The following is a 144,179-nucleotide window of genomic DNA, read 5'->3' as shown; positions in this document are numbered from 1 at the left end:
TGCTCTTTAGTTTAAAAGTTTACTTTAATTTAACTGGCTTTGTCTAGACTACAACCTCCTCTTTTTATAATCAGTACTGAAGTTCTAAAGAAGATATATTAATATTAGTTTTCTAGGAACCTGTAAAAAGCAGTAAGCACCAGTGGTTTAATTAGCAACCTTGCTTGAAATGGAGGCAGTGTAAATAATTAGGTATGAGAAATAAGTCTTTTCTTAAAATTTACTGTTGTTCTTTAAGTCTCTTCCTATTGTGGAACTGTCTGTTTGCATCTGCTTAATTAAATCTCAGTGCTGAGGGCAGTAACAATTACAACGTTGTTAGGCTGACAGACAATATAAAAGCTTTTTCTTTCAGCATCTTCACCTCACAGAGAGTTTCAGTCTTTAATACTGGGAGGGGCGATAGATCTCTGTTGTCTTCACTCTAGTTTTTATTGAATGCTTCCCACATCAAGCCTGGCAATTCTGTAGCTGATTTAGGTAATATTTCGTAGCCACCTCAGGGCTGGATTATATGATTTCTATTGTAGTAGAATTATATAGAGAAATATATCAATATAATGCAAGTAGTGACACAGTTAAAGTGCTACAATCTCTGAGTGCAAAGGAGGCCTCTATCCAAATTTTTACAAACATAGAACATTCAGACTTTCAATTAGCATTCCTTACCTCTGGAATAATTGTCATATTTTATCTCTCTATTATTTTATCAAATTTGAATTAATAATACTTTGTTATTGTAGCATTTTGATTCTGAAAAAAGCCAAATTAACAAGTAGGTATATATGGATAGCTGTGTCTAACCAAATTATAAATATCACAACAGAGCAAAGAAGTAAAAATAAAACAAGATGTGCATAGAGATCCTGTATGTTCAGTGAAGTGTTATGAAATCAACAGAATAATTAAAGCATTGTGCTGTCTATAAAAGATTTTGCTAATGGAAGCCAGGCAGTACATGCCCATATAAAACAGACTGCACCAGACATTCTCATTCGTGGAAAAAGCTGCAAATCACTTGCAAATTGGCAAGCAGGTACTGTAAACAAAGATTGTTTAAAATAGTGTAGTCAGCCGGTGTAAAGTACAGCCACCTACAAGCTCTTCCAAAGGAAATTCCAATTCTTAAAATGAATTCCAGCAAAAGGAGGGACAGCATGAATCTAGATTAATTAAGGAAAAGGAGTGCTATGTATCTCTTGCTGCCCCTTTCCACCTACTGTCAAAAACATGGTTATTTCTACATATGTGAATTCTTAAGTTCCATATTTAAACTGTACTTTAGGGAAAAGGACAGAGATGTCAGAAGCATTGCCTTGGAGCAAGAGAAGTAAAAAAGTCAAGGAAACCTTTGAAATGTGGACACAGCAATGACAAGTGCTTACAGAGTAAAAGTTATATTTGTCCTAGCATCTACAGAAAAAGTAAATTCTGTCATATTAAAGAACTTGTTACTTGAGTAGTGAAATCTACTTTGCAAATTGTTTCAAATGGCTCTTTAATAAATGTCAATGAAAAATGGCTCATCACCTAGGGCATTTTATGGAAGAACTAAAAACTTGAATTCTAATCCTGAATGCTGATGTATTGGCACAAAATAATTCTTTCATTCTATGAACAGAGACTAAACTGAAAGATCTTGGACAGGTGGCCTTTTCCAACTGCAATCTCTAATGCAGTCAGACAAACAACCATTTTTGCTACTCCATTCATAAACTGAAGATTTAGCTTAATTTTTGAGATTATTCCTTATTTCTAGCATGTTTGATGTCACATATAGATGCCAAGTGTTGCAGGTAATGATTCACACCCTGACTTGCTCTGACAAGTTCAACATTCAGCACCTATCAAGAAAAAAAAATCATTTTTATTCTGGCATATTCTCCTAGCATCTGTCAACTTCAGTGGTGGCTATGGTTCCTGCAGAAAGAGCTATTTGTATTACAAGGTCACAGTCCTAGAAAAGTCCACAAAGACAAGCCACTATATCTTTTTACTTGTCCTTGCAGTCTTCCAAGCATTCATAAGATGTATTTGCACTCAGCAAATTAAGGATCCTATAACACACATTAGCATAGCTAGATGTGAAAGCTTAATTTAACCAGCACAGATTATAATAGCAATGATCAAAGCAGTAAGGATTTTTGCATATGTTAATAACAAGAATGTACATACATAGTGTCTAAGAAGTTTGAAAGTTGGTTCTTGGTTGGAACCCCAACTATTCTGTTTGGCTTTTGCTTGGCTTAACAGAAACCAGAGATATTTCTCAGGAGTATCATTACTATATTTCCAATTAAAGAAAGAACTGAGAGAACTTTGTTGCTGATGTAGCTGGTAAAAGTTGAGATACAAATGCATATTGATACAGCACTCAGGTGTATTCTGTAGCTCCTGCCAAGGACAAGGTTCTGTGTAAACTTTGAGTGCTGCTGACAGATGCATGCAGTTAGGACAAGATAGAAGGCAGTATTTGTCTCACAAGAGAACAAATAGGAATATTTTCCATAGTGCCACAACAAGAACAAGTAAAATTGTTTGTTGTTGTGTGCTAATTTATTTGTCATTCCAACAAAAAGCAAAAGGACTTTGAAAAGAAGCTGCTACTTCCAAAAATTTTCCAAGGTCTTATGTAAATCAACAACCAACAGCCTGAAGCAATAGCCAAGAAAATGAATCTGAAGAGAAATATAATACAAAAGGTTTAGCCTAGAAGGAAGGGTAATATAAATGTACTGTTCACTTCCTTTCAAAATTATTGCCACACCACTAATGCCTTAAACCACAAGGCAGTCAATTGTATGCACATGGCTGTCATCTCGGTACTGCTGGCAAGACCTGCAGAGAGTAAGGAGAGCTTTCCACAAATGTTTTTAGCGCCTCATAAAAAAAATGGTTCTGAAGTGTTGGACCGTACAGCTGTGTATAAGGAAGGTGTTCTGATTTCCCAGGAGTGCTTAGTGCTGTTTTGTCAATGGGACTGTGGCTGGAAGGCAGAAAAGAAGGTGGCTTACCTTCTCACCTTGCTGCCTCCACCCAGAGATCCCTCCAGAAGAGAGTCAAGATTGCACCATCACTGAAAGCAAGCAAGCTCAGCAAGGAGAAGCTCACAAAGTGTGAGTGAGGCAAAGAGCAAACAGATATTGGGAGCACTGTAAGGAAAACAGGGACTAGACATACAGCACAGCACATAGATAACAAAAAGAAATAAATTTTCATAGACACCCAAGGGGTACAGTGTGGTGCTCATTGCTGTACAGAAAGCTACTGGAAACTGCTGGTCTAGAAATCAGGCTGAAGTAAAAGTCTTGCTCTTTAAAGACAACAGTAGACAACAGAGAAAATTTCTTTTCAAGCCCTTTTATCTTCAGCTAATGTATCCAGCAGATCTGAAGATCTGTATTTTGAGTCACCTAGTTCTAATTTGCATTATACTAAAATATGATAGTAGAAACAGAAGACTTTTTGTTGTGTTTTTCAATACATTACCTTCCAGGAAGAAGTGCAGGCAGATTCACCTCAAAAATTCTGGTTGACTTGAGATCCTATCCCAGAGTCCAGTAGCCAAAATCTTATAGGACTTGTGCAGCTTTCAGTAAATGTGGCAGGATTATCACATGGGTAGAAAGTCGAAAACCTGTTGTACAATGCATTACAAAGGTGCTTGGTAGATGTAGTGATTAAACTGTATTCTTCACAACTGGATGAGGAACTGGGATTCAGTATCAGAAGGAGAGATAAGGTAAAGATTTAAGCCTGCTGAGATTAGCCCATGTCTGATTGCATTGTGGCAGCAGAGGTTAGCCAGAGAGGCCAGTAAAACTCCATAGAGGATTCTTCTTGCATTTAGCATCTAGTGCTGGTGCTGCACTAAGACTAAAGCAGATGCGTACAAGAGCACCCTCATGAGAGTGTGCTCCAGGGAAATGGTCAGATTCCCACGAGCAGTGTGGGGAAATGTGTCAGAATAACTTCATCTGAACTATGCAGCATTTCTTTTAGGGTATAACCATTCTGAAGGCTGAGACTTCATTTACCATAAGCAATGAGCTTTGGGAGGGTAGGGGGAAAGGGAGACCAGGTGAAAAGAACATTTGTACCTTGAATTCTGATACTATGCAATGGGAATTGGAGACCACAGGATGGCTGCCAAAGCAGTCCTGGAGATGGGTATATTATTGATTGCCTCCATACACATGCAGTTGGCTTATTTTTATATTTTCCAAAAATGAAAGCCAGATTCCTTCTCCTCTTCAAGTTTTCTTTGTTTAGATGCCAGTGTCATTCTTAAGTGAGAAAGGAAATATGGAAGTTGCATGGGGTCTGTTTCCATCCTTCATTTGATGTGATTGAATTAAGTTGTGGTCTATCCTCTTTCTTAGCAATTTGTAAAGGAAAGAACATGACAAACTAACAAATACTGTAAATGGCCATGGCAATCATTCACTCAGTTGTTTGTCACTTAAGGAAGGCATTTTATTTCTGCATACATGACATAACCCCCACCCCAGACTGTTGAAGGGGTTGTCTGAATAAATGCTGGCAATCTACTTGCTCTCAGCTAAGCTGGCAGTGAGATACAGAGGACTGCTCTGAAGAGCCAAATAATTTGGGATCCCCAGTGTTTGAACTTATTTATAACATTTATAGTAGACTTACCATAATTCAAAGAAGAAAGGGATTGAGGTTTTGCTACAAAAGCTTAGCCACAAAATTCTGATGTCTGGCTTCAGGCTCAGGTTCAGGCAATTATTAAAGATTGCATTTTTTTTTTCATTTTGTAGACTGTTCCTTACAGAGCCCATGTGTTTTCACTAGTCTCATGTTTTGCTCCAACGTGATGCTTCAAAGCTACATATCAGGCAACAGATATACATGTTTCTTAAATTACTTCCAGGCTGTGAATAAGAAATATGTCTTAGAGATAATCTACATTTTTTTCTGGAGAGTTTGATAGATCTGCAATCAAATTTGATTGCTCAAATCAATATAGAGAAGAAAAGAAAATAAAGTAATGCTATTTTGCAGACAGCCATTGAATATGGTCATGAAAAATAGCTCATCAAAATTTTCAAAAATAAATGAAAACTTTGGTGTGCTTTATTTTGCACTATCCTACTTGAGGCTTTTTTCTTAGGAAATAGTGGCCTTGCAAAGTGGGTAATCATTTTAAAATAATTTAAAATTTAATATTCCATTTTTAAATAATTTCTTTCGGAGTAAAATGAACTCTGACTCCAAGGACAAGCTCTCCATTGTTGGGGTTTACCTTGGTCTCCCTTTGTAAATGTGAAACATTGTACTCTTAAGTTTTCTTGAACTATGGTTGTGTATACCATAATAAGGGTGTATACACATAAAAATTGTGAATCATTGGTTTACAGTGATCCTGATTAGATAAAGCCTAAAGTAAATGTTTGCACTGGGAAACTGCTCTTTCTTGTCTTAAAACTTGTAACAGGATATGTCAAGAATTATATATCAAGTTATTTGCTATTGAATTTAATTATTCACTTTACCTCCCACCATCTTGTATTTAAAGTGCAATATCATTTAAAAATATTTCTCATTATTTTGAGAAATAGCCAATAAACATGACATGGTTTGTTGCATAATATGAATTTGTTATATACATGAATTATATATATACACACATACATACACACATATAAAAAGAAAAATTATCTGACTTTTCATAAAAATAATGCAGAGAGAAAGATTTTGTCAGTGTATTCTCAGTGTGTGAAATTCAGGATGTTTGCAAATGACATTCACGTAGTTCACAAAATTAACAGTGAGTTAGTCCCTCAAAGAATTTGTTATTGAATAGCATTTGTTAAGGTCCCAGCTGCACCTGAAACTTTTTGAAAAACCTTGGCTTTATCTTTAAATAGAAAACAGCATTCTCTCATGTAGGAAGTAGTTACAGCCTAGCATGACACAGCAGTAACAGAGGCACAGCTAAGGTAAGAGAGAAGAAATTGTCTGCAGTAGTTTCTAAATACCAGAAGGGTCTTCAAAGCTGTCACAGGCAAAGCAGTTTCAGTTATTTTTACTTACTTTATGTTATTTGGCAATAAATTTCTAATCACTGATCTGGGTATTCAGAAAAAGAAAACAGAAAGTATTAAATGAACACTTAGGGAAGCACCTTTCCTCCTCCTTCCCCAGGTTCAAGTTCAGTCCAATATCTCTCCTCCCCCTTCCCAGCCTCCACTTCCCTCCTTTTCATCAGGCATTGCCCTCAGCTCTGCCCTGCTGCTGTATGCTGGGTCGGGCTCAAAGCTAGGGCTGGTGCAGATCTGTGTCCTTCTGCCATGCCTTCACATTGCGTCTTACTGTTCTTCCTCCACTGCGCCTTGCTTCTTACTTGTTTTCCTCTGCTCCAGCATTGGTTGCCCAAGGGCTGCAGTACCTCTGGGTGTCCTGCCCCAGTGTGGGTTACGTGTGGTCCCCTCAGAGGTACCTCTTCTGTCGTGGAGTGCCTCCTTCCAAGAGTGCATCTCCAGTTGTGTCCCCCAAAATGTTCCCTTGCGCTTGCCTCCTGCATTTCTCCTGCTCCTCACGGCTACTGCTCTTTTCTAACTACATGTGAGCAGAGGCACTGCGGGTCCCCTTGTAGGCTGTGGGTGCTCACGGTGGTGCAAGAGCCGTCTGGACCCAACTGTGATGAGCACAAGACAGCTCACGGCCTGCTCCCACGCAGGTCTCCCCTGCAGCCCCCACTACCCAAACTCTGACAGTTATGGCCAATATGTTAACCATGACAATTTTGAACAGCCTTTATAGAGAAATAATAGGATACATTATAATTAATAGGCCTGTAAGTTAGAGGAGAGTACGTCACAGAGGACTCTATTCCAAAAGAAATGGTGAGACAGGGAAAAGGGAAAGGAAAATGCATGAATTTGTGGAGGGGATATGGGAATTATCTCATCTGGCTTTGGTCAACTTAAAAGTTGGTATCCCCATCAAGCTACTTATCTTTGCTCCTGTAGATGTTGCATCCTTCAGCATGCAATTTCTCCCATCTAATTATAGGTATCTGAAAGAAATGTAGAGATTCTTCTACCTCTCTCTCCCTAATGAATGAGCATAGGTATCTGGCTTAGACTAAACTTCAAACTTTTAGATAGTTCATCCAAAAGTCAATTCATTTTCATCTACTCAATGAATCCCACTCTATACTTCTGCCAATCAGTTATAAAATCCACAGTGGTCCCACAGTGGATCCATTAGCATTGTAAGAAAACTTATGATTTAAAAACACAAATCTTTTATTTGGTGTTAGTTTGTTTTGCTGCTTCTGGATTCTAAGTCACAGAGCTACACTCCAAATTTTACATACAAGGTTATTTCCATAACAGCTCATTTTTCCAACTTCCACAGAGGTTCTTCTCGAAGAACAGCCCACAGATTAATCAAATTTTACCAGAAATGTTTCTTTTGTCTCACACAACCAGCTTGCCTCTCCTGTGTAATAGACCTATTTTCAGACAGATTTGGGGGAGTCCCCAGTGAGAGACTGGAGTCTCCAGACTTCAGGGAGGAAGACAGGGATGCAGGGAGTACAGGAAAGAAAAAAAAAAAAAAAAAAAAAAAAGATTTAACTAAGGGGCCACAGTTTGAACAAAGCCAGTACAAGGAACAATTTGATTTACAAGAACAGGGAGGAAAGACGGAGGCCCTGACAGACTTAGAAGAGGATTCAAGGCTGGCATCATTTTGCGCTGCTTTCTCTTGTTAAGGTATCAACATTATGGAGGGCCAATTCAGTATACGCCGAGCAGAAGGCAATTTTGAAAGTTTATTGCATCATGGCTTTGAGAGGGAGGACTAAATGGCTATATTAGACATAGTTTAAGCAGCCTTAAGAATATGCAGAGATACAAAGATAAAGCATTAGATGAGGAAAATAAATAATTTTTGTTAGACAGTGTTACCCTCCTCTGGATGTTGGACCTTTATTTTTGTCTTGGTGACTCACTACACTGTGCGACACTTGTTTTTATTACTTCAGTAATTTAAATGAGTAATTTAGTATAAGCTAGAGCTAAAGTAATAAACTATATTTACATCTATATAGACAAAAGTGGTTCTTAGCTGCTTTATTAAAATAATATTTTACTTGAGCTGTTACACATACTAGCACACTGACCATTTTTCCATGTTGTTTTCTGAATACAGCACTCTTCTGCTTCAATATGTATCTGTGAGTTCTCAGTTTCTTTTAATCCCTATGCAGACAATAAATTAATGTTATTAGTCAGCATACATATATATATATTTGTATAGGATATGTATACCTATAGCAAAGATATGCATATATCAAAGATATAGTGTGTGTATACATACATACATACATATATATGTATGTATATGTATCTTTGATTGACACATAACATTTTCTCCAGAGATGTTCTATACTTTCTGTTGTTTCTGTGGTGGGGAGTCTTTTGTATTAACTACTCACCCTGTGCTGCTGTTTCTTATGAAAAGCAAGTAGAAAAGACACTGAGAGTTGCCAAGGAACTAATACCTCAAGGGAAAATAAAAATAAATCTCAGGCATTTGGATCTGCTGTGCATTTAAGTAAAAAACTATTCCATGCTAAAAGAGACCCAAGTTCGAGGACCTGCAATCTCATCAAGGCTCATAAACCTGTTCCATCAACTAACAAAAGCAGAGCATGAAATATTGCTTGCAGCTTGCCCGCAGCAAATTTTGCCCAATTAACTGAAGCTGCATTGATTAGGCCCCATGCTCTAGTAGTCTAACTTGCAAGATGACTTCTTTAGTCATTCCATGGCAAGGCAACCCAAGTGTATCACCGTATTATTTTCCTGAATTTGGGTTCGGGGTGAGATAAATGGGTCACAGCTAAGAGATTTTGTAGTTGCATTTCTCATCTGATTTTATTTGATTCCCAAGTAAAGTTAGTGGGAAGCTTAAATTTGTATTTTCAAAAGAAGAAAGCCTCAGATGTCACATTTTTTTTTCAGATGCTTAGAAAGCAATGTGTAAATTGCACATATTTGCACTGCTGACACTGGGAAGATGAATGTTCTTTCTGGTTCAGAAAATGACATATTTTCTACACATGGAAACTCACATTCTTGATGAACTTGCTTTCCGATGACACTCTTTGTTCAAGGCTGTTGATTGGCAAAAAATATCTGTTTGTTGTATCTTAAAGATAAAAATACCATTGTACAACAACAATTAAAGTAATACACAGGAATGTTAACATTTGCTGCTTTTATCTGTATGTCTGCTTGAATAGAAAGTGTTGAAGGCAAAAATAATGGTAAATCCATCGATGAGCTAAAGAACACTGGTTAAACACTGGTGATACTTCATATGATGATTTTAATATATGTCCAGCCTATACTATGATAATAAACAAGGTCTTCAATTCTAGTCTAATATATAAAGCATTTATTTTCAAGTTCCTTCCTTGGAATAATTTTTAAATCTAGTGTAATTCAGAAGGCATTAGCACTTAACCAAGTTATAAACATTGAAAAACAATGGATGATTAAGAGAAACATTAATATGTCCAAACCAGAATTTTTGGTACATCTCCAGAAAAAAATCAACTTTAATCAGCACCAGTGTGATCCTCAATGATAGAAATCCTGCATTCCCTTGCAAGAAGATGAATATCTTACTTTACCTTCAATAAAAACAGTATTCAGTAAAAGGGCTATTGCTTGGCTCTTAGTATTGCCAGGTTTGATGAAAGGGGGAAAGATGGTATGTATTATATTGAAGAGGATATCCAAATGTTATATTTCAAACTATTTCTAAACAAGCACTTTAATAAATGGCCAGGGATGACTAGGAAATGAATTCTAAGTGTACATTCTGAAATTCAGTCAGAAATCTTATTTAAAAGACTTGTCTCTTGAGGACTAGAATCATTAAGCATTTTCCTAAATATCAATGTGCTGTTTTGGGTTTCATCACTGTTAATATATCAGAGAATATTTAGAACAGATTAGTTTCCCATGAATGTACTCACATATTGTTGAAGATTTGAAAAAATAAAATAAAATCAATCTTTTCCTCTGTTTCTGTGCCTTTTTTGGCTGGGGAATTATTGGAGTTATAAACAAAGGATAAAAAGTCCCATCTCTTCCAGGAATTAAACATTCTAAAATTCCCTATTTCTCTTTCTCTGTTTAACTGGCAAAGCACCAGATTCTGTCACCAGCATTTATCCAGCATAGCTCCTTACAACTTAATCTAAAGCCTGTTGAAGGCCATGGGAACCTTTCCCCTCAGCTCAGGGGGAATCAGCTCTGCTTGTGTAGGCAGAGCTATTTCAAGTTATTTCCACTGGTGATTTCAGTGGAAGTACTAGTTGAAATCATTAAGCTAACTCGAGATGCAACACTACAGCTAAGGTTATGATGTCTTAAGTTACTATTATACTCTTCTAGCTGTATTTTAATAAAGTAAAGTATTAACAGCTGCCAGAAAAACATCAGATAAATCATTTTTTCTTCTCTATTGAGAGTTAAGAAATTGAGAACAACTGTACAGCTTCCAAAGACTGTTTCATTACTAACCGACACTGCAGATATCTTAATGATTCTTTTTATTCTCTCTTCTGAAATGTTTATTTCAATAATGCAAGGTAGTTTACTCATTGTAACTCAGAAATAAAATTAGTTTTTATTTGGAGATTGTTTTTTATGATATAGGAATCACTTTTCAGATAAGACAAAGGGACAAAATCTGTAGGGAGCTTCATAGACATTGTTCTCACTACTTTAGTAAGAATTTGGAGTGTTTGGGCCTTTCTGAACCTGAGCTGTTCTGCAGAACATCAGATTTAAATCATACTGACTATTGAACCGAGCAGCGTCGGGAGCCATTCCAGGCAGACTAAAGCAAATCCTTCTCCACTCTCCTTGTTAGCTTAATGGATGCCTGCATTCAAGTCCATAACAAAAAAAGGACAGGAAATGAAGGAAGAACATAATGATTGTGAATTCATGGCTTTTAATGATTTATGTTCTTCATCCTTATCCCTTAGTAGAGAGATTATCTCCACACACGCATTTTCACATAGTGTGTGCTACATAAAAACACTACTTGGAAAACTGAGTTTCCATTTAAATTCTTAACATGTTTTCAAAAAAAAAAAAAAAAAACTATTGTTTGCAGTATAAGAACTCCAAGTCCAAGTTTTGCACCCTCTTTTCATATTTTTCAAGTTTTCCAATTTAATTTGTTGTTTTCCCTCTGTACCTCCTTCTGCCTTTTTCTTTTCTTCTCTTCTCCCACTGCCATGACTTTTCTTACCATTTTTTCATGCTGTGAAAGTCTTTCCATTTCCCTTCTCTTTGGTATTTACTTCTGTTTCCACCTCTTCTGCACTTCTTCAGTTTTATCCATCCAACCGTCTTCCACTGCTCTTCCTCTGACACGTCTGCCTTTATTTCCAGCAGCCTTTTTCTGAAACTCCCACCTGAGATTTCCTGTATCTTCTTAATCACTGCACAGCCATACTTCTTGTGCCACCTCATACTTTCACCCTTCTTCCTGAATGGCAGTTTGGATTTTGCACTCCTTGTTGCCTACATGCGTCTTGTTTGCTAAGATGATATGTGAAATTCCAGTGCAGGGTGGATTCAGTTGCCTATTATTGTGCAAGGAAAAGGTGAAGGTGGAGCGCTGCATACCTAGGGGACAGAAAGATGACTAGGGAGTCATTTTTGTGGTCTGTAGACAAAGTACTGTCTCCTTTTTTATCCTGCTCCAAAAATGAATTAGGCAATAATGGCAGAGACTGGGAAGAAGAATGTTTTGCAAGCAGAGAGAAAAGTTCCCATAGGAACAACCACTCTAAAAATCTAAATGCAGTCCTCTTTTCTGTAATACTATTTAATGATATACAAAATAAGTCTACTGACATGTTAATATTTCTAGCACACTACTTTAAATCCCCAAGGACTGTTATTTGTAAGTGATACTCACGTGTTACAGACTTCCTTTTCATGGGGTAGCCACTGCAGCCTTCCCAAGTCATTCAACTAACATGTCTCGTCCATAACCTGAATGGCATTTACCTAGCATCAGAGACAACGCAGTGCTCACCACGCTTCCATGCACCTCTCCACTGAGGCTTTAAGTAAAGATCCCAAGGCAGATGTCCAGAGTTACGATGTTATAATGATAAAACCAAGTCACGGAGAACCGAAATCCAGCAACTTAGAACACAAAAGAACCTGTATATTAGATCATCGCTTTAGCTGCTGAGTCACCATCTCTAACTAGTCTGCCAAATACCTCTAGCTTGATAAATTACTTACAGTATTAACACTGTGAAATTAACAAGCAGCACCAACATTTGTCCGAATTTCCTTTTAGATTTGAAAAAAAATAAATAAATATGTTCAGGATAAATTAAACAAAGGTTAGCCACAGGAAGACATTATAATGAAAATAGCAAACTTCAAAAGAATTATTGCATTTCTTTAATTAATCTCCAAGGATTATCAAAAAGATAATTAAACTAAGTTCAGCTGTTTTCTTACTAGGGATTTATTTAGAATTAATTCTTTAACCCTCTGCATTCTTATGATTGCTCATTTCTAATGAAAATAATTTAAAATTCCAAATTAAGAAAGTTAAATGGGAGTGATATTCAAGCTTCTTTGAACTTCAGGAATCTTGAATATTTGAAATTGTGTCTGTATTTACATTAAATTCAATGGTTTCTGTCACTGTTTATAGCAATGGATTTCAGAGTTTAACAGTGCATATATCTCAGTAGTTTTTATTTCTTTTACCTTAGAAGAAAGCATATTAACTTAATACATGCTATAATGCAATATTTAGAACATGTAAGTAGTAGCAGCTCTCATGATCAGCTAGAACTTCAAGTTGAAACATGGCAGTGAGCCACAGGAGCACAGCATTAGTTATAGTTCCTATGTCATGGGATCTGTGATCTTGTGTATTTTGGTCACAGGCAAAGTTTGCTCCTTACTTCAGTAAGTAACATGCGATTTCTTCTCATCAGCTGAAATTTGTTGTGGGTAAGCTACTGACTTTTGCAGTAGTCTAGCAGTTTCACTGAGAAACTCTGCACAGTGTCTTCCTAACCATAGCCCTGAGGTGACGGTCATGGTATGTGGGGGATTGGGTTACTGATTACCCCTGCATTTAAACTTCTCCTAACATTCAGTGTTCTGGCAGTCGGGGGTACAATCCGGAGGTTTATTTTGTATATCGAAATATAGTGTAATGCTTAGAGAAGTAAAACAAAGTCTCCAGATCCCAACAAAAAAGTGAAGGAGGCACCTTTACTGAGAGGAGGACTGGTCCCAATTTCCCAAACAAAAATGGAAAATAGTGCTTAAAAATTAGCAGAAAGATAGAGGTGAGGTTTTTATTCTTTTCTATTTTTTTTTAATGAAAAGGTTTTGTCTGACTTTCTTCCTGCAATATAGTTTGCTCTTTTTTATTGTTTGGAGAACTTGAGAAGTTCTTCAGAGAAATAACTATACAACACATATGGAACAGACGTTTGGAGGAATGAGGGAAGGAAAAATTTTAAATAGTAAGAATGAAACATTGAAATTTCACACAGAGTAACTGAAAAATATTTTCTTTTTTCTTTGCTCGGTTTTCTGTGACTCATCAAGCCCTGTTTTCAAGTTAGAGAAATAGGCATTCCTTGTATCTCTTCCCCACTCCAAATGTTTCCTGGTCTTATGTAGTCGTCATAAGGAAACACAAGTTCAACTGTTTTTCTTACACATTCTCTCTTAAATGAAGGAAAAAGATATAAACTCTAAACAAAGCTTAACACTAAAAGAGATTAGTAGGTTCAATTCCTCTGAGGGTTTGTCTTGCCTTAGGACATTTTACTGTCTCTTATTCCAAAAAAAATGAAGAGAGTAAATAAATTTTCATAAAGAATGTAAAAAATATTGTGTGACTTGGGCTATGACAATTTCTAAGTTCTTCAAACATGCACTTAATTACTCCCTACTAAATGGGAAATTCATGGTATTCTATATGGTACTCTACATACGTGTTGCAAAACCAGTAGGTGCCTTCTTGCCTCTACGATGAGAGTCCTAACAGTACTTAGATACACTAAATTTAATTGAAAACATATGCATTTAGCTCAGCTTTCGCAATGAATTAAGTATGGTCAGATGGTGGACTAGGTCTTCCATTACAATTCTGAATTACAGCAGTGAAAAAAGCTTGTGTGTTTCTCCCGCACTAACTTATTTCCTCTGTTCTGCAGCTGTTCTGTGCAAAGCCACCACTGATCTCTCCGCTTATGCTCCACAATCACAAAAAGATAATCTCTTTCTATTTATCATCCTCTAAACGGAGCTCTGGCTTTACTTACTAGCTGTTTCAACTGCATAGGTTTTTATGATTTTACATTTTATCTGTGAAAGAAAAAGAAAAGATGCAAGAAGGGAGTATCCAGGAGGTTTGCAGAGATGTGGATTCCTAAACCATCTTCAGAAAAAGTCAAAGTTTGGTTAAGGCAAATACACATTTACCTAGAAATTCTGAATGCATTTCAGCTCAACTAGTGATGTTCCTTCAGTAAACAAATTATTACTTATTTCAGATAATAAAAGCTTCACAGCTTTTTCTTTAGTTGCAGCTCCTAATAAGGATGTTGCATCAGTGTAAAATCAAGTGAGAGCAAAATAGGGTGGCTTCAATGGAGATTTTAGAGTTAGATGATCCAGTTTCAAAGAGAGGTGAGTAGAGGCACTATCCCAGAGGGCATCTCAGTGAGATGGCCATGGCTTGAAAGTAGACACATAACAATCTATATTATGGTAGTGTTTCATTACTCTCTGTGTTTTCCTTGCAGCCCAGTTTTACCCGGTGCTGAGTCTATACCTATCCTGGTAAGAATCAGGATTATTTGTAGGATCTGAGATCTTTATTCACTGTACACTGTACTTACAAGCAGTGAGAAAGGGGGAACAAGGCATCAGGAAGCGGTTGAAGGGAGAAAAAATCTAGTTCAAGGAATCTAACTATCACTATGGAGAACTATATCTCCTCCCTCTGCCATACAGTTCTTTAAATTGAAAAACTCATGATTAGCTTATTTCCCCTTCTACAATAGCTTTTACCCAAAGAAAGACTGAGCACTCACAACTGAGCTCTATAACTCAGACTATTATAACTCTATAACTACACCTGAGCTCAATAGCAACGTACCTTCAAAATACGTAAGTGCTATAAACATGCTGCAAAAATCACCATTACTGTGGAAACAATCACCAACTGTGTAAAACTATGTCCAAAGAATATCAGGCTGCACATTTAATATGTGGACACTTTTGTAGTTTTGCCCTTAAACTCTGTATATGTCAGTTCTCCATTTGGAAAAAAAAAAAAAAGGTAAGGCCATATATGCTCCCAAGGGTGTTGTGTTATCAAGTATTTACATATTATGGTGACAGCAGTTTAAAATAGACTTTGAAATTAAGTGCAGTTTGGGTGGGTTTTTTGCTCAGAGATCACAAACTTAAAGGGAAGTACTTTCTAAATTTTAACTCATGTATTGGTAGCAGCTTAGCAGTCTGAGGCATGAGTTTGATCTTTTCTCTGAACTCACACCAAACACCGTTGTCCTATTTAGTCCAGATTTTAAAGGGTACCTGGCTCATTCATTTCAGGGACCTGTAAGCTGCCAGGCCACATGTTACTTGTGTCCCTCCATTACAGGCTTCAGGCTCAAGAAACATGCACATTTTTTTGGTTGCACTATGGATGCTGCAGACTTAGGAAGGCATATGACCCTTGTTTTTTGTTCACTCAGGAAAGTGAGGGTCCCATGGAACAGATAGTATATGCCCATGACAATTATGCATATGCACAAGTAATTGAATTAAAATTAGAAAGGCAGTTCAAATTCTCACTTAGCTTTTCTACCAATGTTGTTTGTTTATTGAATAGTGTAAATAATTCAGTAATTTATTGAAAGTGTGGAATTGCAAGACCCTTTTCTCATAGCTTTAAAAAAAATGCATTATTGCCTTAGAACATTGTTGTGTAACTCTGGTGATTTCAGCCTGAACAGAGTGAAAAGTTTTATAACAGAAATTGATAGGTATTAATCTCAAACACTACGCTATCATTTTTTTCTTTCATTCTCTTAGAAGTCACAGGGGGTTTAAACATCTGTACATGTTTTCTGGCTTCACACTACAGCTCTAAGAATTACAAGCTTTTCTGCTCTGACAAGTTTTTTGAATTACTGTTGTGCTTGTATTTAGCATCTAATTTTCATTTTGCATGAGAGAGGTATATTATTTTTATGACATGGGAAGAAGCTAATTGATTATGATTAATGTGCAGTTATTTCCATTTCTGTGTGATCCTGTGCAAGTTACCGCTTGTGTGGTTTTTAAAAAGAATGATGAGTGAACTGCATAATGTTCACTTTGGTTTTAGTTCTGATAAGCATCCAAATATTTTGATGCTTACTCAAAGCTTATCCGAAGTTTCCTAGGCTCTTGAGTCTGCAAAACTAGTCTGAAAACTTAGACAGAGAAGGGCTTTCCTCATGAGGCTTCCAGTTGTTCCACTAATGGAACCTGATGGAAATACCATGAGGTCAGCTTTTCTTCCAATGTTCCAAATCTTTAACATCTGGACAGAAACCGGAAGTGAGAAATCCTGCCCAGAATTAGTATTATAGGAAAAGTCGGGTTCTAAAAATAGGGTAAGAATGACTGTTTTTTTACCTTTTCCAAACTTGTTAATCTATGACTAAAAAAAAAAAAAAAAAAAAAAAAAATCAAGAATCCAAAATTGGGGCAGAATCAGGTTAATTGGTACCAGAAACAATAGTCTACACAGCTAAAACCCTTTGCTCCTTAGAATTTGGTTGTCTGCTAAGTGCTTCATTTGCAGCAAAATTCAAATTTGGTAACATTTTAAAAGCTTTCAGGGATAAATGCTTATCTTCACTCCAGTCAGGTATTTTTTCACATGTGTTAGGGTAGGGCACAGATCCTGGTAGGCAAAGGTTATCTCAGCTTTGTACAGAAATCTATGTGTTTATTCTAATTATTAATATTCTGCGGGAAAGGGGAGACACTAGGTATCAATGTTATCTTCTTCAAATAACTCTAGTTTCAGGGTAAGTCTACAATGAAGCTGGGGAGTTAAAGCTGATGTTAAACTTAGCTGATCATATTGAAATGACCTGCAGCCACACATACACATTTTTAGGCAAAAGATTTGGATAGCTAAATGCTTTTTACATTTTTGGTTGATATATATGAAGCTTAAGGTATACTGACTTTGTAGAAATAAATGCAGCCCTAATTTTCAATAAACTCATGATCTTCTATATACTGTGCTTCTTCTCATTATGCCATGTATCAAGAATTATTAGCTTTCACTGCTTATCCTCTAATTTTATGAGCTCTTGCTAACCAAGTTTATCTTTCTATTCAAATACCAGAAACTAGTTCAGATCATACCAGATAGGTGTTCATTGCTGATACCAATACTCTCTTACAAAAACTTCACAGCACTAAAGTGCTTTACCATGCAAAGTGAGCGAGCATTCATCCAAGTTCATTGACCTGGAGCTGGGAAAATGTTCTGAGGTTCCTCTTCTTCATGAGAGAAATAAAAGTTCAGGAAACCTTTATAAACAGGCAAACAAGAACCTCCAATTCCTCCTGCCCTCTGCCCCAGAATAGAGATGTATCTAAGAACACCAGTGACAGCATGCTCCAGCAGGCTAATGTTTAGGACCCCCAGAGTGCTTGATCAACGGTGAGGAATTGAAATGGGCTCATTAAGACAGACAGTGATTAAAAACCAAAATGTTTTCTGAAAACTGTCCAAATTAGTTTGCTGCCCAGTCTTTCTCTTGCTTTGCTTGAAATCACAGACTTCACAACATTTTACAGAGTGCAATGTGTAAAGGCACTGTACATGTCATGCTCTCAGCACTTCATCAAAGAACATTTCATCTGGCACAAAGCACTTCATTTTAGCCACTAGTAACCTCGCTGACAGGAAACATTTCATAACCTAAGCTTTTATGCACATGAAAATATAAAGAGGAAATATCAATGGGGCAAAGATAGGAACATACGCTAGCCCTTGAGCTTCTAAGCATGTATTTTAAACTTTCATTAGGGTTACAATTATGCTTGTCTTCAGGAGACGTAACATTACATACAAGAACATACATGTCAATGCAAGCTTTTGTAGGCAGCCATTCACTACTAACTTTACTCAGTCCTGTTTCTTCTAATTTCCTTACCTCACAAATTCTTGCAAGCCCATGCTTTCTTGGTACTGTGGTTAGGCGTAGTAACTGCACAGTAACTGCATGCCCTTTTCCCCTACTTACTGGGTCACCAGTCCGGAAGAAACATTCACTCACATAGCAATCAGGCATTCCTGAACAGCATACAGATGAAACCATTGCATTAAGGACCTGAGTGAAAAGTGACTTGCCACATCTTCAGTTTCTTAGTAATGGGAACAAGGTATCTGCACAGCATCTCAAATGTGAGGGGAAAACATTTCTGCAGAAACAAGAATTGACCAAATAGAAAGCCCAGCTTGTTCCTGTTCTCACCTCCTCTGCACCTGAAACAGAAAGATAAAGCTCTTACTAATTTCCCAAATAAGGAAAAAGTGGGAGAGAGGATATGTCTGGAGAACTCCTAGAAGGCCTTCAGAAGAAAAGCCAGGAAGTTCAGACAGAGTCTTCTATGATTATGAAAGATGGTTCTGACAGAGGCAAGCAAGGCTGCCCTGGGTTGGAAAGCCTGTGGGCTGATGAAGCAGTCTTGAGTGAAATAGGAGACCCTAGAAAGGAGGAGTTGCAGGATTTTAAAGATTTATTTAAAAGCATAATGAAACAGAGTCCTTGTCTTCAACTGTGTGAAGCAACCCTTGAATTACAAGTATGGGTAACAACAGTTCACACCAGTGCAGTTCCTTCACCTTTCAGATCAAAGCTCAGACTTTGATCCTCAAAACCAACTTCTGGGAGTTCACCTTTGAACTCTCAAACTCAGCTGGGGGTATCTATCATGTTTTCTCCAAGATAGGAGAATGGCCAGGCAGAAAGCCAGGAATGGCTGTATAGTGCAAAACCAAATTTTGTTTGGCTTTGGACTTTTTGCAACTGCATATGATCTTGAATTTTCTTGATAAGTTTATAGCATTGCACTATTTATTTTAAGCTTCCTTTTTATTGTTATAGGTTCTCTTTTGGACTGTTAACAGGCACTAAAGTTATTTGCAAAATAAACACAGGTTTTCCTAAATGTGATTGATTTAATAAGGAAGAAAGTTTCAAAACAAAAGTTCCAAGAAAAGTCCTGTGTCTCAAACATTAGAATAAAGTACCTAGACATAAAATATGAAATTTCACATTATTATTTCATGAAATAGTCTTTAACATTCTTATAAAATATTTCCTGTGAGGTCCATGCAATGTTGCATGAAACATAAAGAAACCACCCTAAGTTTAATGAAACATATGAACAAAGCCACAAAAACTAGGGCCTACAAATTTCTTATGAAATATTTCATTAATCTTCACAGAATATTAATGACATATGATGGAATATCCTATCCTTGTATCTAAATATTCAGTTACTGTAGCTTGTGGTTTAACACACACAAACTCTCACTCTTGTCTAAGCGGCAGTGTGATGCGTATCTGATAGCAGGCTTCCTCAGCTATGACAGAATTAGTACATTAATTCCCTCAAAATTACAAAGGGAACATTAACATCATTCATGTACATATTGGTCTTGAAAGCAAATGTTCATTGTTTAATCAGATACAAGTGGTGAATTCCCAGTGTCCTGAACCTTTCAATATCATCCTATGTTAATATGGATTAATGTGGGGTGATCAACCCCATTATGGAAGTCAGCAAGATATATCTGTCTATTAAAGAGATCATTGTCCTTATAAAGAATATGTTTCAACAATGATGTTAGGCCTCATAATTGATGCCAGTAGTGTCTTTTTCAAAAAAGTAGCCCTCTCTAACTACTCACCCCATACTAAGTTGTTTCACTATTGATTAAAGGCAGATGTGGCATAGTGAGCTGCTGCCAGCTAATGATGGCCTTTTGCTATCTAACAGTTTGCTGTTTGCTGCTGTGCAGCTCTGCGACAGTCTCCAGCAAAATGCTATTTTGTCATCCAGGAAATCTGCAGTGCACATTATCCCCACTGGACAACGTAGTCATTTCTCACCAGACAATATTTGTTTTTGAAAATCAAAAGTGACAGTACTTCTGCTGTGAAGGACAAAGCTCCTTCAAGAAGCAGCTGTTAGGAGCAGTTGTTCTCCTTGTTCTCCCTTGCAATAGGGTGCAGCTGTGCAAAATGTCTCCACTTGTGCAGTTTTTGACCAAAAAAAATTTTAAGTTACTTAGAGTGGAACCATCAAACATTTTCCTCAGAAGCTTTTATCTAAGATTTGACCAATGTTCCTAATATAAAATACTGTTTTTGCTGTTTGGATAGCAATTTGAGAATGGTGATGATTAAGATACCATATGATAGCAAATTGAGACCAGGATAATTAACTAAAAACTAGATAGCTCAATAAAAGCATGGCAGGAAAGAAATACCATAATTTTTTTTCTCTTTTTTGTTTGATTCCACATTCTGAAACTGCAGTCACCTCTACATACCTTCCAGGTAGGGAAGGAAGATGCAAGTTTCCGACATATCCAGAAGACAGGCACTACACAGATAGCATTAACTCTGCATGATCAGCAGACTGGTATCTTCCAGATGCTCTTGATTTAAATGCACATCACATACACGGTGAGTCCAATATGCCTAGGAGGTATTGAGCTTAATCTTCAACTGATCAGCACATATACAGCAATCCTACGCATTCTGTATGCAGAAACTTTGCTGTGCATGTGATGCAAATGCAACCTGTGCATGCACAGTAAACTCAGCTGCCTACAAACTGACTCTATACAATATAGCAAGGCTTACGCACATTGATGCAGTTAACTTACTGCTAATGCCATATCCACTTGTTCCACACAGACTTTAGACATCCTGAAACAGAGTAGTTTGCTACTGAAAGCAGCAGGGCAGTAGACTGCAAATCTTAGAGAAAAGCTGGCCTCCCTGTGTCCTCTGCTACGTCTCCCACAGTCCCCCGTGGAGAACAGCTCAAAAGACAACAGACCCAGCAGCAGGGCGGAGAGCAGTGTAATACCCACTCAGAGCTCTTAAAATGGAGGAAAGGCCTACCACCTACAAAGTCCTTTGTGCTGCCTTCAAGCTGCAGTTGGCCACGCAGATTTGGCTATGTCAGGCCTATTTAGCAACAGCCGTCCCCATGCTCAGTGCCAGGAAGTCACAATGTAAGCAAGCCTACAGGTTTTTGTTTTAAAGACGGATAGTAAAAATTGACTACAATGAGTAAGTATTAATGTTCTGTATAAAGTTCATGAAAAATTTACTGGTTTATTTTTTTAAATAGGAACTCTGCTTTTAACTGATATTGTGTGCTGATAGCTTCATTGAATAATTCACTTTGCTAAGTCTTCTTTTCCCCCATCCCTCACAATCCTGCCAGCTCAGAACCAAGTAGAATTGTGAAAATGTTGGACTTCCTTCATGACCTGCTTTTTCCTGTTTTCACAGGCTATCATTTCAATGTTTTCACCCTTAGCTGTAGTGCAGTACTGTGTCCTGCAGAGGTTAACTGAACTCAGGATCATTAGCAAACAGTGCAAACTACCTTCCACCCAAAACACTGCCCAGAAAACAGGTGCAAGGCGCTGGCCAGCACTGCCTGTAAGAACGGCACCCAGCCCTGTATCCTTGAGAAAAGTGGCCAGAGGTGCACTGCCCCCATCCACCTAGCTGCCACCCCAAGCATGGCACGTTGCATGGATCAGAGAAAAATAGTGTTTGGGGTCTGTGTCTGCAACCCTGGGACAAAGCCTGGCGGTTTATTTCTCAGAGGTGGACTGAGTGGCCCTGTGCTGTGTGCAATGCAGTGTGTTTGCACCCAAGCACGTGTTGCCCCTTGGGTGCAGTGGATGCTGCAGGTCTAGGGTGCTCCAGCCGTGGGGAGTCTGTGGGATGGGGCCTCCCTGGAGGTGGATGGTGTCCCCAGGACATCTCCCTGGAGGTGGAGGGCATCTGAGGGCCACACCACGGCCTCCCTGGAGGTGGACAGTCTCTCTGGACCATGCCAGAGGTGGCCTGCCTCCAGGCCACGCCAGCGCCTCCCCAGACACGGCTTCTGCCCCGGCCACGGGGCCTCCCCGGAGCTGGCCTGTCCCCGGGCCACGCTCCCGGGGACCGCGGTGGCTTAGGGCCGGGGCTCCACGCTTCCGCAGGGGAGGCCAGCGGAGGGCGCGGGGGCGCCCGGCGCGCCGCGGCCCCCTCCTCTCCGCTCCGCCTGCGGCCGCGCCGCCGCGGAAGGCCCGGCCCGGCCCGGCCCAGGCAGCGGGGCAGCGCGGGAGCCGCCGCCGGGGCGAGGCCACCCGAGCCCCCGGCGCGGCGCGGCGCGGCGGCCCCCGGAGCCGGGCGGCGGCCGCCTCCGCCCCCAACTTTCTCCAAGTTGCGCCGGGGGAAGCGGCTGCCCCGGGCGCGGCGGCGGAGCAGGAGCGGATCGCCGCGGTGCCGGGCGGCGTGCGCGGGGGCGGGAGCGCGAGAGAGGTGGGCGAGCAGCGGCGACCCTCCGCGGGAGCCGGCCCGAGCGGGCAGGGGCGGCGGGAGGACGGCGGCGGGGGCCGGGCGGACCGCAGCCCCGTGGCGGCCCCGTGTAGGTGCCTCCGGCTGGTGCGAGCCGCGCTGAGGGGGCGCCGGCGGCGCCCCGGGCGCCCCGTGGGGCTGGGAGCTGGGGCAGGGCGGAGTGATGAGTAAGGCGCGGTGAAGCGGCGCGGGGAGAGGTAGGGCTGCAGGAATGGGGAAACGGGCGAGTTTCACGCGGGAGCTGACACGGCGGGAGGGAGCGCGGCGGCGCGGCGCTGCGGCGGGTCCCGGCGCTCCCCCCCCCAGCGCGGCGGCGGGTCCCGGCGGCGGCGGGTCCCGCTCCCCCGCGGGGCTCCGTCCCCTGCCGCCAGGTGCGGTGCCAGCGCCGCGAGAGGGAGGGAGCGAGGGAGGGCGGCGCGGGCACCATAAAACTTCCCCGGCCCCGTCCTCCTCCTCTTCCTCCTCGCTCCTCCTGCCGCAGCGCCGGCCCGTGGGCGAGGGGCCGTCGGCGCGGCCGCAGCGCCGCCCCCGCGCGCTCGCGGCGCGTCTCCCCCGTCCCCGTCCCCCGCCTCGGGGCGCGGCCGCCGCAGGTGGGTCCCGAGCGCAGGCGGCGAGCGGGGGGTCGGTGCGGCGCCCTGGAGAGCAGGTGAGGCGGGAGCCGGGGCCGGGCGGCGGCGGGAGCAGCGCGAGGTGAAGCTGCAGCCCGCGCGGGTGAGGAGCCGTCGCGAAGAGCGAAATCCACCGGAGTAGCTGCCTGCAACTCTGAAAACTTCATTTTGGAAGGAAAACCAGGGGACCAGGAGGGATCTGATACAGCTGGCGTTGTTTAAATTAAACGGCACTGTCTTAATTCTCTCTCTTTTTTTTTTTTCATTTCATTCGGTGAGTGTGAGGGCGTCTGCGAGGTTGGTCGTAGGAACAATTAGGAGGCAGAAGTAGTGCTTAAAATGGAAGTTTTAAGTGGCTTTATATCGTTAATCTTTCAGGACACTAGTATCGTACAGTTTAAAGTGAGGTTTTCAAAACTGAACTCGACTTTGTTAATCTGCAGGAACTGGAATGGGAGTCGTAATCACCTTTCACGTGAATTGTAGTTCCACATTAGAGTGATTAAGCTCAAAATCTTTTTGTTTACAACCTGTATGAGAAAAAAGTTGTGAAATTGATGTTATCTTTCTTCTAATTTTCAACTGTCAGCAACATTTTTCTTTAATAGCTTTAGACATGTCAAAGACCAGAGAGTCATGTTGGTCTGCCTGGGGCAGAATTCACATCACACTCCGGGGAAATTTGCTGAAGCTTTGAACAAGGAAGATGGTGTATTCAAATATGCATGACATGATTTGAGACCATACGATATACAAATAAAATGTGCCAGGATTATTCATAGCTTATACATATTTTCTTGCAGAGCTGCATGCTACCCAAAAGGTGATGATGTTGCATTAGCTGGCTGCTGGCATACATAGTAAAAAGTTTTGTAGTTAGATTTAGCAAGGCTCCAACTCATTTAATCATGAACTATGTCAAGTTACCATCCATTTATGGTTTTAGATAAATTACATGACTATTTTGCTCTTCTAGAATGAATTGTGAATAAGCCCATTGTCTCCGTATGTTATAGGAAATGAAAGTAGCTGTAGACTGGATTGAATTGGTAGCTAGAGTGCATAGCTGGTCTTGTCACACAGTGTCTGCAGTGGAATAATGCCATTTCATGGAAAAAAATGGTAGTTCTTCTATAAGACTCCTTAGAATGGCAGTTATTACTCTGAGGAGCAGTTTTGTAAGACACACGTATTAAAAGGCATTGCTGTTATGAGATCCCATCCAACTGTAACTGGTGTACCTCTACCATAGGTGTCCTAATAGTCCCCAAACATGCTGGATAAGATGTTGTTTTGGTTCTGCGTTTGGCAGTCCACAATGATTTGTTCAGAGTTGCAAGCTTGTTACCAGCTGGAGACAGAACAGGGCTCATTCAAATTGAAACAAAAATAGGGAATAAAGTCCACTGTGAAGGAGTTTTAATGTATCCAGTGTTAAAGGCGGAAATAAATTGCATATGTTCTAAAATTGATTCATCATCTTTGTTACAGATTGCTTTATTTACTTACATTCTTGGCATATCTTAGTTCATTTCTGTGCTGGTACTCTTTCTCTCGCCTATTGGTGATTGCTAAATAACAGAATGCATCCCTTTAATCCTTATTTAAAATGGGAACACAGGACTGAAGACTTGAAAGAGTGGGTCATTGAGTCAGTGCTGTTGTAGCAAGCATCAATGTCATCAGATCATCCCTTGATAAGCTATAAACTAGTGAGAATTGTGTGTTGATTTGTTTGTTGAATTACTTATACGCTGATTGGGTTAAATTCTAGATTAAATCAATGCTAATATCAAGCAAATTTACATTTAATAAATATACTGGGTATTAACAGGTGAATACTGGACATCTTTATGTGACTTAGTTTTTCTAAATGCTTTGCCAGTTGCTCTGGTTTTTTTTCAAAATTGCTTGCCAATCAGGATGCCACATTGTAGAGAAGGTATCTTAGATTTTTGGTATGGAAGAAACTTTTACGCTGGCAATATGTTGGCTGACTTCCATGACTGCTTCTTATGTGAGCAGTGTTGTTACACACATCACAGTGTAAGACTATGAACAGTCAGGTTTGTGAAAATTGGCTTTTTGTCCACACCAAGTCTGAAGAACACATTGAACAAGTAATTTTCTCACTCATTTACAGCACTCTGCTAAAGATTATGCTGTGTAACATGGATCTCCAAAAGAAACAGATCTGACTCATGGTGCCTGCATTAGAGAGTAAAGTGCTTTGGTAGCAAAGATAAAAATGTGCATCTTTGGTCATTCTCGTATGAGTACTGTAAAGAAACAGAAACATTGTTTTGTCCTTCAACAATAGAGAATGTTAGTGTAGGAGGCAGGTTTGCTCATTTTTACTTATTTATTTTAGTGGAGAATAGTATACTTTTTTTGTAGCAACTATAGAATTATCTAGCCCTTTACTTGGGGGAAGAAAATTTCTATAGTCATGGCTTTCTTCTTGCTCTCTGCACTTACTTATACTCTGCTCTGTTGTTGATTATCCGTATTCTCGAAATCTTTCCTAACTTTTGCATTTTACAAGAGTGAGGATTAGTAAACAGACTGTAAACTAACACCATGGGATACTAGCTAGTAAGCATTACCACAATGCATGTAAACATTAACAAAACTGAATTGGCCAAATGAAATAGTTCTCTCAGATTAACACAGAATCCCACAGATCCTTTAGGGAAAAACACTAATGGCAATGTGGTTGGGTTAATTCACTTGAGACTTGGGCAGTGGCACCTTGTCATGTTATTTTTCCATGAGTATATCAAAGCTGTGGCTTGGATTATTCCACTATTAAATGAGCAAAAAAATACAGCTGAGCTCACGAAGACATCAAAAGTGTTGATGATTGCTGCAACATCCTAAAGAGGTGTCAGTATGATGAAAACCAACACAGACTTCTCTGTTAAAGATAATTGTGATCCTTTCTTAGTGTGGTAATTCTAGACTACACTGCTCCAAGAAACAAAACAAAGTGTTATTCACCACTTTTACAGGTTTTAATTGTTAGATTAGTTAGCAGTAGGCTAGCATTTATCACATAAGTGGCTGCAAGCTCTTTTTGTATAGAAACAGCAATATCCTGCATCTTGGATAAGATACGTCAGGCTATTATAGTCAGCATTTCTGTTTCATCACTCTGAATATATGTATGTATGCTATATGTGTTTGCATGTGTGTATAACTTTTCATGTCTTAAAAGGACTTCTGTTCAATATCATTTTTCTAGATGAATATGGAGGGCATTGTAGATTTATGAATTATATACATTGAAGAGTAACTGTTCCCAAACCTCAGTATTCTGTTGTCTCAGATTTTAACGGCAATTTATAGGCCATTAAGTTGAAGAACAATACTTCTATTGTTTGATAATCTGGTTACTTTGTGTGTCTGGCTTCATCAAAGAGATTCTTGTATTTCAGAGCCCAGCATGTTCTGCGCTTGTCTTCAAAACTTGTTAAGTTTGACTTTACAATATCTCAGAAAAATAATGAGTTTCAAATTCCTAATTTGATAAAACTGTCCCAAAAGAACTGAACCTCTTTCAGTGATCAGATACTTTTGCCATATTTTGCCCTGCAGTGAAGGGAAACCTCACCGATGGCAGCAATCTGTTGAAGTGTCATTTACCTGGGCTCTCTGGCATCTAGCCCAGGTGTGTGATTTGCTGAGCTACTACTTCTAAAACTGAAACATTAGTTGTTCCTTTACAATGGTTTATCTTGCTACATTAAGTTTGGCTTGTTTACATCACAGAACTGTACTTTGGGAAGTAACACAAGCCAATACTGAGAAAGGATTTAAATTTGACCCCAAGTTTCACCAGCAGTTTCACGGCAGTATCTGTGGAGCAGAAGGAAGATTTCCCCAAGTTTAATAAAATTAAGCTTTTTCTTGCTACTGAATGTGAGCTCCTCTGTGCTTTCTTTCACTCTACGTCTCTTGCCTTTCTACCCTGATAAATGATACAGGTTATCATTCCAAATATGTTTTCCTTTCTAGGATAGTACATATTAAATAGAGAAGACATTTGTGTTTATTGATCTTTATTCGTGACTATTAATTTGTGGTTCTTCCTCACTTACTGTTGTTGGGAATGGACTTGTGAATATTTTGGGAATTCTGTTAGAAGTTTTCTTGCGGTATAAGTAGATGGTATCTTGCTGAACAAAGGTTGTTTACTGTTTTTCTTTGGGGATCAGCATGTCTAGGTTGGGAATGAGTTGGTAAAAATAATGTGTGTGTTGTGTTCCGCTATTTGTTCCTTGCCCTTGCTTGTTGATAACTTGTTGAATAAAATGAGATAGGAATGTAATGGTGCACTATCCATTTTGGATACACGGCTAAAGTGCTGAAAAGATTCCTTGCAAGTCGTCTTCCTTGCTTCCCCTTCTGCCTGCTGTAGAGGAAACATTTTGGTTTAGCCATTAAAGGTCATGTAAATGACGCAGCAAAGAATCTTAAATAAAAATGATGCTACAATTGCATTTATTTTATTGTCCTTGATTTCATTAGCAGCACAGATGAGCCTCTAGATTTTGACAGCAAAAATTTCAGGCTTCAGCTAGAAGTTGTCAGAGTTGTTCAGTTAGCAGAAAACATTGTAGCTATCAAAATTTTAGCACTGAGAAGTATGGTTAAGCTCTAAGAAGACAGAGCACTGGACCAGGTTACCCAGAGAGGTTGTGGAATCTCCTTCTCTGGAGCTCTTCAAGGCCCGCCTGGATGCAACCCTGTCTAACATGCTCTAGGTGACCCTGCTGAGCAGGGAGGTTGGACTAGATGATCTCCAGAGGTCCCTTCCAACCTCAGCCATTCTGTGATTCTGTGAAGTATGGTAACATTTAAGAGCAGAGGCAAATACCATCTTTACATAGTTAGTAGTGTGTATATATATGTATATAATATATAAACTACTAAAATATATTCCATATGTAAAGTATACAAGTAGGTAGTATAAAACTTTGTGGTTTTCCCCCCAAAAACAGATTAACTCTTTCAGGCTGTCACCATATGGACTGTGTTTCTTCTGCTGAAATCTCATGCACCATCGTAGGCTTAGAGGCCTAACCCCAAGCTGACTTCCACTTTGTCTGTTAAAGATCAGAGAACATTTGTGACCCTTTATACCAAGTGCAGAAGATCTTCCTTGGGTGTGAAATCTTTCTCACATGCCTGCTCTCTCTTTCTGTTCCTCGCTGTAGAGCAGTCCATAATTTCCAAGTACTTTATTTCATACTAGTTACTGGCTTCACTAACAACAGTTTTATCTCATATTCTTGGCTTGTTGTAAAGCTCCCTGAACTGTTGCTTGCTTTCTTTTTCTTTTTTTTTCTTTTTACAGAATGTTTCATATAAGTGAAATGTGGTGCTATCACTGGAAATGGAAGCTGCGGCACTGTCTCTGCTTGTTTACCACGTGTATTATATGTGTGCAGCAAGCAGGTAAGTTAGTAAATTATCCTAGGCCTAGGAGCCAATATCTGATGACTAAGGATTATGCTTATGTATGGCTGAATTATGAACAATACAAAATTTTAATGAAAGTGATGCATTATAATTATAATAATTATTGTTAATGTTAACTTTTTCTTTGACCTTACACTTTGAATTCCTTTTTCCTTTCCTTTGCTTGTTAATACCTGTATCTCATGAATTTCTCCTGATTTTTGAAATATTGCGAGTAATCACATAGTTCTTTTTCCACAGTCCATTTTCCACAGTAATGTGAGTTTGTGCCTGTTGCTTCTGTATTCAGTAACCCTTGCACTTTGTAAAGTAACTATAGTATACTTACTATTTTTAAACTCTTTAATGATTCAGTTGATAGAAGCATTCTGTAGCAACCTGTATGAACATCATATATTAATACATTGTACATAGCAAGGAGTTTAAACTTAGCAGCTTCCTGTTCTGTGGTGACACTTGGACATAGAGTGTTGTAATACATTGTGACTGTTTTCTTTAAACGTATGAATGAGAGATTTCACTTACTAAATGTTTTTTCCTAACCACTAGAGTGCAAAATATTTTACAAGTGCCAGCTGCTTTGTTGGAAAAACCTTTGGAATTTGCTCTGGAGCATAAGAAAATTTTGGAGCGGATTGTAGTGTTCAGCTAATTCCGTATCAGATGGGTAGTTTTGCTGTTACAGACTTACCATTGGAAAGAGTTGCAAAATGAATGTTAAATATAGAAGGAGCTTCTAGTTTCTTCCTTCTTTCTTTTCTTTTTTTTTTTTTTTAAGAAAAAGTATATTTTTTTTGATGTTTCAGTGCAGTAGCTGTACAGTAGCAGTTTCCAGCTCCCTGTCACTTTAATACATATTTTCCCTCTCCTTTAAACTGTGTAGCTAGAAATGTATGTTTGGACTTGATTCTCAACTGTGGCTCAGCTGGCTAATGTCCTTTGTGTCCCTGTGATCTTGTGCCATACATGATTCTAGGCCATGCAGCTGCCACCCTTGGCATAAAATAAACCAACAAAAACTGCTGTAATATATGCTAGCTGTTGTGGGCTGATGTGTGGTGACTGAACTACTAAGGCCCGAGGACATTTAGTCTTCCTCTTGATAAGAGTATAGTTATCAGAAGTGGAAGTGATGTAACTGTGGTTAGTCCCGTAGGCTATGTCTAACTGGTGTGCTGAGGATAGGGAAAAGCCAAACAAAAGCTTGTCTTTGCATTCTGCTAATCACAGCATACCATTTGGTACTTGTGCTGGTATTGAAAAAATAGATGGGTCAACAGGCCTATGCCGAAGTCCAAGGTCAACTTCTATGTTTTCTGCTGTCAGTTCTATGTTTGCTGTTGAACACTGGAAGAGATCACAGGCAGTTTGCTATTAGTACTCTACTGCAATGAAAATGAGACATTTACAGCAACCTGTCATTTGGCAGTATATATCTGAGCTTTTAGAGCCTTAGGTTTCTTTTTTCTTTTCTTTTAACATGAAAACATAGATTATAAACCATAGCTGCAAAATTTAGTCTTTTCATCCATTCTTTTTCATAGAGTGAGGCACAGTAGGAAACACTACTGCTTCTATGTTTTCTGTTGTTTTCTTTCTTTGAAAGGTGCTATTCAGTTTGGTTGTGGATTCATATGGTATTCATAATCTCCCTGGCAGCTTAAACATTATTGAACTTACTGTAGAAATATCATAAATCCTGACATTCATCCAGCTTCATTAGTGAGCTGTAAACTTAGAAAGCTATTGGGGCTTATGGAGCTTTGCCTAGAGGAGGCTACATGCAAGTGAGGATTAAGATAAACAGATATAGGTTTTATGGATTATTTATGGGGTCATTCATAAATACTGAAGCAATAATTTTATAATTTAACTTGAGAAGAACTGCAAGACTTGGCCTGCTTTCAGAAACAAAGGTTAGGAGAAAGATTACACAGCAGAAAACTTGGAAAATGGTAAAATGGTCTGTGAAAAGAATATTTAACCACGGATTTCTACATTGTGTCAGCTACTGTTAATGGTGACAGGCTACTTTTCCTGAAATGAACAGGTAAGGGCAAAGCACTTACCAGCAGGTGCAGTAGTGAGGTATCATGAGGTCTGATAGCTCAGAGGAATCAATGGATAGGCTCTGACACTTGAATGAAAATAAATGATAAAAAAGAGATAAATATAGTATATATTATAATTAAAATCTCAACAACCTTAACTGTTCTGGTGTACTGGCTTCAGGTTATATGTTGTGATTTGAGCATAAAGCTACAAAGCAGAGTAGCTCAGTAAGCAACTTAACAGGTTTCATTTCTCGTCTGTGGTGTAGATGTGCCAGATGGCCTTGAGTGAGTCACTTTACTGAGCTATGTCTCAGTTTCTCTGCCTATAACAGTATGTCTGGTCTTTCGTGTAAAGAGCTTCCTATCTTCTAGGGAAGCGCTGTTTAGAAGCTGCAGTGTTTAGAAGCTGCAATGTTGGGATGGTAGTGTTTCAAACAAAATCCACTAAATGGGTGTTAAATCCACTTTAATCTGAGATTCAGGCATGCCTGCCTTCTTGCTTGTATGCACATTTTGATCATTTCAGAGATCCCAAACAAGAAGAGAAAGAGTGAACAGAGCTCTAGAAACCAGGACCAGTGAGGGCAGAAAGAAGGAACTAAGGTATTTTTGGTCTAGAGGAGGCAGAATGTGTAATCACATAATAACTTCAAATATTTAAAAAGATAGATGCAACAGGAGGGAATAAACTGATATTTCTGGACTGTGGAAAGGACAAAAAGAATGGGTTTAAATTACAGCAAGATAAATTAGGGGAGGCAATCTCATCAAAAGGTAAAGATACTAGTGCAGTAGGTTGCCAAAGAAGCCTGAGGAGTCTCAGTCCTTGAAATTTTATAGTACTACCTGTCAGGAATGGTTTAAATCTAAATTGTTACTTCCTTGGGGTGGAGGAATAAATTAGATGATTTTCTAACTTTCCTATTTTCTATAATCTAAGCTTCCTTAATCTTTGCCCTATAGAACTCTATTTTGTTTCAAAATTTGGAAAATCAAGAGATCCAGTGGTAACAGAGGTGGAAATTACACGTTACCCAATATGACGGTGCTTTTACTAAGCCTATAAAATTATACTGATATTTGTCCTTTTACAATAGCCTCCCTATCTTAAATAAAGAAGCAGCTGTTTAGTAGAGAAGGTAAAAAACAGTTGCTTCGGATATATGAACTTTCAACAGTGTTCAGTTTAGGCCCCCCCCTTGCTTTTTATTTTATTTTATTTTTTTCATTTTCATAGGTACAGAGGCATAAAAGATGTGCAATGTTTTGGGATGGAGCTGTTACCTGGTTTTGACTGTCCCCTGTATTGTAAAACAGGAGCAGCATTGGATTTTTCTGGGTGACACTAAAGGCACTTTTCCAATTTGCATGTTTACTTTTCAGTTTATTTTTTTTACCATCTTGTTAATATTGAATTTTTGAGCTTTTGAATGTTTGCACTTTTTGAAGAGATTGCAATATCCTCATAAGAGTGTTTACCTTCTTATGTAATCAAAAGATATTTTAGATGTTGCCTACCATGTAACCATATACATTTTTTTTCAGGATATGGAAAATGTGTCTTTTAATAGCCATAAATATGTTTTCAACTCTTATTACACTATTTCTGCATATATATTACTCTCTACTGCTGTTTCCACAGAATTACTATCTCTGTAGGTAGTATTGGAGTCAGTGTTTGTCCTTTTGTTCTTCTATCAGTAAAGTGCACTGGTGTCAGTAGTCATATTTCAGTGTCCTAAAGGGGTTTTTAATTACTCACCAAGAGCTCACCAAAGGATGAGTTATGTGAGCCCCTGAAATTCTCATTTTGTTTTTAGTGGTGATTTGAAGCAAAACATTCTAATATTTTTACTCCTCAAGAAAAGAGGGGAGTGAAAAGAGTAAATCTGGAAGAAGGGCGTTCACCCACAGGGCCAGTACGATCTGCCATGTGAGATCATCTCGTCTGTCCTGCTCCATAATTGGACCTGAACAGATAAGGAAGGGATTAAAGTTGTCCCTTGTTCATGGGTTTGTGAATGACCCTGAAGGCTCAGGAGCTTCGGGAGAGATGGGAAGGGGATAATGGTGGGAAGCATTGTTAATGTCGGGAACACAGCAGGAACTATTGCTAACGTGCTAGCAGCAAGAGTTAGTCATCGCGTTGCCTTCTGCGAAAAATGGATTGAGTTTTATCTTGAACTTCCCAAGTCAGGAAGTGTGTTTTCACCACTGTTCTGGCCTCCTACCCCAGACAAGGGCCAAAGATCCTATCACTGGGTGAATGATGAAATAATTGTCAGCACATTTGCTTATCTGTGTCTCTCTTACCATGTATACAGTAGGAACCAAAGTGCCAAGACATTAGCCACATCAGTGAGCGCAATCCTGGTCAATGACTGGGAGGCAGGGAATGTTTTTATAATGTTATTACAGACGCTTTGTGAAAACGCTCTCATAGTGTTCCTGGGGTAAGAATGGGTGTGCCAATATTGTCATAGACAGCAAAGGTAATTGAGAGCATTGTCATCAACTCAGATGGAGAAATTCCTATTTCTGAACATTATGTAAGACTTGCAAAACCTGAAAAGTTTTAAAGAAGTATTCAGTCTTTCAATTTCTTGCCTTACATAGGCATGCGAGTTGAGAGATTAGCCAAAATCTAGAAATTTAATGAATATCTCCAAAGTATCTTCATTCTTTCCCCTTTCTCTGTCAGTCTCCTTCTGTATTTTAGTTTAAGTAAACAAATCAAAAGCAATCCTTTATGTTCTGTCTACTTAATATCCAGATTTCTGCATGTTTGAGGCATGTGTTTAGAATTTCTATTCATATAAGCCTCATAGTAAAAAAAGTCTCTGGTTAGTTTTCTTACGTTTCCCTTACTTGACAGCTAATTAATGTGAAAGTAAATTACTGTTGGAGTGAATTTCACAGGAAGCTGCTTCTTATTACCTCTGTTTACTTTCTTAGCTATATTTTTTGATGGCACTAATGATTTTCTTCCTTGAAGTGTTTGAACCCCATTCCATTAGTGATAACTATTGCATTAAAAGCATAGTGATTTTTCCCTCCTCTGCTACATACCTGTAGCCAAAAAAGAAATGGAATATAGTCAAATATCACAAAAATTCAGAGCTGACTAGAACCTTATCTTACAAAGTCTGCACATTCTTTTGTTAGAATATAGACAGAAGAATATACCTTTCTTTAAAGAGTAATAACTTTCAGTAAAGAAAGAATATACCTTTCACTAAAGGTCACGTTTTTGACATGTAAAGTTTTAAAATCTTTTTTTCTTTTTTTTCCTTTTTTGCTATTAAAAGTTAGAGAAGTGACAAATTTTCAGTATTGTCAATTTGTCAGTATTACCTATGATAATGGACAGTAAAGTATCCAATTCAGTGACAGGTCCAAGAATAGACCTCCAAATGACTCATGGCTGGCTGGAATGTGCTTTACAAAAGGCTGTTTCTGATAGAGGTTATTGTGTAAAGAAATTGATTCTTTACTGTATTGGTCAATTGTTCTCAATAAAATGAATGAACATTTTAGAATAAAACTTATTTCTGTCTCACTGAAAAATTCAAATCTTTGAAAATGTCACTTTTTTCTCCTGTGGATTAGTAACAGGAGAAATGTTGCATCATGAGATAGACTTTTCCAGATAATAGAACTATATGTATAAATTAGCAATCATGTCGCATGCATTTTACTAGATACTTCTTAAAACTAATAAAGGATGATTAAAATTATTGATTTCATATACCAGTGAGCCTTTTAGTAGTAAATGGTTAGTATTGTAAAGTCAGCGTTTGCCTACTAATAGCAAGTGCTGATCTTGCACATTTCGCATGTGTGTGGTTATGTTCGTGAGGATTTCTCTAGAAAATTATTTTATTTACTTAGTGGGATTGCTTAAGTGATTTGCATAAGGTGTGACATGTAAATGTTCACTAAATCAAGCCCTCAGATATCACTGTCTGATATCTGACATAACATCTGTGTTTTTATTACAGATGTTATTTATACAGAGGTATCTGAGAGGTATCTGAGATGGATAGACTTGCCCCAGTGCGTTTTATGTGGACAATATTAAAATGTATATATACAAGAGAGACTTATTTTTTCCTATTGCTTGTAAAATAGGAAGTGAAGGAATTGTAATTACAATTTAATAAACGCTAAAAAATAAGACTCACCCAGAAAATACATCTCATTAGGATTTTGTATAAAAATACCTCTGAATAATTCACCAGTGCTGTTTAGGAATTTCTTGAGCTCCACAGGTATGTGAGAAAAATAACGTGTTTCAGGTACAAAATGTAAATATTTTCTACAGAGTTAATTAATATTTTAATATGATACACTAATAAACTACATGAAACAAATACATCCCTTACTGTGATCAAGTGAACCAAACCCAACTTTTTCTACTCTGAATGTGATAATATAGACACCTAAATCAAGGTGCAGGCCAGAGCTCCCAGAAACACCTCTTGTTTTGACTGGATTCTGTGTTGCTTGATCTGCCCAGTTCCTGCAAATGACAGGTATGCTTTAACTCCTGCAGCGGGACAGGAAAATCAATTAGGATTCTGCTTGTATAGGCAGACACTTAGATATCATTTACGTTTATTCTTTTTATTGGCCTTCTGAAGAATTGAGCCATTTTTCATTCTAAACCTGCCTCTAGTCACAAATCTGTGATGCCATTATAAACAGGTTCCTCTTGTGCTCCTTTTTTCTTCATTTTTCATTTTGTAGCTTTCACTCCATTTTCTCTTGTATGGGACAACAGCAGCTTGACCGGTATATTCACGGCTCTCTTCAGTTCCTCTTTTTGGAACATTTTTTCTAATTGTCCTCAAGATCCCTTCCCTCCCCCCCCCGAATATGCACACCAATTCCCATTTTTTGAATTTCCCCTTCTGTGATTTCTGAACATTTTTATTTACTGGTTTGTCCAAATTCTACTGTAGCGAGGAGTCATTTTTGATAAGAGACCACACACACCACAATGTAACCACAGTGGTAGCTCAGATTGCTGAATACTGCAAAACTACAGTTATATCAGTTAAAAGATATAATGTTTAATAGTCTACAGAAATGATAGCAGGACATATTTTCAGAGAACTTATTCCTTAAAAGTTCTTGTAGACTGAAAAAGTGCTGGTTGGAAAAATATATTGGTCAATTAGAGAATGATAAAAAGTTAGGTCCTATTCGAAAAAACACTTTCTGGAGATCCCCAGAGTAGTTCAGCTGTCCTCCAGTGCATCATAAAAGTGCTTTATTTAGTGCTAAATGTCCTCAACAGTTAGCTCTTGCAGAACACAGAGTAGGACCATGAAAAGATCATAATACAACTAACCTAATCTTTGAAAGGATACAGTGCAAACGGAGTTTTTCCAATTCCAGCTTTTTCCCTCATGAATATGCTTCTTAATGGGTGTCAGACATAAAACTGCAACTCCCTATCTTGAACAGAGTTTTTTTTGTTCAGATGCATGCTCTGGCTTCTCACAGCTCTTCTAATTAAGAGCTATGCAGTGACAAATCCATAGTATGAAGCTGAAGTCATTTTTTGTCAGAACTTGTGTTTTAGGTGGAGAAAAAGACCTCATGGTTGAAGTTATCACAGAGGCATTTATGCAAGTGACTTTGTCCTCAGTGATTTTTTGTTCCGTGGTTTGAGGAGTGAGGGGAAGCGTGTTTGTTTCTCGTTGTCCTGAATTTACAGGAAACGCTTACGAACAGGTTTACATTTTAAATCTTTACTATTTTGCCTTCTAACTATTTGCCTTGTGTATATATTTTTGAATTTGGAAGTACACTAGTCATATATTTTACTGCACTTCACAGAAACTGTCACCATTCAGGGAATCATGAAATCATTTTGCCAGCTGAATCATTAAACATATGCAAAGGAATGACAATTTTGTTTAATGTCTTTTCTATCAAAATCTAAAATAACTAAGAGTTCTTATGCTGGCTATGGATATCCGCATGTCCAGTGTTTCATACAACAGATTCCCTAAGTTGTGTTTCAGTTTGCCTGGGTTTTAACATTTTTCACAAAATTGTGTTGCAGAACATCATGTCTGTAATATGTGTACGAAAATAAAAGGCAGAAGTGTTGGTGTTGAACAAAGGTATCATTGGTACAATGAATTAAGTCCTTGTGTTCTTTTTTTTCTTAAAACTCATTTGACTGATAATTTATTATTATTTATGTATTTGAAGGAAATGTAACTATAAATAACTATAAAGACAGTGAAGTCCCCTCCCCTTCCATACGTAAGCATGGTACATCAAATTTGCTTTGTTCACTAACTGCTCTAGTTACAGTTTATTGTGTAACTAGGTCATAAAAGATGGCCTTTTTCTTTGACCTCTCAGATGTTGGCAGTGTATTGCTTCCAAGATGTCACGTATTTTGATTGTATTTTGGTTTTTGTATACTTCTGCTTAAAATCTTGTTGCTTAAACTGGCAAAGGCATTGTATAGTGATAATACTACCATAAGGCCATCCTTCTGTCCGTCTCTGTGTAAGGGATTTATGTTCTTTTAAGCTGATCGTTTCATTACGTTACATAGACATTGCATCTGATCCTTCCATGTTCTTAGAAGCAATTCAGTGAAAGTTAAAGTGATTGAAATAACATTGATACAATAGCAAATTTCTCCCTTAGGTGGCACATCACTATCAATAGTACTGAGAATTAAAAAGACATATGTCTTTGGATGCACATACGCATCTACTCCCTCTAATCAGAAACTTTTCAAATATTTTTCACATGCAGATAGTACCAAATGAGTGGTTTCTAAATCCATTACCAAACACTAGTAACTTAGAACTTACCTGCAAATAATATATGGCTAGCTTAGTCAGCTGTCTTTGATTTTTTCGTGTTTTTCTTCCCCTCTCCCCCAGGGTTGACCTACATGATACAATTATTTTCTTTCATGGAATTCCTATAGTTACGGACTCCTTTGATTGTGTGCAACATAAGAGTATCTGAAATTGTTCCATATTGTTTATAACATATCAATATTGAGAAAATGGCAATTTAATTAAATGATCATTAGCTGAATTCAGGAGCCTTAGGAAAAAAAAAGACATTTCCCTTGTGCTTGGCTGCATAAATTGTTTGACCAGCACATCATAACAATGGAATGTATCAAACACTAGAAATGTAGCTGAGTAGAGTCTCTCCAGTTTTTTAAGCTATTGTTTTCAAAATATTTATTTTTCCTCATTATCTTACTCAGTTTTCTGGTGTAGTATTTGGAACTTGAAGGAAGAAAATTACCAGGCTAGTTTTCTTATTTGTAAAAAATATTTTTTTGATAAAAAGAGATGGCTATTGATTTTTTTTCAACAGGGAAAAATAAATTTCTTACAAAATGACTGAAAAGTCATAAAACAGATTCATAGAAAACATGCTGTTTGCTTTCTGATATGTTTAGGAATACTGAAATCGAGACAGACCTGCTTTAACCTTGCAATAGTTCTACACAACTTCTGAAATAAAATGTGAAAAAAAAATCAGCAAATATTCTTCTATATTTCATCTGGATATTCCTCCATTTTCCTCCTAGTCTAGATTGCTTAGCTCTGATTTTATTTGGTCCTACTGAAGTCGGTAGAAGTTTTACTGCCGCCTTGAATAAAAGCCAAGTTACACCACTGTTGAGCGCTTTTGAAAATCCCTCCCTAAATGTCCAAATAGAAACCATTTCTAAGTTGATGTCTTGGCCAAACAATGCTGTTATGTCAGAGGAAACCAAAGTTCTGTTCCATCCTTTTAAAAGATTTAGCCTGCATGGTGCTATAGTTCCGCTGTTCAGTGATCAGAAAGGAAAAAGGCTTAGGGGATGAAAGAAGAGCTGCTGTGTACACTTGGCAGCAACTGTATGTTGTAACTTGTGGTTTTTGTCTACAGATTACTCTGATCTCACCCAGTAATGTTTGAGATGGAAGAGCTTTGTAGTCTGCTTTTCACCTGTATAATCCTCGTGACATGTGATTCCTGACTTGATGCTTAAGAATTGACGTGAGCGCCAGGAAAAGACTCAAATGTGCAAACTCTGTTGGAGGTGCTGATATTTATAAAAGACTTTTTCTTTCAACTCTATTCATATATTATATAGGATACTGTACCATACCCCCTTGATTTGCAGGAATTCTGAGCCAACTCAGATTTCCAGTGAAATGAGAGTGGAAATTTCCAGGGAAACGAGAGTTCTCAGTACTCCCAAAGACTGAGCCAGGGAAGAGACAGCATTTTTGATGCATGTATGTCTGGTTGCCTCTAGCCACAAGCTGTATGCTGATTCCTATCACCTTCTTTTCGGCTAGGTTTGCTGCATCCTATCGGCCAATGTTCAGTACCTGGCAGAGCCAGTAAAGAAATCCTGAATCCAGGCATCTGCATCTTGCTTCTACCTACCATCCATCTATAGTGTAGTTGTTTTTAATCCTAACACACAGAGGCAAGCTTTCTTTTCCCTCCTGAAATTGATTAATTTTGGTTATATTGATGCAAAAGATCTGTTGTGGTTTCATAATACTTTTACTACAGAGTATGTTTCTAGCGAGAAGACAGTCCAGTTTGGCTAGAGTTTTAATCTGTAGGGTGAGGTCTGCAAGGTTCTTATCTTAATCAGCTCCTGTGGTTACTCACTTGAGATATGTGAAGATCTGAAGAAAAAATTCCATAAGGAGGGATCAAGTCAAACTACCAAAAACAAATTAAAACCTAATTTTTTAGCAATTTGTGCTATTTCACATTAGGCTTATATTAGCTTTCCATTGCAGAATTCACTATAAGGAATGATATAAAGCAACAGCAGAATGGAAAATAAGCTTGCACGTTTTAAAAGCAAAAGTAGGTCTTAAACTAGAATCTGGTAATCAAAATACGAACTTTGTGAGTCACAAACAAATTATTTAATAGCAGTTGGTGGAAATAAAAAAAAAAGTTGTTTTTTCTTTCCAAGAAGCTCTTGTAATATTTAAAATTTGTTCTTTATAGTTTGTCTTAAAATTGTCTTCATGTTTGTGGTTCAGTTCTTTTTCAGGTCTCATAGTAGTTTCGTTCCTCATTTGTCCTTTTATATTATTCCTCATAAAACAGATGGTGTTAGAACATTAAACCGAGACGTATGTATTCAGATACTGACAATGATAAATATTTATCTTAAGCAAGTAGACTTTCCATGACCAAGGCATACGTTGGAAGAATCAGTTACCTAAAAATGCAAGGTGATGAACTATGCCACTTGATACTGCATTTATAAATTTGTCAACAATTACTACAATTACAAAAAGCACGAATGACCAACGTCCAGTCAAAATACTGATCTAGTGAATATGCTTTGGACCTCTGCTGGGGGTTATTATGTATATAAACATATACGGAGTCTTCAGAAAGATTAGCAGTTTACTTTATCCCCTTTAAATTATGGTGTTAATGCCAAATGGTAGTAATGATGGTCTTTAATTATTATTTTTTATTATTATTTTTATTATTTCTGCATGCAATATGATCTGTTGTAAATAAACTAAAAATAGTTAGCATCATTAGAAGATCCTAGAGGTATGTTGTATGGAAAAGGATTGATCAGTTACTGTATACCATAAATATACCATAATTTACACCATAAATAATGTTTTTTGACTTGTTCTTTGGCACTGCCAAAATACAATTTCTATTAATTACATGTGGTTAATGAAAACATGTCCATAACCAAGACTGATGAAAATGTCTGTAATAGATTATATAATTACAGTGCAGTTTAGACATTATTAAAGGAAATTTTGAGCTAAATTTTTGGAACAGCTTAAGGACAAATGTCTGTATGGAAACATATTAATATGTATTTGTATTTGGAATGTGTAGATTGATCTCCTGTACTGTCTGTGAGTGCTGACAGATTTATAAGTTTAGCCTAATAGCATAGAGCCTTTGACTACACTTTAAGAAAATTAGATTCTTGGTTTTGGGCAGGTTTAGTCATGGTCAAAGTATCTATATGAAACTTGAATGAGTTACGTTTTTCATTGTAAGCGCCACTTTTTATCAGAGATACCAGAAATAACAATATCAGAGATTCGAGTGAATGTTCAGACTGCCAATTATGTGGAAATTTAGATTGGTTCAGCTATTCATTTTCCTTGACATTGCCATTTGCCTTCAATTTAGCTTTTCAAAATTATGGCTAGGTATCTCTATTTCTGAAATTTCACATGGTATTAAATGTTTCTTTCTTCTCTGTTACTGCTTTAAAGCACAGAACCCTTCATTTCCAGTAACTTGGACAGAGAGAAAGATGGCTTTTTTTACTGTAATCATTTCCTCCTGTGTGGAGGTGAGGAAAAGATTGAGATAGTGAAGCAAAATAGAGATGAATAATCTAGTATTAGCACTTGTTGTTTCAGATGAAATGTCAGAGATCTGTGTGGTGGAAATAAATGCAACAGTGCAGTGGGTTTCTTCCAGTTATCACAAAATAGCATTTTTTAAAGTTTTCTTTATTTTAAATAACAGAAGAAACACTTTATTAAGAAAACATTAAGGTTTGAAAACCAGCAATTCAATAACTCGGAAACAAGTGAAGTGAAGAATTCAGGTTGCCTCTGCAACTTCTGCTGGGTCTCCAAATTGACGTCCACTATGATGCGGCAGTTTTTTCTTACGCGGTCGCATGGTTTTTGTCCTTGGCCTCCAGCTTTGCACAGAGCACACAACTGACTTGCTTTGAAGATTCAAATAATATGGTTTGTAAGGCCTTTGCTTAACATGTGGCCAGAGCTTGAATATTTAAATTGAACGAGATATGGGATTGCCAGGGGATCTCAGGGCTACGACAGCTGAATGCAGCTGTAGAAAAGTAGATGGTATCTCTGCCTCTTGCTTGCTAGAGAGTGCTGAGCAAAATATTTTCATAGGCTATCTTTCATGTCTCTGTTTCTGTGCCTAATTTGAAGCCACAGTGTTATTTTCACTTACTGTTGTACCAGGAGTGAGTAGGAACAGCGTTTGTGTACAATAGCATCGACATAAACGCTTAAGAAATTAGGTCCCGTGAGTCTGAAATTGAAACAGCTAACATCAAAGGATATTTTGATCCAGATCTCTATATTCCTTCACTATCCTACTATAAAATGAAGTTAAGAATCCTCCTTACCTTATAGTCACATTGTAAGTTTTTAGTTAATAACTGTTTGTGAAACATTCAAATATTACACTAGTGAGCAGAAGAATTTGCTAGGAAATCAGTGATTCCATTTTCAGTTAAGAATTAGGTTAGAATTAGATGTGGATTAGAACTGTAAACAAGGCTGAGGGTCACACATTGAAGAATGAAGGCAAAACGTACTGAAAAGTGGCTTATTACATAGTATTTGTCCTTCCTGTGCACTGGATGAGGTCCTGCAAAAACAGTAGAGTGTGATTATGTAATTGAAGATTCTTTCAATTATCTGTGCACAAAGGCCAGATGAAGGTTAACTCTAGCATTTCCTACCTTCCGAGTGCTTGGTTTTGCAGTCCTAATAGTGTCTGCATGTTGCTAGGGGTGGTTTCTAGTGTTGGCATGCTTGTATATATATGTGCAGATGTAATTACAATTAAATATGCTAACTTAGAATTTGAATTTAATCTATACACAGAGCAGCAGGTCTTGTTAACAAAACGTTATTTACTTATTTTTTTCTATTTCATTCATTTTTGTGTTCTCACTTATTCAGGATGTTTTCCATCACATTTTTGAGACAGTTCGAGGAAGCTGATGTTGACAATTTGCTGGCTTGGAGTAATCAAGCCACTTCACGGTGAAGCAGTTTGCTCAGGACTAGAAGAACTCTCCTTATAATTTCATTATATATTGTGGCCTTTGAATGACTTAGCAGTTAGAACAATAGCAAACTGGTTCTATACGACCTGTGTAACACCAGAAAATATTATTTCATAATGAAAAAAAGAGAAACAGAGAAGTATTTTTCATAGTACTTACTTACATATTAGTATCACTTATAAGATTTTCTTCCTTCAATTTTTTATGCACATGCATATCTTCAAGGAGATTTCTATTTAGACATCTGTCATATATCCTTTCTCTATCTTCTCCTGTATTCTTTCCAGGATGATATTGTGCACTGATGGTTTTTTTTAAGGTGCTGTAATTCTTCACGTGTTGATGATTGATTGATGATGATTGTTTTGCCGTGGGGGAAGAGGGGATGAGAAAGAATGCTTTACATTTGAAATACAGGATTTAGTATTACACTTGGAAGTTTTCTTGTCTTGTTTTTTCTATCTGGAGAAGAAATGTTAAGGTTTCTATTTCTCAAGTGCTTGTTTCTGGAAGAGCATTTAGGGAATATCAGAGTTTGGACGAGTAGGTTCTGTGTGGAATGAGGTTTGAATGAAGGCTACATTTTGCTAGGAAGTAGGAGGTCTCTGGAATACATACAGTTTTTCTGTGTATCTTAAGTACTGGAAGAGTGCTCAAAACTTTATGGAAAGATGCCTCCTTCTTCTGTGATAAGTAATAATAATAATAATAATAAAATAAATAAATAAATATATTCATTCAAGGGTAGGATATCTTTGATGTGAAAATCTTCTGCTAGATGAAAGACTACAACTGGCATGCAGTGCCAAGCTTCCCCTACTTCCTTAGTGCCTTTGGTGCCAACATCCTCCAGAAGGACGAGGATTGTAAATCCCGAATACATCAGATTTGCAAAAGGATTTCCTTTAGAACTAAGGCTGGTTTTTTCCTCCTCCAGCTGTGTAGCTACTGGGAGGACAAACGAGTCTTCCAGAATTTAAGAAGCACTTAAGAACTGTAGCAGTCTTTGGATTAAAAGCCATCAAATAATTTAATTGCTCTGAAATAATGGATAAGGCCCTTGGAACAAAAGTATATTTGTTACTAGTTTAGGCCAAGTGTCCAAATAGGCCAGTGGTCATAAATGTGTACCCTTGGAAGAGTAAAAACAAACCTAAAACATGTGATGTTTCCCCTCTTCCTCTTCTCTTTCCTTTCCACCACCCATAGTTTTGTATACCTTTGTCATATCTGCTGTAGATCATCTTTTTCACAACTTGAAGAGTACTAGCTACTCATTCACTCTGCCATTCACTCTTAGTGCTCTGAGTGCACCTGTAGACCTCATTTGCCCTAACCAGCCCCACTTGGGACCCCTACCCAGGCACCCTCTGCCTGTGGCCTGAGTCTTTAAGTTCAGGCTGGGGGCACCCACAGCTGCCTGCCCTGAGTTCTGCTGTCAAGGAGCAGCAAGATTAGGGCTGTCTAATAGGAGGAAAAGCTGATAGGCAAGGGTGACCAGACCACAGTATCTGAGCAGGGTGATATGATGGAACAGGTCCAGGATTCATCCAGAGAGTCTGGTCAGCAGCAGCAGGAGACTGGGCCAGAGGCAGGACTGGAGACAGACCTGTAACATAGTTCCTGCTACAGGACTAATAGGACTGATGGCCTATTAAGGCCTATTAGTGCACTCAAGTCTCTGACAGTCTTATCTGCATTAAATTTCACTTGTCATTTTATTGCCTAGTCCTTCTGTTGTATAAGTGACTCATTTTTGCAGTTCTTTGCAGTTTGCCTCAAGGTATCTACTATCTTGAGTATCATCAGCAAGCTTTGTCTGGACTATTCTGCTGCTTTTCTAGATCCTTTCTGAATACGTAAACTAACCTAGATCCCAGCAAAGATGCCCTGAGGAATTCCACTGATGACTCCCTTAAATGCTTAGCTTCACATTTGCCCTATGTTCTACTTTTTAAATTGTTAGTTTTCAATGCCAGAACCCTTCTTCTTATCTAATGGCTGCTTAGTTTCCTTTAAAGCTTTTGGTGAGAGTCTTTGCCGAAAGCTTTCTGGATATCCAAGTAAACTATGTCAGCTGGATCACCACTTAGCATGTCTGAACCCTGCAAAGAACCCTGAAGAGGTTAATCACTTTACAGAAATCATGTTGGCTCTCCCAGATAGGTTGTATTTCCAAGTGTCCACTAGTTTTAGCATTTATTATACCCCAGATCCCTTGTGGGAGATGAAGCATTAGTCTGCTCAATGAGAAAATAAAATTGGAGTAAACAAGTTTTACCTGACTGCCAGTTACTGGCAAAATTTGGAGGTATTAACATTATTAGCAAGTCTTCAGGATGAATGGCTTGCAATGACACTGTTGTTCCAGTGCTCTAGACTAAGACAGCATGTTGCAGAAGTGGTCTCAAAAATAACAGAATGTGTTTGATCATGTTGACAATGAGTGGAATTGACTGAGTAGTACTTCAGTACTTTATTAAAATGTAATGAAAGGTTAGAGCAGCTCAGTTGAGAGGTAGTTCCTCATTATAATTTTGTCCTAGAGCTGCTTTTGTGGCTCAGACTGTGAACATTATCAGAAGATCATTTCCAGTTGCAGCAAATAGCTGAACTACACCTTGACCACCTTGAGAAGAAGGAATCAAATCTCTATCTCATAGGATGCCCCCTCAGATGATAAAGGGGAAGAATATAAACATTACTCCAAAAATAATATGTGAATTTCTGCTTTCCTTTAAAATACAGAAGATACAAGAATAACCTGAAACACAGCAGAAGCTGAAATGCAGAAGGAAGCCTGCAGTTCACCACATTTACTGTATTCTCTGTCTCTTGCAAATACAGAGACAGCCCTGTCACTCTGCACAGTTCAGATCTGATAGTCATGGGACTAACATTCCTATTTCTCCTCAAAAAGGTGCAGAACTTATGCATAAGCTTATGTAGACTCAGGTATATTCAGACAAAGAGAGAGGTTATTTGCCCAAAGAAGTTATGGAGTCTCCATTACTGAAGATATTAAAAATCCATCTGGACAAGGTCCTGGGAAACCTGCTGTAGGACCCTGCTTGAGCAGCAGGGGTTGGACCAGATGATCTCCAGAGCTCTCTTTCAGCCTCAACAATTCTGTGATTTCTAATTGATGGGCAATTCAGAGATCAGCTAGTTTAAGATTTTTTATACCCTTCTGTTTGAAAGACTATGCAGAAGCCATTTTTAAGTGGAAGATAATACTGTTATGCTATTCTTGTTTTTTTAGTAAACCCAAATGCCAAGAAACTTCTGATACTATTACTTCCTGCAAAGTGATTGTTTTCTCAGAACAGGAAGGCTTGTAACTTGTAAATGAAATAGCAGAGTTTGCATTTGCAGGGAAGAACAATGCTGGCTTACAGCATATTTAAGTGTAAGGCAACACAGTGTGAATGAGAATATTCAAATTATTCAATGTATTTAGCTATACAGTTTTTCAATTCACTTGGGCTACCAGCGTTACAATGGGATAGTATCTTTTATACATTCCACCTTACAATAGAAAGAAATGGGCATGATTCATAGCTAGAACTTGTTAGTTTTTTTTTTTTCATTAATGATGTTACTGGTATACAAGGGTGGTTTCATGAATAGGAAGTCAGTAGAAGTGTATCTCTTTATACCTACCCAGTATCTTGTCTGTTAGTATATTCTTGCCACTTTTCTATTTTACAGGATTTTACGAATTTAAGGGCCAAAAAGAAAGGAAGAAAATCATATTCTGCTGATTAGTATAATACATTTTTAATATACTTATTTTTCATACTTCCTTGGTCCTGCACAAACATTTTCGAGGTTAAGAAATAACTGCTTTGGAAGTACTGTTTTCCTATTATCACTGTCATTTGCTGTTGGCCTTTGAAATAATAAATATCATTATTGCACCTGTACTAAGAGTCATGGAGTATAGGCAGAACAAGGCAAAGGCCAAGCTTCTGCTTTGCATTTTGGAATGAAACTGGTCCTTTGGCTAGTCGTGGAGACACAGTCCTGAGAGCAAGACCAGCTTCAGTCTGGAAGAGTAGACAGTTGCTTAAGGCATAAGTCTGTACTTTGCTGGAGCTATTTGGTCACAGCCCCTTCTCCACAGAGAGGCAAAATAAAATCTTTTTTATTCAGCCAAGATTTGAATATAAGTGATGATGTGTATTTTTTGATTTTTTCCCCTTTGGAAAATTGGTATGAACAGCTGCTTTAGGCTACAATATACGTATTCTGTTTCTGTTATCATTCTGTATTTGTTTTGTCACTAGAGTCAACACTGGAGATAGAACTTTGACAGTAACCAAGAAGTTTGAAATCAGAAAGTGCAATTATTTGCCTAGTCATAAATGCAAGAAGTCATTTCTGGCAAAGGTTTGTAAGTCATACCTAGTAATGAATCCAGTAGTTGCCTGAGTACTTATATGCAACCCTCTGTCATTTCAATAAATAGAAGTTGCTTAAAGTTGCAGGTGGCAAATCATTTTAGTTAAGTTCAGAGATCAGGCTGGAGGCAAAGGTAGGCCAAAAAAGACTTTAGCTTGCCATCGTTATTGCCACTCAGTGCAGTGTGTGATTTGATACTGGAAGATGTGGCCACAGTTACATGACCATTTAAATCAGGATGATATCAACCTTTTGCTTAAATGGCATAACATGGATACAAACGGGTACCTGAATTGCACCAGAAATGGGTCTGTTCAGAGTTGTAGGAAATATCTGGAAGACATTTGGCCTGTCTGTGTCTAGGTAGGTCGTCAGCCAGTGCTCTGGTATCTATAATCAATCCAGACCTGACTAAGGAAAATACATAAACTGTTACCATTTAAGCTACTGTAAGTATTTTCCTTCTTGTAGTTGTTACAGCCTGAACATGGTAACTCAATTATCACATGCTATAGAATGATGTGATTCCTGTTAGTACACTGTACTGTCACAACCCATTTTGGCTGTTTTAGGGTTGAGTTTAGAAGTCTTGAGACTGAACACAGGAGGAGTGGAGAAACCCCTGCAGTGATTAAAGTCGCAGAACTGTCTAGCACACCTGAAGGCTTTTCAGACTACAGACCCAACACTATTTCTACCCTCTTGTCTCACCATACCGCACAGTAACCACTTAAGAAAATTTCAGAGTTTGTATAAGAAGAAAGAAAGTACCAGAATTCCTGGAAAGCTGTTCAGATAAGGAATGGGGTTATTACTATATTGGACAGATCTTTTCTTTTTTTTTGGTTGGTTAATTTTATTGAAAGAAATATTTATATGATTTTTGAAGAAATACAACTTAGGATAAAAATTCTAGCTGAAGGGTTTTGATTATGCAGAAAAATACTGCCTCAAAAATTCAAAGCAAAGTTTTGTGCATTTTGTTTAAAAGGGCTTCAATATTAAAAAAAGTTTTGTAAAAGTTTTAAAGTCAGTAACAATGAAATGTTTTGATTCATTTGAAATGGCTTATTTGAAATTATTTTGCAGAATTTTGTTTTGAAGGAGATTTCTTAATTTTGAGCTATTTCCCATTTGGTTTCTTTTTGGAAATAGGATTTCCTTTCTATTTATTCCTGTGCAAGTTGTTACCAAGAGATCTGATTAGCAGCTGTCACATTTTTGACTTCCAGTAATTTCTTTGCTACAGTGAAGTAACAGGTCTGGATCGATTGACCAAGTATTAGAGTGGCACTTATGGATACTACAAGGTTTCTCTACCTTTTCATGGACACTGAGGGAGAGCTATACTGAAGAATCCCTTGTTGATTTGCCCACACTACTCAGTAACTTTCAACAAAAAGCTTGCATTGATTGGTATGATGCCAGCCATACAGCTACTAAAATAGGTTTAATAAATTTGATTTAATAAGAACTAGAGAATGTGGAATAGCCTGTCTCTCTCTTTTTTCTTTTTCTTTTAAATTGGATGATTGGTAATAGAAGAGTAGGTAGAATAACTCTTTAAGTCTTGGGGAACAGCTGTTTTTCAGATCTTGGCATTAGGATCAGTTGGAGTGATCAGAATAAGAAAGAACAGTTTCCATAACTGAGGAAGCTCTTTATACTGACTGTATCTTAGTTGAGCTACTAGCTGAGAGTCCTTGATAGGAAAATATAGAAGAAAAAAAAAACAAACATAAAATTGCTGAGTTTTATTGACTGAACTCTTGACCACAAACTTAGTCTTAACAGAGCGGATTTGTCATAAATCAAAATAAAATTCAGATGTATCTACCTTAAAGTTCTGCCATTTGACTTTCTCATAGTTCTCAGCTTGGTGTCACTGACTTCTCTTGTAGAAATAATGCCTTCACAGGACTAGCAAGGTGGATTTAGGTAGACTTGACAGGATGCAGAATTCAAGGGCTGCTTGGTTATATACATAGTAGTTTGAAAGGAATTGTTTGATTTTTCTTATCCATGGCAATTAGACACTGTGGTCAGGGTGAAAGGCAAGACTTCCTTTGTTTCCTGTTTACACAGACTCTATCCTCTTAACTCTCTGCTCCTTGCTGATGGTTTTGGACTCTTTCTCCATGTTCCTCAGTGCTCTGACAGCCTGTCCAGCTTAGTTCTCCCACAGCCTTGGTGTTAGACTAATTTCAGCAGACCTGTTATGAAATCACTCATGACTCATTCTTCTCTTGCTTGCGTGAGTGAAATATGACCACTAAAAAACTCTTACTGTGGCACGGCATGGAATACTTACCAACCAGTTAAGTATGCCGTGCTGCGTTTTAGTAGGTCTCTGCTGCAGATTCCAGCTTCAACACTCAGCCTTAATGCGCATCTTCCCAGTTGCTGTCTGTACAGTGGGCTGATGAACGTTTTGGAAGATGCTTGCTCTCGGGGTGCTGCAAATTGTATTCAGAATTAGATGGTATTAAGAGAAAGGGAGGGTCAGCTGTAGCCTTTGCTGTTTTTTCACCAGACTTTGTCTGCCTTTTCCTGCGTCGCCCTTGTGTGGAGTACAACGATAGCGTCATTTAGCAAGCAAACTGGTGTTATGATGTACCTCACCTTGTTTTCAGTGTGTGTAACTTTCCTATCATGACCCTGTGTTACAGCTAGGACTCAGAGAACAATGTTTATCTATGTTTTTAGGCCACTTTCTGTCTTTTCTGCCATTACCTCTATGGAAATGATACATTGTCCTGAGTAAGCTGGGCCTTGCTTTTTTGTTCTGGAGATGTTCTTTGGTCTGTTTCATTTAATTATAGTTTATATTACTTTCTTTGTTCAGATAGATATTAGAGGGATCCACAGTGATGTAGTTGGAATGATTTGTCAGATTACTTTTTTTTCCTGTTTATGCAGATTTTTTTCCTCATTATACATACCTGTTAGGGACCAACCTGAATAATGATTCAAAGCTAACACCATAGCTTTATGAAGTAATACGACTATAAAGAACTTTCTTCCTTCACTGCCTGCTATTTTCTGATCTAATTTTATAGTCATAATAGGTTCTATGTTTTCTGTATCTAAAATTGCTATGCATTATGAAGGTGTGCACCTCAGCACAACTTTTTTTGTTATTGAAATTTCTGTGTTCAGATAGTAAAGCTGATTTGTTTCTGTTTTTGTAGATGACCAATAATCAGATCAATCACTGAGTGTTTTGGTATTTGAGTCCATATGGTTTGGTCCAAATTGCACTGTGAACAGTTAGAAGATTGTTTTGTGTTAAAAGGGTTTTGGATGAAGCCTAAAACTAGATGATCTGGAAAAACAAAATAAAAACACAAAAACTCACCCTCCAGCCCTGCAAAAGTGAAATCAAAAAGCTTTGTCAAAGGAAGACAAGGACTTAATGTAGAACTGTACAAATCACAAAATACCAAATTATTTCTTTTTGAGAAGACTATTTGCAATGCATTCGGGTGATAGGCAAATGCATCTCAGTCAGAAATATGTTTATTTGAATTTTTTTGTTTGCTTATTTTTAAAAAAGATCATTTCACATGACTGCAACTGCAAGTCACAGAAAACAGTGGAGTAAACAGAATCATCAGGGACAGATATCTCAGTAGACACATATCTCAGTGGACACTGGAGCCTTTCCAGGGATCAGTAGTTTTGGATTTGTAATTATTTCTGGACTACTAAAACTAGACCTAGTTATATAAATACCTGAGAAAGTAAGAAAAGAAATAGAGGTTAGGCATTCTTTCAGTAAACTGAAACAGAATGAGAATGTTTCTATTGCTTCTGAATTAATAAACACTAGGAAAGATAGGATAGTATTAGTTGTGTAATTCAAAAACTACACAAGATACCTCTTGTAAACAGGTTGAAGTATGAAGTATGAAGTATTTAAGCATGAAAGGAGAAAAACTTCTAGTAAACATAGCATCTCCAACTAAAATAAAGAGAAATTATACATAAAGTCTATAAATAACTTACGTATTATACTTTATATATAACATATAAGTATTGTATATGTTTGAGCATATTGCTTTTTCAAAACTTGAAATTTATTACTCTGAATTCCTGTTTTTAAAACCTTATCAGGACGCCTGATAAAATATCTGGAACATCTGGGTGGGCAACAGTGACCAGAGTTCACCCTAACTTTGTGCTTGACAGGATGATAGGATGCGGGTGTGGGAGAAGGAGGCACTGTTCAGACAAGTCTCCTCAGCCTGCTTTTGTACACTTTACTGATATGCTTCATTAGGACCTGGATTGAATTTTCAATGCAGGGAAGTGATTGTTGAGATAAATCCTAAAAGAGCTGAGATAAAAGTCATTAATGGGTTCATTAATGAACCCAGGTTTACATCTTGCAGCTTAATAGTTTAGGCTACACAGCATATGTGAAGAAATTAGGAGAAGGAAGAAGAGCCCCAATAATGCTGTTTTATTCCATTTGTAAAATGAGGCAAGTTAAAATACTTTGCCATACTATTCATCACGTTGCGAAGGGTCACACTGGCAGGGTAATGTGATGGCAGTAAGATGTGCCATAGCAACTGGTTTATATTTCCTTCTGCTTTTTTATTTGTTGTTACACACGACAAATTACTTTTCTGTTAATCGTTTTATCCTATAACACTTTAGTTCTTTTGCCTTCTCCCTCCAAATTTTACAGTTAACTCAGCGTAATTGCAATGCCATAGTCCTCAGTTAAAAAACATACTGCTTTTTAACTGTTTGCTTCTAACTCTTGGCATTGACTGTTCCTGCAATGTGTACGTTCAGGAGGCAAAATGCCGCTCCTTCTTTTTGCAAAGCCGGCCTATGCTCTTCAAGCTGGTGCATTTAAGTCTTTATGCTTACACCACTGCCACCACTGCTTTTTTACATGCTAGTTCAAAGGTACCTTTCAGAACTGACTTTAAAATTTGAGTATTTGCAGGAACAGACTAATTGTGATTAAACACTAAATCAAAGGTAAGCTGGAGGAATTGTGAGCTTGCCACACTTCAGAGTCATGTTCTGTATTTTGGTTAGTGTCTCTGCTGTGTTTACTCTTTTTATTAAATTTGTTTTATTTTACTTATCAATAAGCCTCTATCGCTGGACTTGCCATCCTGAAGGTTTCAGTCCTTGAGCTTTTGAAAATTTCCACAACAGTAGATTTGCAGTCAAATTAGCTTTTGATTCTCAGAATAGCTCTCAATACTCTGTCTTTCAATACTGATGGCAGATCTTAGGTACTTAAGTACTATTATTAATGCACATTTCAGGTGCAAAGACAGAGAAAATTGATCAATGGGCTCTGTTAAAAAGAAGAGTACTGCTGTTACTGACTGCTCTCTGAGGGTGGATTTTGTTAGAACATTATCTTCAAAGTTACAAAGCAAGGAAGTTAAATTTTTGGGAAGATGACACATGCTGGCATGCTTGAACTTCAAAGCTTTGTTGAATAGAAGATAATTAACTGCAAAGCTTAATATTTTGAAATAAGCTCAGGCAAAAGGAATATGGAAGTAAAACTAGGGCTTGGCTATCATTAATGGAAGAGTTAAGGCAATTAATGCAGTACAATGTGTTAAAGGTCAAGTAAAGGTACAATACTTGGTTGTAAATGTTAGTGTATAGTCATTATTAAGAGAGAACAGTTTGTCCATTTAGTTTTATAAAAGGATGATGCCATAAAATTCTGTCTCGTAGTCACTTCCTGTCTTATTTCAAGGAACACTGTGCACCTGTCATTATACTTCCTAATCATCTAAAACCTCCTTAAACTGTGTCTCCAGAGCTAACAAAATACCTTTTTCCTGTCTACATTATATGTAAATAACAGATTCATGAAAGAAGTTTCCTTTGGTTGATTGGCTTGGTTTGGTTTCAGAAATTACAGAGCAAAGCAATTGTAAAACTGCTGTTTTCATTAAGTGGCTAGCATTTGAGATGTTGTTTCAAAATATTGCTGATGATTGCAGAATCAGGACAGAAAGTAAAGTAAGGTCCTTCACAAGAAGCAAGTTCTGTTAAGACTAAGAAAGTGTTCTTGTTCTTATAATAATCCGTATAACTTGCTGGTGTTGATTTTTAGAAGTGAGAAGTCATAAATCTGTTTTCAGAATTCCTCTTGTAGTGAAGAATTGAATGATTCTCCTGGTATGTGAGAACTGAAGCTTTTCAGTATTGCATAGTTAAATGTGTTTAAGAAAGTTTCAAAATGCTTTATGTCTCATTTCTGTTATTTGTCTACTCTACATCTTAATGAACAGATTTCCAGATACTGATGTGATGTTTTTAACATGTCTGCTGCAGAGCTAAACAGGTGTCTGTGTTCAAAACATATATCACATTTGCAAGCCTGGCTTAGTCAAACCTGTCACAGTGTCCTTCCTAAAGAGAGAATGCTTTCTGTTTTTATTTTCTCAGGCAGTCTTACTTGGTGAGAAAGATGCAATCAATTCTTTATTTCTGATTTGATAATTGTGATTATAGTATTCTTGGTTTTGGTAAAGGAGGAAGATGCAAAAAGAGAAGTGGGGCACACAGTGAACATCCTTAAGAAATTAAATGTGTACAACTTGATCAGAGTAAAATTCCTAACTTTGAAATCCATTCATCTATAGAATATTACTATTTAGGGAGGTGGCATAAAAAGCTGAAAGATTTTAAAAAAAAAAGGCACTGGAATGTGTACGGAGAATTTTTATATAGAGATAGTAATAGAGGTGATGTTAGCTTTAGTAGTTTCTTGCTTTTCTTCTGTTCTTTTACAAGTATGAATGAGACCAAGGCCCTAATCCAAACTCTATTCACTGAACCCAATTAAAGACTTCCATTTACTTCAGTATGGCTTTGTGCAGATCTTAAAGGAAGGTTGTCAATATTCAGACATAATTTTTTTGTATTACATAACAAAGGATATCAAAAGTAGCTAGAGGTAGAAAAAGACTAAATCAGAGAAAAGGCTCAGAAAAAGAAAAAAGGAATTCTTTCTTTTTTATATCTATTTACATGCAATAATGCTAAGGACAGTTTGGGAACAGGGGCATTTAAGATGTCAGTCCTGAAACCTGCCTATTTTTATAGTTTCAGTTGATTGCAGTGGGAGTTTTTGACCAGAACTGTTAGAGAACTGAATGGAAGTTATAAGAATTAATCAAATAGCCCAGATTAGCAAAAATAAAAGGTTCAGATATAATCACACAAAGATCAGTTATTGTAAGTTTAATGCAAGAAGGAGACACGTGACTCTCTAATACAAGACTTTACTGTTTGCATTCATGAACTTTTTGTTTTTGCTGGCATGAGAAGGAGAACTAGACCAACAAACCAGAGATGGAAATTAGTGATACAAGAGTGAAGGAATTAGCGATTTAAGTTATACATGCCATTCCCTTCCATCTTTACATCTGGTAGAAAGCAGTTGCTGGTGCTGTATCACTTCAAAATTATAATGAATGGCTTGTTAGGGAATATAGAGCAAAAAAACAGCACTACACTTGTCAGAGTAACACTAAATGGCCAAAATATACACACTTTTCCCCTCCAGTAGATATTACTTTGTCATATGATACATGACCTTATTCTATTCTTAGCAATGCAAATTAGAGAAGTAATTTATGACCTCAGTTTCACCGGTGTAGCCTCACTAGTTCCAAGAAGTCTCTAAATAAAAAAGAAGAGATGACGCTTCATTTAGTAAAGAGGCTCTAACTCCTTTCCAGTCTCTTGACCTTCCCATTAATAGCGTACAAGAAAACACCCAATATCATTATTCAGAACATCCTTTCAGTTTACTCTGGACATAATTGATTGAATAATAAGTGTTAACACTGAATATGTTGTTATCCTTGGAGGGTAAAAGCATGACTGAATTTCCATGAAAGGGCAGAAGAGAATACTTCTGTGTGTGTAGATACCGAAATAGATACTAACAGCATCTGTTTTTGGTAGCTTCTTAAAAGGCCCCAGAAAATACTAAAATATTTCAAGGTAACTGGCCCAAATCATATCGAAATAGATACTTCGAAGACTATTATGGGACAGATCATAAAACTATAAAGGAGATTCAAAAGTACTCTTGGAAAGGACACTTGAGCCAGTATTCCTAGTATGTCTAGAAGGCCTTGGCACTGCTATATAATAGTGAATTCCAGTGCAAAAGAATTGCCCATAATTTCTGTATCCTGTTCATCAGTAGCAAATGAATTTAAATGGTCTCAGCCTGTAGTAGAGAGGATCTAAGTCATTAACAGAAAATTTTCTAGTATAGCTAGTGGGCCCAAAATTCAATCTGTAGACACACAAAGCTTAAAGAATATCTTTGACTAGCACTATAATAAATCCCCTACCTAATAAATCTTATGAAGGCCTGTAATAAATCTGAAGGCCTTCATAAGAGTAAAGAATGATGCTTATTCACTATATTAAAAGTGGTAGCCAGGAAATGCATTCCAATATTGCAGCCTGGGAGTGAAAAAATACAACTGAACTGTGGTCTTGCAAGCAATAAAAGATACTGAATACATCATGAGTCAAATGGAAACTACTTTGAATATTATTTTGCTGATGGCCTATGCTGGATTTGCTGAATAAAGCACCCAGTCAAGGGGCAATATTTTATACTTTCACTACACAAAATACTGTGTTATCCAGAAATTTCATCCCAACAATTTATTTAGTCTATGTCCATATGCAGATATAGAGGAAATTTATATCCTGTGTGTATATCTTGGTTTTACTAGGAACATGACCCCCAGATAAAGCATTATTGTACCCAGTGTCTGTGCAGTCTGTTGGTATCTCAAATTCCTACAAACCACTCTTAATTAAAAGATTGTCAACTTTCCCACTAGTGTTTGAATAGCTTCCCAGGCAAGTACAGCAATTGCTTGCACAAATGATACCCAAGAAATTATTTAGTCAGCCAGCTCCTCGGGTTGTACAGACTGGTATAGTTCTGTTGAAGCTAACTGAGCTTATGGATCTACTCCAGTTGGGGATATGACCCAAGCAGTAATGATGCAGCAACTGAAAAGTGAAGAGTCAGCACCCAGAACCTTCTGCTGGAGGGGAAAAATAGAGTTCTGGGTGACCATTCTTCTAGTAAATCTCAGGCTGATTTGTGACTGAGTGGTAATATGTGGATCTCAGTTTGAAAAGATAAATGTTGCATGCCACAAACTCATGAAAAACTCTCCTGTTTTCACACAGGCCCTTCCCTAACCAAGTCTTCTGTCTACTTACATGTATTTTAGTCTATGTGCTTATTGTACTAGCCTACATAGCTAATACCTAATACTTTTAAAAACAGCATATCTAAACTGAGCTTTCAAATATTTGCAGTACTCCTCTTTGTCCCAAACTTCAGTTACTTTTCAGAAAAAAATCCAGCCAAGGCCAAAACTAGCAAATCAATTCTGTTATTTTTATAAGATTATCACAGGAATGCCAATGAAAATATTCTTAAGTTACAATGGGTGTAACACAGGATTTTCACATTACCCCCTCCCTCTGGGGGAAATCCATAACTTTGTCTACAGTGTGAACTCTGCTCAAATGGGTCAGGGCAGATTTACCCAGTCAGTGTGTTTGTTTCCACTTCCATTTTCATTGGCATACAACCAAACAACTAAGGGGAAACAGGCAGTGCAGGGCCCCCACCCTGGCTCTGAACATATTTTCTTCCATTGTAGCTGGTTCCCTCAATTTCCCAGATCAATCAGAATCTACTAGACTCACTGCTGTGATAAAGTCAGTTGCTGTCAGGAGATAGCATATCGTGTGCTGGAGGGATCAAGAGTGGTCAAAGCTTTCAGTGGCAGTGATAACCCAACAGAAATAAACATCTACGGAATTCCAGAGTAAAGTAGGGGGTAGGAGCACTATGGAATATCTGGAAACCCACTGAATTTCTAATGGTCTCCATATTGTGTGAATATACTTCTCTGAGAGCATGGAGAACATCAACTCTGATCATTCAAGGGCTGTCCTAATATTTTGGAGGCCAGACATATAACAGAGGAGGGTAACATCAATACTTGGATGATTCCATTTGAGAACTGGTTAGGATGCTAGTCTTTAGAGACCATGAGATCAGTTCCCCAGAATGTCCGATCTGAAGCCTCAGCAGCTTTTTAATGAAATGAGCACCCCAAACAGTGCACCTAAATCAGTACATTTCTATCCCTTACAAAAATGATTGAGAAACACTATGTTTTTTGTATTTATTTGTGCATAAATAAATAATAAAAACTCTCTAAAGACATGGCCATGCCATATAGTCATGTCATCAACAAGCATAGATCAACTTGTTCTGTCTTGGTTTACTGAAAGTCTGCTTCTGGCTTACCTCTGTTCATGGTAAATGCTTCCTGAGTCAGTAATTTACTGTTCTCACTTCTCCTTTTCTAAGCTTAACCTCAAATTTGAAAATGAAGCTTTGCTCTTCCTGATTTTTAGTACATCATTACTGCTGCTGACTTCAAGCTGACCCTGGCAGATAATTTTGATTATCATGTTTAAAACAGGATGTACTAGCACCTGTTTCCTCTTATTTCTAGTGTTTGTAGCACCAAAACTAGTATGTAAGAACTGTTGTATTGGCTCATACATAAGATAGCTCCATCTCTAGTGGTTAGTTTCCCTTTCTCACACACACATTGGCCATCTCTAGTGTAGTAAATGAGATATGCCCAAGACCATTCTCTGGTGCTGAGGTCAATTAACTCAGTGTCCCACATTCTTCCTATAAAAAGCAGGGTAGCTGTATTCAAGTTGCATGTGGGGAATGATCCCTGGCCTGTGCTAGCTACTGAACCGTGTCCAGGAACTGTTTGGACAAATGTTAGCTGGGCTTGCCAAAGTCATGCTGCAGGTTATCGTAGCAATTTAACACCAACAGTGGACTTCCAGAGTCAGGAACCTGCTCTGGACCTGTTTGCTTTACCCATCAAAATGTAATTATTAAGTCTTTTCTAAGTCAGAAGTTGTTTGAAATTAGTTTCAAACCTAAGGCACAAGGTTTACAATCCCTCCTAGTTATCTTTCTTCTTTTTAATTATTATGTATCTGGAAGTTTTCTGAGATATTCTGGATACCCAGAGAAATGCCTGTTGACTTTCTGAATTTTAAGTTCCCTGCCTTCATCATTTTTATGTCAGTGAATTCCACTGCCTAAAGTTGTACCATATGAGAAAAATTTTATCTGTTTTTGATTTGCCACATATAATTTCATTAAGGGCTCTGTTCTTCTCTTACAAAATAGAAAAAATCTTATTCTAATTTTATGTGAGGAAAAAATTGATTTTTCAATAATCTAGAAAGCATTAAGGGTTAGAGCATCAGGGAGAAACAGTACTAAAGCAGCAGCTTCACAAACAACAGCCACACTTTCATATATGACTATACCTACTGGCAGAATTTCATTATTCTTAGGTGCACCAACTGGTTCAACCATTTAAAGAACACGCTGTAAAACATACTGTATCAGCAAAAGAAGATGTGAGGCAAACTGATATGACTGGCCAGGGCATAGTACAGTCTTTGTCTCCTGGCTTCAGTGGCCAAAATCCAATTGTTGAATAATTTGTGAGAGCACAATCTTGTCTTTCATCGAATTATAAAAGGCTCTGCCAGGGTTATGTGCTATTTCCAGTCAGGAATATGGAGGCTTTAAATTCTTACTGGGTACAGGGAGTGCTATGCAGATGATGCAATGGGAATGATGCGGAGTGAGAGACTGAACGGAGGTTTCAGTAGTGCTTAAAATAGTACTTTTTCTTACGAATCAACAAAAAAAAAAGTCGCGCTTGCAAACTAAGAATAATACAGACTGATGCAAGATTCTTGCCAATTGCAGCTTTATTATATGCATGTGTGCAATGATTATATGTGGTGCAGTTTTAAGTAGGATAATGTAAAGCTTTACTCATAACAAAGTTTATGAGATTTTTATCTCTTGAGTTTTGCTGAATGTGTTACTGATGAGTCTATGCAGGTGGTTTCACACACAAACTGGTACCGTGTTTTTATCCTACTGTGGATTCTATCTATGCCACATCTGTTAATATGATGTTTTAGGAATGTTTTAGAGAGCTATGTAAGTTGTTCTGGGACTTATTTTTGATGACTTATGCTACACTGCCAGGTATTGTGGTAATCAGGAGTTTAATTGTTCAATAGTTGAAAGGGAAAAAAAAAATAAAAAGAGAGAGAGAGCTAAAATATATGTCTCCACACAGAAATTTTACAGCTTCAAAGTTTGTGATTGCTGCCTTTGCAGAGCTGGAAGTTCATGTCAGTTCCCACCAGCAAAGGATGATGAGACAGGTTTGAACCCTCCCAGAGGAATAATGATCCTGTTTTTCAGTGGGAAGGGCAGAGAATAAGAGACTTTGACATTGTGACATTTTTAGAAAACCCACCACTGGATTAGAATCAACCATTGCCATTCCTGGACTTTGCCTTTCCTGAACTTTAGGCAGAAAGTAATTTGGGAAGGAAATTCACAGATTAAGGGAAAATTTCTGTGACAGTTTGATTTAAAACCCATCAAATTAATTCAGCCATCAACTTGGGTATCTAGAATATGTCCTGTGCGCTGGGAAGGAAAGGAAGGAAGAATATGGATTACAGCGTGGACAGTAGGCCAGACGTAAAAACGCTTCATGTGATTTATTTTGTCACGTGGTCACCAGCTCTTTATAAGCAATGTGTGTGTCTGAGAATAGATGTCTCCCTCTCTCTCTGCATGGGTGTTTGCATATATTGGTCTAGTTACTACTCCTTTATATAAGAAGAAAAGAAAATGATCACAACTAGAGAGAATGAGACTAGAGAGAATAGCACAGTGGTCTTTACTGCTCAGGTCTAGGCAATGCCTCTCCTGATTTCATATGCCAGCAGCTTCAGAGTCATGCCTGCCTCCCATGCTGCTTGTCAGTCCTCTTTGAGGTAAAGACATGACCACAAAGCTTCAAATGCAGGATGCAAATGCATCACTGTGCAGGCATGGACTTTAAATGTTTCCTGAATTTTAAGTCCATGCTTAAATCCAGATGATATGAGTGAGATTTTTATTGAGTATTTTATGAATTTATATGAATATTTTATCAATTTAAAGCTATGCACACAGTAGAAATGCTGAGATATTATTACTACAGACATGGATTAGGTACATCCATATGCAATCACAATCATATTTCCAACCAACAGAGTTCAGCTCTGTCTGTGTCTTTATTGGCAGACGCAGATATTTGTGCTCACCATGACAATAATCTCATTTCTCTTTTATTTATTTTTGTTGTTTTTTAAGAATTTATTAAAATATAATTTGGATGCTTAGTTAGAATCAGGACTGTATCTAATTTGAGGATTACATCACATGCTACCATTAAATTATGTTGTATAGTAATTTTTACAAGGGCCAGTGTAATGTAGCAAAGTAAGTATCTTTTCGGTAGATAAACAACTTTTACAGTTTGGGAAGCAAATAAAGAATTAGAAATGAACCTGTCACAGCTCCTCATTTGCAGTTCCTTGGACAGAACTCTATCAAATTTTAGGTTGTGCAGAGAGTAGACATAAGGTTTGAAATGTTCAGAGGCTCCACTGAATGCCACATTTAATTAACAAGTTTCATGTTTTATATTAAAAACGATTAGGTCAAATCTTACAACCGACAGCGAGTAAATAGAGCTTTCCTTTAAGTCCAGAAGGAATGAAATGTGGTAGCTTTTTGCAACCAGTATATTAACAGTTTCCATATAGGTATTTATGTACATCTACATATCCCCTTAACCTCTGAAATGATTTTTTAAAGAAAAGAAATCCAAGCAGAAATGAGACTGGCTACTGCTGAGACCTTTGCCATACTATAGCTGTTCTGGGTTTAGTGTTTGTGTCTCATGTTGAAATAACGCAGGTTTGTTTGTTCTGTAGCTGTTCCAGCCCACCCACATCTTGGTGGTTTGGCCATTCCTCTTGCTTGTCTGCAGGTGTGTCCATTACTGACCTCATTCACCCATCTATTTGGAGTCATAAATATGTTTGACCTAATGTTTGGCCGTATCTCTGTAAATTCTGCCTAAAGCCCTCTGTATTATGGGATCCTTGAAATAGAAAAAAGGAAATGGCAAGCATTTTATTACTTGTAACAAGGCAAGACTTCTTCTTGTCTAATGTTCGTCAAAACAGGTATTTTTCACACTGTCACTATGAACGATTGTAAGGTTTCACTTCTATTTTAGGCTTTGCCACACACTTACTGTGTGTACAAGTGGCTAAGTCACTTGACCTCAGCATGCTTCTCCTTACTTAGTCCAAAATGACAGTACTTTTAAATGCTTCCTTTCTTGATGTATGCAAAGTGCTTAAAGGTTCTCAGACGTCTGCATAAAAGCAAATTATTATTAAATCTGTATTGCTATTTTTATGTCTAAAGCGTTAAGTACTGTAGCTAAGATTTTCTGAAGCATTCAAGGTTGGCATAATTCTCTTAGACAGGGAAGGTTTTATTGTTCACTGGTGTAGGAGCAGAGTTAACATAAACTGCTCTTTTTTTTTTTAATCTATCCCACAATTGCATAAATTTATTCCAGAATATTTTCATATAAAAATTGTCTCCTCTACAGGGAGAAGCAGAGTTAAACATCATCTCTAAATGAAATCCTGTAGTTTTCTATTTTACTTTTACGAGAGAGTCTTTCAATGGATTTTTTAAAACTACTGAGAATACTAATTCAACCAACAGGCTGTTATTGGCATACTGTGCCACTGCCTACACTTTATGTAGTCATTTACACTTCTGTCCAGTGGAAAATGCTACACAGAAGACCAATTGCATGCTACAGTCAATAGGTGGAAGAAAAAAATCCCTATGCAAGGGGGTAAATTACACCTATGCAAGGTGTAATTTAGTGAGAAAATAAAGCAGATAATAATAAACAGACACAGACACTTCTCCCTAGAGAGTTTTTATTAGAATGTTTCTTTTGATCCTAACCTTGACAAAGTTTAAGCCTTTTGGGCTGAAATAGGGAGTGTCCCAAGCTTGACTGCTTTTGCTGTTTAAAAAAAATTCTTAACCAAACAAAATTTGCTCTCCAGCTTTTTTTCAAGGTTGGATAAGAGTAAAATGGAAAACAGATGGAGAGGTAGAAGTCAAAAGTCTTGTCTGAGAGATAAGTGCAGAAAATATGGGGCAAAAGGTGAGGTATGGGGGAAATGATGACAATGGAGAGGAGTACGGAAGGATGAGAGCAGGAGTTAGAGGAATATATAAGCAGAGATTTTGGAAGCAAGTGCTGGAAGACGGTGGGCATATGAGAAGAAATGGAAAAAGAAAAATGCAAATTTATAGGAAGAGGGCATATAGGTGTTTTCCCTGTAAATTGGGAATTCAGCTTTGGTGTTCTGGATGTTGTGTGGAATTCTGGACATTGGAGTGTCTGAATGTGACTTCAGCTGCCCACAAATGGTTTGTAAAAATCACTTTCACATAGTGTATCTCAGTCTCCACAGATGAACTTACCTCATTAGTTCAAGTGGTGGAATTCTGTGCTGTGGCTCTAAAGAGACAAAATCTGTTGATGGGAAGGTGAATTATTAATTTTGTTTCATGGGATATCATTTCTGTTGTGGTTTTGTGTGTGCTTATGTCTGTTTGTGTGGTATAATTTTGACTTAGTCATATACTGTTTTTAGCTAGGCCCTTGTTTTAGGGTTCCAGAGGATTCAGAATGGTATGGGAAAGAATAATGTAGGGCACTCCTTGCAGAAAGTAAAAGGTATATATGTGAAAGTGTATAGGTAAAATAGACAGGAGAGTAGTAGAAAAGTGGGAACAGTATCCTCTTGTGATTAGGAAAACTGGCCACCATGAGAATGGGATTCTAGCTCTGCCTTTACCTATAAGTTTCTACTAATGATAGCCAAATTGCTTTGACTAAAATTTTGCATTGTCCACTGACTTTGGATTATTTGAATTTTCTACAGTGGGCCAGATTGGCAGACTACTCTCCCAACTGCAGTTTAAAATCATTGGTAGTATACTTTGAACATAGCGATGCTATCCAAGTACTGAGAAAAATCTAAATTCTAAATTCTCAGACTGAGAACCGAAATCTATGGAGAATATTGCCATTTTTGCCCATTGTTTCTGTGCCTAGCTTTCTCTTTACAAAATGGGCATGATAGAAGGGAAAAAGCCACTTCCCAAACAGCTGCTGAAGTCAATTGACATTTGTGAATCAGATAACACTGATGAAAGTTCTAAAACACTCATGAGGAAATTATTAACTTTCCTTTTTATTATAATGTTGAAGTGTCATATTAAAATTTTAACAATTCATTTATTAAATGAAGCATAAGTCCTCTATAAAAAATAATATGTGATTATGAAATAGACACTGTATACCAGGGTATTCACATGGAGACAACAAATGAATTGCTATTGAAACTTTCAATTTAAGAAATATTGACATTGAGTGCTTGAGTTTGCTGTATTGAGAGGGTATTTATGTTACATTTTTAGCATATTAGGAGGAGGAGAGATGAAGATTTTTTAGATAAAATATATTTACAGAAAGATTTTCCTGTCATCTAGGCGATAACAAAAGTTTTGTGTATGGGGGAGTTCCTGACCAAGATTATCACACCTCAATTTATTCCCGTTCAAATCAATTAAGTATCTCATATTGCTTGCAGAAATGTTTCTGGTGTGTATTGCAGCAAGTATTTGGTATCCACAGTTCAGAACTGCTCTGGGCCAATGGAATTGCAAAATATCTGTCATCTTTGGCTGACAGCCTAAGGTTGCCACAGCAATTTTTCTCGTTAATGAGTAAAATAGGTGGTGTTTATAGAAAAATAACTGTCTCATGAGAAGCTGTGCAAAAAGTTCCATTCAAAACCATTCTGTTTATATATAGTTTTGTTGTTTGTTTTCGTTTCTTTTTACTTACTACTGTGGACATGTGCATGAAAACAGGATATTTCTTCTTCAAATTGCAGTCATGGACAGAATAGCCACTCTGCCAAAATGGAGCCAACCCACTTCAAAAAAGTAAACTGTTCTGCTCGCCAAATCTCTTTCTTCTATGTATGTAAAGTTTATAGCACTTACTTTCCTATCTAAATTTAGGGAGTGTTTTTTTGCATTAGTTGTGTAAACCAGCAAACCAATATAGGTATGATAAAATGATAGTGTAATAGTAAATGTGTAAGAAGATGAAATGAGTAAAAGTAACAATAGCATAAATAATATTTTTGTTTTAGTATTCACAGTGACAGGAGAGAGAAAAGTATTTTTGTTGTGTGTGTTGATGTTTTTTATTTGCACAGCTTAGAAACCACAATAAATACTCGAGAGAGAAATAATACAACAACTAGGTCTTATTTTGGCTGATGGTAATCAATAGAATTAGTAAACACAGTCTTCCCTTGAGGATGGCTGTGTTTTTTCTGATGCCCAAATTTGACTCTTCTAATCCAGGATGAATTTAATACCCTACCAATTAAGGATTATAGACTAGACATTACTATTACTGATAAACAGCACATTTCTTCTGGTAGCTGTAAGTTCAGCAGTGTTTTGTAATGTCATTAAGATACGTTTTAGGGGTCCAGTGCTTAGTTGGTGTATGTTAGTGCCTGTGTTCCTGTATGCATTTATATCGCCTGTGGATCCGACCCGGATGGCTTAGTCCTTGGCTCCAGGTCCATTTGGGTGCAACTGCAAGTTCCTGTTTGCCCAGATACTCGGTGTCATTAATTTCTCTGGCAGGGATGAGTAGGAGAGTGCGAGTGGCTTGCTGCCACATCCTCTGTAACTTTTGCCCTGGTATTAGAAATACTGAAGGCGGGAGCGGGAGTGAGAGAGCGCCGCCATGGGAGGCAGCCTGTGCTAGAGCCAGCTGCCAGCTGCTGGACCTTCCGGAGGCTCTCTTGCCCTGGGCGAGGAGACCGCAGCAGCTCCTAGCGTGCTTTTGCACTCCCTCTTCCTCTCAGCCTAGGGTGGTTCCCTGAAAACCAGTACGCATCTGGGCAAAATCCCCTGGAAGAAGCCCATTCTCTGCTTGTACAACTACAGGATTTATATTTGTCGTACTAATAAATGAATATTCCCTCTCTGGTTCATAAATGGAACAGCAAGGTTTCAGGAAAGGTGAACTTAGTCCTCTGATTGTACAGATTTTCAGAGAAATCAGCATGGACAGGCTTCTGCCTGCACTACACAGATCATATTTTCCAATAGCATGAGTGCCACAGCTTCCCAAAGCTACCAGTAAAACTTTAAGGCAACCTCTTTTGCTTACTTGTTTAATAAATAAGTATTCCACAATTCTGTTCTGTTGTAAAATGGCCAGCAATTGGCTTTGAAATCCCAGGTAATGAATAATCTCATTATCTCCTTGCAGCCACGTGACTTCATGATTTGCTCATAAAAATAATAAAAACTCTGCAAAATGTAGGTAAAGTACAGAATCAGGGTCTATTTGCTAAGACGGAGTACCGTATGACTATGAGTTAGCTACATCAGGACTACAGCAGTGAGGACATCAAGGGTACACTGGGGGAGGTTGTTACATCTATGCCAACTTTATGGCTACTTCCTGCACAGTTTGACACTTGAAAACTTTTTTAGTTGTTTTTAGCTTAGGCAAATAACGATGCATGTTCATACTTTCCCATCCCTTTTCACGCTGCTGTAGTGTTTATGCAGGATTGTGGCCCAATGAAATATTTGCAAAGTAATTCAGCATAGATCTGCTGGGCAGAATTTAGTTTCTTTGGTTATCGTTTGGTAATCTGCAGTTTCCACCAAAAGTGTTCAGTGCTGCTTTGGCATATTGTTACAGATTTTAACAGGAGGCAGATCACAGTAATAATATATAATAATAAAATACCTGAAGTAAATATATAATAGAAGAGTAAATATAAAACAAACGAGAAATACAGTCTCAGGGACTAAATGGGCCTGAAATTTGCATGCAGAGGCACAGTAGTCCACAGAAGCAAAGACGTGTGAAGAACGGGATATGAATTTCTTTGAGTCTTACTGTCACAAATCTGTCAATGGTGCTGAGTCAGCATGAGAAGAGTGCAGTAATTTGCTGCTGATTCAAAAACCAGTAGTTCACTGCTACCCTTCTGGGTGATGTGGAGGGTATTTGCCGGAAATGCTGATGACTAACTTTTAAGAACTCTGGAGAATTCTAGCTACTCTCCATGGCCCTTCAATTCATCTGTTGTGCTGCTGCATTCCAGTGACATTCCCCTGAAAACAATGTCATGGCACAGAGTCACTGTAATAGTCAGCATCGGTCCAGCAGCCAAAAGATTCAAATTATACCAGTCATCTTTTTAGAAGTTTCAGTTAAAGAATTCATTTACATGTGAGAATTCAAAAATACTGCTTTTACATCGTCATTTTTTGCACAACAGATCAGTATGCATAGCAAATATATATTATATGCACAAATGAGTATTTAGCATTAGCATATACACTCCTTTCAAAAAGGATTTCTCATATAAAATATTTTGCTATATTGTTCCTCCAGCATTTTTTCTTGCTAAAAACCAGACCCTTTTCTTCCTTTCTTTCTCCTATCTCTGTTTGTGTTTTTCTGTGAAGAAATAGATTAAGTCATTGTATGGATGATTAATTTCCTGTTAAATTATCTCTCTTCCTGACCTCCAAACTTTCTCTGTTTTTATTGCCAGCTCACGGATGCTCTGATTGTAGGATTGTGCTAACTGACCCATCTGGAGTTTTCACTTCTCCATGCTTTCCCAGTGATTATCCCAACAGCCAAGCATGCAAATGGATCATCCGAGCACCTCATGGATTCATCATACAGCTAACATTCATCGATTTTGACATTGAAGAAGCTCCAGGCTGTATTTATGATTCACTAACGTTAGACAATGGAGAGAGCCCAATGAACCTTTGTGGCATCACTGCCAAAGGATTATCCTATAATTCTACTGGAAATGAAATGATTGTGTCTTTTAAAAGTGACTTCAGTATCCAAAAGAAAGGTTTTAATGCCAGCTATATACGAAGTAAGTAAACCTAAAGCATTTCATCCCTCTTACAGCTAAAATGTCTTGTCAGAAGGAAGTTTCCTGTAAGGATTAGAATGACGCTTTCTGAAGGAACCGGAAATGTTCCATGAGAAGGGAAGGGAAGACAGGAGGTGAAGAGACTTCAAGATAAAACAATAGAGTGTTCTTAGGTATATTTTTAACTAATTCTTTTTTCTGTGCATGAAAATAAGTTATTTTATTCTGGAATGTGACATCCTCAAGTGCATTAGAAAAATATTTCATGTGTAAAGACTTTAGGCCTAACAGTGCCTCTTTCTGCAAATTTATGCTGGATGGCTTAGAAGCAGGACACCTCACCTTCATGCCAGCCTACCTGCAGAAGGACATAGAAACATGAAGGAGAGCACCAGAGGGAACTTAGTCAAACCAGAAATAAGGCCAGCCCAGACCTCTGGTCCAGTGAAACTCTCTACAGTGGGGAGAAGTTTATGCAATAGGCAGAACTTTCTCAGAGCTTCTTCCAGTCTCTAGAATAAAGTCTCCCAAGGATGAAGTATTTTTGCAAACCTGCTGCCTTTCATTCCTGTTCCTTGACCTTTCTTTCTCTTCCATAAATACATATCAATACTTAGGTTTTAAAAAGCCTAACAACTACTGAACAAGACACTCTTCTGCCCATGCTTTCTCCTCTGAGAGAAGATGAGACTACAAATAACTTGTAATTACTTGTTGCTTAAGACATTACCAGAAGTCGCTTGGACATGACAGTAAAGAACTGCAGAGGGAAGTAGGATGATTGTTTGCAGGCTCCATGTTACTCTCCATTTATTCCGTTTGAGGGTTATAATTTACAGTTGCATACACTCAGAAGGCTTCCTTTTTGTTGAAGTCATGCACCCTATCTTGGATACTAGTATTACGTATCATTCATATTATTGTATTACACTTGCATTCTTTTGGTTAGTTAGATGCCATACAAACACAGAATAAGCAGGTTTGCAATTACCTCTTCAGCCACAAACACATCTTTCTCATGGAAAAAGTTATTTAAATATTTATTAAACATATACTATTATCTAAAATAAATAATAAACCCCAGGAATCATAAGAGAAAATTGGTCCCAATTATGCAAACAAAATTTGTATGCAGTTATGAAAGAAAAATGGAAATATTGTATCAGAGGAGCTAAAAATGTTTCTTTCCATTGAGACCCTTCATTGCCAACATAATGAGTTTAGTAACAATTCTGGGATCACAACTCTTGCTGTACTGTAAAAGAAGTCATAAAATCATGTGGATCATAAAAAATTGTATCAAATCAAATTATGCAAAATTATTTATTTTGTTATTCCTCTTTAGTATTTTAAGGTTTGATTGTGACTATAAGCAATAAGATGATTTTCAATAAGAATCACAGGATGCAATATTACCCTCAGATATGTTCAATGAGGAGGAGAGGATGGGGCCACAGATATGGTCAGAGGATCATTTGTGTTTATATACATCTAGATAACGTATTTTTATGAAGCCAAAGATAAATTACCTCCATGCCAAGTTGATTAGTGCTTTACCTTCAGGAGTAGCACCACTGCTGTTAAATAGTCTGAGACGATGTTCTTACATTTTGAATAAGAAGGCTACTATCCAGTATGAGTAAAGGTATGGGTAACCTTCACTAGTGATTTAAATTTTCATGTTTCATGTACATATTCATGAAGGCACTCCATGTTAAGACCTGCTGTTAGGCTATCTAGACTAGAGCTGCTGACTTTTCATTCATTACTACAAATCTTAACTAACATCTTGATTTTGACCTTGGATGCCAGAAAAGGTGGCTATGTGCATCTAAAACAAATTATAACCACAAGCCATATTCTGCTTGTTGCCCACAGTTGTGCAATTAATCTGAGTTCACTAAATAGTCACAAACAAAGATCATGGCAATGCTTAACCTGGCAGTGGATACAGAAATGGAGTTTGGTAAAGGGATGATAATGTACTGCTTTCCTTTCATAAAAATAAAGTTATAGAAGTGTGTAGGCAGGAGAATATCAAAGCACACAAAAATTATGAGACATCTGCATGGTGGATGTCAGCCCTACAGTCTCTTGTCCTCACTTACAAAGAATTCCCAAAACTATCACAGGGAAATCTACACCCGTTCATTTCAGGGAGGTAAGTTTCAAAGCTTCATGGTCAAACTGAAATGATTATCATTATTATCACCAACATCATGTATAGGCAAAATCATGAATTTCTCTCAGCGAGAGGGGAACTGTAGTTCTCTTTTACACTTACAGTACTCATATCTTCTTTCATTTCTCAGCAATGATATTATGTAAATAATAAAATTAAATAGTCCAATTTTTAGTCTGACAAAGTAACACAAATTTGGAATGTTAAGGACAGTTTGAAGACTCGTGGCAGTTTGTCTAGAAAGACATTAGTAGTACAGCTTAATATACAGTATGCATATAAGGCAAAATATATGTGGGCAAAAGCAAATATAAATGAGTAAATGAGTTTGGGGAGGGAATTGACTGACAATAGAACAGCTTTTGTGTGAGTGCTGGGTTTTATGTAGCAGTGGTTTCAAGGGAAGGTTCATGCAACACTTCCTGTTACCTGTAACAAATTGTCTGCTTGTAGAAATGCTGACTTTTCTGGTTGTTACTTGCTGCAAGGTACCAAGAGCAGATAGATGGGCCATATCTTCAGCTGCAGTGAATGAATGCAACTTTACTAATCTCGGTAGAATGCATCAACTTACACCAGTGAAGAGATGATGTGTTAAATAATTGTTAAATAATTTTCAAGTAGTAGTTAAGTGAGTAAGTAATAGCTCCACTGGCGAGTAGAAGTTCACTCAGTCACCAGGAGTGAAAGGGGAGCCAACAGACCTCTGCTCATACAGCAAGGCTTGAGAATTGTCTCAAGCATGTCATGTAAAAATTAGCACTTGAATGATAGTACTGTCATATGCCAGATAAAAAGCACAGTTCAGTGCACTATTAACAAAAACTTCCAAAGAAGCATTAGGTGCGTAGACACTTGCTGACCTCATTAGAGTTGGTGCCTTTCCTCCGGTAATGCTGAAAGCGCAGTTGAAAGCAGAGAAACTAGGCACAGCAGAAGCCACCACTCAGGGCACTGAACCATGTTGAAAAGCTGTCAAAGGGTGGGAAAGCAGGTTTCCCCACAACTAGTTGTAAAATGCAGTCTAGCTACCCCTTGCTGGCTTATGTGTAAAGAGGTGTATGTGATGTGAGACAGCGAGCTGAAAGGGAGACAAGGAAGGTAGGGTCTCTAAAAGGAAGCAGAGGCAGACTTCGTGTCATCACAGTGCTCCCATAAAAGCAGAAGCTGATTTCAGAACAATAAACTGCCTGTTGCTGGTTGCTCCTACTGCGTCCAGGCTGCCAAAACTTTTGTGCATTTTTCATGAGGAAATAGCAGTGTCCAAAAGAAGCCTTGTTTATTGTACTTCAGTTATCTTCCTAACAGAAACAGTTTAATATAATGCTGACTGTAGTCACTATTCACTTGGATGAGTAGACCATAGATATATATAGTGGAGAACAACCAGTTTCTCAAATATTAACATCCGATATTTATCAGAATGATGACTGGCTGTATAACGATGATCAGGACAGAAATCTGCTCTTAATGTTGATGACAGGATTCTGTTTTCTGCCCATGTGCAAAATACTTGTCAGCTTTGTCCTTCTGCTGCATGGGGAAGGTTCCAGTATTTAAATCTGCCAGGTGAGTGCTGTGAAGTGAAGTGGGCTTCTTCAGAATCGGAGCAATATTCTCATTGTTTGCTTCTCTTCTTAAACTGTTCAAGTACAACCAGGTGTTCCATAACCTTCCTGACCACCCTAATGCAGGTTGCATAGTGCTTGCATGAACAAGCTTTCTTCTTTTTCAGCTCCTGAATCTTTATACTTCTGACATATTTTGGATCATCTTTCATGTTACATAGACCTTACAGTATAATTAACTCATCAAAAAAATGCCCTTATTTTCAGTGGAAAGTTTAATGCATCTTCTGTCTATAAAATTATTACAACGTACTTTTGCCCTTGAGAAAGGAAAAACTCTGTGAAGTAAATCCAGTAACTGTGAAAGCCCAGTATTTCCCTCTCTTCCCTCTCGTTCTCCAGTTTCTGGGTTTGAAAATAATGGGCAATGCTTTATGTTATTCCATTATATAATGTGTTAGACCAATTATTTCCTTGTATGGTAGTTTGGAGCTCAGAGTCTTTGCAAACAATTGGCAGAAGGAAAATGCAATACTGTAGAATATGTGGAATCCTTATAGTACATATATCTATCGTTTTCCTAAACATGGCATGACAGACACTGTTCCCTCATGTATGTTACCCTTTCAGATGTAGAAGGTTTTATTTCATTTGACAAGAGGGCAGGTATAACAATCATTATATATGCTATGATATCACTTAAAGATCCCAGTGAAGACCACTGGTATTCACAGACCACTGTGGCAGTTATTCTTCAGGCCTAGCAAAAAACAGTTTCTATTGCAACATATTGCTGTCAAAGACTATGATTGAAAATGGAATAATTCTGCCAATGCATAAATACCTTTACTGCAATATATATTTTCAAGAAGACTAGCCATATCTATATACTTGTGCAAAATCCAAAACTGTTCATTTGGAAAAGTGAACAGCTTGGATATAAGTATTCGTGAACACACAATTGCAATGTTCAACCAGAGGGCTGCTGGGGATAAAATGAAAAGATGCCTAATGCTTTGTAGAATCCCATTAGCTGAATTCAGAAACAAAAGGCTTCAGTTTGCCAAGGAATGTAATTGAGGTTTTCTTCTATTACAATATTTAAAAGCTGTAAGGAATGAATTTCATTGGTGTAATGCAGTCATGCAGGCAAGTAATTAAAATAATAGATCATAAAAGCAAGTCAGATTATATTTTTCAAATAGCTGGTTTACTGCAATGCCTAATGCACCCTTACTTGATGAGTGAATAGTAATTTTATAAATGCTGTGTTGAATTGGGTGAGTTGAAGCAGATTTGGAAGTTGGTAGGTAATATTTCCTAATATTGCTCTAAAGGCAACTTCAGGAATTGTTAGTTATGTATAGCATAGCATTCTCCATGCTGTTCAAAAGGATTTTTTTAGTTGAATGCATTCCCAAGCTAACTTCCCCTCAGTGTATGCTTTTGGTTTATTACAGTGATAAAAGCCACCTAATGAATGTTTGGTTCAATGATACTTTAGTCCCTGTCATTAAACTTTTGATAGTCTGCCTTTGTTTCTAGCTGATGATTCTTGTTTAAAAAATATTTTTATCTGCCCTTGATTCTAGTTGCTGTGTCTCTGAGGAATCAGAAAGTCATCATTCCCCAGGTTCCCAACGTTGACACCGTGTCTGTGGCAGACAGTGTCTCAATCCCAGAGCTTAGCCAGTTTACGCTGTGCTTTGAAGCAACCAAGGGCAGCAGCGATGACAATGATGACTGGAAGGTTTTCTCCTACAGTAACGCCCTGGCAACAGAATTCTTCAGCTTCGGGAAGACCACAAAAGGCCATTTTCTGTCTGTCTCAGGCATTGAGTGCATACTTGAGAATGCGCTGCCCCGAAATGCAGAGTTTTTCACAGGAACGTTTGAACAGCTCTGCATTGTAGGGGATAGCTTCTCTGGCAGTATAGGTGTGTATGCCAAAAGAATCTATCATACAATATACTGTCCAAGTATCTTTGGCAAAGTTATCCCTGGAAATGGGAGACTGGTGCTGGGTTCTAACAGCAGTGAAATAAGCTCTCTAAATGGGGACATTTACAACTTCCGCCTTTGGAATTTCACCATGAATGCGCAAGCACTGGCCAACCTCAGCTGTGATGTGAAAGGAAACATTGTCGACTGGGAAAATGAATTCTGGAGTATTCCAACTTCAGCACTGAAAGCTGAAAACAATTTGAGTTGTGGTGAGTGCGTCTTGCCAAATCTTTTTTGCTTATTTTCCCCCCACACTTCTGCATTGTGCTGAAAATATGATATACCAGCTGAGAAAAAGTACCTTTCTTAGACTTAAGCTCAACTCTTACCATACAGAGGCTTTGAAAGGGCATAGTGTTGTTTCCCAGAAGTGAAAAAAAAATCCTTTGAGTATATTGGGTTGCTGGTTAAAGTAATTTACAGATAAAAGTTCTTGCTTGTTTGTTTATTAGCATTCTGCACATATGAAATGAGGGTCACAGGAAAGTCCCTGCTAACCTCAAGTTACTCTACAGTGATCTCTAGAGAAAAATGTTACTTGAACTAATCACTGAGTGAATGTTTTTGTACCTGCCCTTTGGCCCTTTGATTAAAGAGCACCTCTTAGCATTGTGCTGTGTATGCAGAGAGCCAGTAAAAGCAGTTGCAAAACAATAATGCATATATGACAGACAAGTATGAGGAAAGATTAAATTAGAGGAGGCAGATAGGAAGGAAGAGTTCTAGATCAAAATCTTTTTTATCTTCCCATTGACACATTTTCAGCCTTTCTTTAAATTGTTAATTATTGAAGGTCTTTCTTCCTGTCGATTACTCCAGAAGATAAATTCTAGTATGTAGTCCAGCCTACTCTCATTCCATTTGTTGATTCACAGAAGTGCCCAAGAATACAATTTCTATACGTGTGTGTTACAAGTGGTTGAAATTTTTCTTTTGGATTTTTTTTTTCCATTACAAAATAATCAAAGTTTAGAAATATTTCACAATTTGGACTAGCTTTTTTTTCTTTTTTTTTTTTTAAGAAAATGAATAGTTTTGCTTAGATAAAACTTGCAAAGATATATTTGGATAATTTTAAAATGCATAGTAGAAAACCTGAATCATGGCCAACAGTAGTCTATTCTGTGCACGTATGATGTTAGTGAAAATCTACTGCTGCAGACTCCACATCCACAAAGTTTGAACCTTTCTAGTGTAGCAAACAAATATTTGTTAACAACAACAACAACAAAAAAAAGCAGAGTAAACAATTATTAACACTGATTCTCTCTGAATTACATGGGATCTCTCAGTATCTAATATTTTTTCTCTCCCATTTTGCATTCTTGCTTCCCTAACACCTTATTTTCTTACACCATGGTTTAAGTGCAAACTTCTGCATCTGTCAAAGTTCTAGGAATCCTTAGCTTAAAGCAGAAGCTAGCTTGATTAAGACCTGTTAGTTGTTATATCCAGTGGCTTATGAGGGAATAAGGTGGCTAATGATATATCCTACTTGCTTTAGTTTACTGAAGCCAAACAGTGAGATCTTCATTCACACCTGGATTGACTAGGACAGCTCTCAGCATGCCTCTGATAAAAGATTTAAGCAATACCAGTATAAATCATGAGCAGCTAGATGCCTTACTCATCTACTAGTACAAATGAAAGACTAATTTAAACATTAATCGTGACTGATGAGGGCATTCTGAACACAAAAGTTGCTTTTACATCTGTATAAACGGACCTAAACGGACCTAACAGAAAGTACTTAATTTCCTAGAAAATCTTACTTTTATACTAACCATCAAGACTACCACAATACCCTTGCTAAACAGTCAGGCAAGACATCTGTAAATGCTGTGGTCATGTCTGATTTTTAATGAAGTATCTTGCCCTTCCTTTCTATTGTACACTGTACTGCCCTGTGGAACAAAAGTAATATTGTTTCTCAGTTCATAGAAATAGTATACTTATACAGCACAGCTTTATTCCTAGGGATGTCATTGTTTAGTGATTTTATTGCAGCAAAACTGCATTTTCTTGCAGTTATTTTGGAAAATGTATGTCAGCATTATTATATTAGCAAGAACGTAGGCCCAGTTTTTCATACATGCTGCTTCGTGTGTACCTATACATAAGCGTTGTTATTTCCTGTAAGGAAGCCTGGGAGAAAATTATTGCTCCCTAGTCAGTCTTTTTCTTTCAAGGATAACCACTGTGATACAGGCTTTCCCTAACCAGAAAATACTGAGTGCAATATCATTTCAAAAATTGTTGCCAATCCAAGAGATTAAATTGTTAGATTTTTCTTCTCTTTCTCTTCCTGAATATAAGCCTTCATTGTAACCAACCTTTAATATAAAAGTTGATGAGTCAGAGTATCAACCATGAATAAACCGCTGATGGTGGTGAGATTACGCTAGCTGATTGGGCTTCATTTAGCAGCGATGGAAGGATTTATTCAGAAAAGAGATATTCACTCGGTTCCAATAATGCTTTCCTAGGAAGCTGCATGTAACTTAAAAAACAAAAAACAAAAAAGAAGAAAGCATTTAGCAGTGAACTCAATGTGTTTGTGTTCGAATGACACTTGTGTTTTTCATGACACATGATTTTTCAGACAAAGCTTTTACAAGTAAACTTACTGAGCATTAAAACGCTGGCAGATTGTTCCAGATAATCTTTTCATAGTTTTACCTTCTCCTCATTTATTCCTTAGACTCATGTTTTTACAGCTGTGCAGTCATGGTGGGGTGTTTCTGGAAGACTTGACGGAATTTTGTTTTTATTGCTGTACCTTAGCACTACTTGCATTTAAAGGTATATGTACACTGCAGTATTCACAGCCTGGGTAAGCATATCCAAACTAATTTTACAAAAAGCAGCTTAGATAGCGATAGCAGAGTAACCCCATCAATACAGAGCCCAGTGCAGACAAACCAGTTGGTATTTAATCAGCTTTTTGTATGGATTTTGAAGCCTACCTTGACTACACATGTAGTGGGATTTGACCTACTCAGTTTAAGGATAACTTCCGTATATATCTAGTCGTGACAGCACTTACTTCATGTGCACTTCATTCAAGTCCTTCATTCCCAATGACTGGCATAGTCATTAATTTCACCAGCAAATTTAAATTGGGTTGGGATCTGTCTGTCTTCAGGCAGCCGAAGGATAGATGTTTAAGACCGAGCTAATTACCCACCATGCTCTTTATGATTAGTGGAGTGAAAAAGGCTTTTCCAAAGGCCAGTTAATCTCACTTTGGAATAGATATCTCAGTTAAGTCAGATGGTTTGTGCCTGTAGAGGTCCCTTTTTCTCTCCACTGGCTATATAGAACATCTAGTATGACAAGTGCAGATTTGGATGTCTGAGTTTTAGACAGCTAAGGTAAGTGATATATATCACACACAGTATCCGTAATACAACACATAACTTGGTTGCATAAGGTGGCTTTTGCCAAGTACATGAACAGATTTGAGGTACTTATCTACTACTGACAGAAATATCTGTTTGCATCTAGATCATTATGCTTTCTTTAGTGTACCCTGATGGAAAGTCTATTCTGGCTGATTAAAACTTTAAAAAATATTATTTAATATATTGACTGAAAATATTCCTCTTTAAAGGGTACAGTCTTCTGACTTAAATATGAGAATTGTGTCAAAAATGGATTTTTTTAGTTTAACCAATTAAATCATGAGTTTTTTTTAAATGCTTACTGAAGAAAATATGATGGTCTGGAGATTTTCCAAGCCATCTTTCAGGTGATCTTTCACTGATACAGAAACAAGAGGAGCAGGAACTTAGTGCAGGTTTTGATACTGACTGTTTAATATTGGAAAAAAATACCTCACCCATAAGGCAGTGTATTAACTTAGAAGAAGCTTCATAGAGTTTGCTTTTCTAGAAATAAATAAATGTACCAAGGAACTAGCTCAAATATTTTTCCTGTCTCTCTTAAGCATTAATAAAAACTCCTAAGCTTTAATATCAGTAGAGGAGCATATATTTTGAATTCAGTCAGCAGTGCATGAGTATAATAATATTCAGCGTGTGATATGATTGCTGAATTCAGGCCCCAGGCTTCATCGGCTCTTGCGTCACAGGAAATATGTTCATTGCTATCCTGACAAGCTGATGGGTGATGGCTCTTTAATTTTATAGAAGTATGATAATTCATGAGAGAACCTTATTGAACCAATGTGATTTTGAAGTGGTGAAACTAGAGCCAAAAGGGCAACAATTCCAGTAGATTAAGACTATGCCATGCTGTATGGCCCCATTATTTTCAACATAATGTGCAAAAGCAGCTGTATGTGCAGCTGAACCACTGGGATATACGAAGTGTAATTAATGCGGTTTTATGAGTTCTTTTTCCATTCCTGTATCAGTATCCATTCTTATATCAACTGTTTTGTTTCTAAATCACCAAAATGCGTGCATGTAGTTATGAGTAATTCAGTAAAGATACAGACTTATAACATTATCTGTTTATTAATAATGCATGCCAGAATATTAATCATGCCCACGTCTTGGGCACAGAAACAAATTTAATCACTATTTATTTACTTGGCATCTGTCACAAGGCAGGTTTCTCAGAACTGTGTAGTGGGCAGCCTGTACAACAACAGCAGAATGTGATTACTTCTTCCAGGTGCCATTCAATCTCCATTCATGAAGATCTCGTAAATTCTACAGCCATACTGACCCCTCCATTTAAAGCCATTTCATGGAGTATACACAAATGGCACTCACTTAGTGGAATGTTTTTTGTTTAGCTGAAGCTATGGAGAGTCTAAAAAATCCAGAAAAGGATATATAAATGATTGCAACTTGCAACTCAGTGAGATTTTCATTCTTCTGATTGCTTGGCAGCGTCAGAAAATGAAAATGCTTACGAGCAATTCTTATCAGCAAATTGACATTATTAGTTTTGCAAGAGAGAAATCAGGAGAAGGACTATGTCACTGCAAGATATAATGTATTTTGAGACACGATGGTGTTATGTCTGGTAGCCAAACCTTTTTGATTATTTGATTTTCTTATTCTTAAGGGTCATACTTAATTCCCTCTTCTACAATTGAACCAACAAGTTGTGCCAACCTCGGAAGCCTTTGCCAAGGTAAGATGCCTAGATCATTTTCGGAGTTCTATCTTTGTTAAATCTTTATTTTCTTTGTTCTTGTTTTGATTCTGTTCACTTTTTTTCTTTCTGAAAGGCTGAACTGTAATAAAAATAGCAGGGGAGGGTTTTCTTAGCCTCATTAGATATATAGATGTCCTGTACATGCAATATGTGCAAAGAATGTGATCATTCCCTTGATAATGTATTTTCCAAATAGTCTCCATTATATCAAAACTGAATTAGTCTGCTGATTTCATTGCTTTCTCCACCTCTTTTCCTTCTGCACGTTTTAAGAGTAAACTATTAATCTGGATAGGAAATGGGTACATCTGCAAATAAAAAATGAGCAGACATAAATAAAGGAACTGATTATTATCCAGACTTTTTCTGACAGACTGCTGTGAGGCTTAGTACTTTGAGATTATCAGATCAAAATGCAAAATCCAGCGGCTGTTAGTTAATAAAACACTTACTGTAGCACTTAGTGGTGGTTGAATAGTGTTAAGATCACCACATGTAATAGCACATTAGGTCTCTTGAAAAGTCATCTCAGCTGAATGAGAGGAATAAGTGAGCTCTAAAGATTTCCAAGCTATGTGAATCATTAGACATGCAAGGCCAGTTAATTCCTTCAGCTCTGCTTAGAGGCTTAAATTCTACAAAAATGTTGCACATGAACAACATCTGCCTGTTTGCACAGAGCATTCATGAACGCAGAACCTGCTAAGGAGGTGATATACTATCCTAAATTTGAATTGCAGCCACAGCTGTACCAAAATACCAAGTTCCGTAACTCTTTTTAAGCTTCGTGGTAGAAGATAGAGATAGGAGAGAGTAAAATAAGAAAGTAGAGGGAGAAGGGGAGTCTTAGAACACTTTCTAAGTCAACATTTAGAAGTAAATCAGATTTAGCTTAAAAATAAAAAGCAAAATGCACCCCTGTTAGGAAGCCAGTAAATGATCTAAAAGAGTCTTCAGTGTACTTCTCCAAGATGTTTCTAAGGTAAATTTGCTCAGGATCTTGGAGAATATTGTATTGATGTCCACAGGGAAAGTAAAATGCTAGATATCATCATAATCTTATGTCAAACAGCAGCTTTCAGGCACCAGACTCAAGAAGCATAATGCAATCCAAATACTGTTGCTGTTGTGCCTTAGGTAAATATGATAGCAACTATCATTCAGTATTAGCCTTTTCTACAGAAAAGGTAATACAGCCACCATCTGGAGATCCTTGTCTATACCCTTGGAAGAACTCTGAGATTTCTTATGTCAAAATGGCATGGTGTGAAAGGAGAGAGAATATCTTTCAGTATGACAACTGTTATGGCTGCAAAACTGGATACACTTTCAGACAAACAGGCCCATTTTCCTAAAGGCCGCCTTTTTTTTTCTAGCTTTATTAACCTGTCTAGTAGAAAATATTACTTCTAATAAAAGATGCTGTCTTTCAAACTTGTCTTTTTTAAATCTTTAGACCATCACATTTCAATAAACACTGTGAGTACTTTCATTGGGTAGTGCTAATGTTTCCTGACAAATCTACCTTCTCTGCAAAGTGGTTGGCAAAATGTCACTGTTGTTGTATGTTTGTTCTCTTGGAAGTGGCAGATCAGCCTGCTTCATCATCATCATTGTCATAATAATGAAAATCATCAAAAGCTATCTGTCTGTCTGTTTCTGTCAGCACTTCAGACTTACTTTAATCTGAAAAGTCAGTGTGTATTCTCTTTTTTTGTTTGTTTTTTCTGTATTGTGCAATAGCACCCGTAACAAAGATCTGGATGCCAGATGGAAGAGTTTGTTTTCTTTATCATGCAAATGCTATTGTTCAGTGTCTGAAAGTTAGTGAATGTTTTCATTGATTGAAAGATGTCTTCTTTAACAGTGTTGTTTGGAAGATAAAATCATTAAGAAGGCTTAAAACTTGCATACAGTCCTGAACTTACATACACTTACTTTTTTATATTATAGGGTGCCATGTTCACTTTCCTGATTAGAACTCCTATTTGCTGCAGCCTCCAACTCTTTCCTCTCTTCCCATAGATATTTTGTCTCACTGAAACTTGGAACATGAACTCACTCCCTGAGCTGGGATTTGACTCATTAACTTTTAGACGCAGAGGCTAGAATGCTGCAAACCAAATTAAGCTAAGCTATTAGTGCCTTAAAGTGCTGTAGGAACCTGCATAGTGGTTTGTTCATTTGTACTGCCATTTTGATCAATGATTCCCTTTCTCCAACCATTCTACTGAGTAAGGCGTTACTTAAACATCAAAACAATGTTCATCAAAATATTAACCCTCGACTGCAATGTTCAGGCTCTTCCATGAGCAGACTGACAATGGTGCTGAAGAACATTGTGTTGGCTATTGTTCCTAGCTGTCTTTCCTGTCAAGATTTGTTTAACTTCTTTCACGTTTTCATACTTCTTTCATTGTAACTAGTTACTCGCTTCCAAGAAAGAAACTGAAACCTAACTCACAACTTTTGATTTACAGGATTCTTTGTCTGATCTTCATGGGTTACAAGTGAGAGAATTTGGTACACTAATAGACCGAACTTTGTCGGCGTTGCCTGCTACATATATTATTTATATAAATATTATCATTTGATTATAATTATTATTGAGCACAATCTTTGGCAGCATGCTATTATCAAAATATAAAATAGATTAGAAAAAATGAATTGATTTTCAAAGGAAAAATTTTTAACGACAAAGAACCAAAATGTTTTTGAAATGGCTTACAGAATGTAGGTCTCCATAGGCATACTTCTCATAGTCTTTCTCAATTCTATTCCTTTTGCCAAATTGGCTAATATGTTCCTCTTTTGTTATAATTTATGTTAATGGCTAAAAACATACAAGCTGTTGAAATATAATGTTGAATATTCAAAAACTAAGTCATTCTGCATTTTTGCTATATAAAACATAACTAGAAAGCAATTGACAAAGATAAATAGATCTGTTCTCCTTTATTTCCTCTCCCCCAGAAAACAGAAAGTTCATAACTATAATGACCTCACAAAAATTAAAAATACACTTTATTGCTTAAAATACAATTTCTTAACCTTTCTGGTTTGATTCTTGGCCAAAATATGTAAAGGACGTGTAACATTGTGAGACTATACTACACCAATCTTCACACTGTAAAAAGAGTTTTCAGGAAAAAAGAAATCTATCAGTCAGGGGACTTGTATTCCCTGGGAGTTACTGAATAAAATTAATTTATTTTCCAATTTATTATTTGAAAATTTAGTAGCATGATCTGTGAATTTTTTCTTCCTCTGGGGAATGTACCCTCCCAGTCTACTGTGAGGGGAATTTGCCATTTTATTTCCTCACACTGTATTCAAAAAGCATTCTAGCCAGTTCTGGGAAACATTTTCCAGTGTTGTGTGGGATGACTCCTATTAGTGTCAATGGGAAGAGTACGGCTAAAATCCTACATGAAACTCATAATATATCCATTCCAGTTATTCCAAGTCTGATTCTAATTCTCTTCATTATGTGGAGTTCAATGAAGTTAATTAGATCCTTACATGGGCGTTTTAGTTTCACATTATTTCTTGGTCTTCAGTTCCTGAGGAGGGACAGCTATTCTTTTCAGAAGCAAGTATTCCAAGTGCATGCATCTTACAATTTATGAGATCTATTTTCTGGCCTTTGCACAGCTGTTTGGATCTGACATTCTCATAAGAGGATTTAGAATTTATGAAGGCAGTTACAGGACTGATCTTGCAACCCTTGCACTGGCAATACTCCCAATGAAGTCAGTGACAGTAAAGTTGCAGGATTGAGACCTCAGTTCATATCCATTCATTGCTTTGTACAGAAAAAAAAGTGTGTGTTTTTTTTTTAACATGTATGGCATTATATGTAGATGGTTTCATTTTACATTGTCATGCGTTGTTCCCATTTTGTCTTACCTCATTAACATTCATATTTCATTCAAGTTCACCTCTTTCTCATCTTTGTTACCAGCTACTGTAAATGCTACTACTCCTACACCACCCATTGTCACCACTAACATGCCCGATACTAATAGAACCGATAAGCCAAACAATGGTAAGAAATCCTGTGTTACATTTTTCCTTGTACTGTGTCTAGAGCAAATGTATTGTATTTAAGGTGTGTTTTTCATAGTATCATAATGTCAAGGGTCATGCCTCCGTTCTGATCTCATTTACACTGAAAAAAATGAGGCATAACTTAACTGGACTGTCCATGTGAGAATGGTATAAATGAGAACAGAAACTCCTTGTTTATTTGTGTCATGTTTGCCTTGTTCTTGCCTGAAAGGCATTCACTTTCTGTTACCAATTCCATTTACCCAATCAAAGAACAAGGGAAAGGATAAGTATTTTTAAACAGAGATTGAGAATAATCATACTTTTGAAATGTTTTATCACTGCGGATTATTAGGCATCGTGTAGCTACGGCATGTACAGCCAGGGCAGTAGTACTTTGGGATTGTCTGTTCCCCGCTGGTGACTTCCAGAAGCCAAGTGGAATCATTCTTATGGAGCAAAACCACTTCCACTGAGTCAACAGGAATCTTTCCACTGACTTCAAGAAGAGCTGGATCAGACTTTACTAGGGAAAATGTTGACAGATCAGATATCATTTACTTTTCATTTAGAAAGATTAAGGGAAAAAATAAAGCAGTAAATGAGCCTATTATTAGCACAGAAAAAGAACAGGGATTTCTTTTGAGGTTTTCTCAAATTCTGTGATATCACTGTCTCCCAGAGACTGAGCATCATTTTGTGAGGAGCTACTAAATATTTATTATTTTGTTAAAGATAGTTGTTAAGCATTAGTAGTAATATGGAAACAATTCATTTTCTGACATTTTCATTTGAGACTGCAGTATCTTTTTAGTAAAGATCTTATTAACAGTGAGCTCCACAGAAGTATGTTAGCATCTGATTTTTTTTAATGCATCAGTCGATACTGTAGGTTTTAAAATTCTTGGAGTGCTTTTTCTCTTGGCAAATCATTTCTCATATATTGGCAATCAGGCAATATAGTAGAGAATGTGACAGAATTTATCTGAATTCCTCCTATCTGGATTTACAGAGCTGTACAAGTAAGAAGGAAATCTTGATTATTTCCTCCCAAATTGGGGAGGGGGTTCTGTTTCTAGAGCTGATTGCTCTATATTCACCATGAAAAATTCAGTAGACCCAGCTGCGGTTTTCATAGCTAGAGAAGGAACTGAATGCCCTGTTAATGTTAGCGTGAATGTAATCTGGACATTCAAATCCTTTCTTTGGCTTTGAAACTCCCAAGAGAAAGCAGAAACTCTAAGCAAAGTAGGCCAAATTCATTTACAGTAAAAGTAAATGAAACTTTCACTGAGCTAACAGTCATGATCTTCTACAGACAGTCAATTTTTAGGCCAAGAATAGACATCCAAGAACAGAGTTAGGTTGCATATATTTTCTTTAATACATTAACTGTATGGCTTACTACACACAGACCTGCAGGAATTCAGACTTCCTGCTACAGTTGTCTTCAGAAAGAAGAGAATTTCACCCGAATCTTCCCATTCTCGATCACAAGGGCAGCAAGAGTCTAGGATAGAAGGGGTCAAAACCATAGGAATTATCTCAACACCAATTATTTGGCCAGTAAAACAAAGGCCTCTCCATTTCAGTAAAAGCTCAGCAAATGAGAACCAAAACCCAGAGAGAAAAAACCTATACAATGTGTTTCTTCTATCTGAGTCCACATTAGCAGCTTCTGAGGAGACTGGTGAGGGTACCTTGGAGGATTTTACAGAAAAAATGGAACTAGATAATGCTATGATGAATCAGTCACCAAGTACAACTACTGTGAATGATTCTAGAAGTTCATTTCGTGACATTTATGATGTGGCAGAAGTTTTTACAGATCATTCTGAGAATGCAGCAGTTCCTCTTCTTCAAAACAGAAGTGTTACTGCAGAGCTAGCATGGACTTCACTTGATGGATTAGATTATTCTGAGTCAGCATTCCATTCTTCCATTAGCAGAAGCTCCACTGATGAACACAGAAAAAAAACCCTGGGGACTTTGTCCTCCAATAGTGGCACATCCAATTTCATGCATATAAACGATATGTTTGAACCTGGTCATTGGTGGAGTGAAAGTGTATTTCACCATCATATCACCTCTGATGTTCAAGAAGAAAGCCACCATTCTCCTCCTGGCTTATCTACGTCACCTACAGAGGATGAATCATCATTTCAAAAAAGTAGACTAAAATTTCTAGAATTCGCATCTCAGAATGTTTACCTGGAAGTAGCAGAAGGCAAGGCTAATAGGAAATCTTCTTCTATGTTAGCAGCAAACAGTGAATTTCAGTTTACAAAATCCATGTATGATAAGGAACATCCCTCAGGAGACATTACAAATTTAACCTCTGTGGAGACGGCATATGCAAACCCAACAATTTTTCTCCAAAACATAAAAAAAACATATACACAAATTATGCCTGACATCCAGCGAACAGATGACCATTTAGTCCTAGGATACAACCAAGAACTACCAGAATTTTCAACACTTCTGGTAGGAACAAGCTGGACAAGCTCAAAATTTGAGCATGTTGTAACTATACTGCCTGTTTATCAACAATCATTGAGTGACATATACTTGAAAAGTGACAGCACAATTGTATCTAATAGCAATCATTGGCATCATTATTTAAAACCTTCAGGATATATTCAAAAGAAATCAAGTGAGACCCAGGAAAATGGAGGCTTGGGCAACAATTTTGATGCATTTCATGATAGTCAAAATAAAGAGTCAGCTTTTTCCACATTAGAACCAGAGAGCATGAATAGAGTTGGCAACTCCTGGGAACCAGATTATTTGGACTTTCCAACAAATTATGTAGATATTTCCCCTTCTTTAACTGCAAGTTTCTGGACTGTTTCATATCATTTGAAAGAAATGTCTGAAGTGTTTTCTGGGGAGCAATCAGAAAATTGGTGGCTTTCATTTAATAAACTACTTTCTTCCCCAACAGAGAGGCTGCCATCCTTTAGTTCACCTACTAAAGTTGACAGTATCTCTGAGCCTACCTCTGCCAGTAGTATATTAGGTCACAGAGCGGAAAAAATGAACCTCCCTAGCCATGCACCAATTTCAGAAAGACAAATCTTCAGTTTATTTGTTTCTGACCTTTCAGTGAAGATTTCAGAAAGTAATGACAAGGCAATATCACTGTTGCAGTCAACAATGGATGTTTCTACTAGCCTAACTGTATCTTCCAATGGTGAATTTTATTTAGAATTTCCTTTACCATCCCTGGAAGCACCTTTGAGTCAACATTCGGTACAGGTGCAGGTAAGCAACTTTGATATGGCACTTGCAAATTCGACAGAAAAATTAATGAACTTCAGTAGTTTACAGAAGGAAATGGGAGCCAATATATTAAATGACCTAACCCACGTAACCTTCTTAAACAATAAACAGGAGCTTGATTCAGTCCTTCCAACACATTCAGGAACTGAGCCTTCGTGTTCAAGAGATAGCCAAACTGCTTGTTTGATCAGTACATCAGTTAAGATTTTGGTAAATGGTACAAGAATGCATGAATCACTGGAATCTCAAAGTGTTTTGGAGAATAATGCTGTAACAAATACTATGGATAATGCAAAAAGTAAAGTTCAAATAGCTGAGGATGCTTTTTTAAAAAACAGCCCAGGGAGTTCTGACTTCCTCACAATGACATTGTCTTTGGAAATGAGACACCCTCTTCATTCAGACTCAAAACTCAGAATCAGTGTACCCCCTAACAGCTACTTAACACCTCCACTCCCACAAAGTCTTCAGAATCATCTTGATACAATTTCTCCAAGCCTGATCCCTCTGTGGAATGTAGCAGAGCTAAATTTACTAACAACAGTAACACTGAGAAGTCATCTGACTGTTTTACGACAGGACTCTGCTGAAAATCTTGAGAGCATTCTGAGATACTCTTCACAGGTAGTAGAACAAGAAATGATAATTGATGATAATGAAATAAGGAATTCTGCTGTTCTGACATCAGCTACGAAATTGAATCTTTTAGAAGAGGATTCAGAGCGGGAGGTGGATAGATACGTTAGCAAGCATAGTGAAGGAGCGTCTCCTGTGAATCTCGTTAGTACTCATTTCTTGGATTTACAGATACAGACAATGTCTCTATCTTTTGAAGAGACTGATTATGGAAGCTTTGCAAATCTCTCTTCTACTTCAGAATCATCAAGAACTGCAAAAATGGATGATGCAATATATTTGTCATCTTCATACAGTGGTGTTATGTTTCAGAACAAAGAGATCATCTTTGCTGATGCTGGAGCAGCAATCCCTCCCTCTGTCCTGCAGTCCCAAATGTCAGTTTCTCCTGTAAGGTACCATGAGTCACCAGTTTCAACACATGTTCATTCCTTGGACAACTTATCATCTGGAACAAGCCAAAATACCACCCCTTACCCACCACTGAATCAACCTACTAGCTCTCCCACAGTCCTTTTATCTTGCTTATGTTACTCCTTCACTGACTTGGGCTGCCTGTGTCGACCTGAGGTCAACTACAGTATGTCAAGCCATCAAGTTAGATGTAGAAAAAAAACCATATCTTCTCTATTAGATATTCAGCTGGTAGACTGAACATAGAAGTAGCTGGATTTCTTAGAGGTAGTTCTATTTAGCGTATGAAAAGATTTTAGAATAGTAATTTAATTGCAGTAGAAGGGAACTTGTAACATCTTCGTGATAGCAAATGTCATTAACATGTGATTTCTAATTTTTGTGTAGTTTTCTAACTGAGACAGCTCTCATGAGACTGTAAGGATGATATATTGGATTGCTATGTATTTAATGTATATCATTTTATTATTTTAAATTGTAAGGGATGTTTTTTACCTACAATATTCATATATTTTTGAAGATTTAACTTTCAGAAAGCAAAGGCCCAATGAAAACCTTCTAAAGAGATTTTTGAAAAATTTGACTAAGAGGATTAAAAAAGAAATCCTAGTATTTCATTGATCATTATATTTTTGCAATTGGAGGTGGGTGAGGGGAAAATCGTTTTTCCAAGTTCTTTTTTCCTCTTTTTAGAAATTATCTTTGGCTGCTTTTCATCAAATTTCTGCCTATAAAAATATTTATTTTCAGTCAGCATTTTGAGTTGGGATTTCCACTATTTAATTTGGAGAATGAGAAATCATTTTTAGTTTTTACTGTCTGCCACTGCAGTCTCCTGAGAGTGTTTAGAATTGTAGATTAGTTCTTTGTTCTTGTTCTTTGTTAGCCTCATTAAAACATGCTTCAGGTCACTATCTGGTGGAAATCTTGAAGCTATTTACTCTAGTTTGTAGATACTAAACCTGGGTTTAAAAATACTTTGCATATTCCTATATTAAAGTAATTTTGTCCATATACATAATTATATAAATTAGACTGTATAATTATATATATGGTTAGATGGGAATGCATGAGAATATACATTATGCACACTTTCTGTATATGTATATATAGTACATAAGATGCACGTTATACATACAAAAATGAATGTAATATATGTATATACAGAGAAATATACATATATGAGATCCAAGTCTTACAGCAAATGTTTTCAGCTTGACCAAAGTCCAGTTTTCTTTCTAAAGACTCCAGAGTCAAGTTTTTCACTTTTTATTTGAAACTATCACAGCAATAATAGCAAACAAAATGATATTTTCAGACATCACACACCAAATTTGTGTATTTCCTGATTTAAGAGAGGAAAAAGGGCAATTAATTAAAAAACAAGCAAGTTCGTATTACTTATATAACAAATAAGGTAACTGGTAAACCATCTTTCTTCAAGAAAATGATTCTTCTCTATTTTATCCCAAAGGAACTTTCATACTAATCTCAATGAGAATACAGTCAAATCCACAATGAAGAGAAAGAGCAGTACTCAAACCAGCTCATGAGTAGGATGATAACAAATAGGCAGAATTAAATAGGAAAAATCTAAGATTCCAAATTTTTATTAGATTATTTTAAGATCTTGTAAAATCATCTTCAGTAGTATCTATGAAGCTGTAAAATGACGAAATTTGCACACCTGTATAAAACTACAATAAAAGGTCTTTTTTGATTTAGACTTGGAAAGATAGAGCATTTCCTTTCTAATCATGGGACAGAAAGAGTTTTCTGTATAATTTTCTTCATATCCTACTGTTCTGTGAAGTGTCTCTGCAATATTTACGAAAGATTTGTATAAATACAAGTATCTGTAATCAAATCTCACAGCCTCATCTGCTAACAGACCCCAACCAGACAATGCCATATGTGTGCGTTCTTTGGACTAAATTGTTACAGAACTTCGTAAACTTCCCTCTCATCCAGGGACATTTTATCCCACAAGAGCAGATAGAATTTTGAAGTAGCTGAATGAAAGAAATTTGCCTTGTAAAAAGAAACATTTTTTAACATAAAGCCCAGCTATGATATAACTTGATTTTATTTACATGTGAAATCTGGTAAGCAATAAAAATGCTATCTACCAAATCATGATCTTCAAGAGAATTTATATTTACCTGGTGCCATTTCAAAACAGTTTTATTGACTGTAAAATTGTTCCAAGGCAAGTGTTACTCATTCTGCAATTGAAAGATGGTTTGTTCAGCTGCCAGTTTTATAAAACTAACATACTGTTCTTCTACTGTCCAACCATCACTAGAACTGAGAAAAAAGACTGTGTTGCCAAAACAATAATTGAATAGCCCTGTTCCCTTCTGAGTCTGTCCTCAGGTATCCTCTGATTTTCAACAGATAAGCTATACTTGCTCTCACAAAGTTTTTCAGTTTTGAGAAATTTCCAATCTGCAGCGATCTTCTCTGGACTATAAGAATATGACTGAGAGCAGAACTTATCTGTGTTGCAGAGTTCAGTAATTATAATTGTTTTTTAAATTCATGATATTTTCATGATCTTACTTTTACACACTGCGTAAAAGGCATATGCAAAATAGTATTTATACATAGGTTATTTGTGAGTTTCTGTGTGGAATCTCAAGTGTCTGCAAGATAAATGAAAAGGGGGGGGGAATTCTTGTCTAATTCAGTAGGACTAGTGAGAAAGGGCCCAAGCCTTCAGTGCCTGTGCACTCCAAACTCGTAGAATATCAACAAGAGCTTGAGGTGTCCCTGTTTCTAGGGTTCAGTCCAGTGTTTATATTAATCGCAAAACTAAATTCTCACATTATTAAACTAGTAAATTTGCTGAAAGTTTCTAACATTGTAATGTTGTTTTTAATGGACAGGTGGGATATTCTACAGGATATCTATAACTGTCTTTAGTTTAAATCCCAACTCGGCATCAAAAGTACATGATACAGTTGCAAGATGGGTAAGTTAAGTTTTCTTTTATGTGTGAATGTGTATACAAATACGCCCTATTGATGTTATCAATCTGAAAAAAAAAAAAAAAACAGAGAGAATTCCAAATTAACTCCTAGATTTGCTCTCTGAAGCTCAATCTTTCCTTGTATTGTTTGTTTGCATGGTACCTAATTCAAGTCTAGTTTGAGCTTTTAGGGACTACAGATAAAAATTTGAAATGTCTCCACTATACCAGTCAGCTGCTTAAAAAATGTTGATATTAGTTGAGATTTTGGAAAGTGTGTAGAAATCAAAATCATGCGCTGAAAGAGGCAGGTTTCTTAAGTTCCTTGGTCAGTATACAGAACAAAATTTTCTCTTCAAGTAGTAATGTAGTCTGAATTTATATTATGATAGCAGAGATGATCAGTGTTCATTTGTGTGAGGCAGTAAACCTTTCCAATTTACCATAATAATTTTTACTTTACAAGTCTTTTGCCATAAATTAGTAGTTGGGGTTTCTAGTAGCTATACTTTTCAACACATTTTAGCAGACATAAAGCTTCTTCCTGGTTCACCTACATGGAGGATTATTGAAGTTTGCTACCTTGAAAAGTTTTACCTGTCTGAATATAGATACAGTTCATATACTTGCACTCACATACTCTGTTAGTAATCCTTGTATTGACTACTTACATACAATTGTAATATAATAAAGATATTGCATTTGTTGTTGATTCTTCTTTTAATAAACCTGGAGGCTTTCAGCCTGCAGAAGCCGAGGAAGAGAAAGTGTGATCTACAAACCAGAAATACAGTCATCCACACTTGCTAAGGTTGTCCTCTTAGCAAACAGTACCCAGGCAAAATACATCGATGCTTGAGCCAAAGGGTCTAGAGAGGGTCTGGCACTGGCTGAGTATGCAAGAGTGGACATACTACAAAAACAGATTTGCAGCAGGAGGAAGTGAAGATCATAGAATAATACTAAAGTCTTTAGCACTGCTGCCCCCCTACCGTTCACCAAATCATCATCAACATAGCGTTAAAATGAAAAGAACTTTAGCTGCCATGTTTCATCGATCCAGGGAAGTTTCAAATTTTTAATAAATATTTGACATTTAATCTTGACATTTGTTATTTTATAGAAATTTTCCCCTTTAAAGCTAATGTAAATACGAATTTATGTTAAAAATATGAAGTCATCACATTACATCTATGAAAGCAGAAAAGCAGGCAGAACAGCAAGTTGTTTATGAACTATTTCAGAATTTCACCCAGGCTATTTAAATTCTAGCCACCTTGACAATCTACTGTTTCATGCTAGGAGGATTTAGATCTGTGAGGGAATTAAGATTACTGTTTCACTGACTTTTTAATTGATAGTAAATTTCCTGTAGTTTTTTGTTTTACCCTCATTTGCTTTTGGTAATACAGTATCCTGAGGTGATGGTTGCAGCAACATAGAGATATTTTACTGTCCCTAGTCTCATTTATGAGGCAAAGTCATATAGAAATATGCAGTACCTTGGACTCTGGCATCAGCAGACTTACATAAAATTTTACATTGTAAGTGAGGCAAGGGCACATGAAAAGCAGAGTGTCTCAGTAGTACAGACACTGTCTCAAATCTCAGGCCTCTTTTAAGAATACCTGCTCCATCTGCTCTGCGTGTTCCTAGACAACAGAGAGCTCCTTGCTACTTTTCCCCCTTGGAGAGACTCCCTTATAGTAATGTGTAGGTGTACATACCGTTTGACCTCCTCTGGTCTACTCAGCCAAGTAAGCAATCAATCTCTCACTTCCAACATTACCTCGGTTTTGTAGATGGAGAGGGTCAGCTTAGAAACATATACATCATCTTTGCTGATATTAACAGTTTATCCTTGTATCCCTTGTAATCAGTGGTAAAGATCCCATTGTCTTCAAAGAGGAAAATTAAGCACTCAGTGCCCCACAGAAATGAATAATATACATTAATCATTAATCATTTACATTAATAAAACAGAGATCATCATAAGATTGTAGTCTTCTAGGTGAAAACTGATGCTGTATTTTTGTCAGTAAATCTTTTCTAATCCAAGTGTTTCTAAGAATTTAAGACAGCGGGGAGAGGAGAGAAGGAGTTCAGATCATGTTCTCTCACCCATTCACTCTGACATTACCGTATAAAAATTACCTTCTGTCTGTGAAAAACCCCACTCTTCACCAGCAATTGTACATCTAATGAAACAGTAACCACATTCATATGGGAGAACGTTCCCTTTGCTTTGAAAAATGAAAGGGAATTTCTCAAGAGGAAGAGAAGCTAAATTCTAACTCTCTTAGACAACGGAGATCCCCTCTTAACATCTTATCATTCTTATGATCAATGTCTTCCTGTTTTTCAGCTAAACCATACTTTCCAGGACTGGAATTACACTGTGTATGTGGTTAATATCAGGTAAATGAAGGGGGAAGATGCTGAAGCTACATTCCTTTTGTGAATCACCCCACCCTACTTAATATTTGTTTCTTACTTTTATAGCATCCAACCTGGCCCCATAAAAGAGGGAGTAAGAGATAAACGAAGCATTGATAGTCAAAGGTAACGTCTTTAATGAATTTTTATTGATAAAGGCAATACCTGCTATTGTAAGTGGATATGGCTTTATTGCAAATTACAGTGCATATCTTGCCAGTACCTAAATGTATGACTGCTGGGGAACTGAGTGCTCTAGATGGGCTCAAAAGCCTCCTACTGGTTGTGATGTTAATTTTAGTTTAAACGTAAAGAGCTTGTTTAAACTTTAACAGATCATCTGCTGCAAAATTAATAGACATACTATATATAGTAGTATGGCACACTCAACTTTTTTTAGCCACAGACACTGGTACAGTGGTATCTGTCCGCTGTCACTGCATTTATTCTCTTGAATCAGAGCCTTTTGAGTTAACAGACCTCTTACTAGATGCAAAAAAACTGAAGAACCGTGCTGGGATTGAAAGCCAAGCTAGTGTGAGTTAAACTATTTACCATATGCCCTCATTTCCTGACTTCCGCTGGGTTCAGAGGCACTAGAGTTGGGACAGCCTCAAAGGCCGCCAAAGAAAGTTAGATGTGTCACATCCCCTGAAAACTGGGCCTCGGGGGATTTCTTTGAAAGCAGCAGCCTGATTGCTGGGGGATGATGGTGAGCGAGTGAATCTTAGGACCAAATTAAGGAGAGGAGACCAGAAAGTAATTAGCCCTGGAAAGAGGGAGAACAACAGGGTATGAGATGCATCTCTCTGCAGCATAGGCAAAAGTACTGTAGGCAAGGGCTTTAACTGCTAACTGTTGATAGCTGCGACAGTAACAGTTGGGATTTTTAAGTGCAGAGATAGTCCAGTATTCCCAGTGTTCCATCGGAAAGTAGCTGAGGATGTTTCCAGTTTTCTAGAGAGCTTACCTACACATGAAAAGATTTGTAAAAGGTACAATCTGTTTCCTGCATACCCACAGCAGAAAGCTTTTTATTTTTTTCTTTTTTCTTTTTTTAGCAAAAACATGTAAGTGGTATAGCTTAAACCCAGCCCTGGAGTGGGCTGTTTTGCTGCTTGAGCTACATTTACAGTAGGGTTTTTGCCAGTGTAGTGATGTGGGTGTGTTTTTCTTTTCACACTTCCAAATGATATGGTTATGCCAGCAAAACTTTTTAAGAGCAGAACATGCCTCAGGTCTTAGTAGCAACACAAGACTGCTAGGGAACGTACAGCTTTTCCTATCCCTATTGCTGCATCTTTTACCAGACTAGCTGCCCAACAACAGCTATTCTCCCCCAAACCACACATCTGATTTCTTGTCACCCTCCTGTTATCCTGCTTGTTGGACTTTATTTCTTCTTCGTGATCTATAAGAAAAAAAGAGGTGAAGGGGGAGAAGTGATTCTAACTCATTTAAATACACAAAGTCTGTCAGGGCTTTGATAGTGTTAAGCTCTGTGACAGCAAAGCACTTAAGCACAGGTTTAACTTTCATCATGTGAGTAGTCTCTTCTTGGCAGTGTTCATAGGCTAATTACATATTGCTTAAACGCTGTGACCTCAGTTTTATGCCAGAGGGCCTGGTGAGAGTTGAAAGATTTGCCCGAAGAGTCAGTCCCCCACTCAGAAATACCTTCTTTCAGGAGTAAGCACATACGCAGTTCTGATATTGTCCCCTCTCTTTTTCTTTATATTTCCTTTCCTTTTAGTTCATGGAGTTTACTGTATTTTCTGTGATAAGGTATTAGCATAGTTGCCATACAGTGAATCTAGCACTAAATTTCTTCTAATAATGTATCACTGGTATGTGGAAATAATCCCATTCCTATTTACTTTGCTCCTTTTAAAAGCAGTGTAATTATATGTTGTTGATGCATCATACAATTTTCAAGGAAGGCATAGTCTAAAGAGAAACTGAAATACCAGTCTCATCATGAGTTCTAGTGTATTTCTATAAATTATTTATATGAATATTTTCCCAAAAAAACATTTATTGACATTAAGAATAGTCAATAATGAAGCTTCTCTCATAGTTTTAGACATTCCACTATTTCCTTTAGTTTTGAAGTACTTATTATTGCACTTTCCTTCGTGTTTGCCAAAACTGAATTTCACTCCACAATAAAAACTTCAGACCTAACCCATAAGCATCACAGGCTTAACTTTATCGTCTACATAAATGATCATAGTACTGTTAATCTTACTGATTAAACCTTATCTCTTATCTTCTCTGAATCTTGCACTGGATCATAGTCTTCGTATTTCTGAGACACTATCAAAATTCTTTAAATTGCTCTCTGACATGTTTCTTCTCTCCTTGTACTAATTCAAATTCTTATCATTCAGATCTAATTTTTTTTCCATACCTTTTGGATTACTGTTTCATACAGCAATTTTTAAAAAAGTCTTTTCCAACCTTTTCAATACATTTTGCTTTGCTTCAACCTTTATCTTTGCTATCAACCCTGTTTTCTTATCAAGCAACTTCTGTTACTGGGCCCCCCACCCAGTTTTCTTGCAAGAGAAAGGGGAAGAACCAATAGAGAGAGAATGGCTCAAAGAAGAACTAGGAGCTGGAAGTGGGAGGTAGGAAGCTGACTTTTTTTGGCTTGTTAAAAATAGATGTTTTCCAAAAAAATACTTTAAACTGCACTGCATTCTGGGGAAGAGCAAAACAAAACAAAACTATGGAAGTGAATTGTTAGTCTTTCATTGCTGAGTTCTATGAGATGCAGCAATCCAAAGTACAGAGTGCTTATTACGCTTTAATTGTACATGGCGATGAGAGACACACACAGTGCCAAGTCCAAAAGCGTATATTACTATCAGCACCTTGAATACTTTTTAATGATCTCTGGATGACAGCACTGTAACAAGATAGCACTGTGGTAGATTAACTATATTAATAGACAGAATTTTATCACAGCTATTTTTTAGCTTGTGTCTGCATTTAATTTTCTCCTCCAGTCACATTGTTCCTCTCTCTTAATCAGGGGGCAACTGTTCAAAATCAAATAGGAAGGAGCTCTGGGTGGGCTGTGAACATAATTGTTTTGTTTTCTCCCACTGTTTTGCACAAAGCTTTGGAACTAACGTCAATTTTTGTTCTTTATATGGATAAGTCATACATGTTTGTGTTTATTTCATTGATTTCTTGCCTTTTATGGCACCGCAGGATTGTCGCACCTTTCTGTGACTGCTGCTGCTGCTTTTCTTAGATGGGTCTTTCTGACCCTAGGTATTGTCAGATGACTAACGTTGGGCTGCCTCAGAAAGGGAATTGGCTTCTGCTAAGCAACTCAGTGCCCCTGCTTTCCCTTTTTTTCTTTTACTTTGCGTGCAATTTTGAGAACCCAAGCCCTAGTTTTATATATAACCTTTTCCATCTAGCAGCCAAATGTGATTATGCTTGCTGCAGCTTCAGCTACGTGATTGTCATGATTTTGGCATGTCCTGTGTTTAATTGCTTCTAGTATGGGAAAAACATTAATTTTGCTACTGTTAAACAACTCTTTCATATTAAAAAACATAGTATTAGCCATCTCTTAAGATCACTAAGTTTAAACAGAAATCTCTTCTCTTAGAAATGAAAAAAAGAACTAAGCAGGAAAGCAGAGATGTCCATGTCTAGTCCTGCTTTTTTTGAAGTCCATGGGAGTTTTGCCATCAATTTTAGTAAAGTAGATTCAGGCTCCTGCATGCTGTGTTCTTGGGTGCATGTTGCTTAATGGAAAGTTTAATGCACTTGGATAAAACTTCAGCTAATTAGATTGTGTAATGGTTTTAGACATGAGTTAGCAGCATCAGAGCAACATAATTTTACTTTTATAGTCCTAAGTATCTTTAGTTACTAAACTGAGTAAAATGAAATGGGCAAAGTATTAGGCTTTTGCATTCTTTGTAGAATACTTCAAATGTATTCATTATGGACTAATAATCTGTTCTTATTATAAATAAACACCTGTGATGTGTTTCTTGGTTTCAAGTTTAAGAACAACTTCAAATTGGTCCCCCTTTACTCCCTCTGACTTCAGTATTATTGAACACAGTAAAGGATAACTTTGACCGGTGCTGAGAAATACTTTAAAATGCCATCCTGTATGTATTATGTGTAATATTTATACTTGGAACGTTGGTAAACAAAGAAAAATCCTCAAGCTTCTCCACAGTGCCCTACTGGCACCTTATATGCATGACCTGTGAAGAAAGCCTTCATCACAGCAGCTGGAATTCAAGAATTCCTCCTGAATTACTGAAGAATGATTCTCTTACTGAAGCTGTGTAGTCTTGATCCAGCTTCCACTGACTTCCTTTGAATCTTTCCACCAACTTTAATTGGATTTGATACAGACCTGACATCTGACATTGTCAGATGCCATTCTTGGCAAAGTGATGGATTGCCTTTTTTAGAGAGAAAGGAGACTTTCTTTGTAGTTTTGTAACATAGTTCTAATGTAAACAAAAGCTCATTTCATGTAAGATCAACTGTTGAAATATTAGGTATGCCAAACCTCTTGACTTCCTACTACATTCACTTTCTAGTCCTTAGTAAAAGACACCAATACGTTCATACAAATTGTTGCATTTTAATAAATGTTTTCTATTGAAAAGCAGCAGCTATTTGTATTCCTGCACCAGTTCTGCAAGGAAGAACAAGGCCCAGAGAAACAAACACAGGAACAGAGAAATAATCATCCTACATTGCAGTAATATTCTGATGCAGTAGCCATTAACTTGAGAGGAAGGCCTAGGTTGTTCTTGTTCTTAACAGAGTAAAAAATTGCTACAATTTTCTGTCCTGAAGTCTCAAATTTTATATCCTTTTTATAATATCATCTTCTGAGAGAGGAACCTTTCCACACTTTGCATTTATTTGAATGTCTGTTACAGCCAGTGTTATTTTTCTGCTGAATTCTGAACATTTTAATGTTATCATAGTTGAGGTAACCTTAAAAAAAGTTTCTCCACAATGCTAATATTTTTGTGTAATGCTTCTAACTTTCCTATATTTCTGCTGTAGTTTTTGATGATAGTGTGACAAGAATTCAGTATGTTATTCCTGGGAAAAATGCTTTTGCAGATTCTGTTGCAGATTTAAATAATTCTTAGATTTTATCAGCAGATATTTTGCATTTCTTTCTGTCTCATTCTGCATATTTTCTAGCATTTTGTCTACAGTTTGGAATGCGTCTTCACAGAGTAGCTTATGTTATGGTCAGCTGTTTTTTTGGCAGGCCTGCTGCTGTGCATAACTCAGCAGTGTTTACGAGTAATTGAGTATATGGGTCTGCCTGTGCTGCCAACCTTAAAGTAAATACACCAATCACTAGTTGTCTTTAAAGCTAACGGAGCAGCAAGGTTTGTAAAGAATTTAGCACTGACACCTAAAACAAAGTTTTAAAAGTATGCCTGGATAGTTAGGAACCAAAATTGCAGTGACTTTCAGTTGAAATTTAAATTCATTGAGCACTTAGGTGCTTGTTATTCATTATTCTCGTTATACTTTAAAATCGATTAACATTGACAAAGAAACAAATTAATACTGATTTGTTGATGACCACAATAACTCAGTGTCAGTTCAACTCGACTCGTACAATTAAAATGAGAGGAGAAACACGCCTTAATAATTTTCCACCACGTATCTTGGAGTTTATAGTACACGCTTCGTATGGTTTGTCGTTAGTCATTGCTTCGGGATCCTCGCGCAGTGTAGCTGTTAGACCACAGCCCGTGTGTAGGCACACTGCCCTGGAATAGCTCCTGAGTCACCCAGCCGGAGCAGAATGCACGCTTTGTGGACGGGTGAGGGCAGCCGCGACGCCCCCACCTTCTGTTCCCTTCCTCAGATTGGGATACAGCTTTGCTGAGCTGCTCTCTCTCAACCCGCGTAGCTCAGCTGACTAGGACAAAGTGAGACAGGCAGTGATGGTCCCCTTCTTTCTTGCTTGCTTCAGCTCTGCGCATTTCTGTCCAAGCAAAGAGAGGCACAAATATTTGCCTTCATTTTTTATACCTACACCAAGTCTGTTTTCTTATATTGATGGCAATAACAGCAGTACAAGTAACTGTAGATGATATATGACAGTATATGATAGATGATATGAGGGTTGGCCTAGATGATTTCCAGAAGTCCTTTCCAACCTCAACCGTTCTGCGAGTCTGCGATATAATTTTGTCATTAGCTTTAATTGGTTATTCCTGCAAGAATTTGTCTGCTTTTATATGGTGTGCAATCAAAGATGTAAGGCTGTGTGTAGTAAATCCTGTGACACCAACACAGCATGTCAGTAATGCCATTTATGTGAATGTAGGCAAACTTTTTCACAAATTGAGAATTTCTTCCTCCATCCCTAAAATATTTTCTTTCTGGGAGCTGAGTGTGACAAAGATGGAAGGAAACACTTAGCTTCGTATTGCGTCAACTGTCAAGTTAAAAGGTATTTATTTGTTTACTGCAGGAGGCTAGCATGAGTCACTCTGAAAAGTTTATACTAATTGTAGTTTTCATCATAATAAGCAACAAGTTCTTATTATACAATATACATGATATATGCTCCAAGAGTTTCTCAGAAAACAGAAAATACAATGGTTTAGCAGATGATTTTAGTAGTAATTCATAATCTGTATTTTCCCCTGTAATTGTTCAGGGCAACTGTAACCAGTCCTACCTCATCTACAGTTATCCCCTCTGTTCTGTTGCTGTTTTCCCTCTGCACAGTTATGAGCACTAAATATCATTTTGCTTAATTGGGAATACTCAAAAAGCAGCGTAGTAGTATTTAGCAACCATTCCCTTATGATTTCTGCTTTGCAACCAAAGTGCTGAGGTAGGGAGTGGCACCACTATATTAAGTTTTCCTCTTCTAAAGTAAAGGGAATGGATGAATGAAGCCAGAATCTTTTAGGAAAGATGGTTAAATGCCAGGAGATTCTGGGGCTGAAGTATTGGAGGGCTGAAGGAATTGGCAATCTCATAGGCAATTTTCATGCTTCTGCTAAAAATAAATGCCATAATAAACTTTTGCCTAGTAATATATCTGAGGTATACACCAAAAGCTTGTTAATGTACATCTACCCTACGGAGGTTATTACCATATATTAAACATTCCATGGAGACCAAAGGAATGTTAGGAGAAACTTAGTGTATCGCAGAGCCGAAGCAGTCTTGCCAGGGGTATTTGGAATTTCTCTGCTGAAATAGAGCCATTGTAAAAAACCTAAGCCAAGTCAGCAGGTAACTTCTAGCCACATTTTTATCTTCTTCAGCAATATGTTAAAAATAAAACAGGAGATACTGGAAGAAAAAAGGAAAAGGTACTGATGTTCAAAATAAAAAAACTGATGCATACATTTCTTTACTTATGGGTCACATCTGCAACAGATGTGTGGAATATTTAATTTACATTCTTGGATTTGTTATGAGGTTTAGGCTTTGTGTCATAGACTGAGAGGTTGTTTTCTAGTGTTGTTTTCTATTATAATGCCATTTCATTTATGAAAATATGCCAGAAATACTGGTTGGAGATACTCACTTTCAAAACAGTGTCTGGCATCAGGAGAGCTAAATCAGCCATCTGACAGCAACATCTGTGCAATAAGCTGCAGCTTTATCCTGTGCCAGACTAGGATCCTCCAGAAAGTCTAGTTCTGAGCTATCATCGTGGAGAAGTCCTTCTGGAAGTTTTTTGGAAGTGAAGCCCTGGTCTGTCTAGGAAGGGATGCATCAAAACCCTACCAACCCTCTCTAATACAGTGCCCCTGCAGACTTTTTCTTCTGCTCTTCTTCTTCAGGTAGGCAGCAAGACCCTTTACTCACTCCTGCTCTCTCCCACTGGGGAGCCCCGGTGAAAGCAGCTTTGTTCTGTGTGTTTCCTCAGCATATGTGTGCTGGCAGTGCCACACAATTGTAGGCTGCCAGGAACTGCTCATGAAGTAGGAAGGGCTATCTTTATTCAGACTGCCTGGTATCCAGAAGCAGTGCTAAAATGAAGGCAGCCCAAAGTAGGCTTGTTTTTTTTTTCCTTTTTTCCACATTTTGGCTTCTATGAAGATCCAATGTTCCATGCTTCAGTGGCGTCACCTCCTACTAATAAGAGCCAAGCAACGCTCTTGGGTACCGACATTCACTTCTCCAACACGCGTTTTCTCTGTCCCAGGAGGAAATTTTTGAGCCTTCCACTCTGGGCTTCTTTCTTGTGTCCTGCTAGAATTGCTTTTCTATTCATTATTTCCCTTCCAGAAAAGCTATGTTTTAGGAGAAGGGTGGGGACTGTTTTATTTCTCTCACAGGAAAGAGTCTTGGGCATTTTGTACTACTCTTATGCCCAAGAAAGTAGCAGTGAGCTACAGCACAAAACAGCTATTACTGCTCAAATTTGTATTACTCATCCAAGCAGCCAGACTTTCCTAATTAGGATTAAAACTTTCAGAAGCATGTCAGAGCAGTTTACACTTCATCAAATTTTAGACATCTAAATGTTAGGCATCTGTTTTTAGCCAATCTTATAGGCTTCCTCTGTAGTCAGTGACGAGAGAGACCCTCCAAAGGATGAATTGTCCCATAACTTGTCAAGTTTTGTGAAGTGGGATGAATCAGCTTTTAAGTTCCTAATCCTTTAGAGACCAGACTTTGGCATTAGACACTACAGAGACTATTTTTTTGCTTTCATCTTTCAGTATCTTTTAAAAATCAAAATCTAAATCTTCTGAAAACATTTCTTAGCTCTTTTGATGAGCTACCTCTGTAATGGGAATTAGGGGATGAAATTTCCCAACAATACTTTCCTGTCAGGGTCCTGGATATACAAGAACAATAATTTACAGGTAAGGAACAACATTGTCTTGGTGACACTGTTCCACCCTGGGAAAACCAAGGTTTGTCAGATATTTTTATTTCCACATAATTGGACTCTAACACTTGGATCATTTTCCTTGCAGTTTTGGGGTTTTGGCTCTTCTGGTTTATAACTCTACTAACAACATCAATTTAGAAGAGGAAGACATCCGCCAGAAGCTCGTAAGTAATAATGGAACCATGGCAGATGGATTTAGGCTTCATACTGTGGATGTTGATCCAGTGGGTAAGTAATTTTCAGCTTCGTTATGCTATAGATTTTGTTCGCTTGTCCTATAATAAGCATATTCTGTGTTAAAATAATAATGCATTTTGAAACAGTGTGGCTAATCCAGATTTTAAATTGTTATTTTAAGCCTTATTGTCTGCTGAGCTCAGAGAACCATCTTCAAGATATCTCTTTTAAATAAATATAGCTGTCCAGATTGCTTCAGTCAGTGTTGTGATGTATGATTCAAAGAAGTTGAGACAGTTCTGTTGGGATAGCTCTTTTGGGACAGATACTTTGAGGATAAAGAGGAGTGATATGTCACCAGAGCTGTAATGAGACATTTTGGACCTGCAAGGCACCTTGCCCATTCCTCAACCCTGTTTATTTGGGCTCCTGCCAGCTGCTGCTCTTAGTCTCCTTTCAGCTGTCAAATACCCCCCATCCTTTCCCATCAAGCCTCTCCCAATCAGAAATTGCCTTTTCCCGGGGAGGGGGGGAAGAAGATGGGCCTGCAAGTGGATGTGGCGTGGACATTCAGTCCTTTTCCCTGAGCAGCAGCAGCAGCAGTGTGTTTTGCCCCCCTTGTGCACCTCTCCTTTACCACATAACTCTACAGATAACATCCAAGCATTTCATTTGAATAGAGTAGTGTGCTACAGAATGGTTTAAGAACTGAGGATGGGCAGGTGAAGAAATTTAAAGTTAAGTCTGATATATTGCTATTTTTTACAGAAAAATGTTTAGCTGAAGAAAACCCTCCAAACTATTTTTGGCCAGATACAAGACCCACTGTAACCAACTTTACATTTTGCCATGGGAGCTCAGTTCAGATTGCATCAAGAACTTGGTAAGTGTTCAAATCCTCGAAAAGCCAAGAGCTGCCTAATTGTTTTACTGCAGCTTTCTGGTTACAGAGTTAAACTGCATCCACCATAATGGATACCCTGGGTGTTATATTTAAGGAAGATGATTTTTGTACTGTGATTCAGGAGCAGAAACAAAAAGCACAAAAGATTATGTGTGTGCTATAAAGGTATGTAATTTATTAGTAATAAAAAAAATACTACCACTTCTGTAGGGTATATTGAGACCCCCCCAATTAATATATGGTCAGCATGACTATAAAAATAGCACCTTCTCGCAGAACAAATCTGCTCTCTTCAAAGCATGATGTTTATGTAATTTCAAAACCAAAGTTTCCCATCTGCTGCTAACACAAAATTATAACAGGCACAAGAATGAGCTGGATTTTAATTGAACTTGTGTACAAAATTCTCAATTTTTTGAAGATGCAAGGTGCATCTGTTTAATCCATAACCTCTCATCTAGTTAAAGAAAAGTCAAAGAAATGTTATGAAACAAATATTTTGGCAGTGGTCAGTCATAACTGCAGGTAGGAATAATCTTATGTTTAAAATTCTGTGGTTTTAAGGTTTTAAGGTAAATTTTCCCTAATACAGTCTTTCTTTGAGAACACCTACAAATGTTTTAAACACTGTATCTCTATTTCCCATTTGTAAAAAAGGAACATTATTACTTTCTGTGATACATTATTAAAACAGTAAGGCTTTGATCTCCTTTGAGTACCTTGAACATGACTATGATGCAGCATTAATTAATCTGTTCAATATTTAAATTAAATACCATTAATTCCAATATAGTAGTCTTATCCACCCCCACTGCTTATGGAACATGTTCAGAGAAGACCAGCTCTCCTACTTTCTACAAACAATATGGCAACATGGATATGAATCAGCTTTGAGGTCCTGTGCCAGACAGGAAGACAACCAGCATTATATTTAACTAACTCACTTCCTCAGCCTGTTAATCTTGTACAAGAACTGTTACATTCTGATTGACCAACTTTTGTTGTAAAGAGCATAGTGCAGAGGTCAAATTCTTTTTATGTCATAACCTCAGAGTCATTACAAATTAAGGCTCCTGGCCTCTGCTGCCCCAGTATTGCTTATCTTTATGACTCATTTGTGGTCTACACAATGCCATTAACTGTCCCTGTGCAGTACTTCTCATCAAAAATTATTGTATACTGCATTGTGCTATGCTTTCCTTGCTTCTGCCTCCATCAGCTTTATCCAGTACAGAGCACAGGTGTGACATGTTTTGTCTGAGGCAGTAGAAGGCTGTCCTGATGGACTCTGCTAGCTCTGTGCTTCCCAAAGTAAAAGATTGCTCGTTTGTGTGCTCTTATAATAAATGTGCTATGTTCATCACTTGAGCAGTAACTTCATTCTGTGGTGTGTTTAGTGAAGTGGTAACCATTTTCCATCCTGCCTTTGCCTCTGTGATCAGCATGATTGTCCTTAAAAAAAGTGAGGAAAAAGTGTGTCTGATATTGGAGCCATATCCAGGTATTTGGCTTGTGTCAAGCTTTAGAGAAAGCATTTTGAAAAAATTACTTTTTATGTCTGCCCCTCACCTTAGATCTGGATCTGATGGTGGCCTGCTGAGTTTTTCACAGGTAGTGTAAATTTATATCTCCCCATGCCTCCTGTATATGTGTTCCGAGAGGTACTACTGTTTCCTATGATCTTGATCAAAGCCCTGAGTATCAAAGATAAATTTTAGAAATGGCTTCTGATTAGGCCACATTAGGGGTGTAATAATTTATATCAAAGCTTGCATCTTTCTTGAAGCACAAGGCTAGAATTTTCACTGATGCAATTCATCAAATTAGTACAGGAATCAGCTGATAACTTATCAGAAAGAACTGGAGTTTCCTTCTCATCACTGTCACTGAATTGATCACATATTTTCCACTGCCAAGCATACATTGCTTATTTTAGTTAGGGTCATGTTACTAGGTAAATCGTAAGTTGAGAATAGCATATCACTGTGATATCTACAAAATAATTGAGACATACATATGAACTATAATAGCAAAGAAATATATACTTTGTTATTTTTTCTCTTTAGCTATTTGGGTCTGCAGAATTATACCTCATACTGGGGCCAACCTGACCTGAGAAATTGCACAGGTGGGTACTTTGATATTCATCTTTGGCTTGGAAGCCAGCAGAATAGTCTTGCAGATTTTGGTTACTAATTACTCTAAGGAAGGAAGTTCCAGTAAGGAAGAATATCTTCCTCTCTTGTGCCAAGTTGTTTAAAATCTTTTTGAAAAATGAGGGCAAAGTAAATATCTAACTTCTGGGGAAGCGCACCAAATTGAATCCAGCCCACCTGTGAAACTCTCTGGATATGAGTTAATGAAATCAACCAAACTCTTCATGTAATTTAAGCAAGAATGGGGACAGGTGACAGCTTGCATCAATTTGATATTCAAAGTCAAATTTTTAACTGTTTCCAGGGCCCACTGAAGCTAGTGGAAAGATTTCCACTGTCTTCCCTAGGCTTATGCTTAGACTTTTCAGATTTTTTCTCAATTTAAAAAATGTCACTTGAACTCATTCTGGCCTTAAAGTAATAATAAAATAAATAGATATTAATTTTTGGCCCCTTTGGCAGAGCTAGAGTCTCCCACATCTTTCTCTATAGTCAGTGGAGAGAAGGAGTCTCAAGGGTAATTCAGAGCATCTACAATAAGTTCCTGTTATGAACTGCTTTCGAGAGAAGCCTCTTCTTTCTTTGCTGATTATACAGAGATCATAGGTAATCTGGCTACCTAACTTGGTTGATTATGTTGGATACTTAGAGTCAGGCTATATGAAAACATCTTTTGATATAGAATGAGCAGTTTCTTTAAATGTAACAAAAGCTACATTAGAAAACATAGTATTAAAGAACACAGCCAGTTTCAAATTAAAGAAGGGCAATCTTCTTTCAGAATAGCCAGTAATGTCTCAAATATTTTAAGGTGGTGTGATACTAATATTTGCATTAGTTTTCCATCTAGGTGATACCAAACATATAGTTTGCATATAATTTACACTAATACTTTGCCACTGCACACAATATCAAACTTTCCTTACCAGTAAAATTTTTCTCATGAAATTTGCTTCTGTGCTACAATTGCCAACCTTCTGAACAGGAGTATAGTCCTCTGAATGTACAGGAATCATTCACAGTGGGATCAGACTTTCTGCCTGGAATTTAAAAGAGTAAGTATTTTGTCAGCAATAGTGACCCAGGGACCCATTTTTTTCCACTTCAAGAATGAAAAAGAGCTGCTGGAGGATGTGATAAGGAGAAAAAAAGAGAGAAAATACACTTTTTATTCCTCACTTCTCCTTTTTCATTTCAAAACCATTTTTATAATTATTCTGATTTACAAACTCAGATGAAGTTAAGGAAAAGAAAGACACAGCCAATGAGGACAGCATATAAGATGCCACAGGTTCTGTATACTTTTTCATAAAATTATAAATTTGATAAAATAGTAAACACTAATGTTTCTTACAAGTACATGCTCTAGCTTTCAACAAGGAGTAAAAAAAAATCAGATTTACTTCAGTATTAATATAAATTATTTTATCTTTTTTATTCCTGTTACGTGTACACTCACAGAAAATGCAGCTGATATTGCCAATCAGCTTTTGAATCTCACTGGTGAAGGACAGCAGCTAACTTCAGACAAAGTAAATGATGTTGTCCAGAAGCTCAAAAAAATTGTGAATGATGAGAAAATTGATGAATCTCTGGGTTCTACCGTGGTGACAATTTTTTCCAATATTCTAACAAGTTCAGACAGTGTATTGGCTGCATCATCTTCAGAGTAAGTATTTCTGTACTTGAGAAATGCTATTAAGAACAACCTGTTTCACTACCCATAAAGAATGGATTTGTGCTTCCATAAACAGACAAATATTTGCAATAAAGCAAACTCTTCTGATTTCCATCAAAAAGAATTTGATGAGATGAACAAAAGGTTCTTCCTGAGTTATCAAAACTAAAATTAACGTGCATAACAAAGGTAAATTATTTTGATGTAAAAGAAGTCTCTTGAAAAATGACACATCATAGGTTTAAGTATCACTGGAAGATTGTTTCACAGCCTTTGATATAAAGTCAGATATTTTCTGTCAATCAAAACCTTTTGTTTTCAGCAGAGGTACCTAAATTTATAGTATGACAGTCTCCTTGTGAATACACAAGTGAGTGACAGAAAGACAGTTAATAATAAGAAAGTGGTCTTAGAAATGGAGAACAGACAATACTATAGTTTTTTTCTTCTGTCCTCAATTTTTAGATTTTTTTTTTTTCTGCTTTTAGAGCTCTAAAAACTATTGATGCCTTGGCTCTAAAGATCCAATTCACTGGACCATCCATGAGCATTTCAACACGAAACCTGGCACTTGGAGTATCTTCTATAAATTCAACTTCATTCAAAGGTTCTTCTTTTAGTGTCAGTCCACAGAATAATGCATCTGATTTTCAGGTACAGAATGAAAATTGTATTTGAATGTGAAATGCATCTGAGGTTCGAAGTGTATTTCCTGTGAGTACTGTGCAACCACTTAGAACTCCCTTTATTCCCCCTACTACTCTATTCCCTTTTTCCTGCAGTCATCCAAACAGGTCAATTTAATATTTCCTTGAGTAGCAGGAAACCCAGATGAACCCATGTGTTCCATACTGATGAAAAATATTTTGCGTACAAATCTAGAACTTACTGTATTTTTTTCATTGTTTTGGGCTACTGAAAAGGAAAAATAACTTTTAAGAATCTTCTGTACGCTATCACAACTCTGCTGATGAGTTTCAGTTTGAGAATAAGACAGCTAAATGTATGCATCTACATATAGATTTCAACAGATACGATAAGTATTTGAGCTTTCAGTATAGTTTAGACATTTACAGCTAACACCTAGGGCTGATCCTGTTGCCCACACATGGGCTTATAGTACAATTTGTGATGTCCAGTGGTGTTCAAAACATTCACATAGAGTTTGTCTGATCAAATCAGACAAACAAAAATAAAGAGAGATCACTCAAAGTGCAGAATAGTTTCTAGTGCAACAGTATCAAGACAGGTGGCTGTATTTAAGATATTTGTCATCACAACACCATTTGACGCTTAAAATTATTTTTCACAAATGAGGAAAAATCTTTCACAAGTGGACAACACAGACAAGGTATAAACAAAGCCACATCTAGAAACTGTTTAGGCATATGAGAAGTAGATGAACATCTATTGAGATTTTCTTAACTTCCTGTGGAAATCAGTGGCAATGAGGTAGCTAGACTTTAAAAAAAATAATATATGTGCGTGTATATATATATGTATGCATATATGTGTATGTAAACATTTGTTATATTGTTCATAGTTATATAAGAAGTCTATGGCAGAGGTAATGTAATCTCCTAAGTATTTAAGTTAAACTTAGATTACCCTTCAGATATAATAAGACTTACTTGGAGAAACATATAGAAAAGATGAAACAGAAAAATTAAAAAATCTACTATCTGTTGGACCAGAGGAATCAAATCTGAATTTACATGTGGAACAATTATGGATAACAGCTAAAGGCTAATAATTAGAGTATGAGCATCTAATGAAACCAAATTCACTGCTACAATGAATTGGTGAGACAGGAATCCTAATAAATGGATCATCATTTTATAAAGTGTTATGTACCATAGAAATTAAAAACAGTAAGAAAGGCTGTTAAAAAAACTAATGGTAATCTAAAAGGCTACAGACCTTTTACATGTGGTCTATATAGACTTGGATCAAATCTCAAATGCTGGTTTGAATAGCTATAAATGGATTTAATGTAATCAGGTTTTAATGCAATTATATTCATAGAAATTTTAGCCAAAATTCATCTGAATCAGCTGTATTAGAAATATTTGATGGTTGTAAATATACTTTTATTTGACTGTTGTATTAATGAAGCTTGATAGTTGGTTGTTTCTCCTCCAAATTTCATCCTGTAGTTATGGAAAGAGGAAAGGAAAAATTCTGAAATTAGATATGGGATGTTCTGCATGTATAATAAGAATTACCATCTGTGGCTTGAGGACATCCAGGAATTTTCTTGCCCTGGAATCGTTTACTGTAGCACTGTCTAAATAATCACAAAATCCAAACTCCATCAAATTATTTATAATGTTCCTATTGGAACATGAGTTTATTCTCGGCTTTAACGTTTCCAACAGCTGATTGAGAATTCTTAGCATCCTCCCCACCAGAAATGTCTGCAGCAGCTGTGATCACAGCTTATATTTTCCATGTCTATCAGGAAAGATGTTTGCTATCCCTACTGGAGGGAGATTCCCTTGTGAAAGCCCAAGCTGTTCACCGGTGATGTGATGATCTATCCTAGGGTCATCAGGGAGCCCTAAACTCTTCAAATTTTATGTCAGAATATTTCCAAATGTTATTTCCTTTTTTTCCCCTTAAAGTAGGTATCAAGCAAATGTATCCATAGCAGTTTGGAAAAATTCTATTTTAGCTCCCTGTGTCTTATGTTTCTTGCCAAACCTTTGACTAAGTTAGTTTTTGGTGGTTCATATTATTAAATTGTTCCTGTAATTTATCCATACCTCTTTATAGAAGCCACTTCCATTCTATTTGCAGACAATACCTAATGGGATATCTTTATCAGATGCATGCTTTCTAATTAATGTGGCAGATTTATCCTTTGAAAACCTGTTATTCAAGTGCTTTTAGCCCTATTAGGAGATACCTATGAACCATATTTTACTAGTTTCCAAGGGTACCTGTTACTCACAGTAAATTGATAGATCGTAGAATGGTGAGGTTGGAAGGGACCTCTGGAGATCATCTAGTCCAACCCTCAGCATAGCCCATACGGGCATTGAACCCACGACCCTGGCATTAGCAGCACCGTGCTCTAACCAACTGAGCTAAACCTGCCCTGAGCCTAGACTTTAAATAAATTAGTTTGTGACTTGTAACTTCCTATTAGTTAGCGGTGCATTAGTGTTATATGACTGATCGTGAAAGGAGTGTGAATTTCCTCATCTTGTAGTAAAATTAACACTTTTACTATATAGCAAACATGACATTGCTTACTCCCTTTTCTTGATAGGTAAGGTGGTACACCCATAGTATGAGAGCATGTAGTCATAGAATTGCTGTGTGGTAGATAACGAAATACAAGTTTGCACCCTCATTACTTTCCGGCTATCTTGTTACGTCACTGTGCCATATTTGACATGTTGCCTGTAGTGATTAAACTTATACTGATGATAAAAAAAAAAAATCCTTTTTCTGTGCTACATAGCACAAAATAGTAGAGCAGTGTCTCTTAATTGTTGTTTTTAAGTCTCCCTTCTGTAATATAGAAACTAGAAAAGCTGATAAGAGCTTAATAAATCTTTATAAGGAACCAGGACAGAGTTTAGCAAGCATTATTGCTACTGTCTGTTAGTTAATGCAAAGACTTATCCCAGGAGGAATTAAGTTAGCTACTCAATTTTATATATGGATTATACCTAAGCTGCCAAATAGAAACATAGAAAATAGCACATTTAAAAATCACAGAATGAAAAACATACAGTAATTCTATAGCTGTGTGAGACATTCACTGTAACGATGTCTGCATTGTGCACTCTAATTTCATGCAGAAGTAAGTCCACCGTAGCCACCTAGAACAGGAGCACTGCAAGCAAATATGGCCTGCAGCAGTTAGTAGGGGCACCACTGTGTGCGCTGTTTTCCAGGAGCTCAGCTGGTGCTGCCCCGTAGGCAGAGCAGTTCAGCAAGCAATAGCTGAGCTTCCGTCATGGCCCTGTGTCACACCACGTAGCGAAGCCTCAGGAAATCGTAAATCTTTTTTTTTTTTTTTAAAAAAAAAAAAGTGTATATAAGTGGATGAGGGAGAAATCAAAGCATTTGATCCATTTTTATCCTTATGGTTTTGTCTGTGGATTAGACGTGCCTAAAGATGAATGGCTCTTAAGTGTTTTATGACAAGTTAAGTATAAGTTGTGCTTCATGTGTTTTTTGATTCTGTGGAATCCACCACAAAATCAATTCCTGTTAATGACATTATGCTCTGTGGAGGTCCAATTTGTCAAAGTTTTTATCTTACAAAGATAAAAGTGTTATGTGGCACTTGTAGGGGAAAAAAGTTCTTTACACTAGAAATCTTTTACTGTGTGCATTGCTTTGCATTGATGCTTACAGGGCTGTTTTAGAAAGAAGCTAGTTTTTTTCTTTTGCTTTAGTGATTACAAAATGCGTATGTTGCCTAGCAACAAAGGAGCTAGAAAATGAGCAAGATGCAACGCAAATGCTATATGAGGGCAAGCTACTTTGCTTGCAGAGAACGTTACTAAGACATTGCACAAAGCAAGTGAGTTTAGAGTCCTGGAAGTTTCTACACAGTCAGTGGAAAGAAGAAGGAACTATTAGAAGGTAGTGGAGAATGCTGAAGTCAAATGTCAAGTACTAGTATGACAAGCCCCCACAAAATTGGATGTGCTGGAGAAATGATGTGTCTATGGATCTTATGTGCGGATCAAATAATACAGCTCAAGAAAAAAAGATTCAAGGCATATCTTTCTGTTCTTAACATTGTTTGGTATGAGGAAAAGTGTCCTGAAAATTAATCAAAATTATTGGCTGCAATTATTACAGCAAATCATCAGCATAGCAGTGAAGGAGTTTTTTTCATCTGCAACTTTCCTGTAGGAGAAGCCTTATCTCTTACTGGAGGGAAGGAGGGGACCTCCTAAGCCTATTTTTTATTACATCAATTTTCACAACAGGTCATATTAGTGTTGATGATTCTAGTCCCATGTCTAGATCTCCTTTCAGAAAGGTCTGAACCCAGTTGTGGTCAATGAATGATATGCTTTTTGTTTTGAACATTTTCTTTTACAGATAGATTTTGACAAGGATCAGACAAATGCCTTGGCTTCTGTTGTTCTGCCATCAAATTTACTGAAGAATTTAAGTCAAGATGAGTTTGAAGTTATATCCAGGGCTCAGTTTACTTTCTTCAATAAAAATGGTCTTTTCCAGGTAAATATGAATGTGCTGAAAGTAATTTCAGTTAGGGTGAATCAAAGGCAGCTGCTACAGTATCTTACAGTGTAAACATTTTGCTGCATCTCATGAGTCAGTGAGACATAGGAATGAAATGGTAGCAAATGGAGGCATTAGCAATAACATTATGAATTCAGAGTGACAAAATATCTGTCATGCCCAGGTTGTGTTACAGTCAGATATTTGACCACAAATTCCTGTCACATACAAGGTGAACTTATGCCTAGAGTAGTTAAGGGAAAACTGGATTGCAGGTAATTATAATCACAGTAAATTAGCAAGGCTTCTTAAAGGCCATATCTTCTACTGATGTACATCGATAGAGAGCCTTGATGTTCAGTGGAGCAAGGTTCTTTCTCAGCTGGGAATTTGGCCTATAATACAGCTAAATGATGTGTCTTTCTCTCTTCCTTAAAATTATTGATTGACACTTAACCCAATGGACCATTTACATTCAGTTTAAAACTCTGGGCTATGGTCATCAACCAGACAATATTTATTTCTGCATGTACTCTTCTTCTTTTCATACATATGTGTTCCCGCAAGCACACTGTTTAATATTGCCTGGATGTTTCTATAGACAACATGGTTGTGGAATAAAGGTAACAGTATTTGTACCTGAAAACCAGAAGAATCTAAGTAGATATGTTTTTTTTCTCATTTAGGTCCCAGTGTACAGTAATTGTAAATTGTTCCAGCGTGATACATGCTAAAAAAGTTAGAAAGAGTTTAACAGCTTAGAAAAACAAACAAAAAACACACCTATACTAAAAAATAGTTCATTGAGAAGGAAATCATTTCATAATGAACTGCAGGCTGATGCTCAAAAAGTTTGAGTTTGTTTTCCCATTAGTATTTCAAGTGACCTTTGGCTCTTGTGCATCCGCAAAACTCTGTAGTATTGTGTTGTCCCTGTATTATCGTTTTTATTGGCAGTGTATCCAGATTCTTCAGATAGTCTAGGCAAGAAAATACCCATGACCCTGAGTTGCCTTCTGAAATACACTCTAAAGTATCTTTAACTGTTTAAAATAGCTGTCATTTTAAGCCCACTTTTAAGAGAAACAAGATGAGTACATTTAATAAAGAAAGGCCAAAAATACAGAAGCAGGCTTGTCATAATGGTATAAGATCATATAAAGTTGAAACATGCGGTCTTATTTATATTGCAATAAAATAGTTGTCAGGAGGTCTTGCCATTAACCATATAGGTCTCTTTTCTCTCTCTTTTCTCTTTCCTCTCTTTCCTCTCTTTCCTCTTTTCTTCTGTGTTTATATTTTACATTTTGGTGTACAGTTCAGATTGTGAGTATTGTAAGCTAATAAAAGCACATGCCTGTGTTCATAACAGATATTGTAAAATTGATATGTTTGTGCATCTCACGTGTCTCTTAATGGTACTGGAATGTGTTTCTAAGTATACTTGGTAAGTCAGGGGAAGGTGAAGCAATAAAATCTGCAGCTAATATTCCTCAAAATTTTAGTCTTATTCTTCAAATTTTTTATGGGTGACATTTTCAACCAAAATAATTAAATATGTGCAAAACTCACATTTTTCATTAATTGCCATTGTTTCCAAATTCATATAACTATCAGACAGAAACAGTAATGTGACCAGTCATCTCATATCTAAATGTGGAAAACTATTCATATAACTCATTTCAGTAGAAGTGGAGCGCAAGACAGCAAAAATAATGAACAGTAAATATTTTAGTCCATCTAAAAACATTATCAATGATTTAGTAAACATATCAATTGTTTTTTGGTAAGCATGGTGTGTATTACGAGGAATTCTAAATTCATGATGTTCAAGAAGAGAAAGAAATGTACACAAAAAGTTCTTCAGCATTTGAATCTACTTTACGCTAATATTTCTGTTTTAGCATACTATTATTGTAAGCCTGTATTAAGGTAGCTTATTCTTATTTATTAGAATCATCATTAGAATTATTATTAGAATAGTAACAGCATGTCATCTGTTCTGAAATACCTCAGGTGTGCTTTATTCCTGATAATAAAAATATCATTGTGTGTGCTGTTTAAGTAATTGCCATTTTGTGAAGAGAATTCCAAACATTATTCAGTAGTTGCTGATCAGATTGCTAGCTAAAGTGGTAGCTTATGTCAAAGAATTATATCTTCCTATTAAATTAACCTGAAGTATAAAATAAATTGATCAACATGCCATCTCAAACCTAATAACTATATTCACTAGTGTAAAAGTGTTTTAGAAATATACTTTATTCTGACTGAAATTTTAAGAAATCACAGTGCTATTAGCTTATTTCATATAAATATTCACTATAACAGTGAGACATCATACTTAACAGCACTGGGATTTTTTTAATTGCAACTGAGAGAATGCTTGTGAGTTTTATCCTGCCATTCATTAAAATCTGATGATGGCATTACTTAGAAGACAAATTGATTTAAGCTGTTCGGGGTGGAATTCATCTCACCAAATGTATGTGTGTTCACTGAATTTACCTGTGTGTGAACTGCTGTCTGTAAGCTACCCTCAAAGCCAGTTAATGGAGAGGAATGGACCCTGTTAAGCATGATACATCTCATCCTAGTGTAGGAGGAGGATGGCAGTAGGATGCAGTTCCCCAGACAGAGGAGAATAGCAACACCTGAGACACAGAGCGGTAGCTGCCTGAGGTGACAGTGAGCCTATAAGAGACCAGTGATCTGGAGCAGCAGCTGGAGACCAGGCAGGATACCCTAAAACCTCTAAAATGGACACTTACATTTAGGCAACCACATTCTACCTACATGTATAAAATAGGTCAGATGAATTATGCCCCAAAAGTGTATGTTTCTTTTCATTGACTATGTTAAGAAACCTGCTTCAGGGACAGACAACTACTTTTTGCTGTTTAAAGTTACATCAGAAGAATACTACCCTTATCTTCAGTTCTGAGTTCGTGAAAATAATGTGCTAATATCATAGATGGGAATTGTAAAGACGTGTATACTAGTCAAAGTTTCTGTCATTAACTCCGACTTCATCAGAGTACATAGATGTGCTATGTACATCTGCATATTTTAGTGGCTAAAAGCTTCCCCCTATCTTTTGCTGAGTGCAGCCTTATAGCTAAATAAGCAGTGTCATCTGTATTTAATTTTAATGCCCATATTATTTTAATTCCCTTCTAAGGACAAACAGGAAGAAGCTATCAAATGGCCTTCACAAAGAGACTACTTGATGTTTATTCTTAGTTTTTATTATCTGGTAGAGACAGGACCCACTGAAACCCATAGAAATCTATCCAAAGGCTCTCATGGGCTTTGAGTCAGACACTGAAAGTTAAGTGGTAACAAAGACGTTTTCTGTTGTTGAATACTCAAGAATTGGCTAGTAAACTGCATTTTTATTCCTTGTCAATGATTTCAAGTTTTTAGGAAACTTTCATAAACTTCATACTCAGAAATACTGTGTTTGAAAACTCTTGGATATAGTCCTTAGGGAATGAAGTATAACCAGAATTTGATGACTGAAAATATTATGTTTCTCGTGAGTGATGGGATCTCATGAGCTCACCACTGAGCGGATATCTGATTTTTTTGTTAAGCTGACCAAACTCCTGGACTGAAAAGAGTTGGGGATTTCAGTAGTTCAGGAGCCCAGTTTGTTGAGAAGTGGGTAGCAGCAGACTTTTAGCTCTCATCTGTCCTGAAAGTCCAAACTATCCAGTTCCCACAAGGCTGACCAGACAGATAACTAAGCAGATTTCAGTGGAAGTTCATCAAAAAAGAATTGCGTTTGCAAAATACTTCCACTTTAATAGATCAACAATTTCCAAGAAAAATATATTCCTTTGAAAAATACTCAACCTGATGCTTTTTCACTGGTTAGGAATGGCATCGCTCAGTGACAACATCAATATTTTATTTACATTTCCATCAATTAAGGCCTTGCAGAAGGTATTATCTCCTACAGTATGTAATATTGCTTCGAGTTTGTTTATTACTTCTTGGTCATTCATTGTAGGATAGAAGATAATTTAGCAGCTATACACAGAAAACTGATTATTATCCAAAAACTTAATATCTACAAAAAAGGAATATCATTGATAGTAAAATAATAAAATTAGCTCATACTTGTTTAGGGAAATGATGGAATTAGAGCATGTTTTTTTTATCTGGTACGTTGTTATTGTTATAAATCTGGTGGAATCAAAGTGATTAAAAGGGATATTTTTGCCTTATAATCTCTATAATTTTGCTTGTATATGTTTATGACAATAAGGGAGATAGAGGAAGTTCCATGAGGCAAACCTGTAATTCGATTTTATAAACAGCATGTTCTTATATTGGGTGATCAAACATGTAAAATGCTGAAAGCTTATTTATTCTGGCACACGACAACAATAAAACTGAGAGCACTCTTGACTTTTATGTCCTGAGCTGTGTCAGCGTTTATTATATTTTTCTAAATCTTTCAAAGGATCCAGAAACTCCTGCCAACTTGACCAGTTTTGTGGTGGCCTGCAGTATTGGAAACATAACAATTCAGGACCTTCAGGATTATGTGAAGATTACAATTAAGCATACCAAAGTTCAGGTAAGAGGAGATTGATTATTCAGAGAAAAAGAAGTGAAGATTATATGTAATAAGGGCTGAACATAAAGTCTTTTATCAGGATAGATTTTGAGTAAGAATGTGAATGCAAATGATAGTAATATTTCTAAAACAAAAGCAGTCAAATAAAACCTAAAAATAAATAACCTCTCCTGTCCTCACATTCCCACTCTTCTCAGGATTTAACATTTATCTGAAAGACCATTAATTATGCCACTTTGAGGCAATTTCTATGCCAATAACCATAGATAAAACCATAGTTCATGACCAGTGACATTATTTATTACACTGGAACTTATGGAATGACTTAAATTCCTTGATCAAACATGAATTACTTTTTTAATAATTCATCAAGGTATTTTGTTATGTGGTTTCCTGCAGAGTAAGAATGGACAGAATCACACTGTTAAAAGATTACTAGAACTAATTCAGGGAAATAGAAGCCCAAATGCAGTCTTTTGGCGTATTCTGTTTCAGTGAACAATCATTCAAGTGTCAGCTTGACTCTACTCTCAGATATGTTGGTCAGTAGCTACTCCAAAAGAGACAATAACAGTAGAGATGTATAAAATAAGATGTTAAAATATGATATGAGTAAAACATTCATGGAATAAGAAACTGATCCATTAATCTTGAGATGGGATATTTTTCACATTTCAATTAACTTTACTTTTTATTATAAAGATTATTTCAAGGTCAGAAAAAACAGTTCAGCATACTTTTGCTCAGTTTCAAGGCCAGTTGAATAGAGTGTTACTGATACTTAGACCCTGTAAAGACGTCATACTCAAATTTCTGTGAGACCATAAAATTAATTCATCAGTCTTAGTGTGTGGAAAAGGAAAAGTGCAGAGGAACAGTGCTATGCTTTATGGTCTTCTGGGCAGAGTTGTCTTTCTAGAAGAGTAAGATCTAGTTTGAAACTAGAAATTTGAACAAACCAAGTAGTATTTATTCTTCTGCTCATTAAGTGAAAAACATAAGTAGTGAAACATCTTCTGTAAATGTTTATGTTGACAAAATTTATCTTTGAAGAGGTATAAAAGTTTACTTCTCATGTATTCATAGGAAGATCCTAAGCCAACCTGTGTCTTCTGGGATATGAACAAAAATGGTAAGTTAAAAAAATACTGACTTTTTTTCTAAGGGAATAAGGAAATAATGCTTTATGTTTTAAAATCAGTCAAGTCTTGGCCCTTCTTGCATCTTCATCAGTCTTTGCAGAATTGGATGAAGTCATCTGATGGTATCATTTCTTCTGGATAATAAGTCTCTTGTAACAGCAGATGTTAAATATTTTTTCTAAAAATTTTGCACGTAAGTACCATTTTGAATTTGTAAATAAACAACTTTCCCAAATTTCCTATATCTGTTAGCAGCTTTTCACTGATTTTTTTGTCTGTGCAAGCCAAATAGTGATGCTAATGAGAGACAAGAATGGTTTTCAACCATCCTTTTAACTGAACATTTTAAAAATACGGGTTTATTTAATTGTGAAATTGTGCTTCATCCAAATCTTCAGTTGTTTTTGCTTCCTTAGAAGGTTAGTAACTACATTACACAAGTTTCTTTTAGATAAATACTCCACCTTGTAACCAGATGCCGTCTGTGTGATAAAATCCTGTATGGAGATGAACGTTAACATGACAGCATTTTAGCCCATTCTAAGCTGATACTACCTAACCTGTGTGTAATGTAACACTCATCCTTTAAAATAAAACCATGCTCTGGGGTGACTTTCCAGTGCCACTTCCTGTTTATAGATCACTACCAAGTAGTAGAGACCTTACTTCTGCTTACCAGGAAAAAGAGAGAGAATGAAAATGTAACTATCTTTAGCAGTAGGATCTGAGGTGAAGGAGATTAATAGAGAGTCTTGCAAGAGATAAAATTTACCATCTGAAGTTGGAGTTGAAGACTGGAACTTCAGAGAGAAGAACTGAGGAGAATGGAGAAGGATACAAAAAGAGCAAAACCTAGTTAGGAAGCTAAACTTAAGAGCATCAAAGGAGAAACACACAAGGAGAAATCAATTCTCAGTGGCAGCTTGAGTTGGGGAAAGGTTTAAGTTTTGGAGTGTCTTCACATTCTATCTTGAATATGAGGGTCAGTCAGATAATTTGCTGAATTTTGGCTAGAGCTGGGCAAACATGTTTTTAAAAAGTCAGAGAACACGAACTTTCACAAAATCAGTTCAGATTTTGGCAGGAAAAACTGAAAAGAGAAAGTAATGGGAAATACAAAATTTACTTTTTTACCTTTACTTTTTAAAAATACAGTCTTTCCACTTACTATTTCAAAATGGCCTTTTTGAGTAGGGAGGGTAGGGGGATAATTTATTTCATAATTTTTTAAGGCCAGAAAGGACAATCAAGATTATCCACTCTGGCCGTTTTCATTACAAAGTGCAGAGAAAGGCAGGACCTTCTACTTTTGGACTTTCATACGTGGCCTGAGGATATATGAGTAGGAGGAAGGCAGGTGCAGACATTACATCAGTGTGATAAAGGCAAGTTCTAAAACCATGTTATTGCAGGGTAAAGCTAAGGTGTGTCTTAATATGTAATCTACATATTAAGTCTTATTCATCCTTCAGTAATCAAAAAAAAAATTCCTACCTTTATTATAGACTTCCATTTATTGCTTCTGCTTAACAGGCCGTAAGTTAGAACACTTGCTTGGTGGAATTTTCTGCCAAACCTAAGAAATTTGATACTTGCTACTTTTCTGATTATTTTTAATATTCACTGATTCAATTTGAGAAAGCATTTCTCTGTTTGCAGGAAATGAATTTAGAAATCTGTTCAAGAAATAGTGATACAAGTTTGTTGGAAAGTGTGTTTTCTCTGGTTTCATTTCTGTAGGTGGTAATGGTGGTTGGAACCCTACGGGCTGCAAGGTGCAAGCAGACTCCAATGAGAATGAGACAATTTGCTTGTGCAACCATCTCACACACTTTGGGGTCCTAATGGTAAGCAAACTTACTTTTCTGTAGGTTTGTCTTTTTTAAGAACCACTACATAGTTTTTGTCTTGGATCAAGACAAGTATCTTCATTCATATTTGCTACTTGAGTTATTCATTTTGCACTTGTTTTATAATAATAATTTATTTTATCCATTATTTTCATAAAGATATCTTTTCATAACAAAATATCTAATGATAAGGTTTCAGGAATGAGATAATAAAGAAAATCAGTAATGAAAGGCAAATAGTTATTAAGTCCTCTACAAGTGGCTGTTACAAAATAAAAATTAAAATGTACCCAAAACAATATTCTAAATTTTGAAAATTACTGTACTACAAAAGACCTTCAGTTGAAACATCTGAATGATACCACAATACAAATAATATATTGCTCTATCCAACTTCAAAACTGGGACATGTCTGTTTCAAAAAGAATGTCAGAATCAGGGACTGTAAAACTAAGCCCCAGTACTAACTCTTCCACTACAGAAACAGAAAAAAAGTGATGAATCCTAAGGTGGAGCGAGTCCCTATCATTTTTTTAAAAATATAATCCAATAAAATGGATTTGTTTTTGATGTAGTTTTGATGCAGTTTTGATCCCTCAAGACTGGAGGGTGTGACCAGATTTTCATGTGTTAAGCTGCAGAGCAAGGCATGGACAAAGTGTAGCAGAGAGGGGATAAATCAGAAGGAAAAGGGAAAACAGCTTATAACGTTTTAAAGGGATCTCAGATCTGATCAATGAGAAGAGAAACTGACCTTAAAAATAATGAGAGGATATGAACAGAGATTAGAAAAGGTTGCAGAAGAAAGGGAGTTTTCAGTTTATAAAGGAAACTAGTGCAAGGAACATGTGGAGAAATTTGTGGTGAAAGAGAAATAGGGCTGGGTAGAGTTGAAATAGCAAGGTCAGGAATGTGTGAAGGTATTAGCAGGAAAAAATGTAGAAATTGATTTTTTTAGAGAAAAAAGTGACAACATTGCAGAACAAAAATACAGAGCTTAGGGAAAAAGTACAGTAAAGAAAAATATGTCCCACTGTCAAGCAAAACTGCTAGTGGGGATGAAAAGCCAAGACAAGGGAGCACAGTAATTCCATTTCATCCTGAGACTCAAGAGGATAAGTCACCCCTTACAAATTTAGGTTGCAAATCTGACAAGATTTATATTTATTTAATGCCCAAAAGTATAAAGAAATATGTTCTTTTGCAAGATTTGTAAAACTTTATTTGCTGCTTTCTTTTAAATGGCATTAATAAGGGTTATCTTACAGTATTTTTCAAGGGCTTCCATTGGAAAAAAATTACCCATTGAGGGCTACTGCAAAACTTAGGTGATATTTATGATAGCTTAAGGCTAGGAGAGCCTTAAGCAAAGTCTCCAAACTGCATGGCTGAGATAGATAGGTCTGAGCATATCAGGGAGGTAGGAGAAGGTACTATATGGGGCACTTCAGCCTCGGTAGTGTAGTTCCTCCAGCAGTCAGATGTCTACAGAAATTTGCATAGCTGAAATATTTTTGAAAGAAAATAATCCCAACAAGAGCAATTGGAATATTGCAATCTTTTCTTAAAATCTGGTGATATTTCAAATCTCTCTTTAGGTTCCCAAATGCAACAGTCACACTCAAAAGGAAAAGAAAGGGTTTTCTTTTGGTGTATTCAATGAATCCCTTCTCTTCCCCTGAATGCTTTTGTTGCATTAGAAAATAAGGCAGAAGTTTTCTGAATTTGGGCTGTATTCCAGTAGATTTTTACATGGTTTTGACCTTCTAATTGCATTTTCATTTTAATAATATTTTCTGACATTAATTTAGATATTAAATGACTTTCAAATAACATTCTCTTGATGTATGTGAAATGTCTTATGAGCCTGGTAGATGAACAGAGTCTAAAAATTGCATATAGCTCTTTAATTTTCCTGTGAAAAATGTTGTGTTTTGTAACCTTTTATGGGTATCCTTTTGCTAGATATTTTTGCTAAGGGCAACAGTATCAGTGACCATAGACTAGACACCATTAAATATCAGTATTTGCTCACATTTACCCCAAAGTTTTATATATCCAAGCATTCTATTTTGTTTTGTCCTTAAGAAAAGGAAATAACACTCGTATTTATTCTCAGACAGTACTATGTGGCAATTACAGTTGGACAGAAAACTGGAAAAAAAATCCTCAGAATGTTCCTACCTCATTTCCAGTTTTTTTGAAATGTTGTCTTTATTTTTCTGACCAATTCTACTCATAACTGTAGTTTGCCTGTCAAAACAGGCCATAAAACCAAAGAGGAATATCTTGTCCTTGGTTTCACCAGTAGATGATTAGCTACATCAGCTCCTACGAACTTTTAATAATGAGAACTGATGTCAGAAACTCACCAAAATGGTGTACACTTCAGTAAGAATACATTTTTTTATTGTATTTTCCATACAAATAGGTTATTCTTAAAGAAAGATGTCTATAAGCAACTGAACTAAAAATCTGAAAATGGATTTTTTTTTCCTAAAAGGCCACTTGAATTCCTCGTGATGAATTACAATGATCAGTGTCAGACTCTGTCTTTGTGCTGATCCCAGCAGTTATAATACTTACAACACAATGTTTTCAAGAGCCATGGGAAGGAAGTGAGAGGTGTAACAACTATAAACTAAATATACCCAGTAAACATGAACCTTAACATCAGGGTTGTAGAGGTATTGTCAAAGTGTTTTTGAGTTTTACTTGACTGACTACCAAGAAATTGTGTTGTGCTCATTAAAAAGGAGTTTGCTATGACTAACACCTCTTCCTCCTCTCACACTTAGGATCTTCAGGGAACGGCTACACAAATAGATTCCCAGAATACCAAGGTCCTCACCTTTATCTCTTACATAGGCTGTGGGATATCTGCCATATTTTCGGCTGCAACTCTTCTGACATACGTTGCATTCGAGTAAGTATTAGTTCAAAACATTGCAAAAGAAATACCTTTATACAATGAATAAATTATATAATGAATAAACGTATTATGTAGATTAGCCACATGGTTGTTGTATTTTCATCTAGAAAGGCAAATCTATATTTAAACAAAAAATAAGTAAAGACGCTTGTGCTTAATGCTATAAATAGATTTTTTTTTTCCAAGGAGATGCAAGTTCAGACTCCTTCCTCCTGTTTTTGCTGTGTTGTGCTGCTCAGAGCAATAGGGCTAATGTGTCCCAAAATTTTCTCCTCTGGGAGTACTATATCCTTTGGATTCTAAACAGGCGTATATTTTAAAATTCACAGCCAGGCTTTTCAGAATTAAAAAAAAGAAAAGCCTGTTGAAGCATAGTAAGTCCTGAATATATAAGAAAATTTCCAACTAGAAAAATTACATGCTAGAACTCTTCGGAAGGAAGTGGGGAAGAGAAAATAAAATGAAGCTAAACTGTGAAGTGTTACGACAATTTAAAAAAACAAATCCACTGAAATGTCAGGGTGACTCAAGGGAATGCAAAAGTTATGAAGTGATACAATTCTGTGAACAGTGAAAAGAGAAAATGAAGTCATATCAACAGCTGGCCACAAAGGAACCATTCTGCCTGTGACAGGACAGGACAGAGTAACTGCTAAAGAAGGAGATTTTACTGGGGAAATAAAGAATTTTTCTCTGAGATGTTTAAAAATAGTTCTAAATATTTCTAAATAATTATTGCATTGCTTTTGCATTACCTATGATATAATGAGATTGTCCAAAGTTGGCAGAAGTTGTTGGTTTGCCTATCAGTGCATACATTTCAATATCTCTCAGTTAAAAAAAATTAATTTGATTTTCAGTCTTCTTAATCCTATAAAAGAAAAGCAAACCAAAAAATAGCAACATGCACTGGGCAATGTCTTCTGAAAAACAAGCAAAGATTGTTAGAGAAAATAACCAGAGATGAGCTTCTGGCCAGCAGTATATTTTGAAAGTGTTTTCTTTTATTTTTCTTAAGTTTTCATTTAAAATAAAAAACACATTGTTTTATATTTAATTTGAGACGTTCTTAGTAACAAGTCAGTAGCTAAACTCTTGCATCAGTTAGATAGCTTATTAACAACTCAAAGAAGTGCTGGCTCTTCACCAGCACACGTAGCAGGAAGCTTCAGCAATACTACACAGAGGTATACCTCCCTATGCCTTATTGCCACAATAGCATATTGGCACAAGAAGGTCACTGCTTTTATTTACTTTGTAAGCTGGCCAGCTTGGCTTCTGTAAGCAGTTCAGGCAATTGAAGCCATTTGATCATATGAACCTGTATTTCTCTCACTAGGAAGCTGCGAAGAGATTATCCATCAAAAATCCTGATGAACTTGAGCACAGCCCTGCTCTGTCTTAACCTGATCTTCTTGCTTGATGGCTGGATTGCATCATTTGACATAGATGGCCTCTGCATAGCTGTTGCCTCCCTTTTGCACTTTTTTCTTCTGGCCACCTTTACATGGATGGGACTAGAAGCCGTTCACATGTACATTGCTCTAGTAAAAGTATTCAACACCTATATACGGCGATATATACTGAAGTTTTGCATCATTGGTTGGGGTGAGTTCAGCAGATGCAATATTTGCATAGCATATATTTGAAATTATGCTGTATAGAAGATCTCTATAGATGCAGAGAAGAATCAAAACCAGGATAAAATTTCCTTCCCCACCTTGGGGAGCACCATAAATACTGAATATTGCTGAGACCATAGTTCCATAGTCTAATTTTGTGCAAATATCCTGTAGCTGCTATTTGCTCCCCACAGGAGCTTGCAGTCTGAGGAGGATCAGAGGGACCAGATAAACTAGTCTCACATTCCAGACAGGCCAGGATGGACGAGAAGAAACATTACTGTCATATCAAAGACAGAGAACTGCAGCAGTAGTAACTCCTGCAGTTACTATAGGAATCTTTGCATCGACTTTCAAAAAGCTTTGGATCAAGCCTGACATTTCTTGCCAAAAAAGCACAAAACCTATGGCAGAATCAGGAACAACTAAAATGTCCTGAGCTTCAACACAGTATTTAAGCCATAGAGGTATCTTGCCTGACTTAATCAGTGTACATTCTAGTGTTGAAATGCAAAATGTAGTACTGAAAAATAACTGTGAGGCTCAGGCAGCAAGGTTTTTAATCTTCATTTTTTTGTGTATTGGGAATCTCTGCCTTCTGCCTGAATGCATATATTCTGTTTGAAATAATTCCACACAATACAAAACCATTAACCTCATGACTAGAGCCGTGACCTCAGTCCAGCTGATAATTGATGTCTTTCCATTGGCAACTAGCATCCGCTTTGGCAACCTCAGCAGAGGACAAGGACTGAGTGGTAGGAAAAGCAAATTAACCTCTTCCCCTTTGAATCTCTTGTCATAGCAAGGATAAGACATGTAAATAGGGCATGCCAGGAAATGTACGTTTATTCTGCATGGGCTGTACCTCTGTGTGCATCGTTCTCTAGTTGTTTGTTATTTTCCCCAAATATTCCCTTCACTTTATTTATAAAAATGTATGTAGTTTACTTCATTTTTGGTACACTTCATTTTAGTGAAGGGTGTGTGATGTTATAAAAGAAAACACTTACATCTGAGGAAAAAAATAAAACAAAATTGTTGGTTCAAGTTCATGTTTGCCTCGTGCCTGATTAAGGGGCATCACAATATCTGAAAAAAATCATTCCAACTTAAAATTAAGTCTAATTCTTTTAATTGTTGTTAGTCTTTTTCTTACTTTCTTATGAGTGCCTCTGTGCAGGTGCAAATTTAACTTTGGATAATTAAGGGAGAATCTTTTACTTCAGTAAAATGTATTTTAGTATGTTTTACACTTTAGTATATTTTACTTATTTTATTTAGCACGACACTTTAGTATCATGTACTAAAATAGGATAGTAACCTTTTCTACATTAAAGAATATTATGAGACTTATTCACTAATGCTTATAAAGTACTCTGAAAGCTCTATACATTTGTACTTTTTGAAAAAATATTTATTTCCTTCTACTTCTCTATGCAGTTTTCTGACATAGATCTACCTCAGGATACTCTGTACTAAAGCAATACTGATGAAAGCATCAATAATTCACCTTTACGTGGTAATTTGGAAGGTTTAGGGGTTTTGAAAGCAAACTGCAAACTTTCTTGTGTTACAGGTTTGCCTGCTCTAGTGATAACGATTGTTTTAGCAAGTGCAAATACAAACGCAGGTCATGTATATGGCAAAGAATTATATGGCAAAGATGCTAACGGACAAGGAGGAGACGATTTGTAAGTATTTATTTTAATTAGTATTTACATTCTGCAAGAAATTTAGCATTTGCAGATTGCTTTGAGAAAGGCCTAGGTATATAAAACAAGCAAAGTGGACATGTTTGTCTTCTAAGTTATTTGTATCTGAAGTGCAGAGAAGGCTATGAGAAAAACTGGATGCAAGTCTGCATTACCCAATGCCATGGAAAACGCACCTCCAACAAAAGAATAATCCATAAGTTTTGTTTCACAGGAATAAAAATGCCAGTTTTGATTTATCTTAAATAAAAGCCGTATATTCTAAGTGACAGCAAGAAAGAAGTAGTATAAATATGTTTTCCTGTGTAAATAAAATAACCTTTTGTCAATGCAGGTCATTGGCTTTCACTGTTCTTACCTACATATCCAAATAATAATCTCTCTTCAGACCCTCAAATTCTTATATGACTGTTCGTTATCTCGTTTTCTGTGCCTTGCCTGGCAAAGCTTCATGATGATAAGTATATCATTGTGTATTTTTATTTAAGTACCATGGTAAGCATGCAAGCCATTTACTACTGGAAGAATAAGATGGATCTCTCAAATGGCTGACGGTCACATGGCTAGCTGAAAGGACTACATATTCAGCTTCTTCCTTAGAGTTGTTTGAGTTCTCCTCGAACTGCTCAAGTGGCAGACACTTGAGATCTTAGCACTGAAGATCCAAGCTTGCCTCTGGTGTGTGTATGTAGCCCATTATGTTACTACAGCAGCCTATGGCTCATGCTGATACCAGTGGTGAAGCTACTCATATCAAGCCTAAATCTTTCATGATGGGTTTGCAGTTCCCTGCATCTGAGGTTAGCTTTTCTATCTAATTAGTTTTAAAGTAAAATGAGATACAGGATACTGAGATACTAATATGACCCATAGTGTCTTATTGCCCCTGGATTTCATCCTATTTACAAATATAAAATGATTAAAGGTTTAGTTTGAAATTGCCACTCGGCAGCAGTGTATAGACATATTTGTAGTTATCTAAATAACTTAAGCAGGGGCTTGTTCATATTGTCTAAAAATGATCATATTTTTGTATCTTTTACAGCTGCTGGATCAAGAATAAAGTTGTCTTTTATGTGACTTGTGCTGGTTACTTTGGCATCGTGTTTCTGATGAACATTGCCATGTTTGTTGTGGTGATGGTGCAGATCTGTGGGAGGAATGGGAAAAGAACTAATCGGACCCTAAAGGAAGAGATCCTGAGGAATCTCCGTAGCGTTGTCAGCCTTACCTTCCTCTTGGGCATGACATGGGGCTTTGCCTTTTTTGCCTGGGGTCCGTTAACTCTCCCTTTCCTGTACCTCTTCTCAATTTTCAATTCATTGCAAGGTAAGCTGAATTTTTGTTCTATGAACAAACAATATTTAGGCTGTTGCTGTTTGGCGAGAAATTATGTCCAGTGATTTGACTAGAGAATTCAAATCCAAGTTCTCTGGATCTTCCCTTGATACTAAGACATCTAAAGTTTCCCCTTATATGGAATAATGGTACTGACCTCAAATGTTTTCAATGTCTTGGTTAAATTAAATAATGTTTCAAGGTCTTTCCAATAAAATGCCCTGTATTATAAATAGTGCTATTAATATCTAACAATCTGCAATGATCTCTGTTGATATAGATGCTGTATGACCTTCAACATTTCCTTTCACTGATTATAACAAATCTAGGAAGCCTCTTTCCTTAATTTATTCCTGTAGTGAATCTGTAAAGCTCATAACTATTTTCTTAAGGCATAAAAAGCCCGTAAAATAAATTTCAGTCCTGTTTTAGTGTGGAGAGATAGCACAGGGATATGTTATATGCTTTGATTCTTTAAGAAAAATCCAGTGACTGTTACAGTCTGCTTATTTCTGTTTCCTTTACTGAAATTTTGGATACTTTACCTCTCTAAAATAGTTCAGTAGTTCAGTTGTGAAAAATTTTGCAAATTATAATTGAACGATTATAAATTACAATATTATAGAGCTGACATTTATCAGAATTTCAGCTCTGAGCTGATTTGCTATATACCAAATGACATAAGAATCTCCACCTCCTCTTGGCCAATCCACTAGCAAAAACAACTAAAGATAAAAAGCAAAACCCAGGAATGTCATTGGAGGGGTGTGTATTATGGCACACAAATATTGAGAAAAGAACATTTTATTGGAAAAAATATAAAAACCAAAACCCAAGAGTGTCATTGGAGGAGCATGTGTTATGCCACACAAATATTGAGATAAATAAAGATCTGCCTAGGGTCAGCAAAATATCTTTCCATAATGGAAACAGTATTTAACTGCTACACTGTGTGGATTTCTATCTGTTACAGTTGAGATATATTTACTGTTCTAAAAGATTTATTGAGCTTTCTTGGAAAGAGAATAATGTTGCGGTTTTTGGTTTGGTTCAGGTTCAATGTAGAATGCTAGGCAAAATGGCAAAAAACGTCCGAATGTGATGTTGTTACTAAAGGCTTTTTTTCTAAAGGACAGATTCTGATATTCCCCTAGAAGCATAATGAAGTATTTGCTGTAATGTGTCAGTGTTAGATATTCAGAAGGGCCTAGAGAGACTAGAAAGTATGGGAAGATAATGAAAAGAGATTAAAACTCTGAAAAGCCTGTCGGGGTCAAATTCAACAAGTACTCTTTAATTAGAATTTTCAGTACAATCATTTAAGCTTGTATGTGCAGAGTGCACACACGGTTGCGTGCCAGTGCTTCGCTCTCTGTGGGGTAATAGCATTATTCAGTGGAAAATGAATATTTGGAAATCAGCTAAGGTAGAAAATGAAACCAAAACACCTTGACGACTAAACCCAATAGGAGGATGAACAATGAGCTTGCAGTATGTTTTGGCAGCAAAGATGAGGCACAGCAGACCTACAGGCACCTCATGTCAAACACCGGACTACAGTAGTCCTTTATGTGATAATGCTTACTGCTGTGTCAGAAAGAGCTGGGAAAGGTTAAAGAAACTCAGGGAAGAGAGTGTTTAAAATCACATATAACTTGTGCCCATACATCTAGCAGTAAGGGGATGGAATAGGGCAAAGAAAAATTTTGGATGCCTATCAGGAAGTGTTTCCCAGCTGTTGAAAGTAGTTTGATGTGGCAAGTCTGTCATTGGAATTAGCATGAGCTTAATTAGTGGAACTGTTAAAACTTTATAAGACAAAACTTCAGAATTCCCTGAAAAGCTGCTTCCAGCTTTGAGAGGCAAATGTAATAAGTGACATCTGTCTTCTGTTTCTGTGAGCTTTGGATCACATCCTCAATAAATATGGCTATTCCATTTCTCTAGTTCCTGAAAGCTGCACTAATGTTTTAAGCTATACGAGCAGCCTCCATCAACCTACTTTTCTATGTATGCCAATGCCGTGGAAAAGTAGGTTGCAGTAACTACTGGTGTTACTGTACTTTGCTTTTTCATCTACATAGGAAATGATTTTTCTCTCTTTGACGCTCAAGAGTAAAAATCTGGGAACATCTCTGGTTTTGGCTGCTTATTTTGTATATATGCCTGGGCAAGCCAAATACTTTTAAGTCAGAGCCAAGCTAGAGCAAAGCCTAGGGTCTGATTTGGCTCTGGGAAACAAAACCAAAGCTGTATTGCTAAAGCACATTGTAAACTTAATGAATAATGAAATACATATTAAAAAAATGCAGAGACCAAGCCCAGACAGGGCAACGGCAAAGTATTTAATGTGCTACATTTGTTTTTGTATTACTATAGACATGCACATTTTCTTTTTTTTACAGTTCAGAATGTTCCAAACTCTTACCACAATTTAATTAAGCATCAATTTAGTAAGTCTGTAGCAATACAAAAGTACGAAGAGGAACTTGTGGAGCACAAACAACTGCGTAACTTTAAGCATGTAAGAGCTGCTAGTGATTACATTGGAATTACTCTGTGCTTACAATGAAGCGCACACAGAAATATTTTACTAAATGGAAACACATTAACCAGAATTCAGGAGAGCTTACAGTAGTTCGAATTAAATTTGCAGTTCATTATAGGACACATTAAGATATGTTCATCTTTCCTAAATTGTACCTCTCAATTTTTTCCTATCTTGAAAAATTTTGCAAATATTGTATTTCATGACACAATATTTATTACCAAAAGGTACCAAAATTAACTGTTTTGGTTCTCTGATCTCAGTGGGCTCAGCTTGCCCTGAGTGTTGTAAGGAGATACCAGTCCTGTTCCCTGATAAGCGTTCATGCAAAATTATACCTCAGGGCTTTGGAGGAAAGAGAATAGTTTTATGATTTAGATCTGTATTTTCTAAGCTTGATACTGCCCTGGTCTTCTACCAGCTGAAATATAGCAGGCATTGGCATATGGAGCTGTATGTGATCAGAGCAGGGTAACAAGCTTAGAGAACATCACTAAACCATGTTTGCCCACATTATGTAGCATTTATTCTCTTTTAAGATGTAATCGTGAGGGATATGGCTTTAAGATTTTGCTCTCAGGTGTTCAGCCTCAGCTTGGCTCTTTCCCAGTGAATAAAAGTAAGTAAAACAAGAACAGGCCAAGCCAGAGAAAGATGGAAGATTGCAATACTGGTGCCTGCCTGGGAATGGCCAAGAGCATATTATAATTCAAACTTCTATATTTAGCCTTAAAGTGTCTTTGAAGAATGATGAAATCATACCATATGCCCAACTGAAGCCTTGTTTGCCACGTGATAGATGCCCATTTTCTTCCTTGAAAATAAAAATTATACATTTGCAAGCAAAAAATGAAATCTACAGCAATATTCTTAAACATATTGTTTGCAATTGCATGTACAAACCAGATAATCTTCTTCAGAAATAAATAACTGCATACCTAATCAATACTTCTGAGCATTCATTACTATTTTCATAATCATTTCAAGTACACGCATGTGATGCATGTAAATCCAGTGTTCTTTTTCTGTGCATCTATTTAATGCCAATTTCAAGCCTTCAGATTTAAAAAAATATAGCACAATTTTGTAGATTTGGAATAGGAGGAGTTAAAAGTATCATCTTTCTATAAAATAGTATCTGCATTTAGTTTTGTAGTCTAGTTCTCGCAGTCCTTTTGGTTGCAAAATTTTCATTTATTCCAAAGACAAAACCTTCTAATTATTTTTATCTAAGCCAAAAAATAATTAAAAGATCCACACCGAGCTGGATCTAAATCAGCAGTGCCAGTGAAAGGGGCTCTATTCTCTCCCTTCTAATATTCCAGACACATGTATTACAGCTAGAGGATGAGATAACTTTAATTAACTTTAGTACCTATTAAATGAGACATGCAGATAGATGACAATAAGAAGACTTGAACATGATTTTCCTTTGATTTCCTTTTGTAGCATTGTTTTAGATTTGTAGCAGATTGCATTTTACTTAATCTGTTTATCCATTTAGAAATATATGCTTTATTTGCTATTTATTCACTTTTGTTGCAGGTTTGTTTATATTTGTTTTCCATTGTGCTATGAAAGAAAACGTGCAGAAACAGTGGAGGAGACACCTCTGCTGTGGCAGATTCCGACTGGCAGATAATTCAGGTAAAATACTTTCATGGCTCCACTCCTTAGATGGTGGAATAGTCTGAAAAAGTCCAGGTGAAGAGCGTGCTATTTTATTCTTCCATGTAACACAATTTAGGGCACACATGTGGAAAAGCAGAGTATTAATAGGCTATCACTTCACTTTATTAATAACAATTGCCAAGGGACCTTTCAGATATCACTTCATAAAAAGTCTCAAGTCCTCACTTTAAGTTTTCCACTGAAGGCAGCTGGTAAAATTTGTAGTGCTATGAGCATGGTTTTGGAAGGCCCTGTAGACTCCCTGCAAAATCGGAAAACATTAAGTCAAAGTCCAAAGGTTCAAATTCTGTCATTCAAAGTCAGTCTTACTCCCTTTCTCCCGCATCCCACAATGACGAACTTGTGGACTATTAGATCGAAGTAGGAGTGGTTCTTAAAGGGCAGATAGAAATGCTCCGTAGTCTTTTGCCTTATCTTCACCTTTTCAAATGATTCTGTCCTTCATCATGTAAATCTGAGAGAGCATTAGGGACTTGAAAACATAAGAAATTTCTTTAGCAGAAGCTTAAATTGGTGTCCACCTTTATCTATGATTCTCAGAGTGCAAGGAGAGCGCTGCTACAGCTGTCCTTTGCAGCAAATAAACAGTTGTTTCGGATACTTTATTGTAGAGTACAAACTCCTGTACCTTTGGCCATCTTAGATTGCATTAGGCTCCTGCGTTTAGGCACATGAATCCTGCTTTGCTATGTGATGTAAAGATTTTGGAATTCATAATTCTTGCTCATACAGTTCTTCGACCAGGGTTTCTACCTATAGTTGATGTAAAGGAGCATAACCTCTTTGCCTAGTCAGGTAGACCAAAGTACCTTCCATAACAACAGTGCTCCAAGTACTTGCTGTGTCCTTTCTCTGTTGGTTTTGAAGGGCTGTTTCAAGGTTTTAAGTAACTGCTTTTCCATGAAGAATTATGTTTTCTCTTATTTTGTTTTGTTTTTACAGTGCTAGTAAGGGAATGCATTCTTATTGTAAACAATGAAATATTTATGCTTTCACATTATTTTAAGAAATCTTGACTTGTGATCTCAAAGAGTTAATGTGAATTAGGAAAAAAAATATTTTGGTCAGGCATCCACATTATTTCATACATTTAGTTTCCATGAGGTACATGCTGTAACTCCTGGACTGGAAAACATAGATGGATAAAATTATTTCCAGATTTTTATGCTGCTGTTGGGCAGCCTTTCGGGATGATAGAAATAAAAACCTGAAGGATTCGAGTGTTTCAGTGATGTTACTTAATGGGCTGTCATTACACCCAGTGCTAACTGGCCCACCACCAGCAGCTGATTTTATTCTAAGTGAACATCAAACTATTAGCAGACAGAAGAGTGCAATATAAGTCAAATGTGATCTTAAATCCTTATCCGTCTGAAATAATGTTATAATATACATGTTATAATAAAGCAAAGCAATAGCCAAAACCCTACAACATTGTCACAGCTAGATCAGAAATAGTAATCTACATCCTATTGCAGTTATTCAGGATAAAATCCTTATCTTCTTATAAACCATAGCTTGAGTGACCCATGTGTCTTCTCTGCATTTCTCTGAGTTTCACTGCAGTACAATAAATTAGAATGGTAACAGCAACAGTAGGACTAATGATGAAACTGCCTGTACCTACCTGCAAGTATGTATTGCAGAAATAGTTAGATACATGTATTCTGCGTGATACTGGTATTGGGGCACTTGTGGTGAGTTTTTCAGTGTCAGTTTTCCCCCAGAGGTTTATCGGTATTAGTTATTTAAATTAATTTTAGAAACTACTTCAGTGTAAGAGTCTGTTGTGATAATGATTCAGACAAAACTCTTCAAACATGAACTACTAAATAACTATTATTATTCATTATTATTAATAACGCACTGAATTCTAAAACCTACAGCAACAAGTGCAAATCCACTAATATGTAGGAGCTCTACAGCAGCAGATCAAGCCCTCAAATGATAAGGCCTCTGTAAACGCCCCTGTCCAACCCTTTAGATTTCTCTGGTTAGATGATGAAATTTAGCATCCTTATACTGCTATAGATCCTCACTGCTCTCCTGCTTCCTGGAGAGCCGGGTCTTTCTAAAGTTCTGCCATCCAACCAAAGTATTGTTAAAATGTTAGAAATAGAGCCATCAATTTTAACTACTCCAGTAAACAGCAAAGTAAATAAAATTGGAAAAATTGTTTTACTTCTTAAGAAATCAAAAGGCTTTCTGACAGGAAACAGACAAATTGTGTGTTATAAGCAACATTAAGAAATGCATCTCATACTTGGAATGTTCATAATTCATAAAAAATGGCATTTAGTACCTACAGTAATTAATTGCTTAAAACTTTTCAACCATTTTTAGATTGGAGCAAGACAGCAACCAACATTATAAAGAAGAGTTCTGATAATCTTGGGAAATCCTTATCCTCTAGTTCCATTGGCTCCAATTCAACCTACTTAACGTCCAAATCAAAATCTACCACAAATACATATTTGAAACGAAACAGCCATACAGGTGAGTTATACTACAACACGGTGCATTTTGGAATATTTACTTTGATGTTAAATGTACATTAGTGACCCAAAAGTTAACATGAGAAAATTTCACTAATTTGCATAAATTCAGTATTTTAAAAATGTTATTGTTTACTAAGACTCTCAACCTAATATACAGTACATCCAGTGTATAGTTCTGATCTGTGTATGTTCCTGTCCTAAAAAGTATTTGTAATAAAAGAAAACCTTACTTTACTTCTCCTATGACACTTTCATCTCTTTGGTTAGAGGAAGAAAAATTTTATCCCACTGTAAACACATAGAAACCAAAGCACAGAGGTGGCATTTCTGGCCCGAAGTAGCATGAAAACTTGCATAGAAATCAAGTTTTCTGAATCTAACTCCACAGTTTATTCACTCAGCAAAACTGCTTCCATTTAACAGTAACACATTTACAGGAGAGAGACAAATGGAAGCTACTTGCAAATTAATACTGTGTTCCCTGAGTATACACTGTTTTTCCCTGCCACAAATAGCATGCCATATTTACTGTTTATCTATTGAGATGTCAGTGGTCTAATAAAAGGCATTATCTGTATTTCACTCTCACCAAATAAAAATTTGCTTATTTTAAGAACACTTTAAAAGTGCACAAAAACAGGGACGGGGATGTTTTGCAAGTCTGTTTGCTTATGACTGAAATAATATTTCAGAAAAGCACTTGAATAGCTTATGAAGTAGTTTTTGGATCTTTGTTACCAGGTTTTTGTTAACTCATGTTTTCATGAGTATCATACTGTATAGTCATGTAACATATTGTCACAGAATTATTGTCTAAAACAAAATGAAATTAACATTTGCACACGTCTGTAACCCAGAGAGATTTATTTGCTTGCTTTAAAGTATTTGTTAGAAACGCTGTTTTAAATATGAAATATATGAATTTATTGGAAGGAAAGTTCCATTATTTTTTTAAGATTAAATTATTTTCAGAAATCCCCCAGGTCTCATTTCTGATGCTTCAGTCTCTTCTGATTCCAGGAAATGTCTTCCTGGTTTTCTTGCTGCTCGTTACCTGGTTCACTTAGGCACACAAAATTCCTTTGTGTAGAATTCCCGTTTTGGGGGAGCAGTATATAGTTATTTTATTTGGCTGCAACCCCTAGCTAATATTCAGGGCCTCCATTAGCATGAGGAGTTATGCGTAAATCTTTTTTTGCTTACAGAGAACGTACATGAATTACATTTGCCCTGAATACAGTGAAAATCAGCAGTGTATCAGAAATTCCCTGGCGTACCACTTCACCAAGCTTTACGCCTAGGGAGTTTCCTCTCGGGTTTCTCAGCCAGGGCTGCTCTCGGCTGGCTTCTCCCCCTCCCTGGTGCTTCTCCTGCTGCCCTCTCCGTTTGGATGTGCCACGTGGCTCCAGGTGCCCTAAGTAATAAGCAGTCGTCAGCTCTCTCTCCTGTAAAAGGGCATTTCTAGCAGCAGTCTTCCACAAACAGCATGTGTAATATTTCACCATTCACAATGCTACTATTAATTTAATAGCAATTTTAATTTAACATGTAATCAATGTGATAAATTACATCCCTCTACCGTCCTTTCAAAAATGTCAAATGAGCTAGCTGAGAGCATTACGCAGTGTGCCTGTGGCGTGTCCCTCGTTCTGTGTACGCTACAGCGGACAGAGACTTCCCATTCACACTAGTGGCAGCTGAATGTTTACATCCTTGGCATTGTGACTGAAGATTAAAATGTGCTTAAATGTTTTGTTGGGCTCAAAGCTTTTTATCAGTCTGAATATTAAAGTGATTTAGTGCTAGGGTTTTTGCAATGTAGTATTGAATCAAAGCAACAAGACAGTTCCAGATAGTAAGATTTAAGTAGCGGAGAGGGGGGGGTCAAAGTTCAGAAAGTGCCCATAGATTTTCCACAAAAGCAGTGAGCTTAAGCCTATGCATAAGTTAGTTCCTAAAATGGATTTTAGTTAGCAATGTAATCGTAACTTGCAATGTATTCTTTTAGTGGACAGTAAGACAATACCACAGTTTTCTATACATTTTTTAAATTTTATTACATTTTTCTTTGATCTCTGAAAACGTACACTTTACTGTGATACTCTAAAGGAATTTTTAGTGAATTTAGGTTTTCAAATACTTACATATCTTCTGGCAGTGTTAAAATAATAGAAAATAATTGAGATAGATTATTCTGATTTTTAATCAAGCTGAATTTCTCATCGTGATGTCTTAGCTAAAGTATAGGAAAATAATGTAATAGCTACATGTTTTGGCAGCTCTTGTTAAAACGGTTGTAATTTGTTCCTTGGAACTGACACAGGCATTCATGTGTTTGTGGTATAGATAATGTCTTCTAAGGCCATTTCCTCATCAGTGGTGGAACATTACAGGTAAAGTGAGACTCGCTTTTGTCAAATGCATGGTTTGAGCAGGGTGGAGGGATGCCAGTTGCATGATGTCCTAATTGACACAAAGGACTTTGCTAATCAGGAGCACTGCTTGTTTCTCACTATTACCTCTTGTGTCGTTGGTGCTGAGCCTGCACTTTAAAAGGATAAGCGTGCTTCAAACTCTGGTTGCGTGCACTCTGCATGGGGCATGAAGCATTTGAAAGATACCATTTTGGGAAACGGACCATGTCCTGATGTTAATGTCCACATAAAGTAATCTAGGGAGAAGAAATTAAGTTGAAACACCCATACATAATACATATTAAAAAGCAAAAACAATCATCTGATTGATTCCTAGAAAGATGTTGAATGTTTAAGGAGCTACTACAGAAATTTTAAAAAATACTGTATTTCTATTTGACCTATAGCTATTATGGAATTTAGTCCTCTAGCCATTGGTTTTCCATATCCAGTCACAGCCAGACTGAATCTGAATGACAAACTCTGTATGTCTGAAAGCCATACAGTGAACTATCAGTTGAATGTATAATGCAGTAACTGGGATGCTTGTTGTGGACAGAAGAAATCACTTTGACATCTTGTGGCACTACTGTTTGTAAAACAGACACAAACTCCTCATAGGTAGTAGTTAAATATGTAGCACTTTTATAAATTGGAAATTAGTTTCATTTCTACACAGAATTTGGTGATACAGCTCCCGTTTACTACACTACAATTCTAACCCTCTGCTCTGGACTGAAGCCCATTGAGCTAAAAAAAAAAAAAAGAGAGAGAGAGAGAGCAAGAGAGCACCAATGATTTCGAAGGACTTATAGTTCCATTGCATGCAAATTTCATAGGTGTTATTTAGCAATGTAATGATGTCATGTAAAAAGAAGTGAGGCATTTCAGTAATCTGTCCTGAAGACTAAGAATTAGCTTTTCATCTTTGTAATAAGATATTCAATATGTAGAAAAATACATACTCAAAATATAATACCGTTGGCTAGTAAATACATGCATTTGAAAGGTACAGAGTACCCAGCAGTATGATAGTGGACATGGAGTTACTTGCTGCGATTCATGGACATTCATGCGTGCTTTAAAAAAAATCATTCTGATATGTCTTAACATGCCTGTTTCTTGTTTCCTGGGTGAAGCTGTTTTGATTTCTCACTCTGCAATGCATTCCTCCTTCATGCATCATTTGATACTGCAAATCTCTTCTGTGGCTTGATTTCTGGGTGGGTGAGAGGAGAGATTACTTTTCTGTTTTGTTTTATTTAGTAATTCATTTCTATAAGAAAAGTTTTTTATGAAATCATAGTATGAAATAATGTATGAAACAATATGCTAATTCCTTAAATGATCCAAGAAATTTTCAAAGCTGATTTTGACAAATTCTATTAAATAACTGTCAGAAATGCCACTTGTAGAAAACATCGCTTCAGAGAATCCTCTTCTTACTGTCAAAGCTTGCGATGGTCCAAGCCTTGCTCGGGTTACAGGAATTAATTCCACCCTTACTCGCTACCGTGGAAGCGATAGAAGGCTCCTTAAGACGATATACTAAAGCAAAAGGGATGCTCGCTTTCTCGTTGCTTGCTACGTGAGCTCTACCTACTGACCGGTCTGAGAACAGCAGCCCTGTCCTCTGCAGCAGCCTCTCCCAGCTCAGCCCGAGAGGAGGGTTTTTCTGGGGGGCCTATGAAGAAGGCTACTAGGCTCGGGCTTGTTGGTGTGCCAGCGGCCATGAGGCATCCTTAAGAGCTGTCCTGAGTAACTTCAAGGGTAGGACGCAGGTCACAGGTTTTGAGGCTTTTACTGTAGGAAGCAGGGTACCCTTGTTTGTTTTTCTAGCTAATGATGGAAAACAGGCAAGCATAAGATGTCAGGCATAATGTGGATGTCTGAAAGAGGATTTGAAAATGCGCTCTGGAAATGCCTGCTTTTCTCCATTAGCTCTGAAGGGAGCCTGGATTGCTAACTAACAGTAAAAGCAAAATACTTTCTTCTTTTATGTAGATCCTGAAATATATCTGGTTCATCTCTGCAAAAGGGAGATAAACATTTTTTGATAATGTTGAGTGTGCCTATCAGAAGTGCCCTAGGCAACATCAGAAACAGGAAGGTCCATATCTTTTCAATAACTAAAAGAGAAAATTTGAAGACTGAATTGCCTTACTTCTTTTTCCCTTCAGTTCCATCCTTGGTTTGTAGTATATGAATTCTGAAATGATAGCAGTTTTTCACATTTCATTCCCTTAATCATTCAGCTTGTATTCTCCACATTGTGGAAAAGTCAAAGTGTAAAGTTTAGACCAATTTTAATTCTGATTGTCTGATTTAAGGTGCAAGTCATCTTTTCTTACATTCTGTGATTATTTCTGTGCTTAGATTGTAATTTTCACAGTGAAATAATTACATTTGTTTGCTATCATTTTCCACTACTCTGTTGTGTGGAGATGTGATTTAGCAGATGTTATGGAAGCCACTCCTATTCTAGTGATACTGAAATATTTTAATTCGTAAGATTCAAAGTATGAACAGTAGGAGTCAGTTACACTTTCGCAAAAGAACAGAGGGGTTAAACTCAAGAGAGACCTGAGCAGAGACTAAAATTCTAGCCATTTAGGTTAAAATATGTTGAATTTAGGCAAAAGCTGGATTCTGAAAAGAATTTAGAAAAAATAATGCCAAGCCAAAAAGTGGTTTGCTGGCTTTCAGGGCAATAATTTCATTCAACAATAATGATAACTGAAAGCATAGCTGGGTGGAAGTGACACATCTCTTAAACTATGAGTTTGCTTAAGAAGTTTTAACCTCTTGCTGTTGCTTTTTCCTCTTCCTAGAAAATATATTTGTTGACAAACCATCTTCAAAATTTACCCAAGAGGATGGAGAACAAACATCAATCATCCCTGTCCATCAGGTTATTGACAAGGTCAAGGGGTACTGCAATGCTCACTCTGACAACTTCTATAAAAGTATCATCACGTCCGACACATTTAGTCACAGCACAAAGTTCTAACTGGACTTCTGATTTTTTGAACCAAAGCAAGACAACAAATCCTCATGGAATTGAGAATAATGAAGGAGAGATTCATCTGTCATATAATGTGACCTGTTTAGTTATTTTTCCCAGTTTATAATGTTATTCTATTAACAGCTTCCATCTGAGGACCAATTTCTCTACCCTTTTACTGTTTGGAAAATGACAATTTTCCACCATGATATTGAGCTGTTTTGAAATGAGTGCCAGCCAACATGATACCTGGACAGCTAATTGCGATCCTATGTAAATATTTTTAAGACTGAAAAAGAGCCACAGGCCTAACTCTGAATTATGTAATCCAAACAGAAGCAAGTCTTGGCTTTTGGAGAAAATAGCAGACATCCTGCAGTACAAGCAAGCTCTTTCTGAACAGTTTACTGATGATCTTTTTCTTTTGAAGAAAATGGATTTGCCATACTACACTTATTAAAGTTCTTGCTTCTTGACTATTCTTTTTTGTAAGGACTATTTTAAACAAATTCTGACTAAGAAGACCTAATCATGCAAATCTTGCTTACCAAAACTGTATGTGCTGTAAATTCAGGCTATTTTGTATTCATGTGCATGGCTAGCTAAGATGTGCTGGGTAAGAAAGATGTGCAGGTTGCTAATAACTCTTTTGAAAATTTTAAGCCCATTTATATGTATGGAAACAGTGGATTGATGCAGAACAAGCAAACAGGTAAGTCCAAAGTTTACAAAAAGTCGTGCTTCAACATTCATTGATCGGTGTGTATGAAAGATGGCATCTCCCATTGCAATATACAGTGTCTGTGCCAATGTGCACAGTCCTGTGCTTAATGCTTCTTTTCACTAAACAAAATAGAAAACATTTCCCTATATGTAGACATAAATATACACCTAAATCTCTCTCCACACATGTTTTTGTAATGATGCACATGTTAAATATTTCAGAGGAGACCACAATGTGGAACACTGACAATCTAAAAACCATGAATGGTGCTAAAAATGAAAATGTTGGATACCAGATGGACGCTCTGTAAGCCCATGGGTCCATTTGTCACTTTCTGTACATCCAGTATGTTGTATGCATAGCCACTGCCCTCGAATGGCCTTGCAACATGAGAAGAATGTGGGGATTGCAGTACATTTCCTGATGATGAATAAATGACGTCTTTCTTGGCACTTCATGTATCGATATTATCACCTCTCCTGCCCCCCACTGACTGACTGGATCAAGACTGCTGAAGGCACAGTGTCAAACAGTGATCAGGCAACATTAATGAATTTTGTTTTACTATTCTGTATGCATAACTACATGGAGTTTTGTGTGTGTGCTGAGGGTAGACAAGAATATGAAGTTCTTGCTTGTTTTGGTATCTATAAGTTTATGACATGTTAGCACACAACGATGTCTGCCAAAAGTGCATGTCTCAAGTAGTGTGTCTCCTCACATGCCAGGCTTTATAAAAATTTTAACTGTACATGTCAATGAAAGCATGAGCCAAAAAATCAAAGGTATTTTCAAATATGTTAGCAAATAATGTCTGTAATGGAAATGTTCATCTTTCAAAAAGGCCATTTTTCACCAAAGCATTTTTAGCCAAATATTTGATTAGTTGTGTTCAGAAGGTGGCCAGAAAGTTATGCTGTGAGATTTTCAGTTTCCAAGCAGGTGGATGTTCAGTGATTTGGGATATGGATTTGTGCCTTTCTCTGCTCTTTGCATGCGCTCTTGTGTGCAGAGATCATTTAATGCTGTGACCGCACAAATGGAGTATTTTCCCTGGCTACAAACACTTTGTTTGCTGAAAGAGAAGTATGTTCTAATTGTAGTCCGTCCAAGAATACTGCTGTTGCTACAAATGCCTTTAATGAAACCTCAGTCTTTATAACTGCAAATACTTACATGATGGTGTGAGTGAGAGTTAGCCCTATCTACTTCAAATACAATTATTAATGGGAATTAATGTTTTCTGATATTTTTAATAAGGGGGGAAAAATATGGAAAGATTATGTACCAGCATTTACTGAATTTTATATTTTATCATCCCACTTGCTTAACTACTGTAGATAATAGTGTTCACATAGCAGCTTACTGTGAGATTTCTACCTGATTAAGGTGTTCAGAAGTGAAGACAAATAAAAACCAAACATTCCTGGAAAATGAGGAATTAATAAAGCATAATAAATCAATAAATATAAATAAAAAACAAACACAGTATCTTGACTGAAGCAAGGCTGTTAGCTAACTATCAGTTTAATGTACAGCTACCTATATTTTTGCTGAATTAAGATTTTTTTTTACTACCATGTAGTAATCTTAAACTGTCTGTGTCAGTTAGATGCTCTTGAGTGCTCTCAGTTCTCCAGTGTAAAGCTTTGACTTTGTAGTTGACGTGCTGTAACCTCCCTTGTATATATTTATTTATTTGTGAGGTTAAATATGTCAAAATATATTTAGCTCTATAATGTCTGTTCTTGTTACTTTAAAAGTAAGCTTCTCCTTTATCATAGAAGAAGAGGGAAAGAATAATTTCATATATATGCTTTTTCCAAACACCTTGTGAAACAATTTACTGTAGTTCTTTTACAAGTATGAGGAAACATGTCAGTGTAATTTGTAATACTAGTCAGTGGAATATAGTGTAACAGATTTAAAGGTGGACTAAAGTGGAAAGAACCATTTTCAAATAAACATTCTGGATATTAGTGTTCCAAATAATTAAAGTCTTTTAATAGTGAATGGTTGATTTTTTTTTTTCCTTTTTAGTGTTGTGTGGCAAAAATTACTTAGTGGAACTCTGGAAAATAGTCTTGTGTTTATTAAGTATGTGAGGCGGGTACGTGTGTAGCCAAAATGTTGGAAATAAATGTGCAAGACTTGTCTCCATCTCATCAGAGGAATTCATTTTGCAGAAAACACTTTACCCTTTTGTGATTATCTCAGTGCTAGGTCTAGTGATCTGAACGTTAGGCAACTTCATTTATTTATGGTTGCAGTTACATCTTAACACTGAAAGGAAAGGAAAGGCAGCAGAATAACAGACAATATATTGGGATGATATTTTAAAAGTATTACAAATTTATAAGTTCAGGATAAACTCCTAAAACTCAGGAATTATTTCTATTTATGTGTTTTCTTCCAGCTGAATTTAGTTCCTCATTATCAACAGCAGGATTTAACTTGTAATCGCGTTTTGACTGATCACAGTTAAAATATTTTAGTCAGACAGTTACTTGACTAAATATACACACTAATGTAAAAACATCAAATATAACATATTAATGGCCTACTTTTAAAAGTTTACCTTTAAAAAGCATGGAAATTTGTTAAATGCACCAGATCTGCTTACCTATCTTTAAGCCTCATTATAGAAAATGTAGAAAATACGATGATTTAGTGGTAATATTTTTAGAAAGCAATCAAGATAAAACATGGAATAAGAGATATTTATTAATGAGGCTGCTGGGTGTGTCTCTGGACTGTACATCCATGCGGACAGGAAACGCTACTCTTGGGCTTCATGCCTTGAACTGTGTGGGAAGACCCTCCTAAGGGAAGGAGCTCAGTTTTTTCAAGTAGGATCTTGGCAGATACTGAACTCGTAAGGAGTTTTGCAGCCTTTGGGGGTGGATTTATTTTTCTCCTCATTTCATCACTTTTAAATATCAAGAACAATTTTATTTTAATCCTCTACTGTTAACAGCTTCCTACTGTAACCAATTGAGTTACATAAAATGGCACCTCATTTTGTTACTTTTGAAAGGCTGATCTATAATCAGACACATCTATGCAAATACCAGAATAACTCCAAAGTTAGGGGACAGCAGTATATCATTCACGGAGCCATCATAGAAAGTTGTTATTTATTTACTGCTTATAAATGTGTATGAGTATTACATGGATCAGGGAATTAGGGCAAAGGGCTTAGAAGGTAAGGTCAGGAAACCTAACCATGCCACCCAGTTTGTGGAGCAGTGCAGTACTACAGCTGCTGGTGTACTAGGTGGCATCCCACTTCACCCTCTCCTGAGCCAATTTTGGCCACTCTCCATTTAATTTGCAGAGCTCCTGGCTATATGATGGCACTCCCATCCACAGGACAACCATTTTTTGCAGTAGTAGGGAAAAGGCTGCTGCCAAGGTCGTCTCTGCACCCTCTCATGCTTTCAGCAGCATTTCTGGCCCCATCCTGCTGACTGGCAATGGAGGGAGGTCACTGGAGAGCAGAGAGCCAGGGCTTTCTGTGGGCCTGTGAATCAAAATTAGTATCTTTAACTCTCCAGATTTAAGCTGAAGATCTGCCACAGTTCAAGGCAGCAGTTCCAGCACTTCCATGCTCAGAGGCTAACGTAACCATAGTATCTGCGCAGTACAAGAAGACCATAATGCCCCCCACAATGAAAAATGTCTGGCACGGTTCAAGTACCACACCGGAAATAGCTACATAAATCTCATGGAGACCTCTTCTAGAAAGCTAGCACTTCCTCAAATATGTCTGCTTGCTCAAAGCCAGTACTGCTACAATTCTTTGATTAAGTACAGATTTGCTGCTCCTGAGGTATGCATTTTGCGGTGATGTCCGTATGGATTACGTAACCACAGCTGTCTGACAGAGATTTTAATGCTGCAGCTTTTAGGAGTGTTGGATGACCTACTCTACAAAAGAGATGCCAGCTTGGATCTTTAGCATGTTCCAGAAAACCAAAGACTCCTGGCTTCTCTAATACGCTGGGGACTTTGTATCCAGACTGTTCTAGTAAGAGGTCTCAAAAATACAGCTTTAGATAGAGAAGAATCCTCAGAAGTGCAGGACTGTATTCTGTAGGTGAGAAGTGGGAGAAAGAGTAAATACTGATGAATTTGGTCCAGCGTTCCCTCGGAGCACTTGCGCAGTCTTGGCACCCCCAGGCTGTTGCGTGAGCTGGTTCTGCAGCTCACAGCGCCGTGTGCCCCCCCACACAGAGGCGCTCTGCCTCTTCCATCCTGCACTCTCCCAGCCCACGGGGGCCGCTGAGCTGGACTCCGAAAGCATCACCTCAGCCTTTCCCCTTTCTGGGGGCCTGAAGAAGTGGGCGCAGCGGAGGAGCGCGTTCGGCCGTGCCTGGTGAGCGGTGGGCTCTCGCTACCCCCGTCCGGTTGTACTTTTTGGCCTTTCCGTTCCAAAAGCAGTAAAAGTGGCGATATTAACACGCTGTCACCATTCCACTCCGGTTTTCCATTTGCCTGGCACTCTTTTTTTTTTTTTTTTTTTTTTTTTCTTCCAGCAGAGGGCAGTGGCTTATTGCTAGTCTAAAAGCTGTTAAGTGGAAAATGCAACAAGATTCTTCCATATATAAGCACCGGTGCAGAGATAAGTGGGAGAGTTCATATCAGGTTTGTCTATTATTTAGTAATCCCTTACATCACAGGATAAAGCAAACACTCTGTGCTCGAAGATGGAAGGAGAGAGCTGTCTGCCTACATTTGGGCATATTTAGTGGAGAGAGTAATACAGAGTCTTCTTTTTCTGGTTGCTCCATTTTCTCCTTTTTTGCTCTGAGGGGATGTAATGGAATTAGCAACTGCTACATTGCTGTCAGCTGAGCAAACAGAACCAGCTCACCAGTTCAGGCTCACACATTAGTTTATTCCAGTACTGGCCAAATGATTTGATTTGCTGGGCTGCCATCCTGTGATTCAGAAATCACCAGCTGCATAATTGTCCAGGGAGAAAAAAAAACAACAGCCCTCTGTTGACAGTGGCAGACATGTCTGTTCCTACCTATAACTTTTTCCCTTAACACTGGGACAGAGCTGCAACCCGTCAGGCCCTCCAGTCCACGTACTCTCTCCCGGTCTCATATATCATCAGGTCAGCTCAGAGCAAGGTGCAGGGTTGCTTGATTACGCACTCAGTGCACAGCAGCCACCAAG

The 144,179-nt window shown here is 37.1% G+C and overlaps 1 protein-coding gene across 3 annotated transcripts; it reads left to right on the top strand.

Moving 5' to 3' along the window:
- The first annotated feature begins 26,968 nt into the window (after positions 1-26,968).
- ADGRG6 (adhesion G protein-coupled receptor G6) lies at positions 26,969-141,132 on the top strand. Of its 3 annotated transcripts, XM_062573747.1 has the most exons (26): positions 26,969-27,019; positions 28,709-28,809; positions 66,880-67,221; positions 72,564-73,184; positions 78,016-78,084; positions 82,073-82,156; positions 83,573-84,328; positions 89,379-89,464; positions 91,827-91,879; positions 91,964-92,023; positions 100,879-101,021; positions 101,739-101,853; positions 103,941-104,002; positions 105,492-105,699; positions 106,197-106,362; positions 110,782-110,922; positions 115,397-115,513; positions 116,600-116,645; positions 118,396-118,502; positions 121,304-121,431; positions 122,777-123,045; positions 124,639-124,753; positions 125,820-126,103; positions 130,206-130,307; positions 132,696-132,848; positions 138,096-141,132. In XM_062573747.1, the coding sequence occupies exons 2-26, from the start codon at positions 28,710-28,712 to the stop codon at positions 138,272-138,274; spliced, it is 4,506 nt and encodes a 1,501-aa protein (XP_062429731.1). In that variant the 5' UTR covers positions 26,969-27,019; position 28,709; the 3' UTR covers positions 138,275-141,132. The 3 variants fall into 3 exon arrangements, with proteins under 3 accessions (XP_062429731.1, XP_062429733.1, XP_062429732.1); XM_062573749.1 differs by lacking the exons at positions 82,073-82,156; positions 83,573-84,328 and adding an exon at positions 135,197-135,243 and having other exon boundaries at positions 138,096-138,176; XM_062573748.1 differs by lacking the exons at positions 82,073-82,156; positions 83,573-84,328; positions 138,096-141,132 and adding an exon at positions 135,174-135,214.
- Positions 141,133-144,179: the final 3,047 nt, after the last annotated feature.

Source organism: Rhea pennata, chromosome 3 (assembly GCF_028389875.1).
Source record: "Rhea pennata isolate bPtePen1 chromosome 3, bPtePen1.pri, whole genome shotgun sequence".
NCBI lineage: Eukaryota > Metazoa > Chordata > Aves > Rheiformes > Rheidae > Rhea > Rhea pennata.
This window is presented reverse-complemented; position numbering and strand designations above follow the sequence as displayed.

Bases quoted from the DNA above. Each gene is read 5' to 3' on its own strand.
- ADGRG6 (XM_062573747.1), top strand. From the start codon at position 28,710: ATGTTTCATATAAGTGAAATGTGGTGCTATCACTGGAAATGGAAGCTG. The intron at 78,085-82,072 runs GTAAGATGCCTA...CTTTGTTACCAG, and splicing joins CCTCGGAAGCCTTTGCCAAG to CTACTGTAAATGCTACTACT. The intron at 89,465-91,826 runs GTAAGTTAAGTT...CCTGTTTTTCAG, and splicing joins ATGATACAGTTGCAAGATGG to CTAAACCATACTTTCCAGGA.